Here is a 121,896-nt window from a genome sequence, read left to right as displayed (position 1 = left end):
CACCCCCTGGGTCCCAGGCTTTCGCTGGGGCCTTCTAAAATACACAAAACTCAAGTGAAGGCATGACACCATTAGCACTACATAATTCAAGCAAACAATAAATGTGTTTACTCTGCCTGGCTACTGACCACCTGCCTTTCCATCCCACAAGGCAGGTATCTATATATAGGATCTCCTTGTTTGCATTCCTGCAGAGAATGAGCCTTTCTTTCCTTTAGGCCTCACCATCTGTGGATCTGAAAGAAGCTTGGGCCCCCCTGACAGCATGTGTCTGGTCTTACTTCTGCTGCTGGTGCTCCTGCCTCTAGGGAAGGCTGCACAGCAGAGGGATGGCCGACAAACTCAGAGCTCTGTTTCCCCTGTGATCCTAGAAAGGAATCGCAGGGAGCTCCCCATTGGCAACCACGAGGAAGCTGAGGAGAAGCCAGATCTTTTTGTTGCGGTGCCACACCTCGTAGGTGCAGGAGAAGGCCAGAGGCAGAGAGAGAAGATGTTGTCCAGGTTTGGCAGGCTCTGGAAGAAGCCTGAGCGAAACTTGCACCCATCCCAGGACTTGGTCAGTGAGCACTTCCCACCTGGGACCCATGCCCTCACTCAGCCAAAAGATGGGATGCAAATGGAGAAATCTCCTCTTCGGGAAGAGGCCAAGAAATTCTGGCACCACTTCATGTTCAGAATGAGTCCAGCTTCTCAGGGGATCATCCTGCCCATCAAAAGCCATGAAGTGCATCAGGAGACCTGTAGGACAGTGCCCTTCGGCCAGGTATCTGTTCTGGAGGGAGAGGGGATCAGGAAAGGGGTGGACAACTGCGACAGGTGGAGGGTAAGGGAGGGGCTGCCAGGACCCCGAGTCTCACCTAACTCCCAAATTTGGTCCTTGGGCACTCATTATAACATTTGCCAAGGATGATCATACTCCCCAAATTTCCATCTAACTTGCCCTTGTTTCTTGGTGTTCTGGAAATGCTGTAAGAATGATATGATGGTACTGCCCAGATTAATAACCCAGATTAGTGATGGCACAGAACTTTGTTTTATGGGGTTTTACTTATTTTTATGTTGGAGGGGTTCTATCCGGAGGGATAGGTGAGACTGTGCCTTCAGTAAGGAAGAGTGGGAACCTAGAGCAATAACCAGAACTTCTCTCTAGCTATTCCTCTACCCTCTATTGGGATGTCGATGAGCAGGTTGGCTCTACCTGTAGATAAGGTGAGATACATGGGACTCCTCCCCAAACAGCCGCATACATATGTATCTTGGCCTTAATCCCTGTATTTCCTACCCAACTACTTCATAGGCCGTCTGACAGAAGTTGCTACATCATTTCTAACATTACCGCAGCAAAAAATGATTTAATTTAATTTATTTTCTCATAAGCTTTCAAAAAATGATATCAGTGTGAAATCACATTTTTTCCTCTTGGAAACACCTCCTACTTCATGTCCCGTTGGCTGATTTGTGGTTATTATGATGGATTCAGCACCATTTTAAGACAAAGGGGCATTCTACTATCCACTTCCTCCCATCAGTCCTGGCAAGCCCTGCGCTCCAAATGTTAAATTAAACCGAGAAACTGCATCAGGTCCTTAAACACGAAGATACTGAACCGAAAGCAACGCAGGGGAGAGTAAAATTTTACAGTCCAATAATGCTACCCAATTAAGCAGGCAGTATTATAAGGTAATTGACTGTGTAAGGCAGTTAAGTATGCTGCCTGAAAAGGCAAGGATATGTAGCAATAAGTCCATTATCAAATAATAATGACTGCGCTGTTGGCCATGTGCAATTAGAAAATTGCTCCCAAGAATCGTGCAATTGAATTTCCTTTGAAACTCTTATGTTGAATTCTATTGCTAGTTAAATTAAAATTAAAGTGTTTGACTCATATATCTTGAAGGGCACATAAAGCTAGGTGAGGGGGTATGGGAGGGGCAAAGGTGAGGTGATGCATGATGATTTGCAGGCATATGTGCTATATAACTTTGCCCCAAGCAGCTTCATAGATCTCAAAATAGAATAGAATTCATCTTGATGTTCTAATCTATTCTATGAACAGTTGAACAAACGTGTATGGAAAGTCTATTATGCATAATGCACTGTGAGACGTCGAATGATAAGGCGCATTACTTAAATAGGAAGTTAGGCATTAGAATTTTTTCAACCGGTAACACGTAATTAGATCAAATTTCTTAAAGTTTGGTATTTAAGATATAAAATATTTTCTTATTAACTTAAGGATTTCTTAAAGGCTAATTTATTTATCTACTGAACAAAAGAAATTTAATTGAGGTGCCCTTATGCCCTTATAGATTAACCATCCCTTGGATATTGTAAAATATCCAAAATTGGAAAGGTTTTGAAATTTTAGTCTGAATTATCTTCAGACTTACAGTCTATAGCTTCTGCATCATGTGTGTCAGTGAAATGACTCAAGATAACTTAATGGAGATGTGTTTGCCTCTTAGACGATCACCCATGAAGACTGTGAAAAAGTAGTTGTACAGAACAATCTTTGCTTTGGGAAATGTGGGTCTGTTCGTTTTCCTGGAGCTGCACAGCACCCCCACACCTTCTGCTCCCACTGCTCACCTGCCAAGTTCACCACGATGCACTTGCAGCTGAACTGCACCGGCTTTGTCCCTGTGGTCAAGGTGGTGATGCTAGTGAAGGAATGCCAGTGCAAGATGAAGACTGAGCATGAGCATGGACACCTCCTACAGGCAGGCTCCCACGCAGAACTTCATGCCCAGGATCCCTTCATCCCAGGATTTTCCACTTAAAAGGAGATCCCACTATTACCTTTGAAAAACACAACTACAATAGCAAAGGTGCTGGATTACTCAGTTTGGAAGTGTTAGTGGGTGCATACTATTTTAAGGGAAAGGTGGTTCAAAATAGCGAGATAGGACAATTTAGAGGCAATGGTATTCATCTAGTTATTGGTACGTATTTGGATTTTAGTCTTGGCCCTGCCGTCCTGGCAGGAGGATGTTAAGGATGTGGAAGCTTTCTCCATCTCAAGGGCTTCATCTCTACATGAGGGACTTGAATCAGATGATTGCTAAAGTCCTTTCCACTACAAATGTTCCATGATCTAGTGTCTCTGAGTTCTGGTAAAAGCCCTACATCTGAACTTGGAAAAGAAATAAAGTAGACCCTAAAAATTGGCTTCTTTGATAACTTGTCAAAGCACCACCCAAAACATGTCTCTAGTATTTTTAGGAAGGATTCTTTCATCTCAGACAGTGTTTTATTTGCCTTCCAGATATGCTTATTTTATTGCCATAGATGTAAGGAGTAGCTTGCTTGGTTGCCTCTTTATTTTTCTGATATTCCCCATATAAAGTTCTTAATGTCAAGTCTCTGTCTTTGAAAAAGGAACAGCAATATTACTTTTAGTGGTTTTCATAGGGACGAGGAACAATCACTGGTAGCCACACAAGTATGTATATTATGGGGAACTAAAAATATATGCTCCAGTACCAGGCTTAAAGGTCAATCCAGAGATGCTAATGAGGTAACCAAGGAATTCCAGTAGATGTCAAATTAAATAAACTGCAAATGATTAAAAATGGAAACAACTTATAGGTGAAATTCTTTATCCATGTGCATTTTGGATTAGGTAGTAAGTTAGACTTCTGTGTTTGGATGACTGTTTTTTTTTTTTTTTTTTTTTTTTTGCTGCTGTCTAAAAACTTCATATTATGTATTTTATTCTGTAAATGCCATACTTGCAAGTTCTGAAAATATTCTGAATGCTTTAATGTATTAAATTTTAGTATATGAAGCATTGGGAAATGTCATGGAATTCAATTGTCTTAAATTTTGTTTTATTTTATTTATTTATGTATTTATTTTTAATTTATGATAGTCATACAGAGAGAGAGAGAGAGAGAGGCAGAGACACAGGCAGAGGGAGAAGCAGGCTCCATGCACAGGGAGCCCGACGTGGGATTCGATCCCAGGTCTCCAGGATCGCGCCCTGGGCCAAAGGCAGGCGCCAAACCGCTGCGCCACCCAGGGATCCCAAATTTTGTTTTAATAGTTTTTATCTGTCCCATAACTTAAAGGTCCTATCTGGAGACTACTTACCTGGGAGCATTTCTCAATGGTTTCAGAGGCTAATGACAATGCTCCAAGTGTTTCTTCTGACCCTTCCAGCAGTTTTCTGTTAACAGAAAAAAAAATCACTGTCTTTAGTGATTCCATTTCTCCTTCTATATTTATTTGTATGCATACATTGTATAGACCTGACTTTAGTTATATTTCTAGTTATATTTCTTTTTCTATAATTACTTTTTAAAAATCCACCTTAAAATTATTTTAATTATTTGAATCCTATTACTTTCAGCATTCACAAAAAGGCATTTCTCAGAATATTGATTTTTTTTAAAGGAATTGAAGTATGCTTTAATTCTATTTCTCTTTAATCACATCATCTAACCTGGTGTTCTGAAGAAGCAGATGTATTTATATTTAGTGTATATTCTACATCAAAGTAATATAATATGTGATATACAGATACACATGTGGCATTTGCATCAGAATATATTATACCCTTTGGTGGTCAAAGACAAGCTAATTGGCCAAGATATGGTCATAAGGATGATACTGTTAAGCATTAATGATATCCCAGCTGGTCAATATATTTTGATGCCAAAAGCTATTGAGCAGCTGTCTTGTATGCAATTGCCTAACCCTGATTATGTAAACCTATCTCTGCCAATTGGACTGTCCTTCCCCTCCTTACATGCTTGCAAATCCCTTTTATTTATCCTTGCAAATAGACTCTCAAGCCCAAGCCCCAAACAATCATCAGTCTTATTCAAACTCTGCTCTGCTCTTCCCTCATGTGAATTCAAGATGAGACAGTGGATAGTGGTATCAGAGCTTACATTCATAGTGCAGACCTCATGAAATTGCTCACGTTCATCTTTTTACTGGAAAAAAAAGGCAGTTCTCAATGGTTCAACATAATACATAGGAGTGTGGGCACCTGAAAGGAAACACACAAATATCGAAAATCTATTAAGTGCCAGATGCTATGCTGGGTCTCCTGATAAGTTATAAGTCATACAACTTATACAATACATAAATACATATATTACACAATCTTCGCAAAAATCTTCTCTTAAAGTTTTATTTTATTTAAATTCAATTAATTAACATAAAGTGTATTATTAGTTTCAGAGGTAGAGTTCAGTGATTCATTCGCTGCATACAACACCCAGTGCTCATTACATCAAGTACCCTGTTTAATGTCCATCACCCAGTTACCCATCCCCCAACTCTCCTCCAGCGACCCTCTAGTTTATTTCCTAGAGTTAAGAGAGAGTCTCTTATGGTTTATCTCTGTCTCTGATTTTTTAAAAAGATTTTATTTACTTATTCATGAGAGACACAGAAAGAGAGGCAGAGACACAGGCAGAGGGAGAAGCAGGCTCCATGTGGGGAGCCCAATGTGGGACTCAATCCCGGGACTCCAGAATCATGCCCTGAGCCAAAGGCAGATGCTCAACCGCTGAGCCACCCAGGCGTCTCTCTTTCTCTCTCTGATTTTGTCTTATTTTATTTTCCTCACCCTTCCTCTATGATCCCCTATTTTGTTTCTTAAATTCCACTTATGAGTACAATCCTTACAAAAATCTTATAAGGTGGGTAAATACCCTATTTTACAGGTAAGAAAAATAAGCCTTAAAAATTTTAAGCTACCAGACTAAAGTCATTTGGAGCATATTTTCTATTTGTATTAAAATATTTGTTCATTTATTGCTCTCCAGTTTACACTGATTTCTTTGAAGTCTCCTTCTTATAGGCCTCAAGGTTGATTTCTTTTACCTCTTCCTCAGCAATCATATTTGAGGACATTGATTTTACCTCTTGAAAGAGAAATCATCCCCTGGTCAGATTCTCAGCCAAACATTGCCCTAAATTAAAGAGGTGGTCATGGCAACTCCCTCATCAATCTTGATCTCATTTTCCACCCAGATAGGATTAGGGTGATAAAGAATTACTTCAAAATTGTTGTGGGGGCACCTGGGTGGCTCAGTCGGTTAAGTGTCCGATTTCTGACTTTGGCTCAGGTCATGATCTTGGTGTCATGAGATTGAGCACGTCAGGCTCCATACTCAGTGAGGAGTCTCCTTGAGATTCTTTCCCTCTCCCTCTACTTTTGCTCATGCTCTTCTCTCTCTCTCTCTCTCTCAAAAATAAATAAATGAATCTTTAAAAAATTATTGTGAGGATAAGTGTAAGTAGCAGCACATGAGAGAGCTTTAGATTCTGTAAAATTACAGGGCTTATTTCACTCTTCTCCATTCAGGCATACTTTCTTTAAAAAAATTATTCTGAAAAATAGACACACAGAAAAATGCAAAGGATATTATAGCAAACACTCAAATTCTTACCACCAGTATATTTGACATTTTGTCATCATGTACTTCTTGTCTATTTTTACAAAAGAAATAAACTATTTCATATATATATAAAGTTACCTCCAACCACCATGCTACGCTCCATGCCCCAAACCCCTGACCCCTCAAGAACATCCCCAAGATTCCTATTTATATTTCCAATATCCTTTTAGTGCTCGCTTCGGCAGCACATATACCAATATCCTTTTATATTTTCGCAAAGGTATGTATATATCCATAAATAATAAATAGCAGTATTTTTCTATATATTTTTTTATGCAGCATGTATTTATGTATCTACCAGCTATATGCAAGATATAGCTCTAGGTGCTGTGAATATGGAAAGAAAACAAGTTGGACAAGCTCCCTGCTCCTATAGAGCTTACATTCTAGTTGGGGAAGACATGCAATTTGAGAATCAGTCGACTCATTAATCACCAAAAAGGAAAAATATCAGGTGGCTGTAAGTTGTATGCAAAGAATTGAGAAGGGGAATTTTGCTAGAGGGTAGTTACTTAGTTTGAGTCGTCCCTGAAAGGGTGACATTAAAGCTGTGAGTTTTTAATTACACTATGATGAGCCGTATGAATTGTTCTACAGTGATTTATTTTTCTCCACACAGAGTTCTGCCTACTTTTTATAACAGTTTTTAAAGTTTTTTTTTTTTTTTTAATGTCTACTTTATCTCAATTCTAGAAACTTGGCATTAAGTATTCGCTACAGAGTGGTTAACTTAGCTTTGAAAATTTATTTTTTTCAATGTACATGGTTTCTTTAAACTGTCAATTTAATTTCTAATTAAGAATGTCATGTATCTTCTTAATTTTTATAAAGAATCTATTCTATGCAAGACACTGTGCTGAGAACCCAGAGATAAGTAAAGATGAATAAGAAATATTTCCTGCTGCCCTGGAGCTTACAGCATTGTAGCAGAGAGAATATGTGCAAATTATAAAGCAATAATGATAGTAGTAATAATAGCAGCTACCAATTATTGAGCTCTTACTATGTGTTCTAAGTGCTTTCTTTTCCTATCTCCTAGAAATAGACATTTTATACTCATTTTTTCCCTCTTTTTGAGAGTCAGGAAGCTTCATTCATTCAGTCCACGTATATTTATGGTTGTGATGAGCCTGATCATTGCGCTGAGTATAAAGAATATAAATAAAGGAATGCATGATTATTTGAATATAATTCCTGACCTTACAAAGTTTATAGTCTGGGAACAAGTAAATAAATGTATTTGTTTCTGTAAAGCTAGAATAATGCTCTTCCTACTATGCCTCCAACCCCAAATTGAAATTCCACTGTCTTAGTGAAAACTTCCATAAGCGCTAGACAAGGTTAGTTTAGACTCTTGCATGATTTCATGGTGCTGTATTTCTTCACCTCTCAGCACTTGTTTCAGTTTATGATTATACCATTATTTGTGTCATCATTACTCAAATCATTAGCTTCATGAGAGGAGGGATCATATTGGATTTCTTTGATCATTGTAATCAGTGCCTAGGAAAGTGTCCAGCAAGTAGCTGGTACTCAATAAATATTTTTTCCTGCATAAAAGAAACAATATCAATAGATGTCATATGTTGAAGATATATCATTTATCAGGCACTGTACCAACCACTTCACATACATAATTTAATTTATCCTCAGGAAACTCTATAAGGGAGAGAGTACTGCATTATTTTGTAGATGAAGATGATCATATAAGTTAAATAACTCTCCCAGAGCAGCACTGTGGAAGAGAAGCTGAGTGACTCCAAAGTCCCAGATCTTTCCTACTATTTTACATTACCTCAAGATAATAAAGATGAAAAAATCTATAAATAAATATGTGTTTATATATGTACATATACATATATACGTACACATATACATATATACATAAACATAATATATACACACACATATAGAGTTAAACTCCTGATTCATCCACTACTTTATTCCTTCTCTGATTCCCAGAGCTCATCATCCATGCCTTTCTTTTTTTTTTTTTTTTTAATTTTTTTTTCATCCATGCCTTTCTTAAGACACTTAATCAATGAGGATGCTTTCAACTCGAGAACCGGAAAGCACAACTCAGAATATATTAAATTATAAAGGGATTTAGCATTTCACTAACAAGCAGTATGGAAGGCAGCTAGTTTCCTGGTTGGTCAAGTCAGAAGCATTCCCATTCTACCAAGGACTCAAATTCCTTCCATCTTTCTGCTCTGTCATTCTCAGTGTGTCCTTCACAAGCTAAAACTCCCCTCAGTCACAATATGGCTGCTGCAGTTCCAGACATCATGTGTCACCATTTGCACACCAATGTCTATAATAGAAAAGAGGATTCTCTCCCATTTTGCATCCTTTTTAAAGAGCTGAATAAAATCAGTTACACTGAGGATAAACAATGGAACAAAACCTTTGCTCTGACAGCAAGGAATAAAGAGGAAATGACAGTTGAGTACCGTTGAGTAGGCAAACAACAGTGTCGGCCACAGCCCTTTGTCATTTTTTAACTTATATTATCACTATTTATTTACTTTATTTCTAAATTGTAAGTAAACTCTGAACAAAAAGTTCTGTATATTGTATATACTTGTTACCACTCTGTTTCTGATATAATGTTGTTTTATACAGCATATTATTTTAATATATTTTAAATACATTTGAGATACTGTTTTAGATATCATATTATATACTTATATTTTAATATTGGTATATTTGCATATGTAAACATACATTTACATAAAATGTATAATGTTCTATGTGAGATAAATGCTCAGTACACATTAGCTTAATGAATTTAAGGATGAATTTTCGGAGCTGCTCTTGGAAGAATAGGTAGTATAGACGGTGTGGGGAGTTTTGAATGACAGCCAACAGGTTTTAAGGATGTATTTGGTAGGCAATGGGGAGTTTTTGAAGGTCTGTGAGCAGATTAGGATGGTATGGGTTTGTAACTGTCACTCCAGAGGGGCTCATGAACCCCCTGAAATGTGCACATATGTTGCAGGTATGGGAATCCTTCAGGGCAGAAGGTCCAGAATTCTAATGAGCTTCCCAAAGATTTCCATGAGCCAAAAATCTCAACAGTGGGTATGATAAATTGGAATGGAAAGAAAGCATGGAGGCCAGAAGAGCTGGAAGAAACGGTGGAAATCATGTGCACCAACCCCATCTGACTGGAACTCAGGAAAAGTCAGGTTTCCACTTTCGGAACAGAGGATGAATCTGAAATATTGATGGGTCCTCTTCACCTTGTTTCATCTCGTGTTCACCTCCAGGAGCTTTCAGTGGTGAAATGTGTGAGTAATAATTCCCTGAGCAATGGAATGAACTTTCCTGTAGTACTAGTTCTCCAGAGCCGGGCCCCAATTATCCACCCACATTTCTGGGAGACAGCTCAGATTTTCCTTTAGTGTCTGCCTCCCTCTGACTCTGTTTTGCTCCTCTTCCTTTCCTCCAAAAGAAACAATCACCAGTGACCCACCTGTGGGTGGGGACTCGGGTTAATATTTTTCAAGGAAATTATCATAAGTTCCTTTTGTCTGCCAGCTAAGGGAAACACACCTCTTTGTGTCCAATATTTAAAGAACAAGAATTTCCAGTAGGTTCTTTTTCATAAGTCACAATTCTATTACCAAAGGAAACCTGCATCCTGCCCAAACCTCAGGCAAGAAATAGGTGAAAACTCAAGTGGATAGACAGATTTCACATCTTGCACCAGCTCAAGTAAGACACTCAGATGATGCCCTCTTCGGGGGGCCTGGGATCCATGGGATTTAGCAGTACCTTACGCTTAAGCAAATAATATCTTGGAGCTTTACAGGACCATGGGAACACCTTGTGAACCTAGAAATGAAGAGGTTCCCAAATGTGCAAATATCACAAAAAGAGACTTTCTGTCTCCATTCTCCTCCTTGTCTGCCAAAGAGATCATGAACCCTGGCACAGTTCTAAGGACAATTGCCAAACAGGTGGGATTTTCTTTGGAGTCTACTTTTCCTCCTTTCTGCCTTAAATCTCATTCTTGTGGTTTCCTCTCTCTCTCTCTCTCTCTCTATCTCTCTCTCTCTCGCCTTCACTTTAGGATATTCAAATGACCTACAATTGCTCAGAGCTTCTAAGTCATATCCATTTATCTTGAGCCTATCAATGTATTCATCCAACTAACATCTTTTAGAACCTATTAAGTGGTGGGCACTGTGCTGACCCACAGGGTATCAAGATGGCTATGATAGGCTCCTACCCTTGCGACAGAATTTATCTGGCTGGAGAATTTGTGTTTCAGCTTCTTAAATTTGGTTGTGCATTAGAATTACCAATGTGCTTGTAAAATATAGAAGCTGTGTTCCAATGGGTGGTGGTAGGGGTTGGAGAGAGGAGGCAATCATTGATGTATTTTTAAAGCTCCACAGGTGATAATGAAGAGGTGGAGGTCACTGAGGAATTCTGTACTCTTGCTCAGATCTCTTCTAGACCAAGAGCATTATGCTGCCCTCCCAGTCCTTCTGGATCTTCCTGTTGTTGTCCACAGAATCTGTCTTTCAAGTTCTTCAAACTTCATTTTTGGGCAGTTCATGTGTAACGTGACTCCTGTTCCAGTTAACAAAACTGGATTTTTTGCTCAGAGGAAATAGAGGTGTTTAATTGAGTTGATTTTCTCTCCCCCAGATAAATTGCTCTTTTTATCACATACCTACCATGGGACACCTTGGTGGCTCAACGGTTGAGCGCCTGCCTTCAGCCCAAGGTGTGATCCTGGAGTCCCAGGATCGAGTCCCACATCGGGCCACCTGCATGGAGCCTGCTTCTCTCTTCCTATGTCTCCGTGTCTCTCATGAATAAATAAATAAAAATTTTAAAAAAAATCACATACCTACCACACATATTCCTTCATCAGCATTGAACACTATAATTCAATAACTCCCAAATATCAGCCTAAAACTTACTTTGGGTGCTCACAAGCAATGCTTCTTGGTTCCACACCTAGAGAGTATAATTGACTGAATTGGAGGTATTCCTGGGAACCTGTATTTTTCTATCTTTTCATTATAAAATTTTTCAAAATTACAAAAATTTGAAAACACTAGTACCAAAAATACTTCTATAACCTCCAGTTTGACTCAACAATTATTGACATTTTGCCATACTTGCTTATCTTTCAGTTTGTACAGGTATGTGTGTATGTGTGTGTGTGTGTGTGTGTATTTACTCCATGGTTTTAGACTCTTGAACAATTTGAAAGTAATTGCGAAAAAAAAAAAAAAAAAAAAAGAAAGTAATTGCGGATATCATGACACTTCACCTTTACTCCTAAGAATGAGGATATTCTTGCTCAATAAAAATACTGTCATTATTGCTGCTAAGAAACTTAAAAATATTGTCAAAATCTCATCTAGTCATTTTTATTTTAACAGACACCTTCTGAATCTTGTTCTTTCTGCCAAAATTATAGAGGTGGAAGTTTCAAACATTATGGTGGGCTGATAAAGCAGGTCTTTGGGGAGCAAGCAGGACTTATGCGACAACCCAAATAAGCCTTGAGTTAGCTCTGAGATTTCATAAATCAGGGCAGACAAGTGTCCCATCTTGCCAGAATGTTTACTCTACTTGACCCAGAGTCTAAGAAAGAAGCCTGACAAGTCATGTGGCTGCTGGAAAGCACTCCTATACATTAGTTTTAACTCTAAGAAAGCTGAAATATTCTTCTTTGCCCTGGGAAGCTTCAAAAACAATTTTCCTGCCTTCATTCTTAGAATAGAAAGTTAAGTGGCAAGTGCGCAAAAAGGCATCTAAAGCATTAAGGACACAGCTCGTCTAAAGGATGAGATTTGCCTCAGTGGAAATGATCAGTTGGATGATTCCCTGCTGTGACTAAAGAGTTAAAATTGCGGCGCAGAGTCCTGCTTCAGGGGAGCTGTAGGACATAGGAATCATGGGAGTTGTAGTGTAATAATTTTCCATGCTCTTTAATACTGTTTCCATAAAACAGCATCAGCTGCTGCTGAACATGGTGTAATTTTAACATGATCTTTTAATATTTACAGGGCGCTTGTAAAAGACTTCATAATGACAGTTGGTGATTCCCGTGGCAGTTAATGAATGACAGCACAACTGTGATCAGATTGCTTTAGGAAAGAGTCTCTCAGAAAGCTGGCTTTCACAGGTTCAGGCCAGGGGATGATTCTTGGGTCCAAGATTTCCTAAACCTAAGGTTGATCCCATTTGATGATTGCCTACATGTTCTACAGGGTCATATCTCCAGGTTCTTCCCAAACAGCCAAAGTGGAATAGGAAAAGGTAGAGTGAACAAGGAGGTTGCTTGCTAGAACAGGTATGAGCCTGGGGATGACATTTTTCTTTGTTTGTAATGCAGTACAGTGAACATTACTTCTTGACTAAGAGAGCAAAGAACAAGGATATCAGTAAGAAATTATGTGTGTGTGTGTGTGTGTGTGTGTGTGTGTGTGTGGTGCGTGCATGTCTTTGAGTTTGGCAGTTATCCTTATCCAAAGAAGCACAGGTATTTACTTAACCTCAGATGTGCTTAGTGGCATTCTAAGTCATTGGTCAATTTTTCATCATTGCTTCCACTGAATTCCTCAATTATGTGTTTGCCTCCCCCATACTATTCATCATGACACTCTGAGTCTGAATTGCCTATGGAATTTTCTCAGCCATCTTTATACACTGTTGCCAGTCTCATTTTTACCAGCAAAGCCTGAGGCTTCCTGCTGTGGCACTGCAGGATGTCAAAGGATGAAATGTCAGGTGGCCTCATTTTTTTCATCTACTGAATGTAGATACCATGAACCCAAAGCAGATCTATTGAGTTAGCATATTCAGAAACCAACAGAAGTTATTTCTCCAAAGTGTTATAGAGCCATAACATATGGCAGAAAGTGCTATTTTTAAAAAAGATTTTATTTATCCATGAGAGACACACAGAGAGAGGCAGAGACATAGGCAGAGGGAGAAGCAGCCTCCCTACAGGGCACCTGATGTGGGACTTGATCCCAGGACCCCGGGATCATGACCCAAGCCAAAGGCAGAAGCTCAACCACTGAGCCAACCAGGTGTCCAGAAAGTGCTATTTTTATTACCTTGGGCACTAAAGTTTTTCTAGAAGGACTCAGATTATTTTATTTCACTGGCCAACATTGTCTCCACATGAGCCACATTGGCTATCTCTTTCAGAGTCTTCATCTCTTTTCCTGGTGCTGAACATGTGCCTCTTTCCTTTACCTTTCTGAGAGCTCAGCATCTCTTATTCTGGTGTCTACGTGAAGTTGGAGGTCATTGAAGTTTCCCTCTCAGCCTCCCTTCTCTCCCCTTCAAAATATCCCACTTGCTCACCCTCTGGCTCTTCTTTTGTTTCTGACTTTCAGTATTAAGTAACTGTCTGTTCTCCTACCAAAGATAACTCTCCTATTTGGACTGTTGATTCTACTGGTACCCCTGCCCCATACTTTGTTTAAGCTCTGAATCCTTTTTTTTTCTTTACGTTTATTTATTTAAGTAATCTCTACACCCAACGTGGGGCTCGAGTTCATGACCCTGGATCAAGAGTCACATGCTCTACCAACTGATCCAGCCAGGCACCCCTAAGCTCTGGTTTCTAACTTGTCTTCCTCTTTTGTTTTTTGTTTGTTTTTTAAAAGATTTCTTTATTTACTTGAAAGAGAGAGAGGGAATGTAAGTGGGAGAGGGGCAGGGGAGGAGACCAAGAATCCTGAGCAGACTTCCTGCTGAACATGGAGCCCCACATCGGGTTCGATCTCACCATGCCAAGTTCATTACCCGAGCTTGAGAGTCAGACACTTAACCAACTGGGCCATCCAGATGCACCTTCCTCTTCTCTATTTTTATGTCTTGGAGACAAACCCAGCCCCCACCTCCATCTCTTTGGCTGTTGTTTTTAAATAAAATCTCTCAATGAAAATCTTAATCCCTTTCCTTCATGCAATGAGGTCATCATAATCAAAATTACTCTATTTTTAGTACATTCTTTACATTGAACCAGGGTAGAACTTGTCATCTTTCTAGACCCATTTTACTTCTGTCTAGGGTCTCTACTAACCCCATTCACTTAAGCTATTTTCTAAAAACACTACTCACAAAAATTGTTTTTAAAAGCACATTTTCAAAACTAAATAAATCAAATACAAAAGCACATTTGTCTTCTGCTTTCTGCCTCAATCCATATTTCTCCAAAAGATGAAGGGTCAGGGTGACCTACCCAGGGCATCACTTTCTCCTATACTAGAAGAATCTACATGTGAAACTGTTGAGTCTCATTGCTGAGAATGGCAGCAACTTTATTGTGCCATTGACACAGAAAAGGAGACCTCTTTCCTGAAGAACCCTGACTTTTGAGTCCCGACAACAGGTGGCTTTCAATTATCAAATGGGTTGCTAAAACTCAGCTAAAGACTACCAAGAGACAAGCCTGTAGCCTGACAAAAATCAGATTTCTTGCCTTTCACGGAGGAAGGGCACTTCAGAGAAGTGCCACTAGACAAGTAGGAGGGGCAATGTCAATTGGGCTTTCACTGAAGGATTTTGAAGATGGTCTAACTGAAGCAGGCATCAGTTTTGTATTGGTTGTTGTTTTGAGGTGGGATTAGAAAAAGAGGGAATTAATAGGAATTGGGGGCTGTCATGAGGTGGAGTTGGCTGAGCATTTGGATATCCTTAGTAATAAATGAAAATAGCAAGTGGTCTGAGGCACCACTGGTCAGTAATTACCCAGAGGGGGTCATTATAGTAATTTATATCCGCCACGTGACCTTGGCAGAAGCAATGTTTGCTATTAACTTGGCAGCTGGCTTTACCTGTGTCTCTCCTCCCAGCCTGATTAGTGGCAGGGCTTCTTTTCTCTTTTCAGTCCAAGTTGATTTTCATTCTTTCAATTCCAAATACATTTTAAATCTTTCAAGTGGCATGGATTCTAAATTCACCTGAACATTCACTAGACCATGTTTTCTCACTGGCACGTAACTAACTGTAAGAATTTAGAGTTCATCTTGATTTAGCCTAATAGAAACCTCTAAAGAAAACATCAAGCAACCCTAAAAGTTGAGAGGAAGCCAATTTAGAATATATAGAACTTTTTAAAATGTTCTACTACTCTGCATTTTGATGATGCCATGGCACTCACTTTTGAAGTTATCTTACTCTGAAAGCTTAGTGGCTCCTTGCTGGAAATAGCATTGAATTTGAAGCTCACCATAATTCAACTCTGTTCTAAGTTTTCATTCTCTATTTTTCCATGTATTTTATGTTTGAGCCCCACCAGATGGGCCACTGGGTACTTTCATGTCTCCATGCCTTTGCATACATTTCCCTTGTTCTGAAGGGATCCTCTGTCCCAGCCAAAGTCCAATTCTTTTTTTTTTTTTTTAGATTTTATTTATTCATGAGAGACACACAGAGAGAGGCAGAGACATAGGCGGAGGGAGAAGCAGCCTCCCTGCAGGGAGCCCAATGTGGGACTCAATCCCAGGACCCTGGGATCATGACCTGAGCTCAACCACGGAGTCACCCAGGAGCCCCTCAAAGTCCAGTTCTTATTTGCCTGATGCAAGAACCTTTCTCTGTGAAGCCACTCTTGAACCACCCTGTTGACACTACTGGCTACTTCTACACTACTGGCTGCTTCTTTAGTTACATACTCCCATATGTAACTCTGCTTAGCATTACTTTTGTTCTATCTCCTAAGCACACAGTGGTTTTTAGAGTTATTTTTGGTATTTGGAGAAAAAAAAAGTTTATTTTACCTGCTCTCCATATCCTAAAGCAAATTCTTCACCTGACGTTCATGATTCCATTATGGTCCTCTGGAGGTATGGGAAGGTGGCAAAGCTTCTGAAATTTTATTTATAAATATGTATGTACATGTTTATATAATTGTGTGTATACACACACACTTTGTTGGGAAGAGGGTCTGTAACTTTCATTAGATGCTCAAAGAGATGTGTGTAACCCAAAAAAGGTTAAGAACAACTATTAGAATATTAGACTGTTCTGGAATGGGCACTCTGCCACTCAAACAGATGGGGGAGATGACTATAAGCAACCAAGAAATCATGAATGTGCATCAAATGTGGGTGCTTACGGCATGGTACCCAGCTGGGCAGGTGGAGAACGCCATCCACCCAAAGCTGCCAAGGGCTATTAGCCAGTGTTGATTAAACTCTGGACTGCACTTGCTCTGACTTTTGGAAAGTGTAGTCAAATCCAGTTCTCCCCAGTCACGGCACGAGAGCACAGTAGTTGGCTGAGTTTATCCACATAAATGCCCTGACTGTGCCTTTGTTGAGAAGCTAAGTTGGCAGTGGCAGCAATGCTGCTTGTTCTTGTCTACTTTTTCAATTCCCAGATAAATATTAGTTTGATTAATAATCATGTTCCAGTTAGTCACAGGAAGGATGAAGTAGACCAGAATTCTGGAGGGAGAATATAATGTAGGACTTATATCTCCTCTCCATCCTTCCAGTAAACAGAAAAACTTCTCAAAAGATTACATGATGCCCTATCTCCCTGACCCTCTCATTATGACACAGGAGTCAAGTATATACGTTGCAGTATGATACAGTCATGTTTATGACTTGACCTCCAGTGTAAGGGATAGACAGGCCTTTGATTAGACTTAAGTACTCATGCTAAAAAGATCATGATTCTGAGAATATTTTTCCTGCCACTTTCTCCTTTCATGTCTTATTTAGAAAATTCTTTGTGAAGAGACAGGTTAACTCATGACAAAACACATGAAAAATACATATATTTTCAATTGTCACATGCGTTCACATGCCACTGAACTAATAATCATTTTGGTACTTGTTGAAATCACTTGCCATAAATTATTCCTTCTCACTATAGTATACTGAAAAAAAAGAGCAAAGTAATATGCAATTCAGGTACTTGAATTTTTTTTTTTTTTTTAGGTACTTGAATTTTGAAAGTAAAACTCCATGTTTCCCCTTCCCCCAAAGTGACTAGTTGTGTTTACTTCCTTCCTTCCTTTCCCTCTCTTTCTTTTAAAGGTTTATTTATTTGAGAGAGAGAATGTCCATAAGTGGGGATAGGGAGAGGAGATCTCAAGCAGACTCCGTGCTGAGCTGGATGTGGGGCTCCATCCCACAACCCCGAGATCATGACCAGAGCAGAAATCAAGAGTCCAACACTTAACTGAGCCACCCAGGCACCCCTGTATTCCTTCTTTCTTTCCTTCTTTCTCTCTTTAAAGATTTATTTATTTATTTATTTATTTATTTATTTATTTATTCATGAGACAGATTGAATGAGGGGAGAGAGAATCTGAATCTCCACACTGAGCACAGAGCTCCAGGTGGGACTCAATCTCACACCCACCAGCTCATGACCTAGGCTGAAACCAAGAGTCGGACGCTCAACGGGCTGAGCCACCCAGGCGCCCCTTTATTTTTTTCAAACAAACCAAGTTACAAAAAATCCTACTACATAAAATGCATTATGAAAACCAAAGGCAATTCTTTCAAAAGCAATTGTCACAGCCTCTCAACCTAGCTATGCATAAATGGAGGAGGTGATTTCTTAATTTTAAAGGGAATAAAACTTGTATATAATCAAATCAATCCCTATCAGTGAGTTCCTTGGGGCGGGGGAGGGGGGATAAAAGAAATTTTCCAGATCAGTAGTTGTAAAAGTTGAGTGTGCATCAGGATCACCTGGAAGGCTTGTTGAAACACCAATTACTGGGCTTCACCCCTAACGTTTCTAATACAGTAGATCTGGAATGGAGCTGGAGGACGTGCATCTCTCACTAGTTCCCAGGTGGTGTTGATGCTGCTGGTGTGAGGACCACACTTGGATAACCACTGGCCTAGGCCTTTAAGGTTCAAAGGTATTTGTAATTGATTCATAAACCAGAACACAACATGTTTAAAAAACCTAGCAGTACAAGGTACCATAAGGGTTCAAAAGAAGCTTCGGCGTGTGTGTGGTGGAAGAGTACGCTGGGCTGGCAGGATTTGAGCTGACTTCCAGGTCTGGGTGAAGATCATCAGAGAGGAAGACAAAGGGCATCCTAAGAAGGGTAAAGGAACCAGGTTCATTTGAGCTAGGACTGGAGAGGTACATGGAGACGCGTTGGTGAAGGGCTTGCAACGCTATCCTGTGAGAAGTTCAGATTTCATGCACCAAGTAGTAATCTTCCACCCATACACTCTCCTCTTGTGGCATGCAGGCAAGAGATTTAGCTCTATGTTACCACCACCATTGTAGTACCGCATCGTATCAGCTTAGGTGAGGGAAGGCAGGTGTTTGCTAAGGTCCCAACTTAGACCTGGAGGTGGGTTATTTGCAATGCCAACTCAACTTACTTTTCCCTAGGTGGCGGGATGGGAAAGCTGGCAACTTTGGGCTGCCTCCTTAAACGCCTAGTAAAGCTTGTCCGAGTGCGGGCTGAGGTTGCCCACAGGAATAGACAACTCCCTAGGTGGCTGCGCCAACTCTGGCTCTTGCTCCTCCGAGGGTCTGAAATGGGCACGACCACGCACTGGAATCCAGCGCCCTGCAACACGGGCGGTGCGCGCGTCGGAATCACCCGGAGGGCTGGTTAGAACGCAGGCCCCGATGCAGCCGGCCTGGGGGCGCACCTGTACCCAGCGCGCGGAGGACGCCGCTGCTGCGGGCCGCTCTGAGGCAAGGCGCCGGGGCATCCAGGACGCCCTGGGGGAGCAGGGGCCTGCGAGCCTGACGGGGAGGCGCCTCCGCCCTCCCCAGGTGGGGGTGGGGGTGGGGGTGGGGGCGGGGGCGGGGAGGAGGGCAGCGGGGCACGACCGGGGCACGACCGGGAAGGTGCGGCGCGGAGGGCGGAGGCGCCGAGGGGCGTCAGGTGCGAGCGCTCCGGGGACGGCGGGGCCGCGCCGCACGCGGCTGGGCCCGGGCGCCTCTCCTCCTGCCCGCGGCGCGATTTCGGCTCTTTCGGCCCTCGGCGGCTCCCATCGCGGCCCCCGGGAGCGGAGAGGCGGCGGCGGCGGCGGCGGCGGCGGCGGCGGCGTGCGGGAGGGCGGGCGGGCGCACCCCCACCCCGCCGGCCCCGGCGCTCCGGCTCCCGGAAGCGGAAGGGGAGCGCGCCCGGCCCGGGCGACGGCGACGGCCGCGGCGCGGGAGGAGGAGGAGGGGGAGGAGGGGGAGGAGGAGGAGGGGGAGGAGGGGGAAGAGCGGCTGGCGGCCGCGAGAGCAGCGGCGGCGAGAGGCGAGCCCGCCGGCGCCGGTGAGTGTGTGCAGGCGCGGGGCCGACGCGGCCCCCCCCGCCCCGCCCCTCCCCCTCCCCTCCCCTCCCCTCCCCGCCCCGCCGGGCCCCGCCGGGCCCCGCCGTCCTCACCTGGCCGCGCTCGCGCCGCGCGCCCTGCCCCTCCCCGCACCTGCCCCCCGCCCGGGACCCGCTCGCCCGGCTCGCCCCGGCGCTCTCGGAGCAGCTGCCCCGGAGCCGCGCCCGCCAGCGCCCCCTCCTAGAACTGGGGGTGGGGATGGGTTCCTGCTCTAGTCCCAGCGATTGGGGGGCGGGTTTGGCTTATTTATTTATTTAGCCTTTTAATGTATTCAGCCTGTGCCCCGAGCTCCTCGCCTGGGAACCTCCGTGCCCGCCCGCAGAGCCGCGCAGGCCCTCTCAGCCTTTCATTCATTTGCGGACCCCTGGCGCGCGGCCGCGGAGGACCAGCAGCGGCACCAGTAGTTGGCTCCTTTAGTGACCTTCTGGTACCCCCACCCCCACCCCCACCCCCACCCCCACCCCCACCCCCACCCCAGAGGGATTTTGAGAAAACAGCTTCTGGAAGGCAGCAGTTTGCACTTGTTACCATTCACTATAATAAATAGGTCGCTGGATTTTAAGTGGAGAGTCCATTTAAAGTTGTGGTTTCTCGAGATCTATTTGGGTCACATTTTAAAATCCCTTGTGAGTCAGAGGAGGATGTCTGTATCTCTAGGGCTGAGGGAGCCTGACCGGTTATTACTCGAAGATATTGCAGTGTAGCAGTCCATAAAAGTACAAGAGGGGGAAAAGAAATCAAGGTCATTATGGGTGGGTCATAAATCATCGTGTAAAGTTACAGCCTAGACGACGGCTAAGGATAATTAAGCGCACGTTAAAAAAGATGATGTGTCAAATGGGTGCTCAGCCTAGGATGCTAGTGTGTATGCAAACTGAAAAAAAAAAAATTCACTACCTGCCTCGTGGTAAAAATAACAACAACGATAGTTATCATTTGATGACTGCTTGACTTGTGCCTCCTGTGGCTTTTTGTGTAATGTCTTGTTAAATCCTTTCATTGCTTTAGGTTTTACTTATTTTACAGGTAAAACCCAGAGCCGTGTTTTATTTTGCTTTAGTTGCACAACCTCTTAATGGCAAAAAGACTTTTGAAGAAGAGGTGAGGTGAGAAATCAATTGGAAGGAAAGAACCAAGTGAGATTTAGTGTAGTGGAAAGAAAAGCTAGATTCTAGCCCCATTGCTGTCACAGTCTAGCTGTAGGGTCATGATAGGTCAGTGACCCATCCTGTATTCTTATCTATACAGCTAAGGAGTTAGGCTAAATTATTATTATTTTTTTTAAATTTATTTGTGATAGTCACACACACAGAGAGAGAGAGAGAGAGAGAGGCAGAGACACAGGCAGAGGGAGGAGCAGGCTCCATGCACCGGGAGCCCGACGTGGGATTCGATCCCGGGTCTCCAGGATCGCGCCCTGGGCCAAAGGCAGGCGCCAAACCGCTGCGCCACCCAGGGATCCCAGGCTAAATTATTTAAGGCTTGTTTTAGCTTTTCCATACTTAGCATATACAACATTTGTAATTAATTAAAAACCCTTTAACATGTTAAAGGCACATTTTAAACATATACCTGAAGAAGTATTAGGAAAATTATATCAAAATATAAAAAATGTATATTTCCATATTTTTGGAAAATTGGTGTAGTGCTATTATAGACTTCCTCATTTTGGATGTAAAACAGTGGGATCATATTAGGTCCCTTCAAACACTGGTGATTTCCGTTACGTGTAATATATTTTAGCAGTTGTAGTTGGAATGAATGGTATAGAGCATATTTTAAATAATATGGTAACCGTGTCACACTGCCTATCTCTGGGGTGTTTTACTTAATAAGAGAAAGGTAGGTATTTTTAAATGCACACATGTAACCATCAGTTTAACAGGTAGATCCTAAAGAAGAAGTGACCAATGAATCATAACGTTTTACTTATTTGCCCATTGCTGGATTTTTTTTTTTTTTTTTTTTTAATTCACAGGGACTAATTCAGAGCCTGTGGAAAAATGCATAGATAAAATAATGCCATGTATTAGTGAAGAAACTAATTGAGAAGTCTAGTATTGTCACCATGGAGTCTTTTTCTGGGTTTGTAATTGAGTGTGAGTGAATACAATCTTTTTTTAGCATAGAAGGCTACATACAGGTAATATCAGTATTAACAGGGATAACAGGGAAGGCAGAGGAAAAGCTATTTTTATTACCAGAGAGTTTTTCCCTAAGCTCAGTTTTACTTTTATATTAAGGCATGAAGGAATTTTATATTGCTTTAGTAAAACATTAGGGCTCAGATTCAGTTTTTCAAGTGCACTAAATATAAATAGCATTTTAACTTTAGTAGAATGATGAGTGCACTTATACCTCCTACGGAGTTGAAAATGTTTGAACTATTTTGTATCAGTGAAAAATACAGGTGAAAGATAAGAATAAGAATAAATGGGGAAAAATCCCTTTTTGTTGTTGTCAGCATAGTGATTTTTTTGGTTAAGACTCATTGGTGAATTGAATAAATCTAGTTATTCACGATGTGGAATAACACTGCTCTCATGGGTAGCTACCTCACCAAAAATATCTTAGGGTGATAGTAGTTTTTTACTTATTTCCCTCTTTTAATGTACCCTAGGGAAAAGATGTGACATGCTCAGAGTTTGTCTTCTGCCTTTCAGACCCCCTCTTGCCCATGCTTTATTTACCTGCAGCTAGATTTAACTTCATCTCGTGTAAGCGGCAGGCTGGGTATCTGCTCTTTTCACCTACCTGTTGCCATTTCCCCAAAGGGCAGGTTAGGTAAAAATTAGTATTTTGCCACTCTCTGATTAATTTTATTTTAGTTCGCACTTTAATGTGTGCAGGTATGACCTCAACCGGGCTTCTGCTTTTAAGCCTTTTATCCGTCATTATGGAATGCATAACTTGACCTACTGCAGAATTTTCAACTTCAAGCAAGTAAGGAGTGATTATTTGTTTTAGTATTATTGTTCTTAAACTGTGCCTGCTTTGGTAAGGCCTGCTTTGAAGGATATCTGATTTAGTTTTGGTTTTGTTTTGTTTTGTTTTCAGTCTGTCTTGGTGCTGTGGGTACTAGAGGTAGGCAGCTAGTTTCCCTTCTCCTTGGAAGAACATGTGAGGTTCATGTCTAGGAAACACCAGGGCCTCTTTATTTCTACTTTTACTTTATCTGAAGGTTTTTCCTTGTCCTGTGTTTGCAGCAAAGGTTATCTGTTGCCTTCTGTCCCTACCCTACACTTGAGTTCTTCGCTTGCCTTTCCTGACCCTTTCCCACATCTCTACCTTCCTTTTTTTTTTTTAAGTCTTTTTTTTTTTAATTTTTTTTTTCATTTATTTATGATAGTCACAGAGAGAGAGAGGCAGAGACATAGGCAGAGGGAGAAGCAGGCTCCATGCACCGGGAGCCTGACGTGGGATTCGATCCCGGGTCTCCAGGATCGCGCCCTGGGCCAAAGGCAGGCGCTAAACCGCTGCGCCACCCAGGGATCCCCATCTCTACCTTCCTAAGTGAAGAGTCCCATGTAGACTTTTTTTTTTTTTTTTTTTTTTTAAGATTTTATTTATTTGAGAGAGAGCAAGCACAACCAGGGGGGAGGGGAGAAGGACAGAGGCAGAGGGAGAACCAGGCTCCCGGCTGAGCAGGGAGCCCAGTGCAGGGCTGGATCCCAGGACCCCAGGATCATGACCTGAGCTGAAGGCAGACGCTTTACTGATGGAGCCATCTAGGCGCCCCTGTTTTTACTTTCTGTTAGGGAATTCTGATGAAGTATGTCATTGTAGTGCAATATTTTTAACAGAGGTATTAATTTACATTTATTTTTCACTCATGAAGGTACATAGAGGAACCAATGGCGTATGTTCAATTCTGCCTAGAAGGTAGTAATTTAAGGACTGTTCTAGAAGTGGGTTCTTGAAGCCATTGATACTGCAAGTATGTTTTGCTTTGACACTTTGCCCACCCACATTTTCACAGAGTCTTCTTGGAGAACTCAGCATTGAGTCAAAATTCTTCATTAGTTTCTGAAATCAGGTCCTGATTTGCTCTCATGGTTTTTTAGTCCTTAACTTACCAGCCCTTCTGCTTTTCCTTGAAAGATTTTGGTTTACAGGTTTTAGTTCAGCCACTCTATTTTAGATCAAATCTCTATTTTAAGTTTTCTGCTTGAAGAGACCCCATGCCAACACGTAGAAATAAAACTTTCCTGTATGCTCATAGTACCATACCAGCTGAAAGGCTGGGCTGTGGGAGGTTTCTCATCCCTGACAAGTGTCCTCAGGCTACTGTTGGAGGAGGTAGAGTTGGGGTATGGCTAAATTGTATCAGGACTTTAAAGATAGGGCCCTGGAAACATTGTTTGATTCTGGAGTTTGTAGGACTAGAAGTAAAACTTACTTACCTTCCTCTCTCTTCCTCTCCTATTCCCCAAGCCCCTTTAAAGTTACTATTTTGAGAGTTGCTTTTCATTTGTCAGGCAGTTTCTCATTTAAGCATAACAACAATTCCATGAGTTATTTTTATCACCATTTTACAGATGGCTAAACGGAAGCTTGAAAAGAAACGGCAGCTTGGAGGCTGTGCCATAATTTGAATGTGGCTCTCTTTTTCATATACCACAAGATTAATTTCCTACTCTTGAAATAAACTGGATACCTATGTGATATTTTAAAAATTAAATTACCTCCTTGATTAGAGACAGCTACAGCCTGATTTTTAAAAAATTAAAAATAATTATATATATTTAAAGATTTTATTTTAGGGAGAGGGAGAGAGTCCACAAGCGCACGAGCAAGGGGAGAGATGGAGGGGAGAGAGAGAATCCTGGGGCAGACTCCCCACCTAGCAGAGTCTGACTCTGGTCCTGTCTCAGGACCCTGAGATCATGGTCTGAGCCAAAACCAAGAGTCAGCTGCCTAACCAACTGAGTGAGGCACCAGGCACCCCAGTAGCCTGATATTTTAGGTGGAATTATTTAACCTGGCCAGTTTTCAGGGTAGATAACATCAGAAGTTAAATATCTATATAAATATGTTTAAAATTTTATAGTTGTAATTTCATTTTAAGCTACAACTATAAATTTAAATTTTATGTATTTCTATATTAACCATTTTGGAAACTGGTATTTTATTTTGGTTTGCCCCATGAATTGTTGATTGTATTTCTTCAGAGATAACAATGTTAAAAATACTTAATGACTTTTTATAGTTAGGAAACTTTGGGATGTTCTTTGTTATCCTAAAATTACAAGGAATTTTAAGCCTAACATTGTTTATATACTACATAGATTTGATTTGATTTGATTTGATTCCTTGGTGTTGGTGATGCTGTTGAATTAGATGAAATGGTCATCCCATTGTAAATGCTATGGTGCAGTGAAGCTCTAATAACTGTCAATGTAAAGTAGGCGTTTTCCTTGATTCTAAGCCATTAAGTGACCTGGGTTTGACTCATAGATGTTTGACTTGTGCTATTACCTAATAATACTGACAGGAAGAACTGTTTTGCTGAAACATTAGGAAGCCACCCTACGGTCATAGCCATAGCAGTATTATTGACTTTGGCCATGTTTCAGAACATTTTGTTGTACCACATTTAATTCTGCTTGTGATTTTTTTCTAGACGAAGATGAATTTGTTCATTTGCTCTTAGAGTAGCAGCCCCTCTACTTTGTCATTCCATATTTTGTCTCTAAAAAATCAAAAGTGCAGGCAAAGAAACCACTCTAAATTAGCTTAGAAAGTAAGAGTAGAAACAAATTATATTTGACAATCTAAAAATCATGGCTATAGAAAAATTGACACTGGGAGAAAATAGAGTTAAAAAAGTCTATAAAGGGGGGATCCCTGGGTGGCGCAGCGGTTTGGCGCCTTCCTTTGGCCCAGGGCGCGATCCTGGAGACCCGGGATCGAATCCCACATCGGGCTCCCGGTGCGTGGAGCCTGCTTCTCCCTCTGCCTGTGTCTCTGCCTCTCTCTCTCTCTGTGACTATCATAAAAAAAAAAAAAAAAAAAAAAAAAAAAAGTCTATAAAGGGAATGGAAATGCAGTGCTAATGATTTTGATGAATTTCTCACATCCTCAGTTAGTAATAGTTTCCTTTTGTTCTGCTAAGCAGTATGCTTAGGAAACTCCTCTAACTTGTCCTTCATTTCCTGTCTTGGAGAATGGTACCGCCCTTCATGGAGTCCCTAAGCCAAAAACCTGGGAGCCGTCCTACCATCTGCCCTTTGCTTCCAGTTGATCACCAAGTATGACCAGTTTTACTCATAGAATTCTTAATTTGCCCTTTTCCAGCATATCTCCTGCCCTGTGTTCTTTCTTCACCTCTGTCCCACTGCACTCCCCTTATAAGTCTTTGTTTTTGGTTTTCCCAGGTACCCTCATTTCTCACCAGGTTTAACCTGTAAGCCTAGCTTATTTTGTGTAGTCCGTTTGGGAGCTTTATCCATCCACCCAAGTCCATTCTTCACAGTGTTGCTGTTCTTTCCAAAATGCGAACTTCCTCATGGCATTCTTCTGCCTAAAATCCTTTGATGGTTTCCCACTGTTTTCAGTGCAAAGTCCAAACTCATTTGCATGGTTTAACAGTGTTTTTTGCTCTTAGATCACTCTTGTGAGTCATGAAATCTCTTTAGTGGTCTGTGACCCAACATTATATATTTTTATTAAAGTGAACTAGGATAAAATAGGATAGCAGTGTCTGAGTACATCACATGTAGTAAGGGCAAATATTTCATTACATTTTTTCCATTATATATTTCATATAATGAATATAAAACATGTCATAAATTTCTGTGTATACTGGTGAGGTCGTAAAATATATTTCTTGGAGATGAGTGTGCTCAAAAGGTTAAACATGTTTTACTCCGTTCTACCATATGCAATGACTCTAGTCATTTCAGTCTGTTTAGGTTTTCTCTGCCTGCTTCTATACTTTTGCTTATTTCTCTTCCTTGTTCAGAAGAGCCTCCATTCTTTGACTAGCTAACTTGCACTTTCCACTCTCTCCAGACATCTTTTACTCGCTGTAAGAAATACCTTTTGTACTACAACCTAGTATATACATAAATATTCCCATAACTGAAAAAAGTTCCCTGAACCAACATCCTTCCTAGATGAGGTGCATTCTTGCCCTCTTGCCCTCTATCTTACCTTGTCTTACATGGTATGGATCTTGTCTATTTATTAGTCTGTCTCCACTGAGGATGGGGCCCATCTCTTTTGTCTGTATCCTGTGCAAAGGCATAGTATATAGTCAATAGATGTTAATTCCATTAATAAGTACTGAATTGGTGTATGTATGTTATCTAGAATGCTACAGTATGGTTGTTTAAGCTTGAACTGTAGAAACTAACTTTTATGGTTGATTCTCTTAATGTTTCATTATAGGAGGATAACTTTTTTCCTTAAAGCATTTTAAACTAAAACTTGCTTCTATTTTAAACTCTTTATGTTTATCAATTGTGATTGGATAGTTCCAGCCTCACATCTTGAGGGACGTTACATTGCATTTTGTCTCATCAGTGATCTCAGAATCTGTTGTCATTTTGTGATTTGTGGTCAGGAAGTTTGATGAAGCCCAAATGTTGGACACACAATACTAATTTGATTTTATGGGAACTGGGTGTTTTCAAAAGAGAAAACTTTCCTGTATAATGGTAATCAAATGCAGATTTTGGGGGGATGGGTAGGATATGAAAACACAAAATCAGGTGGAGTTGAGCCATCTTATTTCTGAATTTAAAACTTTTGTAATTGACATTTTCATGAAATATTGAGTGACTTACAATTTTTATCTTTGTAAGAGATTATTTGTTTAAACAATTAATAGATTCTCATCGAGAACTCTCATTGAGGAGAGATCCAGTTGTTGGGATGAATGAATTCTTAAAAAAAGAATGAATCAAGATAAAACCTCTAAATGCAAGTACCAGAAAAATTACAGCACATCTTGGTGAATTTGCAAGTGGTAAGTCTACATTTAATTTTACATGGGGATATGTTTCTGTATTATGTGGCATAGTATCATCAAAGTCTTATTTTTAGATGCATGAAACAATTGTTCATTTGTAGAAAAAGATAATTGTAGTTGCATTATGTTTATTTAAAATTTTTCATATTAAATTTTAGCTAGACATTTTTTTAAATAAGAAATTTCTTTTTCCATAGAGAAAAGTAATCTGTAAGTAATATGAATTTCAGAAACATCCTCCTGAAATACAAATCTGATATGGATTTACAGCTGATGCTTCTATACTGCATTTTAAAAGATATTAATTTTATTTTTATTCTTATTTTTAAAAAATATTTTAAAAGCATTTAATCTTAGGGTGATAAATATAGTGGCAAAGAGAGCCTTAAATTAAACATCTTGTGTAAAAGGTTGTAGTGTCTAATCAGAACCTCCTCAGCTACCTTTATTTTTCAGTTGGTTGAAAAGAATTTAGAAGTGCATATGTTTATTAATAAACTTAAAAGAACACATAATCTATACATAAAATGTGAAAGCTTTTCTTCTCACTCTCTTTCCTTCCTCAGCTCAGTAATAACCACTAGTGTTAACAGTTTGGTGGATGTGTTTTCTTTTATATTTTTTTTCTGTAAATATTGAGAAATTATTTATATGTATTTTTTTTAACAAAGAAAGAATCATGTTATATAAACTTTTCTGTAATTTGTTTTCCCCTCCAATTGAATTATGAACAATTTTAAGCAGAAGAGTTGAAAAAAATTTGTGGTGTAATATCTGAATACTTATCACCTCGATTCTGCAACTCATATTTTATTAAACTTCATCACATGCTCATCCATCTCTCTGTCTACCCGTCAACCCACTTTATTTTTTTTTTTTTTGGATCCATTTCATACTTAATTGCAGACATCAGTACATTTCTGCCTTCCGCCCCCTCCCTGATGTTTCAGCCTACATATCATTAACTAGAGTTCAATGTTGGTATATAGGGGTTTTTAAAGGGTAAATTTACATACCATGAAACGCACCATTCTTAAGTGTATGTTTGCGGACTTCTGACAAATTCACAACCTGTGTGCCTCAAATTCGTACCGAGATGGAGATCTTCATGAGGGAACTGGAGTGTTCCCTTATGCCTTTTCCTAGTCTCTCCATTATTCCCCTCTCTTCTAGGAAACCGCTGTTAAGCTTTTTTCTCATAACTTCTTTCTTTCATTCAACACTATGTGTGGGTAGCCATATGCAGGTCTAGATATACCTCCTTTTTTTCCTTTCTTGTTTTCTTTTAAAATTATAGTAGCTTGACACTTTGGATGTCTTATAATTTATTTGACCATTCCTTCCCTCTTCATGAACTTTGACGTTGTGCCCAATTTTTGTGATTACAAAAAGCACCATGTGGAACACCTTGAATGGGTACATACCTCTACACTCTAATGAGTACTTTGGTAGCTGTTACTAGAGATAAAACTGCTGGGTGAAAGAGTTTGATTTTTTAATAGATCCTACTAACTTGCCCTATAAAGATGATTGTATCAGTTTACATGCATACCAGTAATGGATGAGCATGTCCTTTCCTCCATGCTGTCTCATCATTGGATAATCATGTCTTTCAAAAATTTTGTGAATACAAAGGATAAAAAACACGCCTAGTTATTTCATATTTTCCTAATCAATAATGATTAGCCATTATTTTTTTTCCTTTGTGAATTGCTTCTCTGTGTATTTACTTTGTATGCCTCTTACCTGTCATGTATTGTAATGTTTTTTGAAAGGGATACTTTGTCTTTTAATTTTGCTTGCAGTAAGTTTTAGGTTTCAGAAATTTTAATATTTATGTGGTCTTGTTGGAGACGACTTCCTCATTTCAAGATTGTAAAACTACTTGCTATTTTCTTCTACTAGTTTTACTTTGTATTTGAAATTTAGAAGAGAAAAATCACTGTGAACTGAGGTGGCAGGAAAAATTTCATCTGGAGAGTGAGATTTAAATTGACCTTGAAGGGAACCCTGGGTGGCGCAGCGGTTTAGCGCCTGCCTTTGGCCCAGGACGCGATCCTGGAGACCCGGGATCGAATCCCACATCGGGCTCCCGGTGCATGGAGCCTGCTTCTCCCTCTGCCTATGTCTCTCTGCCTCTCTCTCTCTCTCTGTGTGACTATCATAAATAAATAAAAAATAAAAAAAAATAAAAAAAAAAATAAATTGACCTTAAAGTATGAATTGAATTTAAATAGAGTAAGCTAAATTGTAGGGACATTTCAGATAGGAGGGATGAGAGAAGGAATACTTTTTCAATATTTATGAAACATTCATAAGGCTGATGTGGAGAATCACATAAAACTGAGTTTAAAGAGAACATTTGGCTAGATTTCTTGTAAATCATTTTGGCTAATTTCTATCCTTTCCTAAATTTTGCCTTTTGATGTTATCGTTTTCTGTCCTTTAATAGTTTTCCATCCCCTTCTTTTCATAGTGATTCTAGTATTCTTCCTGAGGAAAATACGTAGTAAGATTTAGTGGCCTAAAAAGGCAAGAAAGGAAAGCTAGTTTTCTCCTAGAATAGTTTGGACACTGTAAATATTTATGTAGTCCAGTTTATTAGAGTTGAATTATAATATCTTAAAAAAAACAGTTTGTGCTGTAGTAATTTACATCATTAATGAACTTAGTCACAGCACTCAAGTAGAGTCACCAGATAGCAATCTTAAAAAATGTGGAAGTACCAGTATGTCCACTAGTTACATCAAAGTTTGAGTTATGAACTCACCTTTTAATGTATAAATTAGCATGTTAGAATCTCCAGCTAATGAAAGTATTTTACAAATGCCATCCTTAAGACCCAGCAGCAGCACTGTGTTCAGTTTGATTGTTGCTCAGGATGTGTAATAGTTTCTGTTCGGCCATAAGCCACGCCTAGTAGATATTAACTGAGTGGAGTGATTCTGCAACTCTACCAGTTATGTGTTTCTGGTTGTAATCTGATTTGGAGCTCTTGGAAGACTACTGTTTGCTTCTCCGCAATCTAGCTGTAAAGCTTATGTGGCATTAATTTTCACTAATCAGGTATTTAAAAAAGAATTTAACATCTTATTTATTCTTTGTTCTATTTTTCTGTTCTTTACTTACTTCTCCTTGGGGATGCTTGTTCTTTTAGGGCTTGCTGTCTACATATGCTTACATGCAGGAAAATCAGACACATTTGACTCTACCTTTCAGTATCTAGTATTTTCAGTTGTGAGGAATCTCATAAGAAAAATTTGTTATTCTCTGGTGGAGGAGAATACAAATAGAGTTCAAAAAAATTAATGAGTATTTGCTAATTCTGCTACTTATTTTGCTGGCTTGTAGGCTTCTCTGTTTCTAATACTAATAAATTTAGAAATAAATAGTGAAATTATTCTCTGTAATTATTGGAATTCATAGTCTGTTTTTTTCAGTCCTAACTGGAACTGAAACATTACAAGAAAGAAGGTACATGAAGTTAATAATATTGAACATGTTGAGAGACAGAGCCTTCTGTCATTTCTTTTGGCACTTGATGGTTGGCAAGGCTGTAAAAATAAACATTCTTTTTAATGTTTCTCATTTTAGCTATGTAGACAGCTTATCATTTGTATTTGAGCTCCTTTAGTTTTTAAAACAATGATACCCAGTAAATTAAATAGCACACTTTATCCTCTGTGACTTTCCTCACTTTAATGATACTGATAGGTCTTTTAATTTTCTAATTAAAAGGTGATGAAGTTCAACTTTTACTTTTTTAAAGGCTTAGGCACTATTTCTATTTTAAAATTCATACATAAGTACTAATTTAGACCATATCTGATTTAAACAGTTGGGTGGTGGTGCATTTGGTTTCTTGTCTTTTTTTTCCTGCTGCTCCAGTATTTGCATGTTCTAAGGATGATAGGATCAGGGTATTACTTTAAAATTAGCTAATCCTAAATCATTTTTCTTTGTTCTGGTATCTTTGTAGCTTTAAAGAACATTGGCAAGGCCCCTAAGGGGTGAGATCCTGAGGCTCTCCAACTGATGATAGTGAGGGATAGAAGATGAAAATCTGGGAGTCCTTCTTGCCTCATTCCTCTGTAACCCCTAATATCCAGTCAGTTAGTAAAACATACTGGTTTTATTGTAACTATTTCCTCAGTTGATCACTTCTCCAAACCTAATTTTGGCTTTTGTCTTTCCTTAGTCTAACTGATCTTTAATTTTATCCTTGACACCAGAGTTTCAATAATTTATTAAAGTATAAATACCCTTCATGCTCCACTGTACACTTTATGACTTATGATGGCAATTGTAATACCTCCTACAATTTTTGCCCTTGTATGCTTCCTGATGTTTCTTCTGTTTACAGTGTTGTTGCCACTTTTCTTTGCTTGGGTAACTTTTACTCTTTTAAAGCTGAACTCAGATTTCACCATCTATAGGGAGTCCTGCCCAAATTTAGCTAGTCCATATCCTCCATGCCTCTGGGGCCATCTTGTCCACATATCTGGACCTTAACATGTTCTATTAAACCCAGTTTGTGACTCTTCCACACTAGACTGTTAGTTACTTTAAAAAAAGACCACATCTCATTCCTCATTGTATCTATAATAACTGGTATGTTGTGGTGGCTCCATGAATAAATTTGTTGAACTGAGGTCAACTCATTGCCCTAACATTGAAGTCTTAGGGAAGCTTTTGGATCGGTGGTCTTTAGATATCAGTCAGCTCTATCAGAGACACGTGGGGAACATTTTAAAACATTTTATTGGTTTTTGAGCTTTACTCCATAAAGAATTATAATTCAGTAGATCTGGAATAGGACCCAAGAATAAGGTATTTTTAAAAAGCTCCTCAGTTGATTCTGATTTGCCTACAGATTTGAGAAACATTGTCCTACTTTATTATTGTATTATTCCATTGTATTTAATGGGAAAAGTGCCCCCTTGACTTTACAGAGTAATTTCTATCTACTAAGGTAGGCATATATTTTAAATCACTCTTTTGGTACCATGAAAATAGAATTACTCGGGAGATTGATTTTGTTAACACTCATATGAAAAAGTCCCATTTAAACAGGGGTCTTCTTGAATTGATAGTAATAAGATTAGTAGGGCTTAGTTCTGTGAATTTAAATATTTTTTGGCAGTTTTGTGGTTACTTTCTGGTTATCATAACTTTTCAAAATGACTTTTTAAGGCATTGTATTGTGGTTTAAAATTGCACAAATCTTAAGTGTATAGAACAGTGAACTTTTACATATGTGTATACCCAGGTCAAGATACAGAACAATTCTAGCCTCTCAACGTTTTCCTTATGTCGTTTTGTAGTTAGTAACACCCCTCCCACCACAAGAGGGACTTGTATGACCAAGTATTTTGACTTGTATGACCATCAGTTAGTCTAATGATTAAAACTGCTAAACAATTTCGCACATATCTTTTAATATGTGTCTCCTTTCTCTTGGGTTTACACGTGGAATTGCTGGGTTAAGGACAGACTTGTGTTTAGCTTCAGAAGGTATTGCCAATTTATCCTCTATGATAGCAATTCATAGTGAAGATTGGAATTAAATTAGTTGAAGCTCATGATGAAATTTGACTATCCTGAAACTTCTTTTTGTATTCCAATGTGTTTCCTTTTGTCAAAAACATACAAAGAAAATTCGGTGTCATTTTATAGTTGCCAGTAACATAGTTTTGTCTTAGTCAAGTACTTTTTTCTACATAACTAATTTTTTCCTTTGTTACCTCTCCTTAGGATCGTCATTCCTTGTGGGTTGGCAGGCAGTTGTGGGACTGCAAAAATGGGTCTCCGGATTCACTTTGTTGTTGATCCACATGGTTGGTGCTGCATGGGTTTGATTGTCTTTGTCTGGTTATACAATATTGTTTTAATTCCCAAAATTGTCCTCTTTCCTCACTATGAAGAAGGACATATTCCAGGCATATTAATAATAAGTAAGTTTCTGATCTTTATTTCTTTATATAATTAGTTTTCTCATTGTGAATATTTTTGGCATATAGTATCACTGTGATAACCTTTCTTTTAATATTATTAGTGCTGTTAATATTAAGTTACTTACTAAATTGTGGAAGCTTTGAAAAAAACTGGCTTTTATATACTTTGCAGGGTTGGATATGTGTGGGATCTCCATATCTAACTCTGCAAAAGATTTAAAGGTTGTTTCGTTTAAAATGAAACTGACACAGTAGTGCTATTTTGTGTGTGTCTGTGTGTATTTTAAGTGTTTCTATTATGTACTTATTTCAAATGTGGAAGGAGTTTTAAGGATGAAGATGGTCCACATTACTGAGAAATGAGAATTTCATGATACAAAAATTATGGATTATGATGTGGATTATGGTGACACTGAACTCTTGGATAATTATTTTCTGCTATGGTTCATTTGGTGATGGCTTGCTTATGATTAAAAGAATAAGATTGAAATGAAATATTTTACATGTACATGGCATTTACAGTTTCCTTGTACATTATGTCATTTTGGCCTCACAAGTGCTATAGGAAATATAATCTCTGTTATACAAGTGGTAAAACTGACCAGTACCATGCAGTCCATTCTGGTGTTAGCATTCAAACTAAGTTTCCTATTACGGGTGCACTGCCTTCCTCCCTCTTCCCTTACTGTTATTTTTCTAACTATTCTTTTAAAAACTCAAAATTTCTAGATTCTTTATTTTCACATTACATCAATATCTTAAGATCCATTGAAAGGAGCAATTGGATGTAACTAACTCAAAATAATTTTGAAGATAGCCTGTTAGAGGTGATGAAAACGTATAATTGTAGGATGGGTTTTAAAATGCTGCTTTGATTCTGTCAAATATAGTACTTTTAGTAATTAAAAGGGTGCTTATTCATTTATGCCATTATTGGCAAGGAATCTGTTAATAAAAAATCTGATTTATAGCAAATTTATCAGTTATGCAAAATAATATTTAACATTAATATGTATGAGACAGTCTATTGGCTGTATTATTTGATGAATGAAATGCATTAGTACTTAATTATTTTATTTAGTCATTTAATTTTTCCATTTTATTTTTTGAAAATTATTAATCCTGATGGCATTATTTAAAACATTCTTTTAAACTTTCAATATACTTTTTGATAAAATATTTTGAAGAACAAATGACTAATTTTATTTACTTAACTTTCTTATTTATTTCAAAGTATTCTATGGCATTGCCATATTTTGTCTGGTTGCATTAGTGAGGGCCTCATTTACTGATCCAGGAAGACTCCCTGAGAACCCTAAGATTCCACATGGAGGTATGGCACTCTTCAGATTGATCACTTTTGTTCTGCTGGCATTATTACCTTTGTGAATGTATTTTATAGTCTTTAGCATGTATTCATTATAAAGTACTCTAACACCATTCTCAAGTCTTTTCTCAAAAAATGTTTCCTTTCTAGACTTCTTTATTTAAAATTGCAAATCCCAGCTGACCCTGGTATCCCCCAATCCCTGCCTCCTTGTAGTTTACCTGTTTATTTGGTTTTCTCTTCTCCCACCCTAGACCTACATAATAGCCTCTGTGAGGGTGTAGAGTTTTTGTTTTGTTTTCTTCATTTGTTTTGTGCTCTATCCTTAGTGCCTATCTCTGTCACAAGTAAATGCTTGTTAAATGATATATAATTACCTGATATGTTTTTATTTAAAAGGATTCTTTTTGATGGTATCCCTCTCTTTGTGATATTATAAATTGAATATTGCTTAGAGTAAATATTTGTAGTATAATGACACAATTGCCTACATTTTTCCAAGTTTTAACAACTCAGTGAAAAAATTAGAAGGCTTTTTATTCTAGTGTCTGTTGAAGGTAATTTGGGGCTCCCTTATTGCATAATAACCATTTGAACCACAGAAATGTGGTTCAATACACTGAAAATGCATTGCTTGTTTATTATTATATGCCAGGTATAGTAAACCTCAGGTACTCTCTTTCCTCAGTTGCACTTTTTGATCATTTGCTATATAAGCTTTGAGAACTCCTTGTGCTTTCTTCTAATGAGGAATTTCTGTGACTTTGTTGGATATTAGAGAACCAGAATATTCCCTATAGTACTTCAGTGCTTTCCAGCCTTGCCGACACCAAGGGAGCTTTTAAAAATGTCAGTGTCCTGATCACAATCCTGTATTAATTAAATCCTAACGTATGGAGGTTGGAGCCAGATATCAGCACTCTTCAAAGATCTCAGGTGATTCCAGTGTGTAAAAAATTGGGGAACCCATTAATTCCCTCTGAAATTAGATTAGTGGCAAGTCACTTAAAGAGCCTCCCTTAAGTTGCTGAGAGCCATTGTTTAGGGACATACTTGGCCTTGCAAGTTTAATGATTAAATGGGAATGATATGACACTGATGGTTATATGACTAGCAATTTCTGAGAACTGTGTCAAATATTTTGCTTCTATTTACTTAGAGAAGCAGTATCACTGTCAGTTTTCGTGTGTGCGCACATGCACACGTTTTGGGGTAGGGAGGGTGGCAATCTGCAATTTGTACCAAATCTCTTTCTTCAAGTAGCCTAAATCAAGGGCTCTCTAACATGTTAATAAACATATTGCCTCCTTCGACTCTGAAACCCAGTGTTTCCAGGAAATTAGAGAAGCAAGCCTTTCCTAACTCAGGACCCATTTCTGACAAAATCTTTAGTTTGCAGCAGTCAGAAACTCAAATGCCTGCATGTATCAGATGCTACAAATCAGTAAGAGAGGCCAACGAAGAACGATGTCATACTGAAAGTCTCCCATCTAAAGACAGCAGCTACAGTGAAATTGTCATGTAGGCCCAGTGTTCTTAGATCTCACAATTTTTAAAGAAAAAACAGAGAACTGCAGTTTTTAAGAGGAATTTTATGATTTAAAAAAAAATTAGCTAGTTAAACATTTAAAAAACATTGGTTTTAATGAATGCCAAATGAGTTATGTCCTCAGGACTAATTGAATTGACATGAAAGCGCTGTGTTACCTTTAGCTAATGATGGGAGGACTCCATGGCATGTTGCTGCTGTTTGGATGTCTGCATTCTTTCTGAACTCAGTTGACATTTGGCCTGTTATTCTTCACTGAGTCCCGAAGACTTACCTTTTGTCCAAATGAAAAAAAAAATTCATTTATTGTTTTTTTTTATTTTTTTATTTTTTTATTTTTATTTTTATTTTTTTTTCATTTATTGTTTTTTAATGTTTCCAAAGTATTTTACTATCTCCTGTCATTTGATCCTCATGGTAATTGCATGAGGTAGGTAGACTGAATAACCCAGTGTAGATTGTTCTGTATAGGTCACACAGCAGGTTGTCATAGAGTGCTGTGACACCCAAATACTTGTCTCCATCCCCCCCCCCTTTTTTTTTTTACCACGATCTATATAGAGATGAATAATTTTAGCCCTTTATTCACCTTTGCTTTGATTCTGGGGAAAACTGAAGTTATCATGTGTTTCATGGTGTAGGTTTCCTGATTATTTTGCAAATATGGTTTTAACATAGTAAAAAATACAAAATTTTGACTGTGAAAAAATCGCATGACTTGAGTTGGGGCTATAAAAACTGATATTTATTCATCATTGTTTTAAAGTTGAGCAGTTTTCATATAATTGAATTCTTTAGAAAAGTAAACTTAAGCCCTAATACTTTTGATTTTAACCATTTAAAAAGAAAGATTTTATTTATTTGAGATTGTGCTAGTGAAAAAGAGAGAGAAAGAAAGATGGAGAGAGAGCATGAGTGCAGGGAGAGGCTGAGAAGAGGGAGAAGTGGGCTCTCCATTAAGGAAGAAGCCCAACACGGGGCTTGATCCTAGCACCCTGGGATCACAACCTGAGCGGAAGGCAGACACTTAACTGAGTGACCCACCCAGGTGCCCCAGTTTTAACCATGTTTTAATTGAATTAACTCTGAAATATTTTACATGACTTTCTGTTTCTTTTTTTTTTTTTTTTTAAATAGAATGACTCACCAAATATATGAGGTCATTTGAATATAAGAGAATGTTTCATTGTCCCACACAAAGATCCCCAGAATTTGATTTTTATAAACTTTTGGGCATGTAGGTAAAATAGTCAAATGAAATCATTAAACATGTATTTATATGATTCAAATTCATCCCATGCATGCTTGAAATATAGAAATATTACTTTGTCATTTCCAAGTGTTATAAAATGATTTCATTCAGTCTCTTAGCTTTAAAGAAAAAACAGCTTTATTGAGTATAATTCACATGCCATATGATTCACCCATTTTAGTGGCTTTTTTAGTATGTCCACAGAGTTGTGCAACCATTACCACAATCAATTTTATTTATTTATATTTTAAAGGAAGCTCTATATCCAATGTGGAGCTTGAATTCATAACCCAGAGATCAAGAGTCGTGTGCTCTATTGACTGGGCCAGCCAGGCAGGTGCACCACCACAGTCAATTTTAGAACATTTTCATCATCAAGTTCTTAACTTACATGTTTGACTTAACTGTTTTTGTCATCATTAGAGGCATTTTGAGTAGAGCAAAATTCAAAAATCTTGAATTTCAAGACTTTTACGTATCTGTTACTGAACAAAATTTTCCAAATTTTAAAAAATGTAGCACCTTTAAAATTTGTGTGATAATGTCCCTTGAAATTTTACCCCAAAATAGCACACATGTAGGGACACATATGCTATTAATGCTCAAAGTCATGTTTTCACTTGTAGTTTTGCTTCCCTCCCCATTTCTTTTATTTTTAATTTTTATTTATTTATTTGACTGATTGTGTGAGTGCACAAGCAGCGGGAGTGGCAAAGGGAGAGGGAGGAGCAGACTCCCACCTGAGCAGGGAGCCCAATGTGGGACTCGATCCCAGGACTCCAGGATCATGATGTGAGCTGAAGTCAGATGCTTAACTGACTGAGCCACCCAGTCCCCTCCTCTCCATTACTTATATTGCTTTTTAAAGGAGATCTGTTAAAGACTTACTGCCATTTATTTTCTACATTGTCAAGTGATTCTGTCAGGAAACCTCTGTAAAGAGCCAAATGTTGTATTGATTTTCATAGTTTCAAGTTATATTTTCCTCCCTAAAACATTATTTCGTGTTTTTTAAATACAGTAATTGAGAAGGCCTAATATGCAAGTTTTTTAAAAGTCTGAAATAGAATGTGATTACTTTCTTTCTGAGGGATAAGTAAAACAAAACCAAATCTTGCTTTGTATTTATTTATGCATTTACAGCTTTAAGAGGATCCATGCTACACAATGTGATACTGTGATACTATTTACTTAGGTCACTTAGGTTTACCGAGTCATTTGTGGAGTTTGTCTTCTTTAATTTGCTTTATGTTTTGATTTTTCTTTTCTTTAAAAAAGTCACTTTTCAATTGTTCTTTTCTTTAAAATTTTTCTTTCCTTTAAAAAAAGCCGGTTGTCAATTTTTCTATAGCTATCATAAATTAGCAATTGATTTCTCTCTCCCATAGGCCTTTTTTTAAATTTAAAATCTTTATTTTAAAAATAAATAAATAAATAAATAAATAAATAAAATCTTTATTTTCATCAGTTACAGATGGCATTCTGCCTTCTGATTTTTTCCCTATAGGCATTTATTTTATATTAGATGGCTAGTACAGAAGTCTTCAGACATCAGAATATGTCAGTTACCAGGGCACATTTGAAATGAATAAACCCCAAAGAAGAAAAAGGAGAAGAGCAAGAAATGGTTTATAGATACGTAGGGTAGATTAAGATGGATGGATCTTTTTTCTTGCTATACAAGGCAAAAACATAGATGCTACTTTAAATTTCTAGATATTTAAAATGGTGATTTTTTTTTCTCCTCTAAACACATAGGTGTGTGTGTGTGTGTGTGTACGTGTGTGAGAAAATGTGAGTTTTCAAAGCCATTATAGATACTTTATAGTATCCTAAATTTAGCCAGTAGAATGGCTCAAGCTCTTTTTTTAAACAAATTTATGATCTAGACCATAGATTGGCAAACTCTTCTTTACTGTATGAGTCCAGATAGTAAATATTTTCAGCTTTATAGACCATACAATCTCTGTCACAGCCCCTCAGCTCTGCCATTGTAGCCCCAAAGCAGCCAGAAATAAAATGTAAATGAATGAGTATTCATTTGAACTGTGTTCAAATAAAACTTTATGTATGGCTGGAATTTGAATTTCAAGACTTTTACATATCACACATTCTTCTTATTGTCAATCATTGAAAATTGTAAAAACTATTCTTAGCTCATGAAAACAGGTGGTGGCCTGGATTTATTTGCCTGTGGATTGTAGTTTCCCACCCGGTGGAATAGACTACACAGTTCTAGGCTTTCTTGCACTATAGCCAAATGCTGGCTTGTTTTCTGAGGAGATAACATTTTTAAGTATGAAATAAAGATTTTTACTCTTTAGACTCTCGTATGCTGAAATGACTAATAATGAATACACTATATTTATATTTTAAGGCACTGGTTTAAAACCTAATGATTTTATATTGTCTTTTAATGAAAATTGGCTTATCAGGGGGAGTCTACTTCCTGACTATATTTCTTGCAATATATAATTCAAAGTTTTAACATTGGGATGGTTGAGAGCATCTCTAGCTAAGTGGGGAAAGAGTAATTTGCTTGTGACATTGTATTGTGCTACATATGAAATGAGTTTTCATTTTACTTACAGTTAAACAATATTAGTTTAGATGTCTAAATTAAATAATGTTGCTCTTTCATGTAAGTTTTTTATTAAAATAAGAACTGTGAATAAGAAATAAAGCAGGATCTTAACTCTAGAAAACAAACTGAGGTTGCTGGAGGGAAGGAGGGTGGGGAGGATATGTTGAAATGGGTGATGGGTATAAAGAAGGGCACTTGATGTAATGAGCACTGGGTGTTATATGCAACTCATTAATCACTAAATCCTACCTCTGAAACTAATAATATAGTATATGTTAACTAAATTGAATATCAATAATTTAAAATGAAATTTTAAATGCAAATGATAATTTCTCAACTTATTCAGTATTATTGGATCAATGAATTTGATATTATTATTATTATTATTGACATCTTCTATAGTAGAGTTTTTTCCTAATACTTCACTATATAAAATTCCAGTATATTGATTTTACTCTTGGCCATTAAACTAAAATAATGGAATTAAAATAGGGTATCTTTTTAGAAAATGGAATACTATCTACCATTATCTTCTTTTACTTATATTTAAAATCTGTCATTTTTTAAATTCAAACTTCTCATACTTTAGCAAGCATTTAGTGACCACCTATTGTGTGCTAGGTTCATAGTTTGCATATACTAGTATTTACTCAATATGGTAGCTAGGCTTTATTACTATTACTATTACTATGCCCATGCTTTTAACAAGATTAGAGTGTAGTTTAAATATAAGTGATGGAGGGTTTAAGAATTTTGTAAAAGTAAAATTCCATTTCAACAAATATTAAAGAGATACATTCTGAATAATAAAGCAGTTGTCTTGGTAGATGACTTTCATATAGTTCTTAAAGATCTGATTAGAAAAAATTATAATGAAAATAAATGGCTTTCTGTAAACTTAATGTTTTTGGCACAAAACTTAAATGTGTGATCTTTAATTACAAGGTAGAGAAAATTGCTACTCGGTGGTAAGAGTTTTGTAAAGAACTCCCTTATTTTCATTAAATAATAATTCTCTCATAATCTTCTTCTGAAATCATTCTAATACCTCCGAAACCCTTTTCTAACCCTTTCCCATAAACACTCCCAAATAAATTCACTGTTATTAAAAATATAAAACGGTTATGGGGTGGGAATGCTCTCTCTTTTCTAATGAGTTTATAGGATTGATTTTGACTTCTTAATGAAACTAGGATTCAGCATTATTTCTTCTTTAGAGTCTTTAGTTAATAAAATTTCTAGAAATGAATTTGTTTACATAAAATTGTTTTAATATAATTTGGTTATACTTTAGGGTTTTGTCATTAAATTTTACTTATAGCAATATACCCCAAACCCAAATACATTATTTTCTGTTCCTTAGTTTGACTATTAATAGTGTTTTACTATTACAGTGTTTAAAATTAGAAATGTATAGAGTAAGACATGCATTGAAAAGCAATATTTGGGTGGGGGATGGGGTAACTGGGTGACAGGCATTAAGGAGGGCACATGATAAGATGTGTACGGGGTGTTATATGTTGGCAAATTGAATTTAAATAAAAAAATAAAAGCAATATTTATGGCAAACTCTTTTACGGTGAAGATGTAGAAGAAGAAAAGTCTCTTGGACATATATATCAATGACTTCTATAAAATCTAAACTGCTGTTGCTAAGTTTCAACATTAGTCATTTGCCTTTATTAAATGGATTTTAATTTCCTTCTCTAGAAAGGGAGTTCTGGGAATTATGTAACAAATGTAATTTGATGAGACCAAAGCGTTCCCATCACTGTAGCCGCTGTGGCCACTGTGTTAGGAGAATGGATCATCACTGTCCATGGTAAGAAATTTATGATTTAATTTTAGTAAAAAAATAGTAAAAAATAAATCACAGTACTTATCAGATTAAAATTAAAGTTATATTAAAGTCATGCAGTTTTTAAAATTCCTTCAGTAAGGATACCTTTATTCTGTCAGGTTCTATCAGCTGCCAAAGTCATTTTTGCACATAGATCCTGTCTTTTCTAATAAGGAGATATTCAAGCAGAAAACTGACACTTAGATGCATCCACATGTACAAAAGAACTAAGATGGTTGTATAAATGAAGCAGTGTATGTAAAGCATCTAGTGTAGCATCTTACACATAGAAAGTATTTAAATAGTAGCTGTTATTATTTCTAACTGTAATAAACCGTATACATTGCATTGTTTGTATTTCCCTTTACAATTGTTTAATTAAAGAATAACACATTTCAGAAATGCTGATAACCTCATTTCTCCCCCTGTAAACTTTTTTCAATATTATGTATTGGACACAAGTATTAAGATTACATGCAAGCTGAGTGTGTATAAGTGGTAGTTAGCTGATTCTGCTGAACTGCCAACATTTTTGGCCAATAGGGGGCTCTCTTGTAATATTTTTAAAAACAGTTCAGTTGAGAAATAGAATTTTAAAAACAAATGCTGTGAGAATTCTGCATTGTATCTCATTTCAAAGCTGTCACAAAAATCTGTGAACAAGATATTGTATTTAATTCTGTTTTCCTAGCATGGGATCTCTGTATAAATATTTAAACTAGTATAGTGTAGCACTTTGTAAATATATCTAAATACATATATATTTATGTTTGTACACACATACATGCATATATACAAAGTTAACTGCATAATGGGCTTCTTAAATTTATAACTGCATTTATCTATAGTTGACTCAAGGTTGGAGTTTAGTTTTGCCTGATGATGCTGATCAATTTAGAGTTTCCCATATTTTTGTTAACTTACTCTGATAGCACAAGTTAATATTTGCGAGCTTTTAGTGAAAATTTGATTTTTACCATAAGGTGATTATTTAAATAGAAGGTAATTTCCCAAGATTAGGAAAAATAAAAGTATTTTAGATAAAAGCACTTTGTTACTGTATAAAAAAGTTTAAAATTGTCTAAGTCCATCAATAGGATAGTATAGTGTATAATATATAGTTGATGTTTAAAAAAAATGTGCCTTGAAGTTAAACAGATTAATTCTCAAGTAATTATCTAAACCTGAGTGATCTGTTTATAATAGATTTTTTTTAAAAAAAGGCTAGGTGAAACATATATTATTAGGCAAGTGGTAACCACACTGAAAAACTCAATTGTGTAACCTTTTTTAGAATAATGTTTAGGATTTTGACATTAATTACTGTTCTTAGTTACTATTCACTATTTTCAAGGTGGAAGTGTAGCTCTAAGGATTTATAAGTACTTGCGGATGTGTATTTATTTTGAGCAACTAAGAATGGAATTTATTTTTTTACGATTTTATTTACTTAGGAAGAGAGAGAGAGACACAGAGAGATAGGCAGAGGGAGAAGCAGGCTCCCTGTGGGGAGCCCCATATAGGACTTGATCCCAGGATTCTGGATCATGACCTGAGCCAAAGGCAGATGCTCAACCACTGAGCCACCCAGGTGCCCCTCAGGATAGACTTTAAAAGTAGTAAAAATCGGGAGTGCTTAACAGTAATGTCAGTGTGACAGGTTTCTGTCCTCCTACCTCAAATCATTCTGATTGCTCTCCACAGCTGGGATGCTGTCATAGAAGAGCAATATATAGAAGGTTCTTGTTCTCTTGGCCACTATCACTTCCTCTGGCGAGTGTCTTCACTGCTTTGTTCCTGTTTCCATACCAATGAAACAAGGAGACTGCCATCTGCTCTTCCTGCCACCCCGGGTGGCTGTGAGTAGAAGGCAGATCATATCCATGGACTTCTTTGCAAAGTAGAAAGTGCTTTCCAAATGTGAGGTGGCATATTTATAGTACGTCTGTTCCTAAGCACTGTTTGCTCATAGGTTTAAGAGTGTTCGCCTATCTCCATGAAGTTCAGCATACGTGAAGTTGTTCGCGTTTGTTTTCAGTTTTACCACTCCTGAGGATATGTCTTACTAAAGTTTAAAATACTGTTTCTGTTTTCCTTTTTTCTTCAGGATTAACAATTGTGTCGGTGAAGATAATCATTGGCTTTTTCTGCAGTTGTGTTTCTACACGGAACTTCTTACTTCTTATGCACTGATGTTTTCTTTCTGCCACTATTATTACTTTCTTCCAGTAAAAAAGCGTAACTTGGTAAGAAATATTTATATCCACTAATTTAGAGTGGCTGTAGTATACAGTTATTAACATGCAGTTCCTTTAAGTGCAGAAGATTGAAAACAAAAAAAACAACAAAAATAAACTCCAAACTTGGTGAATTTTAAAATGTATCGGGATTAAGAAAGTGCCCTAATCTGACATTCCCTTTTAACCAAATCCATTTTTGATTATTTATTAGGGCTCAATGACTTTCTTTAAAAAGCAACATATTAGATCTTTCAGTGTATATGTTTTGGTTTAAAAATACCTACAATGATGAGAGAGTAACTGAAAAATGTTAACTTCTTGTTTCCTTTCAGGAAGAAAAATAAGCTTTAATTTTTTTTAAAGGTTCTCGAAGGAACATTTTTAAGAAAAAGGATTCCGCCCCCCCCCCCCATCCCGGACTTTTAACAATGAAAAGAATTTGCAAGCTCCTTTAAAAAGTTGTTGTTATATATACCATTGGAAACTGTGCTTTTGTCATTTTGTACAGGGTAACAATAGACCTTAGTAAGGCTTGCCCCAGATTGATGATGGTAGGAGTGATTGTGGTGGTAATAGCAGCAACATGTGTTAAGTACTTGACTATGTAAATGTTAATACCATGCTTGTGGGCATGTTTCAGTTCTCACTTTAATGCATACAACAACCACATGAGGTGGGTACACTTTCCTCCCATTTTTATAAATGAGCAAACATACTATAGAGGTTAAATAGGTAGATCATGAAGGCACAAAGCTAGATAGTAATTATTCATATGATTTTAGTTGTAGAGCTGGGATTTGAATCTGATCTTGTGTTGTTGAATCTTACTTTATGTGTTTTGGCAGTTGATATTCCAGCCTAGTTTTGTGCATAACTTGGATTGTGTTTTTGAGATACCCTGTGCGTGTATGTGTGTGTAAGACAGAGAAGGAGGCAGACAGGCAGAACAGAAAGAAAGCATGCACAAGGATGCACTTGCGCATGTGAGGAAGGAAGGTAGGATGGGATAAAGGGACAAAAGACCAGAATCCTCCATGGAGAAGGGGAATTTTTCTTTCCTAGTTATATCATTTAAATCTTAAAAATAACAATTTCAGTGGTGGTACACATAGCTAAATTTTGGAATAAGTGAGAGAAGGGTCTTTCTAAAGAATAAGGTCTTTAAGTTCTGTGTCTTTAGGTCATTTCTATATATATGATCTTTTTAAAAAAGATTTATTGATTTATTTTAGAGAGAGGGAGAATGAGTGAGGGGGAGGGACAGGGAGGAGAGAGAGTGAGAGTCCCAAGCAGACTCCTTGCTGAGCATAGAGCCGAATTCAGGGCTTGATCTCAGAACCCTGAAATCATTTTAACAATCTGAATTGACTGACCTGAAGCCAAGACTCAGATGCTTAACTAACTGCACCACCATGTGCCCTTCTATATGACCATTTTGTATAATTAAAAGAGAGTATTTGCTATTGTTGTTTGGCTGTGTATATTAGGTGGGGCCTTGTGGTGATTATGCTTATTAAATATAGATTGAGCAATTAATATTAGATACTAATAAGTGAAAAGAGTTCAAAAGGAGAACTTTAAATATGGATGTTTGACATTTTCACACTGAGAATTTAGTGCATGCTAGTATTGTAGTTTTAGAAATGTTTCATCTCATTTATAGATTAATTTCTGATATAATTGGCATTATAGTTAGAATATGTAAAAGGTTGAACATATCCTAAGAGTAACCTGTTTCAAGTAATTGAGCCTAATAAGAAAAGCATTAAAATAATAGTTACCCAGTAAGATTAAGGTCATAATTTTTTAAGGTGAGAGGGAGAGAGATAAAATTCGGTCATGTTAATGAAAACTTAATAGAGGTTCCCTAGGAGGAAATGCATTATAGTATAGTGGAGGGATTGGCAATTTGACCTTCTACCTGTTTTTATTAATAAAGTTTTGCTGAAACGCAGCTACTCTGATTTGTTCCCATATTGTCTGCAGTTGTTTTTAGGCTACAACAACAGAGTTGAGTAATTGTGACAGGTACATATGGCCCAAAAAACCTGAAATATTAACTCTCTATATTGAGTTTGCCAACCGTGGTAGTAGAATGATCTTGGCTTTGTAAACCGACACACCTAGGATCAAAGCCTGGCTTTTGTTATTATACGTATAATCTTTGACACCATGTTTAAGCATTCTGGATTGCAGTGTTCTCTTTTGGAAAATGTGAATAATAAGAGATTAAATGAGATAACACATGTAAAAGTATCGGATATAGAATAGACATTCATTTGAGTTTTTTTAAACATTTATTTGAGAGAGAGAGAACGCGCACACACGTGTGCAAGTGGTGAGGAGGGGTAGTGGGGGAGGGAGAGAAGCAGACTTCCCACTGAATGAATGTGGAGCCTGACATTATGACCTGAGCCAAAACCAAGAGTGGGATGCCCAACTGAATGAGCCACCCAGGAGTCCCTGGCCTATTAATTTTTATGAAAATTTTAGACTATTGGATGGTATTGCTGGGAGACTGGTGACAGACTGAAGAAATTTCAGTACTCAAGACAAACTGATTTCCATCTCCAAATGAAAGACAGAAACTTTGGGAAAATTCTACCAATTACAGGAAGGATCACTCTATTTTGTTTTTTGGGTTTAAAAAAATATTTTATTTATTCATGAGAGACACACAGAGAGAGGCAGAGACATAGGCAGAAGGAGAAGCAGGCTCTCCATGAGGAGCCCGATGTGGGACTCGACCCTGGACCCCGGGATCATGCACTGAGCCAAAGGCAGATGCTCAACCCCTGAGCTACTCAGGTGTCCCTGTTTTTGTTTTTGTTTTTTTAACAGGAAAACTGATTATAGGTGATGGTATTTGAATCCTCAGAAATATATGTATTTATAAATATATATTTTATTAAGTATATATTTACATGCATACTGAATGTTGACAAAATGCCCTCAGAATAGTAAACAAACGTTTACTATTAAGAGATTAAAGATGTGGGATACCTGGGTGACTCAGCAGTTGAGCATCTGCCTTTGGCTCAGGGCATGATCCTGGAGTTCCAGGATTGAGTCCTGCATTGGGTTTCCTTCATGGAGCCTGCTTCTCCCTCTGCCTATGTCTTTGCCTTTCTCTCTCTGTGTCTCTCATGAATAAATAAATAAAATCTACAAAAAAAAAAGATTAAAAATGTAGGAGAAAAAGTGGATATAAAGTGCTTTTGCATGGTATTAGATAAAGGTATGTTTTCATTCTCTGCATATGGCTGTCCCATTTTACCAACACTATTTACTGAGGAGACTATCCTTTTTCCATTTTTCTTGATTCCTTGTCAAAATTAATTGATCATATATGCATAGGTTTATTTCTGGGCTCTCTATTTTGTTCCATTGATGTATGTGTCTGTTTTTATATCACTATCATACTGTTTTGATTATTAAAGGTTTTTAATATAGTTTGAAAGCAAAAACTCTGATGCCTCCAGCTTTATTTGTCTTTCTCAAGGTTGATTATTCAGGGTTTTTTTTTTTTTGTTACTCTATAAAAATTTTAGGATTGTGCCGTTTCTGTGAGGAAAATGCCATTGGAATTTTGATAGGGATTGCATTGAAATCTGCAGCTTGCTTGGGTAGTATGGACATTTTAAGCATGTTTCATTCTTACAAACCATGAGCATCGAATAGCTTTCTATTTAATAGTGTTTTCTTCAATTTCTTTCATCAGTGGCATAGTTGTCACTGTATAGATCTTTCCCTTCAATAGTTAAATTTATTCTAAGGTATTTTTTGATGCAATTATAAATGGGATTGTTTTCTTAATTCCCTTTCTGATAGTTTCTTATTAGTGTTATAGGTACACTACTGATATCTGTATATTGATTTTGTATCCTGTAATTTTGCTAAATTCACTCATTAGTTCTAACAGGTTTTGGTGGAGTCTTTAGGTTTTCTGTATATATCATGTTATCTGCAAAGGAAGATAGTTTTACTTTTTTTCTATTTTGGATGCCTTTTATTTTTTTTCTTGCCTTATTGCTCTGACAAGCAGTACTAAGTTGAATAAAAGTGGTGAAAGTGGGCATCTTTGTCTTACTCCTGATCTTACAGGAAAAGCTTTCTGCTTTTTTATCACGGAGTATGATTCCTCTGGGCTTGTCATATATGGAATTTATTTTGTTGAGATATGTTCCTTCTATGCCTAATTTTAAGACTTTTTTTTTATTGTGAATGGATGTTGAATTTTATAGATTGCTTTTTCTGCATTTATTGATATGATCATGATTCCTTTTTTTCCTCTCCCCCCATTCTAATGTGGTGTATCACGTTGATTGTTTTGCAGATGTCAAATCATTTTATATCCCTGGAATAAATCCTACTTCATCATGGTGTATGATTTTTTAAATGTATTGTTGAATTCAGTTTGCAAATATTTTGTGGAGGATTTTTGCATTTATGTTCATCAGGGATTTTATCCTGTGATTTTCCTTTCTTCTAATGTCTGATTTTGGTATCAGATTAATGGAGATCTTGTAAAATGATTTTGAAATAAGGGTTGGAATTAATTCTTCGAGTAAAGCTCTCTTGTTCTGGACTTTCTTTGTTGGGTGGTTTTTTATTACTGATTCAATTTCCTTCCTAGTAATTGGTCTGTTCAGACTTTCTATTTCTTTATGATTCAGTTCTGATAGGTTGTATGTCTTTAGGAATTTATTCATTTTCTTCTAGGTTGTCCCATTCGTTGCTATACAATTTTTTTATAGTAGTGTCATATGATCCTTTTGTTTGTGTGGTGTCAGTTGTAATGTCTCCTCTCTCGTTTCTGATTTTCCTTGTCCTCTATTTTTTTAGTGAGTCTAGCTAAAGTTTTGTCTGTTTTGTTTATCTTCTCAAAGAATCCCCTTTAAGTTTCCTTGATATTTTCTATTGTCTTTTTAGTCTCTATTTCATTTATTTTTTTCTCTTATCTTTGTTATTTCTTTCCTTCTACTAACTTTTGGCTTGGTTGTTTTTTTTTTTTTTCTAGTTCCTTACCGTATAAAGATAAGTGGTTTGAGACATTTCTTTTTTCCTAAAGTAGGCATTTGTTGCTATGAACTTCTCTCAGAACCACTTTTGCTGCATCTCCTAAGTTGTAGTGTGTCCAGTTTCCATTTGCCTCAAGATATTTTTTTATTTGTTTTGACTTCTTCTCTGAACAAGAAGTTGGTTGTTCAGTAGAGATTGTTTCAGCTCCACGTATTTGTGAATTTTCCTTTTTTTTTTTTCTTATAACTGATTTCTAGTCTCATACCATTGTGGTTGGAAAAGATGCTTGATATGATTTCAGTCATCTTAAATTTATTAAGACTTGTTTTGTGGCCTAAACATATGATCTGTCCTAGAGAGTGTTCTGTGTATGCTTGAGAAGAGTGTACATTCTGCTACTGTTGGATGGGATGATCTAATGTGTACAGTTTAAGTCCAATGTTTCCCTGTTAATTTTCTTCTGGATGATCTACCCATTGTTGAAACTCAAGTATTGAAGCCCCTGCCATTATTGTATTGTTCTTTGTTTCTCTCTTCAGGTCTGTTAATATTTGTGTTATGTTGTGTTTAAGTGGCTCTATATTGTGTGCATAAATATTTACAAATATTATGTCCTTTTGTTGGATTAATCCCTTTATCATTATGTCGGTCTTCCTTGTCTCTTATTTACAGTCTTTGACTTAAATCTATTTTGTCCATAAGGCACCTGGGTTGCTCAGTGGTTGAGCATCTGCCTTTGGCTCAGGTTGTGATCCCAGGTCCCTGAGATTGAGTCCCGCATCAGGCTTCCCACAGGGAGCCTGCTTATCCCTCTGCCTATGTTTCTGTCTCTCATGAATAAATACGTAAAAATCTTATTTAAAAAAGTCTATGTTGTCTGACATAAAAGTATATCTGCTTGCTTTTGGTTACCATTTACATGAAATATCATTTTCCATCTCTTTATTTGCAGTTTATGTCTCCTTAAAGCCAAAGTGAATCACTTGTAGGCACTGTATTGAGGATTTTTTTCTTTAATCCATTCAGCCATTCTTGTCTTTTGATTGGAGAATTTAGTCCAGTTTACATTTAAGGTAATTATTAATAGGCTTGCTCTCTTTCTTTGTGATTTGATGATTTTCTACAGTTGTGATGTATATTGTTGAGTAGGAATTGCTCATCTAGTTTCTAGATTTCTTTCAAAGAGAATCTCTCCATGTGTAGCAGTAGATTCAGTGTGTCTGTGAAAAGACTTGAATTCAGGAGCTTTGTATATCACCACTTTGGACTGGACACCTTTATGGGGTGATGAGGGGGCAGTCTTTGTACTTAGCAGTTGTTCTGTGATGTGCTTCATTGTTTCTTTGCATTTTTCCTGTTTGAGAGAGTTTATATAATTTCTTGAATCTCTGGCTTGATGACATTCTTAAGTTACAAACATTTATTTCTTTGCCTATACTATACCATTAATTCAAATACTGCTTTTGCCCAACTTTTCTTTTGCATTTCTGATACTCTGATTTTATGTACATGAGAGCTCACTGCACTGCACACCTTTCACAGTCTTTTCTGTGTTTTTTTTTTTTTTTTTTTCCCTCTCTGCTTCAGAGCACGTGTTCTACTGACCTTTATTCTGGTTTATTTTGATCAGCTCTTCTGATCTGTCTAATCTACTGTCAAACCCTTCTACTGAGTTATTAATTCAGTTATATTTTTCACTTTCAAAATTTTCATTGAAACCTTTTTCATAGATCATTTCTTTAGTGAAATTCTAGTTTGTCATCTATAGTTTTGAACATTTTAAAGTTATTTTAATGTCTATGTCTGACATTTCAGTTTTGAGATCTACTTATGGGTCTGTTTCTGTTGAATTTTTTTTCTGTCTCCCTTAGTTTCCAGATATTTGGTCCTTTCTTCTGACAGATCTGATAAGTTTTGTGGGATACCAGGCATTTGACAAACTGTAGAAGAGCTGGTTGATTTTTTTTCTTCTATGTGATTTTTTTCTTCTATATGATTTACTCCTTTTTTTGGATTGGCAATAAAGAGAAGGCTCATCTTGATCCAACCAAAGGTTTGTATGATGAATATTTCTAAGGCTGAGTAACAGAACATTGGTCTTAATATAGCAGTTCTTTTGAAGATGACATTTATTACATTTATTGAAGTTTTGTAAAGATTTATGATTACTCGGTTTTGTCTTTGTGAAGGACTACTTTCAGTTTTCCTTCTCTCTTATGAAGTAACCCTTCATTTTCTCAGCTGAAAAATTTTGGTGTTTACTATGGATCATGCCTTTTCCTTGTTCTTTCCCCAACTCTGTAAGATTACAGACAGCTCTGAGCCTCTGCTTCTGATTGACCTTTCATACTGCTTATGAATTGGCAAGTACCTTAAGGTAAGAAGCAGTAGGACTCACCTTAGTGCATTTCTAGACTCTCAGATCTTGGGCCTTTAAGCCTTGACTACTTTGGCTACTTCCCAGTGTCTTCAGTCAGCTGTTTATTAATTAATTGGATTTTATGTGGCTTTTAGTAGTGTTCTTATTGAGATTAGTCTCATAAAATGGTTTCCCTCACAGGTGTTGTTGGCAGTAGCATTTCATTTTAAAATTTCTTCCCACGTGACTCGTTTTCCTTTTTAAAGATTTATTTATTTATTTATATATATATTTATTTATTTATTTATTAGAGAAAGAGAGAGAGAGTGCATTTGTGTGTGCATGCACAAAAGCTGGGAAGGAGCAGAGGGAGAGACTGTCCAAGCAGACTCCTGCTGAACGCAGGGCTGCATGTGGCACTAAGTCTTAGGAGCTGTGAAATCAGGACCTGAGCCAAAACCAAGAGTCAGATGCCTAACCGACTGAGCCACCCAGGTGCCCCACTTCCCAAGTGATTCTAATCTGTGTTGCCTAACTGTGCATCTCCGAGAGACAACACTCATGTCCTAGTCTAAGTAAGAGGTGTCCTGTGGAGTTGTGCAGAACAGTGCTGCTCTGGCTATAGGGTTTAAGAACTGTTATAGGAAATGAGGCTTGGGATGGACTTTTAATATAGGTAAGAGATTAACAAGATGAGATGAAGGAAGTCATTGTTGGCAAAAGAACAACAAAAGGTTAGAGGCAATAATTGAAATAATTGATTTTAAGGTCAAATACTTTCTAAAATACTAATATACCGTATAGCAAATATTTCTTTTTTTTATAGCAAATATTTCTAAGGTGAAATAATAGAGCCTTATTTTTACCATAATAATTCTTTTAATGACACTTTATTTTTTTTCTTGTAACAAGGTAGAAAAAAACAACCAGGAATTTCAGTACAAAAGGCCCCATTATTACCATTGACATTTTAAAAAGGTAACATTTTGTAGTGGAATATTCTCCAAACAGCTCTGCTCATCAATTTTTTTTCTAGGTTTTTGCCTGTTTCTTTTTTATTTTTCTCTAAAACAACCAAACAAAACTATATCCATCTCTTCACTTTGTGTGGGAAGCTGGCCAGATAGTGTCAGCATGTTAATTCACATTGTTACCTTTTCAAATATTTGAGATATGGAATAAAGATCCCCAGATATCCCTAATTATCTTTGGAGATTAATGTATTAATGATTACTATGCATCTTTCTTGTGGAGATATTAGCACAATTATGGGATGCCATGGATTTGACCCTGTATTCTCCTGTAAGTCAAAGGAAGTAAAAGCTTAGTCTGTGTTCTTTTTTTATACCCTTTCAAGTTGGTAGATGGCAGCATAGTATTTTTTGTAGCCAAGTTTTAAAGCCAAGTACTAGTTTTCTGGTTGGGAAAAGAAAGTGTTAACAGCTCTTCACTAGGTTTTTGTTTCTTTTGTTTATTTGTTTGTTTTTAAGGTAAGAGTGTTTATTCATTAAACAATAGAAGAAATGGATTACCATTTAAACTTTGTTGTAATGGCACTCAACCTGTATTCAGTAGAAAACTGGTACATTTTGGTTAAGCTCAAGGAAGAGAGAGTTGAGAGAGAAAGCAAGCTGTTTTGCAAATTCTGGGAAGTGAAGGGCTTAAGACCCTGATTCTTCCATTCCTCTTCTCTTAGCTTCCTCTTGTCAGGAAATTCTTTCTGTGCTGGGTTGTTTTAACTGCTTTGCAGTTGCCCAGGTGTTTTTTTTTAGAGTAACTTAATACTTTTTAAATTTCTTCTCTTCCTTTACTTTTAAAATATCCACCTATCATGAACTTTCAAGGATTTATATGTTTTTACTATGTAAAGCTTTGAGGAAATATTTCAAATATCCTTTAATGAGGGAAGGAGGTATAGGAGATAAGGAATTTATTCATCAGGAATCAATGCCTCAAATAAGGATATATTTTAACGCTGTAATTATTGATATATATTCTAAGTTTTATACTAATGAAAGCCTACAACTCTAAAATAAGTATTACTGTCTTCTTTGTAGACAGTCACTAAAATAATCTCAAAATTCTCAGTATTTTTTTTTTTAAATTTTTATTTATCTATGATAGTCACAGAGAGAGAGAGAGAGAGGTGGAGACACAGGCAGAGGGAGAAGCAGGCTCCATGCACCGAGAGCCCGACGTGGGATTCGATCCCGGGTCTCCAGGATCGCGCCCTGGGCCAAAGGCAGGCGCCAAACCGCTGCGCCACCCAGGGATCCCAAAATTCTCAGTATTAAAACAAAAATACGTAAATGGAAAAACTGCAGAAACTTAAATGATAGGTATCTTTCTAAATAGATAAGGATGACTTAAGCATTTTTTGTTAGAATCACAGAATCCAAGATCAATAAAAATCATAAGCTTTGAGATATTTGGATAAGTTTTTCAAATGTTAGATGTTAAATTAGTTTGAGCATCATTTATATTTATCATGCCAATATAATGCTAAATTTTATTTTTTAAAACCCCTCTTGAGACTAATGTCTTACTTTAAGTAGTTAATTGGGATGAAGTCATTTTAAAGATTTCAAGACATGTAGATTGGCAATGATTTGGCATTTTAAATGAATAAAATAAATGAATATTAAAGAAACTGAATTTTCTTTGACCAAGGTCCATATTTGACTACTTCCCACATAGTTATTTTAAATATTTAAAAGCAAGTGCCTAGTCATTTGGTATATTATTAAATTATAATAATGTATTTCATTTTGTTGTATGCTAGCTTACCAAAAGCAATATTAGAAAATTATAGCTTTATAATTAAATATGGAGGAAGGTATCATTTTACTTAGAATGCTTTTAGAAATTTATTATTCATGGATAATGAATATATCATTAGTCATATTTTTCATAAATTTTACGTTTGGTTATTTTGGATCTGTAAGCATTTGATTAGTAGAAAATGTCAAGTCATTTAAAGTATCTCTGAGAGGATAAGTATTATGGTTCTATTGTACAGAGAAGGTGACTAAGAATCGGAGAGTTCCAAAAATACTCTAGTCCAAGAGTTATCACTTGGCAGAGGTATGATTTTGGGCCATTTCTATCCATCTCTAAATCAGTGTTCTTTCCATATTACCAAGATACTATTGCACTTTTTGTATTTTTCCCTAATGGTTTTTTTTTTTTTTAACAATATTATGATAGCATTGTTAATTTTTAAAAAATACAGATTTAAAAAACGCTGAAGCATCACAAAAATCTCTTCTTCAAAGAAAGCTCATCAAGTATCCTGATTGGTGAATTCATACTTTGCTGTTTTCACTTTTTACTGAGGCAATGCATTTGTAGTAGCTTATCTAATATAAAGACTGTCAAAATAGACCTTGTAAAGGCATTATAATGGCTTAAATATTTTTTAAAAATATGTACCTGCTGTCAATCTCATAGGCAACACTGTCTCTCTAGGTGAGAAAATCTGAGGTGGTTTTCTTTTTGAAATAAATAATTTATAGCTGTTAGTATAGAGATTTTGTAGCTAATCATTTGTGTCATAGCACATTAGTTCTAAAGTATCATCTTTTAAACTGTTTTTAGATGAAGTAGATTCAGATAATTTGTAATTGATTCTTTTGTACCTATTTTTTTGTGAAGGCCCAAAACTAATATATTCACTGCATTTAAGGCTATGGGAAGAGTGACAGGAGGGGGATGGCAGGGAGAGAATCACAAAAGGTACATGCCACCAACATTCAGAAGAGGAAGATAAATCATGTGTAGCAATTTGACCAATCCTTGGCTAGGAAGATACATTATTATTATTCCAGTGAGCCCATATCTAATACTGTTGCTAAGGATTTGATGTCAGATACAACAGTGCCACAGATTAGATGTGTAGCTTTTTGGCTAACCAGAAGATGGGATTGCAGTTAGCTTTGAATGTTGGTAAATCTCCTTATAATTTATTTTATTCTGTCTATATAATCAGTTTTAATGTATCCTGAGTACTTCTATTATTTGTTGCTATTTAAGAAGTATTTTAGACTTAGTCAATAACTTTGTTTTTTGGTGTCTGTAAAGTCATTCATTGATTTATCTTGATCACTTTAGAACAGATAAAATCATTGAAATATGCATTTAACTTTTTTGGATTTTGGGGGAAATAGTTGAGACTAGACAAGAATAGTGTGGAATTAAGAAAAAATGAAATGAAAATTCTTTTTAATGCTAATATGGTCATTTGGCATTTTTGTGCGTGCATCCTGAAGTGGTAGTAGAAATATCATCCCTTGGTAAATATTTTTTTTTTTTGCTTGAAAGTAATAGTGTCAGATACATAACTAGTTTATATTAATAGGGAAAAAACAGTTTAAGAATAACCTATTATTGGGGTGCCTGAGTGGCTCAATTGGTTAAGTGTCCAGACTCTTGATTTCAGCTCAGGTCTCCATCTCAGGGTTGAGAGTTAAAAAAAAAAAAAAAAAAAAACAAACCCAATAAGAATACCATTATTCTAACAGTTGTCAGTTGTGTGTGTCAATATATCCCTTTGCTTTTAGTGATACATAGAACATGAAAACCTTATAATAAATCTTGACCTTGCCCTGCATACCAGGTCTATTGAATATATATTCGGCAAATTTGTTTATATAGCTATTTATGAATATTATAGCATTTAATATAAATGATTTAGCAGTTTTTATTTCTCTCTGAGAATGGTTCAGTCGCTTTGAGTTTAAATGGTTATAGCCTGGCAGCAATTTCATTGTCTCATCTTTTTTTTTTTTTTTTTTTTGAGGATTTATGTATTTGAGAGAGAGAATGTGTGGGGTTGGGGAGAAGGAGGGGGGAGAGACAGAGAGAATATCAATCAGGCTTCATGCATGGGGCTCAATCCCATGAACCCCAGATCAGGATCTGAGCTGAAATCAAGAGTCGGACACTTAACCAACTGAGCCAACCAGGCACTCATCTTGCTCATCTTTGACCAAACATCATAAGTTAAATTGTAAATGTAGCAAGAACACATGGTGTTTTTTTTTAATTGAATTGCTCCAGTTTTTCTAGATTTTTTTTACTATTAAGATATGAGAAGGCAGACAAAATGGGTTTTCTAAATATTTTACCCTCAGCCATGAAACTGGCAGTGAGGTACCAGTATAGTTTGCTCTCTAAGAAAGCTGCAATTATATCTGTATCAAAATTTAATGTGTAATCCTGAACACTTGATGGCCATTAAATGTGAATAATTTTATTTAGATTTGAGTTTCCGTTAGGATTTAACAAAACTGAAAGAGTGCATTTTATTTGGGGGCTGGATGTCAGAGAGGGTGCAGAATGCTCCTATAACTTCTTTGGAATATTATGCTAAAACTTAAGCTATGGCTTATTCTAAGAAGTGCTGATAACATTAGAGATAAAACAGGATTATATCTTATGCAGTTATATCTAATTGCCACATGAATCTAACTTCAGCATGTAAAGTTGGTTATAAAGCCATTTTGAAAATTCAAATTTGTATGCTTTACATATCTCAGTTATGACATAAGCTATTTTCATTTTTGAAAAATAGGGAAAACCAAATCCCTTCCAGCAGTGCAGTGGTGGGGGAGAGGGCTGGGGAAGAGGGAGGTTTTGTCCCCAAGAGTACATTGGTAATGTCAGGAGACATTTTTGGTTGTCACAGATCTTGGGAGTGCTTCAGGCATCTGGTGGGTAGGGGCCAGAGTTGCTGCTAAATATCCTACAAGTCATAGGATAGTCCCCCCAACAGAGAGTAATTCAGCCCAAAGCATCAACCATGCTAAAGTTGAGAAACTTTTTAGTAAGGAGAAAGATCACATATACCTAAAACCTTGTTAATTTTTGGGTTAGTCTCCTAGAAACACAGAAAACTACTTAAAATAATAGCTTATAAATAGAAATTGCTTTCTACTGATGCTATAAAAACTTACCATTTTATAGTAATATAAAATTTTATTTGTAAAACAAGTTTATTTTTAAAACTTATGAAAATACTCATTTAGTCATTTAACAAATATTTGTTGAGTGTCTACTGTGTGCATTGGTCGCTGATCTAGGCTCTGAGGGTGCAGCAGTGAATAAAACCAAGTTCTTGCATTAAGGAGCTTATATTCTAATTGGAGGAGACAGGCAATAAACACATATATGACAGGCAAAGGAGTATTGTTAAGTATGATTACAGTTGGGTAAGGGATAGAAGTTAATGATTGATAATGTAGTTGGAGAAGGCCTTACTAAAAGTGTCAACAGTGATACTTGAGCAGAGACCTGGAACTCAAGCAAGTCACTGATACTGGGAGAAAGAGCATTCCAGGGAGAGGAAAGAACCAAAGTCCAGTCCTCCTGAGGCGGGAGCACACTTGATATTTTCAAGGAATGGTAAGAAGGCCAGCCTACCTTGAGTAGAGCAAGTTGGGGAGAAAGTAGGAGGAGCTGAATTGAGAGTAGTGGTAGATGGAATTGGAGGTTGGAGATGTTTTTTTTTTAGGATGTTTGGTGGTCGGGACTTTGGAAACTATTGGAGGGGTCTTGAGCAGAGTTACACAAACTCATTTACATTTTAGGAAGAAAACTGATGGGAAGGATATGAAGAATTAATTGGAGGAGGATAAGGATGGCAGCAGTAAGACTAGTTGCGAGACTACTAAAATGTCCAAACATGAAACGATTATGGGAGTGGTGGAAGTGTTGAGAAGTGGTCCATTATAGTTTAAAGAGCTAAAAGACTTGGTGATGATTTCGATGTGGGTTATGAGATCAAATATGACAAGTCGAAAAAAAATATGACAAGTCGAAGATGATTTCATGGCCTGAACAACTGGAGGAAAAAATATATCACTAAAGTGGAGAAGCCTGGAGGAAGAGTTGATTTTAGGAAGAAGTTAAAGACTTTGGTTTGATGTGTTTACTATGAGATAACCTGGATATTGAATATATCTAAGAAGAGATGTTAACTAGACAGATACAGGAATGTGGATTTCAGTGGAGTGGTGTGTACTACAAATTTATGAGCTTTCAGCATAAAGATGGTATTTAGAGTCAGGGAATCTGATAGGAGATTTTCTAGGAAGTGTATAGTCTTTTTGTCTTCGAGAGAAGAAAAGAGGTTTAAAGACCAAGCCCAGGGCACTCTTAACTTTTAGAAGGCAGAAAGAGGAGGAGGAATCAGAAAGGTGACTAAGAAGGAGCAGCTAGTGAACCAGAAGGTGAAAGTGAGGGTCAAGAAAGTTGATGGTGTCCTCAGGAGAGGTTATAGTAGTGTACGGTGGAGTGTAAACAAGCAGGGAGTCAAGTGAAAGTATTGGGGGAAGGTAGTAATAGGTAGTGAAATGGTATTTGGGTCGACAGATTGGAGATGCCACGGTTGTTGAGAATTTGTTAGCCTAAGATTTGTTCTTTTTGTTACATTGATAGAGTTTGTTTTCATTGCAATGAATATTGCTATAAATATTCATGGTGCGTTTGACCCTTAAATAGTGCAGGGGTTAGGGGAGCTCACCCCTGTGCAGTTGAAAATTCATGTATAACTTTGACTCTCCCAAAACTTCGCTAATAGTCTACTATTGGCTGGCAGCCTTACCAATAACTTAAACAGTTGGTTAACACATATTTAAATACCTGTTATATACTGTATTCTTACGATGAAGTAAGCTAGAGAAAAAAAATGTTATTAATAAAAGCATTAGGAAAAGAAAGTACATGTTTAATACAGTAAAAAAAAATCTGGATATAAGTAGACTGGTGGTGGTCAAGCTGGTGGTATTCAGAGGTCAACTGTGTTTCATTTAATATAAGACAATTTATTCAGTCTACTGATGGACATTTGAATTGTTTCCAGTTTGGGGCTGTTATAGTTAATGTTGCCAGAAAGCATCATTGTTCATATCTCTTGCTGTATACGTGCATGAGTTTCACTGGGACTTAAAGCTAGAAGTTATAGTGTTCAAAGTATATATCTATGTTCCTTTACATACTGTTCACAGTTTTCCAAAGTGGTCCTACAAATTTAAATCCTCCACTAGTAGAGGATATAGGTTCAGAGTACTTTACAAAGTTAGCCATTTTGCTGGAGATGAGCAGTACTTGACTTTTGTTCTCATTTGCATTTCTCCAATGACTAATGGTATTGAACCCCTTTTCATATGTTTACTGACCAAATGAATAGCCTATTTCATATAGTGTGCCTATGTTAAGTATTTTGCCTATTTGGTGGTTAGAGAGGTGTTGACTTTTTTTTTTTTTTTTGTAATTGTAGAGTGTTTTAGATTTGAGCTCTTTTTTGAGTACATGTGTTGTAAATATCTTTTCTCTAGCTTACCTTTTCAGTGTTGATGATATTTTTTGATGAACAGAAGTTTTTGATTTTCATGTACTCCAACTTATCAATCTTTTCTTTTTCAGTTAGTGCTTTTTAGGTTCAACGTAAGAAGTCTTTTTCTATCCCCAGATCATCAATATAATTCTCCTGTATTGTCTTCCAAGTATTATATTTTTTACATTTCCACCTGGAATTGATTTTTATGTTTCTCATGAGGTATGAGTCAGGGTTTCATTTTTTTCATAGGTGGATAGCCAATTGATTTAGCACCATTTATTAAAAAGATAATTCTTTCTACTTTGCCCTGCAGTGCCATCTTCGTCATAAAACAAGTAGTGTATGTGTGTATCTGTTTCTGGTTCTTTGCTAGTCCATTGGTCTGTTTGTCTATCCTTGTGGTTGTACCATGCTGTCATAACCATAGTTAGATAACAAATTTTGTTATCCGGTGGAGACTCTTTTTTTTTTTTTTTTTTCATTATTTTTTGCTCCTTCGGGAGCCTTTTTAGACATTTTCTCCGCTTCCTTCAATGAAATTAAATACCAAGTAATAGAATTTTGTCAGGTAGGATTAATTTGTGTTTGGGCACAAAACTGTTGAAACGGGTGATTCAACACCCGTGATTCTTCCCCCGCCACCTCCGCCCGAAGAAAAAATTTTCTCCCTCTTAGGAGCCATATAACCTGTATTGAGAATGCATGTAGTAAACCAACCCTCTCACTTTTTTCTTTTTATATAGGAGTGATATGATATTCGCTGTGGTTTTTCTGTTTGTTTCAATGAAATTTAGAAACAGCTTACTTAGTAATTTGTACAAATTGAAACAAAGTAAAAGTAAAAAAAAACGAAAACCAAAAAACCCTCTGCCACCAGTACACTATGCGCTCTCCTGGTGGGGGATTTTTATTGGGATTGTATTAATTTTATAATCAGTTTGGATAGTTGATATCTTTAACAGTACTGAGTTTCCTGATCATAAGCATAGTATAGCTCCAAGAAGAAAACTGCTTCAGGAAGAAATTGGAAACAGGAGTTCTATCACCCTAAGTGAGTAGTTAAAACTTTTGCAAAGAATATTCACAGATTTACCAGTAAGGTCTAGTCTAATCAAATATGAAAGGAAACAAGAACTCTAGTCTTATAAAACTCTTTTAAAAGAAAAAGAGGGAACTCTCCCCATATATGTACATATATGTGTACTATATGTTGAATACATCTTATCAAAGATAAGAAAGCAAATTATAGCCTAGACTGATTATGAACATAAACAACTTCTACACAAAATAGTAGCAAACTGAATATATATATTATATATACATAACCAGCTTGATCAGATCTTAGAAATGAAAGGTAGTTTTTATATTAGAAAATCAGTATTTTTATCACATTAACAGATTAGAATTAAAATCATATGTATTCAGACAACCCTTTAGACAATTAAATTAATAGCAAAACTTTTTAAATAGAATCAAGAAACAGGAAGTTCCTGAATTAAATATGGTCAAAAAAGTACAAGATGTCTGGGGGAAAGATATGAAGCTGAATGGAGAGAGAGAGAGAGAGAGAGAGAGAGTCTTGATTATGTATTATAATTTGAAAAACTAATTTTAAAATTCTGATGGAAATACAGATTATCTAGAATGACTGAGGCATTCTTGAAAAAGAACAAGAGGGGTGACATGGCCCATTAGGTATGGAGATTTAGTAGAAAGACATAGTAGCTAAAGTGTAAGTCACTGGTATAGGGATAAACCAATTCAGACCCCTATGTTTCAGTGCACAAAAAGAATAAACATCAATTTCAGGTGGATTAGTGACCTAAATATGAAAGGCAAAACTATAAAGCTTTTAAAGGCTTTGAATGATAATAGACGAATAAATCATTATTACCTCAGGCTTCTTTTTTTTTAGAGATTTTATTTATTTATTCATGAGAGAGAGAGAGAGAGAGAGAGAAAGGCAGAGACACAGGCAGAGGGAGAAGCAGGCTCCACGCAGGGAGCTTGACATGGGACTCATCCTGGATCTCCAGGATCACGCCCTGGGCTGAAGGTGGCACTAAACCTCTGAGCCACCCAGGCTGCCCCTACCTCAGGCTTCTTAAACAGGAAATAAAAAGCATTAAAGGAAAAGATTGATAAATTGGTTTACATTAAATTGAAGCACTTGGAGTTATCAAAATATGCCATAAAAAAAGTGAAAAGGTAGATTCAGAGTAGAAGAAGGTATTTGCAATATACAAGTAAAACATGGTAGTATCCAAATGGTATGAAGAATGAAGTAGTAATCTTTGCCTTCAGGGTAGAGGTGAGGGAGAGAATATGATAGCAAAGGAATGTACAGATGAAAGCTCTGTGTGGTTTCAGATGTTCTCATTCTTGAGCGAGTGGTGTTATTTTTCCCTAAAATGAACTTACATCCTATGCGTTTTCTGGATATAAAGACATTTCTTAACAACAACAACAAAAAGAAATGGGAAAATGAAAACGATAAAGATATATCTTTATTATAGCAGTTTGCTAGGGCTTCCATAACAAATTATTAGAGACTGGAAGGCTTAAACAACAAATTCATTTTCTCAACAGTTTTGGAGGCTGGAAGTCGAAGAGCAAGAAGTCAGCAGGTTGGGTTTCTCTGGATGCCTCTGTCCTTGGCTTGCAGATGGACCACCTTGTCGCTGTGTCCTCACATGAGGACATCTGTGCTTGAGCATCCCTGGTGTCTGTGTTTTTTAATTTACTCTTATAGGGCTACCAGTCAGATTGAGTTAGTGCCCACCCTAAAGGACTTGTTTTAAGCCCTTCACCTCTTTAAAGGCTCTGTCTCCAAATGTGATCACATTCTAGGGTCCTAGGAATTAAGTTTTTAACATCTGGATTTTGGGGGAGACACATTCAGCTACAACACTGATAATGTAGTAAAGTTCTTGAATAGTAAACGGGTTCTTGTGATTTGGATAAAGTTTCCCAGACCAATTTTTAGATCCCAGAATTGCTTCATGAAAAAAAATTAAAATAAAGCAAGGATGTTGTGCTCTGAAGAACTGTGCTAAATGACCAAGATAGTGTGCTAAAATGGAATTTCTCAAGGTATTTTACTGTCTTACACAAATACTCTTAAATATAAGTATGAAACCAAGTGAATAAATATAATATTAGAATTAGATCTTTTAGTCTCATCATCCCCAAGATTTATAAATCCTAGTTGACAAAATTTTTAAAAAAGCTTTTCATTGGGAGAAGAGAAGATGCATTTTATTTGGTCAAATATGGTATTTTTATTACACTCCACTCTACTATAACACCATATGTGCATTTCTGAAATTCACCCTTCTATGCAAAATTATGCAGTGAAAACCACAGGGCTTATGGGAAGATGGAGGCACAACACTCAGAAACTTTGTCAGTGACTCTCAAAAGGATCAGAAGACTCTCAAAAGGATCAGAACCTAATAAAATCAACAGCTTGGTTTCACAGTTAAATAGTTAAGAAATGCATACATAATACTATACTGGACTTGACACTTTACCTTAAAAGAGACCTGCCATGTAGTTGTGGAAGTGGGCATCAGACAGGTTGCAGTAAGTGACTTACTCAGAAGCAATGGAAGGAGAGCCATCTGAAATCTGAGGGAAAATTGTAATAGCAGTTGTGGCAGAGTGTGACTCATAATACAGACAATGAATTATGGTAGCCAGTAGGTGTTCAGATGTGTGCATGTGTTATGTGTATTCCCATGTACCTTCGTTTAGCAGGGTGTGGTTTTCCAAAATCATGTAGGGTTTCTTGCAGTTAAAAATCACACATAAGTAAATGGAATTCTTGCTACGCTCAAGCTGTTGTTTCACATACTGACCATGTTGGAACACTTTCGTGTTTTCAAGCAGCATTATAGCAGAATTTACTGCACTTAATTTCTTATACATGGCTCCATTTTTTTATTTTAGCATGTTTTGTAAGGACTCTGCGTTAGGCTCTTTTCACTGAGCTTTTGAACTGACTGCCAGAATTTGACTGCTAAACAGCATCATGAGTGTCTTGGTGAATTTTAAGTTTTTCTAGACTAACGAATTGAGTGGTTTGGGTGTAGACTCAGATTTCTGCTTGAGTCTGGTGGATGGTCACTGTGATACACAGAAAGGCACCAGTTCTTTTGTTTCAAGCAAACTCACTATGTTCAGTGACCTTCCTATTTTTGATGTTGCCAGGAAGATATCTTTAAGCCTTAGCCTGAATTAGTGTTTAAAAAGCATATGGGTGGTTATATTTTGGGGGTCCTTCCCATTCATTTGTTGCTTCTGTTCACTGTGGAAGTATTATTTCAGAGCTTAGCAGCAGTAGGTTTCCAGAACTCTCTCTCACTCTTCTGGTCTCTCTGCTTGGTAACAGAGGAAATGAAATGCTTCTTGTTTTCATTTTTACACCACTTTCTTGGGTTCACTTTCAAGAGACTCGTTTTTATGCCTTGAGCCAGGAAATCAGCTTTCCCTCAGAGCATTTACATTTCTCCTCCTTGCTTGGTGTTTCTACAGTCCTCTGCATGCATCCCTGTTAGAGAGCATATATCATGTTGTTTTGAGTTTCAAAAAATTGGGTTCTCTCTCGAAATAAACTGCAGCTTTTTCAGGGCATAGATCATATCTTTCTCATTCTTACTTTTCTGTTACATAGCACAGTGTTTGGTGGTGATGGTTGAGTGGATGGATAGTTGAATGGGTGAAGAAGGCTTAAAGAGAGCTGGTCCACACGATCCTATCATTTGTTTCCCCCTCATTTTGACTAAGTGACGTATCTCTAGGTGTCTTGATCACTTGATCTTTAATACTATGAGTCAGGCTTGTACATTCAAACTCTCTAGAAATATAATAATAAAATTTCCTTTTGTGTAACTGTGTAATTGTGCACTATATGTTTTCTTTTTGTTTATTTTTTTTTTTTCTGGAAACAGTAAATAAGCTTGGCTAATTTGGAACTTTAGGATTGAGGCTTTTTGATACAAGAGTAGTAAAATTCCTATTTTTTGGCTTGCTACTATGAATTAAAACACTTATTTTTGAAATTTTCTAATATTTATGTATTGATTAAGTGGAATAAACTTAAAAGGGGGAGAGTATTTTTTTAAGATAAGGGAGCAATGTTAATGGGTTAATTCTTGACTGTTTTGAAATTTTACATAACTTGTCAATTTGTTTTAAGTCTTTTTTCTCTCTTCTTATAGGACCTCTTTGTTGTTAGGCATGAATTGGCCATAATGAGACTAGCTGCCTTTATGGGCATCACTATGTTAGTTGGAATAACTGGACTTTTTTATACTCAGCTTATTGGCATCATCACAGTAAGTATGTTTTTTCAATGTAATGTATTTATGAACATATTCCCTAATTATGAACTTAATTCTAAGAAGTGACAAAAAGTTTATAAATTAAAGGAGAAAATTACCCATAGCTATTTATATATTTTCATTTTCATATGCCTATGTAATTTTAAAGTAGTTACAATAGGTGTATAGAGTATATATACAATTATACAATTTTGTATCCTGCTTTTAAAAATTAGCATATTTTTGTATGACTACAGACTCCATGTTTATAGTTTTTAATAGTTGGATATACTCTGTTTAGTGACTTGACTATATTTTAGTTAACACTTTTCCTGTTGATCAGCATCTAATGTGTAATATTTTTTTCTATATTACAAATTACACTACTTTGAACATCTCATTTTCCTCTTTAAACTATTTAAGATAAATTCCAAAAAGTGGAGTTGCTGGTAGAAACATTTTATTAGTAATTAGGTCTTATTTATTTTTTGCATATATTTATTAGTCAAATGGGATTTATCAAACAGAGAAGTTCAAAAAGTGAGAAAATTATATTGAGTAATGATATAAAAGTTTGGTAATACACTGCATTGTAGAAGATATAGGTTAAGGTTTTCTTATACATTGTTGATAGAGGGTAAATTAGCATAACCTTTTGGAAAGGTGAATTGTCAGTGTGTATCAAACATTAAAATGCACAGTCCTTTTGATCAATCTCTACACATTTATTTTGCAGAAACTATTGACATATGTATAAATAAATATGTATGTAAGAAATGATCTCCATTGTTATGTTATGTATAGCAAATGTATATGTAAACTTAAGTGTTTACCAGAATATGTTCAGTGAAAACAATGTATAGTAAGAAAAAAAACATATCAAAACTTTCTATAAAGTAACAGTAATCAAAAAAGTGTGGTACTGGCACAAGGGTATATATATATATATATATATGACATAGAATTGAAACTCTAGAGGTATTTGTATATAAATATGGTCAACTAATTTTCAACAGGAGTGCCCAAACTATTCAATGGGGTAAAGAAAAATCTTTAATAAATGCTGCTGGGATAACTAAATGTACACATGCAAAAGAATAAAGTTGACCCTTACCTCAAACCATAATACATAAATTAACTCAAAATGGATTGTAGACCTAAATGTAGGATCTAAGATTATAGAACTCCTAGAAGAAAACATAAGAGTAAATTTTGGAATAGGAAATAGTGTTTCAGATATGACTCCCAAAGTGCAAACAACCAAGAAAAAAATATAGTTAAATAAAAGTGTAGACTTTTGTGCTTCAAAGGACACTATCCAGAATGTGAAAAGGTGGCTCATGGAATGGGAGAAAATATTTGTAAATCATGTATGTGATAAGGGGCTTTTTATATCTAGGATAGAGAACTCCTGTAACTCAATAATAAAAGGACAGCTTAATTAAAACATGGTCAAAGAATCTGAATGGACATTTGTTCAAAGAGGTTATATCAATGGACAAAAAATACATGAAAAGATGCTCTATAACACTGGTCATCAGAGAAATGAAAATCAAAACCATGATGAGGTACCACTTCACACACGCTATGATGGCTGTATGAAAAAAAGATAGTAGCAAAAGTTGGTAAGGATGTAGAGGAGTCAGAATCCTCACACACTGTTAGGGGGCATGTTAAACAGTGCAGACAACAGTTTGGCAGTTCTTTAAAAAGTTAAACACAGAATCATCACTTCATTCAGCAGTTCCACTCCTAGTTGTCTACTCCAGAGAAATGAAACGTGTGTTCACATGGAAAAATTTGTACATGAACATTTATAGCAATGTTGTTCATACATAATAGCCCCAAACTGAGAGTACTCCAGATATCTGTTAGCTGATGAGTGGATATACAAAATGTGGACTATCCATACAATGGACATTATTCTGCCCTAAAAAGAAGTGGAAGTCCTGATGCATGCTACCACATGGATGAACCTTGAAAACATTATGCTAAGTGAAAGAGACCAGTCATAAGAGGTCTTGCCTTTGTGTAATTCCATTTATATGAAATGTGGAGAATAGGCAAGTCTGTAGAGACAGAAAGGAGATTAATGGTTAACTAGGAGTGGAGAGCTAGGGGGACTGGAGGTGATGGCTAAAGGATATTGGGTTTCTTGTATGAGGTGCTGAACATATTTGGTAATGGTTGAATGACTGTGAACATACTAAAAAAAACATCAAAATGTGCACTTTAAATGTGTGAATTGTATAGTATATCAATTATATGACAATATAGCTCTTAACAAAATGACTATTTCTCTCATAAGTTAGGTGTTAATTTTACTCATTTTATTTTCATTCATTTTGCATATAATTTGTCAGTGTCCTATTTTCTTAATGTGTTCTTTCCTCTTATTGATCAGTAAGAAATGTTAATAACAATGTTAACTTTCAGAAAAAAAGAAATATGCAGGAAATAGCTGTGTGTCTCTCTCTGTCCTTCTATCTGTTTTCAGACTACCCCTGGAAAGGCACATTAGATATAGGTAGTGGTAACCAGCCTCTGAATAGAACAGAAAGAATAGTCAGAAATGGAGGGAAAACATATTTCCTGTATAACCTGTGTTTGTATACTTTATAAGGTACTCATAACCTTTGCTCCCTAGGTTTTATAGGAAAAATACTAAACACACAGGAAATTTTGAAGAATTTTGCATGTGGGTGGGTGAATATCCAGCCACAATGGACATAGTAGAATAATTATCTCATGTCAAACTATCAGTCTATATTATCTTTTGATATACATATCAAAATAAATTGCATCAAATTGTTCACCATGCAAATCATTAACTAGAGCTCGATGCTTGTTTACATTTTTTTCCTTTGAGGCAAAATTTCCTACAGTGAAGAGCATACATTTAAGTGTTCCTATTGGGTGTTCCTATTGGATGAGCAGTGCACCCCAAAACTTTTCATAACATAGAATATTACCATCACCTCAGAAAGTTTCCTCATGCCTCATGGCAATAAATCTGCCTCCTCCGCAGAGGCACTACTGATCTGATTTTTCCCCACCATAGATTAGTACTGGTTGTAGAATTTCATGTGTGTCATTCATATAAGTTTTTCACTCAATATAATCTTTTTTGATCTGTGTTGTTGCATGTATTGATGATTACTTATCGTTGCTGAGTAGTATTGCACTGTATGACTGTGCCACAATTATTTACTTTGTTGATAGAAGGCTGGCTCGATTCCAGCTTGGACAATTGTGAATAAACCTACTAAGAACATTTTTGTTCCGGTCTTTTTGTATTAACATGCTTTCATTTTCTTGGGGCAATATCTAGGACAAGAATTGCTTTGTCACTTAAGAAAAGTTTATCTTTTGTTTCATAAGCAACTGCCAGATCTTTTTCCCAAGAGACCGTACCATTTGTACTCTCACCAACGATGTATGAGAATTCTAGTTGCTCCACATTCTTGTCAACATTTGTTGTTGTCAGCCTTTAATTGCAACTCCTGAGGTCGGTTTTTTTAGCATCTTGTTTTAATTTCTGTTTCCCTGATGACTCGTGATACCGAACACTTCTTCATGTGCTTATTCGCTGTTCATCGATTGTATAATGTCTGTTTAAATTACTTTTATTGTTAATCAGCTTGAAATATTTTTTAATATCATGATTTCTTGAATGATGATGAATAACATGGTTTTAATAACAGTAGTGAAGATGAAAGTAGGTCTTTGCCTCTTTTCTCTACTCTTATACTACTAATTCATAATTGTTTTATAGTCTATCTTTAAATTATGTCAGAATTGCTAGATTATACTCACACTTTGAATTTTCACTTTTGCAGTTGCCAAGATCATTGGTAGAGGTTTATATCCCCTGAAATGATAATTCTCAGATTTTTTTTTCAGTTTCTAATGATGAATGGCTGGAAATGGACATTTGGGATGTTGCTGCTAAGAGTGCAAGTTACTTATAAGGGTCATTGGGTTTATAGCTGGGGGCAACAGGTTCCTTCTTACCCAGCAGCCCCAGAAGCTTCAGAGAAGGAAGTTTGGCAGCAAAGTCTTCAAAAATCTTTCAAGAATCTCCACTCTAAAATTTTAGTGTTCACTTTTGAATTGGCCATAAAGTTATTTTTTGAATTTGTTGCTTTTTAAAGGATGAAGAATATCAGATTACTTACTGAATTTGTTGGTTTTTAAAGGACATATGATACCAGATTTTATTCTGACTCTTTTCTGTATTACCAACATGTTAATATTTTCCAAATTGCATGATTTTTTCTTTTGCTATAATACTGAACAGCACTTCATTGTCTTAAGATGGGGAGTTTGGGTTCTGATGTTGTGCTATTTCTAAAACTAAGTAGAAACCACATTTGTTATATAATGCTTTCTCCAAAAGTTTCATTTCTTTCTGTGTACATATAGTGCCCTCTCAGAATACTCTACTAAACAGTTCTGATATCTGTAGAAATTATACATTTGTGAAACATTCAAAAAAAGAATGCAGTGTTAAGATATATATTTGTTAGTCCAGTGTTTACCCACTCTACCTCCTATTGAATCTAAGTACTTTGGACATTTACAGTAAATTTCAATTCCATTTTCTGGGCTTTCATAGTGAGCTTCTAGCATCACTCTTTTGGGATTAAAAACAAAATTTCTTTTATGGTTTCCAGAATGTACTCCTCCTCACATTGATTTAAGGCTCTTTAAGGTTTAATTATTTAAAGTTGTTAAACCTCAGTATTAATTTTAAATCTAATGAATTATTAGTATTTAAATAAAAGAATTTAATATTTTTAATTAAAATTAAAAATACAGAGATTTTGCTTATTTATTTATTTATTTATTTTAAATTTTTATTTATTTATGATAGTCACAGAGAGAGAGAGAGGCAGAGACACAGGCAGAGGGAGAAGCAGGCTCCATGCACCGGGAGCCCGACGTGGGATTCGATCCCGGGTCTCCAGGATCGCGCCCTGGGCCAAAGACAGGCGCTAAACTGCTGCGCCACCCAGGGATCCCGATTTTGCTTTTTTAAAATACAGTATGCTTGCTGTTTCATTTTATGAAAAAATTAGTACTACCCACAGGAAATTTCACACCTGGGAGTGTTTTTGTAGTAATTTGAATCCAAGCATCTCTCACAATGTGAAAGAAGTGATGAATTTGTTAGGTAGCTTACGAAAGAAAAGGAGAAGGAATCACAGTAAATTTAATCCTTCCACTGACGTCTTCCTCCTTCCCCTATTCCTGCATTCCAAAGACCAGGAGGCATTTTGGGAAAACACTGGTAGGAGTATTATTTCATTATATAAACTGTATCATTACATAACTTGAATATAGGCTTATTAGACAACAAATAGGCAAAACAAATGCTGTCCTTTTTAGATTTAGATTGAGGTTTTGAGGAAGCAGCACATCCGTTTTCAGTAATTTTTTCCTTATTCTTACTTGGAATAAATAAATAATTTCTGTCCATGTGAGAGAGAAGATCCTGTCTTCTTATTTATAGTAGAAGGTAACAGGATAATTACAGTAATGATTATCTGATGTCATTTTAGATTTAACAAGAGCAGATTATCTGTGACCCAGATAAAATAACTAGAAATTAAATTTAAAAACAGTGGATTTCTAATCTCATTTCCAAGGTTAAAAGATCTCAACACAAACAGATGTTTCTGTGCAATAGACTATCTTAAACCCAATTTTAGAGGATTTACCTTTGATTATTTTTAGATTTAATTTTAGACATATGTTTAAAGATATGTTTGTGCATATTTACTAAAATTAATATTGAAGTTAAAATGTTTTCAGAGCAATCTGCTTTGAAGCATTCTTTATTTAGGGAGCAGATTATTCTAATTATTCCTTACTTAGTCTGCTTAGCCTTTTTGTTTCTGTTTCCGAAATGGATAGTGATGTTGTTATTAATGTAATTGATGTTGTCAGAATTTCTTATTGAGCAGTAGTTCACACACAGCCAAGAATAATGTCCATTCTGATGAGCACCAGTACTCATAGTGCTGGATGATTGTATTAGTCATGTTTTCAGTCACTGGGCTTGGGGAGAGTTCATCAAGAAGCGCTCTAACAGCTGGTACAGCGCCTTCTGGTGAGGTTCTGACAGTGAGCTATTGTGTACCATGACACTGCTCTGACAGTTTATCTAAATTTTGTATACCAGCATTTTTGTTTCCTGGGCACCGTGGAGTTTATATAATAGCTTAAGCTTTTGATGGCGCCTCTGGAGCAGAGTGCTTTTCTCAGTTGTGGTGAGGTTGAGGGCAGGATGGGGAAGATGTATTTAGCTGTGGTTTTGAGCTTTAAATTCTCAAAGAAAAAATTTGAGCTTTTGCTCAGTTAGTCTCCCAGGTACTGTTGTTGGACTCTACTTGAATTACTAAAAAGATAGCTTACAGTAAAGCTTTTCAAATTAAAAGGGGGAAAATGCTCCCCCCTCCCCACATCCTGATTCATGATTACTCAAATGCAGAAAGAATCACAAATGCAGGGGTGACTTAACTTTAACTTGATTATTTTATACAATGAAAAGTATCTTATGTTCAAAATGTTCAGTTAGTTTAAATGAGATTATCCACTGAATGGCATTCTCATTAATCAGACAATTAGTGGACTTACCTGCCTTTTAATATATACCCAGAAATGTAGCCCCGAGATTATTAATCCTTATAATTAAATTTTACCAAGTATGCCACTGAATCAGTGTGGTGAATAGCAACATTCAGTATAGTCTCTGTACAAATTATGTTTGGTTTACTCAACTACAGATCAGCATTGCAAATATGGAAATCATGGCTAATTATGCTGAACTCAGCTTACTTAACATTTTTATAAAGGGCATTCCGTATAACATTTTGTTTTCTATTCTGAATTATATTTTTTGTTTAATAAAAACAAAATATTTCTAATAGAATCTTCTAGTTGTAATATTATCTGAAATATCTTCTTAGTGGGTTTTAAAAACCTAGAAAAATCATGAGAATTTAAAATGCCATTTCTTATATGCTTTTAATATTATACACAAGTATTGGCTAATTAATATTTCTTTGAACTTTGAATATATAGAGAACTTTATAGAACCTAGGTTCTCCCTTGCCAAAGAATTGGTTTAAATACATACTAAGTTACATTGCATAATAGTAATACAAAAGCATTCTTTTAAAAAATGCCTCTAGCATCAAAGTTATTATGTGTGGAATTGTATTGCTCTTTAGCATAAACACGTTCCTCTGTGAAAAGTATATTTGTGTTGTGTCATCTCTCTGGCTCAGTGTCAGTCTTCTTGTATTTCTGATAAAATTGCAAGTAATTAACTATCTAAAACTATTTCTAGAAGTTCTTCCATAGGAATAGTGCATTTTAATTTTCTCAAAGCATTATTAATTACTTGAGTGATTAAATTGATGCGCTTTTTGGTAAAGAAGCTAAACAGTTACGAGTTTTCATTTTACTTGAATTTTTACCCATTCATTTTCTCATGTTCTGAATCTACATGAATTTTTTATCTGACTTTAAAATATTACTGTAGGATTGGAGGAAGCACTGAATCCTGTATTTATAGTTAACTTGTAGATCTTTCCCACAATGATTCCTGTGCTTCTCTCTGTCATATTTTGTTAATATTTTTGTTACTCCCTAAATCTCAGGCAGAGAAGCACATTAACCAATCTTACTTACCAGTATACTGGTAACCAGAAATCTTATTGAAAGTATAATGTTGTATTAAAAATGTAAGAGTTGTTAACCTGGAGTGTTGATTGTGAACATGGTTTCCAGCTGTTCCAAATATTTAGCCTAAGGCTTACTTAAACAATATGTTATTTTATGTAACCATTCTCTCTGTCATTCTCTGTGTATTACAAATTATCTTGTCTACTTGACTGCTTTCACTGACTATAAGCTCCTTGATTCTAAGGACTGTGGTATAATATGTCTTAGTATATTTTTGATAGATGGATAAATGAGTAAATGAATCATGGTTTATGTACATAGTATTTATTTTTTCAACTGGATTGTAAGCCCCTTGTGGACATTGGATTATCTGTGTAGTCTCCCATAGTCCCCGTTATTTTATCTTTCATTATACAATCCACTTTTTAAAAATTATATTCTAATGTAATTGAGATATTATATCTCTCAGCCCTCTCAAAAAGAGTATAGTATATCAATAAATATCAATAAAAAGTATAGTAGGCAATATCTAGTAAAAAGTAGGGCTACCATTTATTGAGGGTTTATTAAGGGCTCTAATATATATTAACTCATTTAATGCCTACAAAAGCTAAGAGTAAGGAATTATTTGAAAATTGAGATACAGAGTTTTAGTAACTTTCCTAAGGTTACACAGCCAGAAAGTGGCTTGATGAAGAGAAGTACAGGAATTATTTTGGAAAGAGATTTTCAGTGACTATACATGTAAGATCTGCTGCCTTCTCACTTTGATTCCATGACTGATTAAATGTTTATATGAACTTCAGATCTGTAATAAAAGATACAGCTTTAATAAAAGATATAGGTCCTCTGTTGGAGATAGATGCTTAAAGAACTGATTATTTCAAATGAGGAATATAGTGAGTTCTGGCTTCAAAGGAGGAGAGAGAGCTATGATTAACAGGAAATATTCTCTCTTTGGATTGCAATGAAAGAAATTAAGGAATCATGCTATTTCTGTCCATGTTCAGTGAGTTTAGTGCTGCAGGCATATATTGAGTATCCACTCGGAAGAGTTTTGCTGCTAGGTGCCATGGAAGATATAAAGCTGCTGTCCATACATGGATAAGAGGTGCTAGGAAGTCAAGCAAAAGTCTATCTTAGAATTAATAGACATTAGTGATAGATAAAACAGATATATAATCTCTCATGAATAAAGTTCCTGAGCAGTTTTTTAAACTCCAGATTAAATCAACAGAATCATTGAATTAGGTATGTGCAATAAAGTAAGAATAAAGAGTGTAGGCAATCATTGAGGTTAGAGTGAGCTGTCTTAATGTCTTTGTGATAGAATGCTCTTAAATTGCATCAAGTTTTCAGTTTGGCAGGTGTAGAAACTCCACTTTGAACACGTTTCCAGAGTTAGGCCCAGAGGCAATAATGTTTATTACTTCAAAAGTGATAGTCATGTAAACCAGATTGACTGTTTATTCCCTTATATGTAGTTGTCAGGTGTGCCAAAGTACTCTCCAGCACATTCTTTCTCCTGTACAACAACATATATGGCAGTGTTGCTTGGTGAAAATGAACTCAAAACAGGATGAGTCAGTTGGATGGATTGTATCATCAAGCTGTCTATTCCAGGAGGGCCAGATTCTTAGGACTGTTAACCAGGAAATGTTTGGTGATAAATTCTTGCTCTTTGGCCCCCAATACTCCTAATTTTTCTAACAAACAATAAATACTTCCCTCTGACTTTCTGTTAGGAACTACTTCTCTCTCCTCCATTTCCAAATATAATCTTATCAGTTAGGATATTTTAACTTACTTTCTTAGACTGAATCTGAAAGATATTTTTTTTGTAAGATTTATTTATTTATTCATGAGAGACACACAGAGAGAGACAGAGACATAGGCAGAGGGAGAAGCAGGCTCCTTGCAGGGAGCCCGATGTAGGACTTGATACCTAAACCCAGGACCATGCCCCAAGTCGAAGGCAGGCACTCAACCACTGAGCCACCCAGGTGCCCTGAAAGATCATTTCTTAGGGTAAGACCAACATGCAGGAGAAGATAGAGTAACTGTTGATAAAATAGGCAAAGCCCATATAGATCTTGCTGTTTCCAGTTTACTTTTTTAGAAAATAAACTTTCAGTTCTTAAAATAAGAAAACAGGCACCTGGGTGAGTCAGTTGGTTAAGCATCAAGCTCTTGAGTTTGGCTCAGGTCATGATCTCAGGGCTGTGAGATCAAGCCCCATATTGGGCTCTGTAGTGGGCGTGGAGTCTGCTTCAGATTTTCTCTCTCCCTTTTCTTCTGTCCCACCCCCTTCCCTTGCACATGCTCATTTTCTCTCCTCCCCTTCCCTCTCTCTAAAAATAAAATAGGAAGGGATTTTCATATATCTCTTAGTTATGCAGATAGATGGAAGTCTTAGATATTTTAGTCACTAGACCCATCGTCATGACGTATTTTTCTGGAGGTAAGCTATTCCAATTGTAGACAACATACTATAAAAACTTGTTTCTAAAAACAAACAAACAACAACAACAAAAAAACCTTGTTTCTTATCATTCTTTGAAGAACAAAGTTTTCTGAGTATCTTTCCTGACGGTACTAAAGGTATTGAATCTTTCATGCTGAATGAAATAATCTGCACCAACATCTATTTTATTTATTTTTATTTTTTTTCTAAAATATCCCACATTTCCCTGCTTTGCAGCACAAAACAAACAGTATATGAAGGCTCAGTTGGCACTTTTGGCACTAAGTTGTGGTTTTCAGTGTTCTCTGCCAGTAGAACCCTCTCTCCTATGGTTTGCAATTCCTATCGTGTTTACGAATGTGGTAGCGTGATAACTTGTGTTGCTCTGAGCAACACAAGGACATATTTGTGCCATGTTTGGCTATTCAAATACAAATTGTATTTTTTTTCTTACAATAGTATTCTTGATAGCTGAGTTTCAGAGAAATAATCATTTGCTATTCATAGAGGGGAAAAACACCTTTTTTTGGCTAGCCTCACAAATCCTGTTCAAAACATCATGGTAAACATCACATTCTTTGATAGAATAACCATCTGTTTATGGTGACTTAACAGGTACTATTCTACTTATTTCTTGAACCAGATCCTGGAAAGATATCAAAAGCACTTGGAAATAAAAGCTTTTCGTAATGTCTGAATCCAAAGACTTTGAAGTTGATTCTTTTACTGCCACAAATAAGTTCCTCAAAGTTTCAATCAAATTGTAAATTTATGCATAGTAAAAATTTCCAATAATACTAGGTATAGTAGTGACTTTGTAGTCAGTCACCTTTCCTATCTCAAAATAGTTTGTAAGTATTCTCTGCAAGTGTGATTTAAGGCCATTTACTTACCTGTCCTAGGAACACTTACAGACCTCTGTCCTGTTTTTCTTTTGCCTGATTGCACAACCTGCCTTCATTGTTTTGGGGCAACCTGTCACCCATCATTGCTAAGAACCCGTTAAAATTACTTCATTCACTTTCCATACAGATGTGGAAGCAGAGGCCCCACTTTCCGCTAAGCCCATAATCAACGTTCTCATGTATTTGCAGACTGTGTTGTCACAAAGTAAAATGTTATTTTGAGGAAATTATGCAACAGAGCTGAGAAAAGTTAATTATAAATAGACTTGTCATTGGATACCATGAATTTCAAAGCACGATAGGAAAACTAATGAATATGGAATATGTGGCTAATCTACAATCTTGTCACAAATTCCCAGGAAATATGGAAATGAAACACTGCTATTGGTGACTTTGTCATCTAAAAAAATAATTTTCTCATTTGTGGGCTAACTATAGTTATTCAGCTGTTCATACATTAAGAACTTAATATTGTGAGCCATTGATGTAACTTCTATAAAGAGATTTTTAAAGTCAGAGTGTTTTTTATTAGTATCATTGGAAGAGAGTTTTACAACCAAAGAAGTTCTTGGCATTGGAGTTGTCACCCCAGATATTTGCATGAATAGTACTGCTTAATAACAGCATAGTCCACCTGCCATATGTGAGCAAGCTATTAGAGGATGAGAGGAGGAAAACTTGCCTTTTTTCATATATTTAAAAGAACGTATTTTCTTTGTAGTGCTTTGAAGTATGCTTAAGATATAAATATATGTCTACAATAAGATTGTGTGATTTGTGTTTTGATTATTTGGATATTACGTACTGTCACGGTTTCTCAGTGGATTGAGGATGGATTTTTCTCTTAATGTACATGAAACCAGCATGTCTAGAAAACGGTCTTTTCTTCGTTAAATTGTTTTGCTCACATATTTGTGTTAGAGCTCTATAGAAAATACATAAAATTGTATTATTATGAAGATACTGATTTTTTGTGTTAAAAAAAGTTTACTTTTCAGAATAATAGATGCTGTAATATGTGGCAAATGCATAGATTGTCTTGTTGGATTTGTATTTGTTTATAGAAATCCAGAACCAGTAGCACTCTTTGGCCCTTGGCAGTTCTCTGTTCATGAGTGCCTTTAATTCATCATTTTGGTATTTAATTTTTAGTGCCTATTCACTAACAGTTGAATTAAAAATAAATCCTAGACTTTTAAAAGAATTATCAAAGAAAGCAAATATAATAAAGGGTTATGTTTTAATAAAGTGAGACTCCTACAATTTTTGTGAGGTTTTGTAATTGAATAATTTTTTTTAATTTGGCACAGTGTAATGTTCATTCTGTTTTTGTCAAGGGGATTTCAGCAATGTATGCAGTTAATTTAAAATTCTTAGTACCCATATGTAAACTGTTTAAATCTTTAGAATATTCTCTGAATATGATGAAAAGGTTCATAAAGTAGATATGGAAGAAAGCCTTGATAACTTTGTTACATCTGAGTATAATTTTTCTTTAATTTTTAATAGGATACAACATCTATTGAAAAGATGTCAAACTGTTGTGAAGAAATGTAAGTATAAAAGCGAAGTCTGTGGTGCTCTTATTTAAAAATGGAAACAGCTGGCCACATTTGAAAAATGTGTGCATGTAGTGGAAAGATAACATAATGATGACTTTTTCTTGGTGCCTTGTCTAAAGCCTGAGCTAGACAAGCATAATCCAGTCTTACAGTAGGGGTCTTCAAGCCATGATAGTTTTCAAACAAAATAAGTACTGATCATTCTTGTTACTTGTCTAACTAAAGTAAGTTAAATTATTTGTCCTGAAAGTACATCAAAAGAGATTTGCTACTGTGTTGTTGACACACATCCTGTTAATCCTGAGACTCTCCTCTGCTTCAAAAGTTGCCCTAGGTTGATTGACGACACAGATACAATATATGCTAGCCAGAGTTAAAACTCAGCTGCATGCCATAATGAAAGAAAAGCTGTATTTGTGATGCTGGGACACAATTCATCAGAGTCCAGTAATGGATCCCCAGCCAACCTGTATTGTTTTAGCTGACTGAAGTGCACCATGGGAGTGCTGTCTTTCACTAATAATGCTGTCTTCTGTAGATCGAGGCCCCGAAAGCCATGGCAGCAGACCTTCTCAGAAGTTTTTGGCACTCGTTGGAAGATCCTGTGGTTTATTCCTTTCAGGCAGAGGCAACCACTGCGAGTTCCCTACCACTTTGCCAATCACGTCTAAACAGATGGATGGTGGGCACAGATGGGTCCTCCATGCTGGAAATGCGTTACAGGTTTTCTGATAATAGAACTATGACAGTCTTCAAGTCAATTAAAATCCACCCACCAATCTTAGGCATCATAATGTGCCCCAGGCTTTATTTTAATAGTGATCTTGATCCTGTTGTGGGACTAATACGAGATCTATATTTAAGTTTTAAAGCATGTTTACTTTCAAATTAGCTTTCCACAGGGATTTCTTTAAATGCTTTTATTATTAAACCCAAAAGGCGGTGATTGAGATAAAATAATTGTACATATTTTTTTTTTTAGTACTGACAGTGTTATAGGTTTTAATTTATGGGAAATTTCAGATGTTTATTTAAATTTTTCACTCTTAAGCAGTACTAACCAAATCTGAATTTAATGCTTCGGGTTTACAAAAGTTGATACACCTTATATTCTATGTAAATTTTCTTTTTCACATTCATAATAGCTTAAGTAGTAATAAATACTGCCTTTTACATGTGCTGCAGGATTCTTTTAATACAGCATAGAATTGAACAACAAAAAACCAAAAACAACCGAAAAAGGGCAGTATTTTCTTAGAAGTAGCTCTCTAATGTTTTCTGTTTTTCTCTTCACCAAAAACAAAATAAAAACACCACTAAAATAAAGCACCCAACTACCTACCTTATTTTAAAGGAAAGATTTTTTCCCATATTAGCCTTTCCCGTTTCTTTTCCCGGTACTGATGTGATTATTGGTTGTTGTTAAAATGCTCCAAGATGGAACTTTTGACCACACAGGCATGTATTCTGTTTTACCCTAAGATTTTGGTGAGCAAAAAGGGTAGAGGATTTGCAATAATTCCACAGATACCTTTTCTAGTACAGTTGTATTAGAATGCATATGTTTTTAAAATACTAGTGTAACTAGATAATATATAATGTACAGTATAAAGAGGAATATTGTGCTTTTGAAAAACATATGTACTTTTTTCTTTACCTACTAGTACATCTAAAATTACATATTGGACGTTTATATGTATAGGTATTGGCCAACTCATAATGAAACTGTATAGGAAGTTGCAAGTAAAAATAAGTAACTCTTGCGTACCTATAATCACCCACATTGAAATGAAATTTTAATCAGCCAACTACAAATTTGGATTGACATACCTTTTGTTAGTAGCTAACGTTAAGAAATGACCTTAAAAATAAGAAAACATAATGATCTATATTTATCATTAGCTTATACAAATTTAAATTTCTAATGGTGATGGTCTCTTGGAAAGCATAGATGATTTGTGTGAAAAGACATTTAGCATGCTTTGAAAAGAAATTCAGCTTTTATATTCTTTCCATGAGAATACTGCAAAATCCATATATCTTTTTAGAAAGTGTATGCCCTCACAGTCTTTGCCTTGAAGAGAAGATTGAAGAGGTCTGCTGTTCTTGGAGCATATCAATATTTTCCTTTTAGTTCTGAGAGTAGGGAGTCATACCTGAGAAATCATGAAACAGATTTCCATTGTCAGCCAGTTAACTCTACTGTAGTTAGTTCTTTCAGGAATTGTAAATACCTTCTAAAATAATTGAATAAGCTGTTCTCAGAGATATAAATACCATGTCTTTCATGTTCTGACTGCAGTACTTTATTATTTAAAAATTTAGACGTGGCAGATGAAAATATTTATTGGTGCTGATAAGATGCATAGTAAATTTAATATGAGAAGTTATATTTATAGAGCTTAATGAATCACAAAATTAGTATGTTCGTGTCAGGCAACTGAGTTGGGTTTTGTGCAAGCTAACATATTGACCAAATTTGGTCTGGTGACAGAACTGTTAATAGGGAGGTAATGTGTAGATATATAGATAGATATCAGTCAAATGCCTTATGCTGTATACATTCCTGTCAAATGAGAACCTTGAGCAAAAGCAAAGCCAACTGTAGACCCCCTAAAGAGCTTTACGGACATATTTATACTTCATGTAGTAGCAGTAACTACCTTAAAGTTATGTACCTGGGAGGTCCGCAGTGCCAACCTCTGCCTTAGCAATGAGAGCCAGAGGTGGTCCCTTTCCCGAAGATTGTTTTTAGTTTTCTCAGACATACCACTTCTAGGCACATTTTCTTCCCTCCTTTCTCTTTACCTCCCTGGTCTTGATCCTGCCACCTTACTCTTCTAAGTTACTGGGATACAAACTGATACACTAAGCAAGGCATATATTTATTTTGTTTGAATGGCAGAAATGCTCTATATCGATCTATTTATATAAGAATCTATATTAAAGCATATCTGTATATCCGTATGCTGTAACTTTCAGTATTCCGAAGTTAGCACACCTAACTGGGTTTGTAATTCTTGTGCCACTACTTGAAAGAAACCAACCAGCCGGTTCCCAGGGAGTGCAGGAAGTCTAGTTGTGTTCCGTCTGCGCCCTCTTTTGGCTAATTGGTATAATTATCCTGGCTCTAGAGATGTACTACCCCGCAATTCGTTGTATAGCCTAATTCTGAACATGTCAGAGCTTAGGGGGATTGTATGTACAAAAATGTAAGAGTCTATGAAAATCAGTCTGTTCCAGTTTATGATGGCAATGTCTAGCTCATATAAATGTGATAACTACCTTGCTTCATTATGTATATTCTTATATTTTTTTATTCTCAATTAGAAATTTCTGTCAGATCAGGATAAACAAATGTAAACCGTTTCATGAATTTTATTTTAAATCTTACTTGGGCAGATTAAGTCCTTAGGATTGGGAAAGCCATTACCTAAAATGACCAATTTATTACAAAACACAGAACCTTACTGTAGTTACATTGGCAAGCAAGTACCTAATGTGTTTTAATCAATATCGAAAAAAGATACGTTTTTTTTTTTTTTTAATTTCAGTTTTGGAATGACTTTTTTTATTGATTCTACTGCATTAAAAACGAGAGATTAATAATTCTTTCTATACCTTTCTGCATTCTTTTTTAATTATCTTATTCAGAGTTACAGCTCTAGCTTTGGTAATCATTGTGTTATGTACTTTGGATGTAAATAAGTAATGATGTTGAGCATCAGAAAATAGTTATGAGCAGTGGGATTACTGATATGGTCGCTTTGTTTCCTTATAAACATTCCCTTTCATTTTTAAGCAAAATATATGTTAAAGGATGCTTTAGATCAGTGAAGTTTGGAGTTGGGCTTCTGGAAATGAAATATTTTTAGCTAGAGACTCTAAGTTACACCTCTTGAATGATTATATTTGTTCTTCTGTTCTGTGAACAAACATGCTTATGGGCCCAAGATTGCAGGCAAAAATTGACTTGAGTTCAGGATTCCCTAAATAGTAGGCATTCAGTTAAAGAGCTTTTAGTACTTTATAACCAAGACATGGAGTTTTAAAATATGTGAAGGTGTTCCGTTATAAGAAAAATACTATTTTGCCTAAGCGTTGTATTAAAAATATCTGTGGTTAGTGTAAGAGATACCTATATTTAACATTTTAGTTGATGGTACTCTTAACAGAAGAAAGCATAGTTTACTTTTAATAATAATGGAAGTAGAGCACATTACAATACATAATGTTTAGTTTAACAACTAAGTTAAAACTTCTGATAGATTGAACATTGGTGAGTTTTTGCTGATGCTTAGAGGTATTTTTCTCTAAGGATGCTGGCTAATTATAACTATTCGTCATCAGGCCTTTTCAAGTCACTTCTATAAAAGTAATTACTTGAAGGTGTGTTTCACCCAAAAGGATATATTATTTCTGAAAGCTAATCACGAAGACTTTGGTTAGGATAACACTTCCAACCAGGAAATGTGAAGTAATTTAGATTTTGGCCACATAGTTTTCTATGTATTAGATCAGAGGGCAGTTCGATTGTTCTCACATGTGTTGCTATAAAATTGCAGTGTGTCCAGCCATGGTTTACAGCGGCATTAATGTTAACAGAGCTACTAGTCTGTCCCTGAACTTTTTTTCTAGTCTCTAACTACTTCCCTTGTGCTTTATGTATGAATAGATTATCTAGCTCAAGTTTACTAAACTGTTGCTGCTTCATTAAATAAATTGTTGACATCATCTCTAACAAATGTAGATATACCTAGAATTTATTTGGGAAAGTTTATACTTACAAACATTAAATAATTAACTAATAAATACAAGTATTAGATTTTTTACCCAACCTACTCTTGCTTTTGAAATATAAGTATTGGCAAATGTAGTTAGTCTGGTACATTTAGTATATTCTACTTACTCTACTTACTATTCTACTTACTAGTGTTGTTAACCATATAATTAACAATTAAATGGGTGTATTATTTAATGTCCACATTTGTTACCTTCTACTCTAAGAATTATCCTCAATTTATCTAGAAATCAATTTCATTATGCTCTGAATTTAGCCCTTCTCACTTGAATTCTAGAATATTCTATACTAGAATGTGAGAAAGTGATAAAAGCAACTTAAAGTATTTTGAACTCATGTTATTTTATATATCAACTAGTATTTAGCATTTCTGCTGCCTTTGGGATGATGATGGTTTAATTTCAGGAAAGTGTTTTCTCTGATGTTTCCTTTCATTTTCATTGTGCGATTTTTAGCAACAAAATTCATTACATTTTGGTCTGTTCTTCAGATGTCGTAATGCTTCCTGCTAGTGCTGATTTGAAACAGAAATAACAGTGTAACTTACAGTTCTTAAGTTGTTGATATTGCCCGTATTTTCCATTATCATTATATATATGTTTTTACCATCGTACGTCCTTTTCCTTTGTCTACCATGGATGGCAGGTAGAAGTGAATAGAGGGCAGCCAGAACTGGATGGAGAGAGTAGGGGAATTTACAAAGATGGAGGGAGGGCCAGTGGGACATGGATGAGCAGCATCTGGGCAGCAGGGTTGACTGGGTGCAGTCTCTGGGACATCAGGAAACCCCTCCCCCCAGCTACAATCATTTGAGCCTCATCCTCATCTCTTGTTGATATCATTTTACTGTGAGAGTTGCTAATGCATGTAAGCATTTCGAGTTACTTTATTTATATTGCTGATTTCATCAGTTGGCCAGATGCCTTTGATAAATTATTTTAAATTTTAAATATCACAATTATGTAGCATATACTCACCTGAAGTGTTATGAGTAATGTGAAAGGTAGAGCTGTTGAACACAGGGGAGAAATGAATAGGTTGCCCAACATTTGAAAAGACAGGTCCTTTTTTTACAAGCCTCCCATTGCAGTGAAAGGATACTAAGTGTGAGAGAGAGTAAATTTTGCCACTGAGGGAAAATCAGCGATATCTATGTAAAGGATGATTTTTCACTTTGAAGTTTGGGCTGTTTGGGAGCTCTTGATCCCTGGAAGGCCACCCAACCTATTGGTATTATGAATAGCTGTAACATGCAATATAGTGCTTACCACAGTCGTTCAACACTTGAGTCTTTTTTGGTATTGATAGCTTTACGTGTAAACAGATGTGGACGAAACAGCAACAACAAAGGGTGTCTCTTTTTGTGGTTTCGCTTGCCTGTTTGACTAAGCACAGGGTTTAATTGCATAGGCTGTTAACTAAAAGAAAAGATTGTCTGCGTATTGCAAGCTCTGTATTCTTGCCAGTATGCATCGGGTGATATTTTAACCTACTGGTGCCTGAAGTTAGTGTTAGTGTTTTACAACCTCAACAACTAAAACATCCTGGTGCTACTCACTTTAGCACTGAGTGACATTTGTAATTCCTGTACCAAAGAGTGAATTTTTTTTTCTTAATTTTTGGTTGATGGAGACTTGTGAACAGTGTTCCTAACAACAATTTTGATGATCACATCTTAGATTTTGCACACTGCCTCAGTTTAATTGGTTTTAAATGTCTCTCATTTGGAATTTTTTTTGTAGTTAGGCATATGACTATGGTTTTTCATTTCTGTATTTTAATATAGATTGGCTACTTTAAAAGATAGTTTAATGGGCTGAGGTTAGAAAAGATAATTGAACACTTTTCACAAGACTTTTTTATGTTGTTTTTATTTCTACAGGAGTAAGTGAAAAAATAATAAGAACTCTCCTTTTATTTCTATACATGAGCTATATAGTTTATTGAGCCCTTTAAATGAATGCTGAAACAATATGCTAAAATGAAAAGTGAAGGGCCCATTCTGATTATGAGAATCCTGCATCTGTGTCTGTGTGGGGGTGGAGGTGTACCTAACCTTTAGTGGCACTAAAGAATGATGTTGCCATTTATGTATTTTGCAAATAAAGATACAATTAAAGAACACCTTAAGAAATTTATGTGTACACACATTTGCGCATGCACGCGCATACACACACACTTTCCTAAGAGGAAATGCAGATTGATGTACCTTGATTTAAGCAAAACAATTAATAGAAAATTGAACTTCACCAAAACACACACAAAAAAAAGAGGTCTGGATGTTATTTATTTTACATAAAAAGTTAGAGTAAGATTATTTTGAAAACCAGTTCTGTTTAATGGTTCATTTTACAAAAAATGTGAGAAAATACCCTTTAGAAATATTTGTAATTGTCCAAATGTTGTACTGCTATGTACACTAATCTGGTTCCTTATTTTTTTCCCACAAATTTTCAGGACACTTGTTTAGTGTCTTTAAAACTGCAACTGAAATGGTAAGATTTCTGGCAAGAAGACAATTGTTGGTGTATTGGAAAAGTAGACAATCACATTTGAGAATATTTTGCATTATTTTCAATCAACTGAAACTCTCTCCTTGAATGTAGATACAATATATGGTTTTGCAGTGATTTCTGAATGGAAAAAAAGGATCAAGTCTGAAACTGAAATGAAATATAACTTAGGATCATTCTAATATACGTAGAAATACATATGTACATGTCATTAGAGGTTAAAGGAAAATTTGTAAGCAAAATGGGAAGAACCAATAGTCTCTCTCTAATTGTCAATAATATATTTCCTAGATTCTGTTGCTACAATATTGGTTCTGAGCTTTTTTTGACTTGTTTATGTATTATTTCAATTAATGTGGTTGAATGCAGTTACTTGTTCAAGTTTTTGTTAGTGGATAGTTCGCCACAATTTGTTGTCCAGAGATGAATATTAAAAAGAAGTTTTACTTTACCATAGGTAGAATGGAGCAGCTAAGATGTTATGATAGGAAGAATCTCCTGTACTATCAGAGATACTCAGATAAATGGGTTGCAAGGCTAACATGATGGGGGCAGGGTGGGGTGGGCGGGCGGCAGGATAAGCTTTGGGAGGCTTGAGCACTGATGACCATGTTTGTATGAGCTGTGTGTCCCCAGAGTAGGCTTTTAAAAAATCTGACTGGCAAGTTTAATGAATGGGCAAAATCTGTGATATTTGGGGACTTGTGTCAACCTCTAATTGTCTGTAGTGTTCTATCCCTAAGATAAAACACCTTTTAATGGTGGTGTGTTCCAAGTGCCATAGAAAGATCCTGCTTTTAAAAATGTCAGGTGTTTTTTTCATTCAGTGAATATGTTTAAATCTGAGGACTGTTCTGCTGCTGCATTGTCTGTTTTACCTTGTCTGATCCCTCAAGAGCATTTAAAGAAAATCTTCACTAACATTTCTAGTGCTAATGGTAAAAAAGAAAATAGCAGTTGAAAGATTCAAGACTAGGTTGAAAATAGGGAAGATTATGACAAGCAGGAGCTGTGTATCTGAGATGTACTTGTTTAAATGAAAAGTCTCCACTGGTTCTTAAAATGAAAAACCATGTATCTACCTTAAGAACAATGTCTTTTTTTAAAAATAATTTTAGCAATTTAGTTTTTATTCATGTAATATTTCTGTTTTTCTTTACAGATTGTTTTTAATTTAAATTGTGGAATTTTTACTTCTCTTGAAATGTATTATGTACTGTATTTTTAGAAATCTTATTTTTAAATAAATATTTTTTAAAAATATAGAACTGTTTTCCTCACCCACCTCTTTATTAAAATCAACCCAAATTCTAGATTCCAGCACCAAGTGTGTATGATAGGCCTTTTTTTTTTTTTTTTAGTTTTATGCAATTTGGACGATTATTGATAATTAGTTGCCTTTTTAGGATATTGTTCTACCATAATCTCAAAATTCATTACACATCAAGAAGAGCTAGGTATGCATCCTAGGTTGAAATTGACAAACACAATATTCACAGTCATTTTTTGTGTTAGAGATGACCCAGATGGCTAGATTCAGTCACCCAATTTATTTACCACTTGTTGTGCCAGACACTATTTTATAGAAATATTTTTTCTTTGAGGAATAATTGACATATAATGCAGAAAGCTTAAGTGTACATCTAGGCATTTTAGAGCCAGGGTTATTAAATTACTTAACACCTTTGTTCCCATGGGGTTGTAGTCTCATGGTTTCTAGATAGTTTTTTATTGAGAAATTTCCAAAGTCTCAACTAACTACTTCCACGTAAAAGTCACAAAGGAGAAGTGAAGTGTATATTAATGAATATAGATTGGTCAAAAATACCATGTGAGAAGACCAATCAGTTTGTCTTAGAAACAGTGAAGGAATATACGCTGCCCTGAGATGGAAAGATACAGGCTTAACTTTATTTAAAATTCTTAAGTTTTTATTATCAGAAAGGTTATGTTGATAAATATTCTGGATTTACACTTAAATGACACGGTGGAATTGCAAATAAAACTACAAACTTTGAAGGCAAATATTGTTGCATTCCGACAAACCAAAGATTCTAAACTGTAATCTTGTTTCTTTTTCAGTTTCTTTTGTTCTGATTCTAAGCAACATTTACAATACTTGTGCTTCCTTGATGATGCTAAATTACAATGATTTTATATCTTTTTGGTCAGAGGACTCCTTTAAACTCATAAGACTTACTGCAGACCTCAAAGAGTTTTTGTTTTTGCAGGTCGTCTTAATCACTATTGACTATTATTAAAAATTAAAACTAAGAAGTATTTTAAATGCTTATTTATTCATTGGAATAGCAATAATAAACTCATTGCATGTTAACATAAGTGATTATTATTTAGAGACTTGAATTTATATATTTTTTTCAAAGCTCTAGTATCTGCCTTTCTAAAAAATTTCACATCTCCTCTGTTTCTGCATTTAATCTGTTGTATTGTTATTTTGTTTGAAGTATCTAGAGAAATCTGGTCTCATGCAAATAGTGTGGTTGTGAAAAGGTGAACATTTTAATAGTCTCTTCAAATGGCTATGCATATTCTTTGATGCTACACAACAACTCATTAAGTGATGGTTTCTTGAAACTTTACTTGCAATGTGGAACCGGAAATAAAATGAAGAAACTTAAGTTTTTAATTCCATTTAGTAAACATACAGTGTTTTATTAGCTTCAGGTGTACAATACAGTGATTCAGCAGTTCTGTACATCACCCAGTGTTCATCACAAGTGCACTCCTTAATTCCCATCACCTATTTCACCCACCTACCTCTCCTCTGGTAACCATTTGTTTGTTCTCTATAGTTGAGTCTAAGTCTGTTTCTTGGTTTCTCTCTTTTTTCATTTGCTCATTGGTTACTTAAATTCCACACATGAATGAAATCATATGATACTTGTCTTTTCTGACTTATTTCACATAGCATTCATTATACTGTCTAGCTCTATCCGTGTCATCACAAATGGCAAGATTTCATTCTTTTTATAGCTGAATAATCCGTTGTATATATGCCACCTCTTCTTTATCCATTCATCAGTTGGTGAATACTTAGGCTTCCATATCTTGGCTTTTGCAGATAATGCTGCTATAAACATAGGGGTGCATTTATCCCTTTGAGTTGGTGTTTTCATATTCTTTGAGTAAATACCCAGTAGTTTGATTATTGGATCACAATGTAGTTCTATTTTTAACTGTTCCACAGTGCCTGCACCAGTTTACATTCCCATCAACAGTGCAAGATAATTCCTTTTTCTCCATATCCTCCCCACACCTGTTGTTTCTTGTGTTGTTGATTTTAGCCATTCTGACAGATATGAAGTGATATCTTATTGTAGTTTTGATTTGCATTTCCCTGATAATTGATGGTGAACATCTTTTCTCATCTGTTGGCCATCTGTATGTCGTTTTTGGAGAAATTTCTGTTCATGTCTTCTTCTCATTTCTTAAGTGGATTATTTGTTTCTTGAGTTTTGTAAGTTCTTTATATATTTTGGATACTAACCCTTTATCAGATATGTCATTAGCAAAAATCTTCTCCCATTCCATAGGCTGCCTTTTAGTTTTGTTGATTGTTTTCATCATTGTGCAGAAGCTTTATTTTGATGAAGTCTAAATAGTTCATTTTTGCCTGTGATTTCCTTGCTCAAGAGACATATCTAGAAAAATGTTGCATGGCCAGTGTTAGAGAAGTTACTGTCTATGTTCTTTTCTAGAGTTTTTGTATTATCAGGGCTCACATTTAGGTCTTTAGTCCATTTTGAATTTATTTTTGTGTATAGTGTAAGCAAGTGGTCCAGTTTCATTCTTATGCATTTTGCTGTCCACTTTTCCCAACATCATTTGTTAAAGAGACTGCTTTTTCCCCATAGGATATTCTTTTCTGCTTTGTCAAAGATTAATTGACCATATAATTGTAGGCTTATTTCTGAGTTTTCTAATCTGGTCTATTGATCTATATGTCTATTTCTGTACCATTACCATACTGTTTTGATTACCACAGCTTTGAAATGTAACTTGAAGTCTGGAATGGCGATGCCTATAGCTTTGCCTTTCTTTTTCAAGACTGCTTTGGCTATTTGGGATCTTTTTTGGTTCCATGCAAATTGTAGGGTTGTTTGGTATAGTTCTGTAAAAAAAAAAAAATGATATTATTTTAGTAGGGATTGCATTGTGAATGTGTAGATAGTATAGGCATTTTAACAATTGTTCTATCAATCCGTGAGCATGAAACGTCTTTCCATTTCTTTGTGTCATCTTCAGTTTCTTTCATCTGTGTTTTATAGTCTTCAGAGTACTAGTCTTCCATCTCTTGCCTAGATTTGTTCCAAGGCATCTTACTATTTTTGGTGCAGTTGTAGGTGGGATTGTTTTCTTAATTTCTCTTTCTGCTGCTTTATTATTGGTGCATAGAAATGCAACAGATTTCTAGACATTGATTTTATATCCTGCAACTTTACTGAATTCATTCATCAATTCTAGCAGTTTTTTGGTGGAGTCTTTTGGCTTTTCTATATATAGTATCATGTCATCCACAAATAGTGAAAATTTTACTTCTTCCTTACTGATTTGGTTGCCTTTTATTTCTTTTTGTTGTCTGATTGCTGTGATTAGGACTTCCCATACTATGTTGAATAAAAGTGGTGGCCGTGGACATCCTTGTCTTATTCCTGACCTTAGGTGAAAAGCTCTTAGTTTTTTCCCATTAAGGATGATGTTGGCAGTGGGCTTTTCATATGTAGCCTTTATCACTTTGAGGTGTGTTCCCTGTAAACCTACTTTGTTGAGGGTTTTTATCATGAATGGGTGTTGTACTTGGTCAGATGCTTTTTCTGCACCTGTGGAAATGATCATATGGTTCTTAGCCTTTCTTTTATTGAGGTGATATTTCACATTGATTGATTTGCATATATTGAACCACCTTTGCAACCCAGGAATAAATCCCACTTAATTACAGTGAATGATTTTAAAAAATGTATTGTTAAGTTCAGTTTGCTAGTATTTTGTGGAGGATTTTTGCATCTATGTTCATCAGAGATATTTGCCTGTAGTTCTTTTTTTCTTTTTCTTTTTCTTTTTTTAGTGAGATCTTTGGTTTTGCAATTAGGTAATGCTGGCTTCATAGAATGAATTTGGAAGTTTCCCTTCCTTTTCTACTTTTTGGAATAATTAGAGAAAAATAGATATTAGCTCTTCTTAAATGTTTGGTAGAATTTGCCTTTGAAGCCATCTGGTATTGGACTTTTGTTTGTTGGGAGTTTTTTGATTATTGAATCAATGTATTTGCCGATTATCAGTGTGTTTAAATGTTCTAATTCTTCCTGTTTTAGTTTTGGTAGTTTTTGTGTTTCTAGGTATTTATCCATTTCTTCTAGGTTGTCCAATTTTTGGCATATAGTTTTTCATAATATTCTTTTATAATAGTTTGTATTTCTATAGTGTTGGTTGCTACTCCTTCACTTATTTGTGATTTAATTTATTTTGGTCTTTTCTCTTTTCAGTAAGTCTGCTGGCTCCCTTTTCCCCGTTATTGGCAGTGTTTGCTCCCTGGCCTGAATGTGGCATGTTTTAAATAGATGTGCTCTGGTCTGCTTAAGAAATGAAAACTGTTGCCATTTTGATGGAACCAAGGCTCCACAGAGCTCCCAAGCTGGGGAGATGTGGTATAGATGGAGGTTTGGGCTGGTCTTCTGAGGGAAGAGGCTAATCACACTGGGACTGAGCCAAGCTTAACTGGGAAGGGTGATTCTCCCAGAACCTGTATGTGTCCGGGGTGGGGCTTGGTGTAAGTAAGGTAGCTAGTGTCTGCACTGCACTGATTCCCACAGGTGTCTCTGTGCTTATGCTGAGAAGCGGGGGAAGGGAGTGGCCCCTGCCAGTTCTTTTCTTCCTAGGAAGTCTCTCAGTGAAGGCTACCTCTTTGAAACATGCTCCAAGATGAGCAAATAACCTCCTCACAGTGTGCGCAAGGCACTCTTCAGATGGCTGTTTCCATGATGTATGTCTGTGGGTTCTTTGCCCTGCTTCTTGGCTCTGTTGGAGCCAAGCTGGCTGATCTTCAAAACTCCAGGTTTGGGATGCCTGGGTGGCTCAGTGGTTGAGCATCTGCCTTTGGCTCAGGTCATGATCCCAGGGTCCTGGGATCGAGTCCCACATCAGCTCCCCACAGGAAGCCTGCTTCTCCCTCTGCTTCTGTCTTTGCCTCTCTCTCTCATGAATAAATAAATACAATCTTTAAAAAAATTAAAAAATAAAAAAAAAAACCTTCCAGGCTTTAAGCCCCATTGGTTATAAGAACTCAGCAAAATTCAGCCCCTCTCACTTCCTAAGTGAATTGCTGTTTGGACTCATTTTCTCTGTGCACTCCCCTGTACGTCAGTCTGTCCCTTGCCCTCCTCTGCAACTGCAGCTCTCCTCCCCCAAACCACAATGGCCAGGAGCTGTTTTCCAAACCGGGTCTGTGCATTTCCTACCTTCTTCCGTGTGGCCTCTTCTTTACTTTTGGTTGTGGAGTTTGTTCAGCTAGGCTTCAGGTTGGTTATCTGGGATATTTAGGATGGTTCAATAGTTATCTAGTTGTATTCATGGGATGAAGCGAGCCTAGGGTCCTCCTACACCACCGTCTTCCAGACTCTCCCCAAAAAACTTTTCATATTTTGTTATATTAAAATCCACTGGTCTCTTTTTTCCCTTTGGAAAGCTCTCTTGACCCCTCCATGATTTTGTGACACCGTTCATTGGTCACTTGGAAAATACTAGAATAATGCAGATCTTCCATGTGTTGCACTGTTCATTCTATAATATTAATTAGATTAAATTTAAAAAAATATTACCACTGACCTTATCAGAGAAGTAAATACTAGAAATCTGTTAAACTCCTAGTAATACATTATATTTTTCAAGATCCTATTTTTTACTTAAAAAGTTGAATTTTATCACTGGTAACCACATACTGTCTATAGTTTTCCTTGAAGTGACAGGAGTATTTTGCTTATTTTTGAAAAAAAAAGTTCTCATTTTTTTACATTTTTACATCTGAAAAAGCATAGTTTGTCAGTTACTCTTTCAAATAAAAAATAGTGTCCCATAAAAAACATGGCTAGTTCAGCTTGCAACTCAAACAGTTGCACCAGTGCTTTTCCTCAAGAATAACAATTGTACTTTGGAATACAGGTGAAATCCTCTATGTGTACTTCCCATGTTGTCAAACAGAATATTAGCAATGTGCTCCAAGATCAAGATTTAATAAAATTAATCATTTTTACTGACTCATCAAGGGCAGTACTAAGTGAAGCTGGCTTATTATCCTTTTTAAGCTAAAGTTTGTTTGGATCTACTTAATTTGGCTATGTCTAGGGAAGAAGGAAAGGAAGATAGGGCAAAACATTATGCATTTGAGACTCAAGTTCATTTACTCTATATTTGATAAGTGGAAAGGAACAGTAGCTGCTTAAATAGAACTTACATTTGTATTCCTACTTTTGAAACAGCTAAATATAGCATCCTTAAAGATTTACATCTATTTAGTCTTGTTATAAAAAGACAAAAACTAAAAATGCATGATAGTATAATATTGCGAAACCATTTGAGAAGCTGCCAGATACTGTAGATGAACAAATCCATACAAATGCTGCTCTAGGCTGACCAATTACCCATACGAGCAGCAATTATATTAGCGTGCAAGGGCAATTGGAGGGAAAATTGGACCCTGTGGACATCCAGCTGAGCAAACAGGACTGAGGAAGGATACAGGATGTGTTTGGAAGAAAAAAAATACATCTAAGCTAACTTAAAAAAATTGTATCAGTTGCAGCATATTCTTTACATGTCCTTTTCTTGTTTAGTTTTTCTTTTTTTCAAATTAGCTATCTTCTTCAAAAAAATGCCTCTGCTTAGATCAAACGCTCAAATAGCAATGTGTTTTGCATGTAAAAAATGCCAGAATAATTCAGGAAATAGAGAACTTGGAATATACAAATCCAAACACTCAGATGCTACCATACATATGCACTTAAGTATGTTGTTAGTTGTTTAATTGGGCATGGTCTGGATTATATTTATCCTTTTTAATACTGAAATTTACTATTTTTAAAAGATTTTATTTATTTTAGAGAGAGAGGGCATGAACAAGTAGAGCAGCAGAGGGGAAGGGAGAGGGAGAGGGAAAGAATCTCAAGCAGAACCTGTGCTCAGCACAGAGCCCGACACAGGTGTCAGTTTCATTACCCTGAGATCTTGACCTGAGCCGAAACCAAGAGTCGGAGCTTTACTGACTGAGCCACCTGGGCACCCCTGAAATTTACTTTTTTTTAAATAACTAAAAATGTTCCCTACTTCTTATGATTCATGGCAAAAACTGATTAGGGGTCTAATATGATGTGGAGCTTTTATAGTTCCACACTGAAACTATGGATGACGAATCCTTGATGAGTAAGTAATGACCATCAAGTTAATGAAATGTGTTCTATAAATTATGTAACTATAGGCCAAATAGCCTCATTCCTTTGAGTAGGTTCATATTTTAATGGCAACTAGAAGTACCTGATACCAAGTTTTTTGGAGTGGTCTGTACTTCTTATAACTTATTTCTGATTTAGAGAATTCTTAAATGTTTGAAAGCATTTCATATATTCTCAGTATGGAAAAGTGCCCACAATATGGAAAATACCAATCTATCCAAAGTACTCTAATTTTTGCCATTCATTTGCCATGTGCATTTTTTTATTTTTGAAAAATAATATCAATTATTTGGGTGATCACTGGTAGATAAGCTCTAAGAGGGCATTTAGTCAGCCCCATGTTCTGGTACCCAAGTCCTTGTAGAATCTTCTTTCTCCTTACTGAAGGTAAACACTATTATAAATTTGAAACCTATTATCCCATTCATGTTTTTATACTTTGTGTAAACATGAAAAATATTTTATTGTTTGATCAGTTTCTTAAATTTACATAAACTTCCCCACAACAGTTCTTCTCATCTCTTCTGTTTCTTTCTCCATAGCAATTCCCACCATCAGGAACAAAATGTGAAAAATCCCCACTCTCACTCTCCCACCAACGTAGCTACTGACCATAATTTGGTGTCTGTCCTTTCTCAACCCTTCCTTCACATATATCATATATATATATACATAGATCTGTCACATGAGTGGTTGGTTTGTTTTTCAAGGGAGATTCTACTAACTCTTGTGTGATTTGAATTTTTAACTTAATAATATGTCTTGTGATCATCCATATCAAGATATAATAATCTATTGGATTCTTTTAACTTTTCTATAGATTTCCCTATAGCAGTTTCCTATAATTTATTTAATTTATTTATGTCTTCTATAATGGACGTCAAATGGATTCCTTTTAAAAAATTGTTTTTGCTATTAGTAACAATGCTACAGTAAATATTTCTGTACAATATCTTTCTGCTCTTTTGCTATTATTTCTTTAGGTAGATTTCTAGAAGTAAAATTGACAAGTCAGAGGATGTGCATATTTTTAATTTTGATAGGAAATACCAAATTATCTTCCAAAATTCTTGGAATTTTATATATTTCAAAAATATATAAAATATATAGATTACAAATATGTATGGATATGGATATATATACACATACAATAGCATAAAGGAAGTGAGGAGTTTCTATAAACTTTCATTTTTGTAATAAATGTGTAGTGGGAGACTAAGTTTAAATTTTTTAGGTGTACAAAGTGTCACCAACACAACTTTTTTGGGGATAGCTTATTTTTTCATATCTGATTTATAAGGTTACTTGTGTTTTTGGAGGTATTTTGCATGCATTTAATTCTTCTAATTATTGTTAAAAATTTCAGAAGCATTCACCAATATTTTTGAATTGTAGACTTCATGTAAGAAATGGTATTTTTAAATACCCCCACCCATTTGAAACAAGAGCTGCTCATGTTTTTTTTTTTTTTTCAGAACTTCACATAAATGGAATTATACAGTATGTCCCATTTCTTTTTTAACAGGCTTCTGCTCAGCATAATGTTTTTGAGATTCATTCATGTTGTATCAGTTTGTTTTTTGTTGTTGCTGCTGAGTGTTATTCTTTTGTATGAATAATCCTCAGTGTATTATCTGTTCCACTTCCTGAAGCAGTTATGAAGGATTGGTTGTATTTCTTTAAATATTTGATGAGGTGTACCTGGATGGGTCAGTGGGTTAAGTGTCTGCCTTTGGCTCAGGTCATGGTCCCGGTGTCCTGGGATCAAGTCCTGTGTCAGGCTCCCTGCTCAGCGGAGAGTCTACTTCTCTCTCTCTTTCTGTCCCTCTGCCCCAGGCTCACCACCACCACCACCCTGCCACCAGCTCATGCTCTCTCTCTCTCTCTCTTTCTCTCTCTCTTTCTTTCTCTTTCTTTCTCTTTCTCTCAAAAAGATAAAATCTTAAAAACATAAGATAAATTGATAAATTTTAGTGAAGATAAATGGACGTGGGCTTTTCTTTGCTAGAAGATTTTTTTTTTTTTTTTGCTAGAAGATTTTTAATTAACTTATTCAGTTTGTTAACTTGTTATCAACGGTCTATTCAAGTTTTTCCATGTTTTGGGGATTTATGTCTTTCTAGGAATTTGTCTTTTTCATCCAAGTTGTCTAATTTGTTGCATAAACTTGTTCATAATAGAAGCCTTTTAATTTCTGTAGTGTCAGTAGTGATGCCCCCTTTTTCATTTCTAATTTTACTAATGTCTTCCTCTTCTTGTTTTGTTATTCTACTTTAAGGTTTGGCAGTATTGTGATCATTTTAATGATATACTTTTGTTTTCATTAGTTTTCTCTATTTTTGTTTTCTATGCAAACATTTAGAAATTTCTCAAGTTTATTTCTACCATAGATTTCTCCTTTAATTCTGCTGTGGTTGGAAAATGGTTTCTCAATTATTTTAATTTATTGAGGTTTTTTTGTTTGTTTGTTTGTTTTTGTCCTAGCATATGATGTCTCTTGAAGAATGTTACAAATATGTTTGAAAAGAATGTATATTCTGGTTTGGGGTAGTGTTCTCTTGTTAGTTATGGCAAGTTAGTTAATATGTTTTTTCAAGTGTTTTGTATCTGTAGTGGTTTTCTGTCAAGGTCTTATCTTAATTATTGAGATTAGAGCATTACTCTCTAAATATTGTTGAATTGTATATTTCTTCTTTTAATTCTTCAAGTTTTTGCTTCATGTATTTTAGGACTCTGTTGTTAGATGAGTATAGATTTATAATTGCTAGAGCTTTCTGGTTATATACCATACTGTTTGGTTTATAACATAGATTTTATATATATAAAATATATAGATTACATATATGTATGGATATGGATATATACACACATACACAATAGCACAAAGGAAGAGAGGAGATGGACTTCTATTAGAACAAAGTTTCTTTATTTTGCTGGAATTAAGTTAGTGTTAATTCATAGTAGATGGTAGTGAGTTACAGTGAAGATTCTAATCACTGAAATAGCCACTAAGAAAATAATCCAATAAAATATAATTTAAAATTAGTAGAGAAATTAAGATGGTACCCTAAAAATATATATTTAAGACAAAAGAAGGCAGTGGGAGAGGAATAGAAGGGGAAAAAAAAGGATGTAAGATATACAAAACAAGTAGTAAATTTGTATATATAAATCCAATTATGTCAATAATCACTTAAGTGTAAATAGAATAAAAACTCCAATCGAAATGTACAGATGGTCAGACTGGATAAAAAAAGCAAGATCCAACTATACACTATCTACAAGAGATAAAAGACATAAGTAGGCTGAAAATAAAAGGATTACAAAAGATAGATCATGCAAGCAGTAATCATAAGAGAGCTAGAATAGCTGTAATGATATTGGATAAAAAGAGATTTTTATACCAAGAGATGTTATTAGAGACAAAGAGGGATTTTTTTAATATAAAGATGTGTACTGAAGGATCATGATTTAATAATATCAGTAATTTTTACTGCTTCATGAAGGTTTTCTTAAGTGGGACTTTTTTTCCTGCAGATTTAATGAGGATAAACAATACCATGATTACTAATACAGTGTGATGTTTTGTCTTGATTTCTGCCAAGGGGCCATAACCCATGGATTTAGAACTCCTGATTTAGACCATTTACACTTAACATAATTACCATTATGGTCGTTTTGAAGTCTAACATCTCATACTTTTTAAAAAATTATTTGTCCTATCCGTTTTCTGTTTCCTGCCTTTTTTGGGATTAACTTAGTATTTCTTTAATACTTCATTTCCCCCCCACTATTGGTTTATTAACTGTACCCCTTTGAATTTTTTAATGGTTTCTCTCAGAACTACAATATACCTCTTTCACTTGCCAGTCTATTTTCAGATATTATTCTGCTTCATGTATAATGCAAAAATCATACAACATTTTGTTTCCATTTCCTTCTTCTTTCCTTTTGAATGTTGATGTCATATATTTACTGGTACATGTGTTACAAAGCTCACAATAACATTGTTATTACTTTTCTCTTACCAGTCAATTATCTTTGAAAGAAATTTAAAAGTAGGAAAAATATTTTTAAAATTTCCCCATCTGCTTACCATTTCTGGTGCTTTTCAATCCTTTTTTTAGATCTTGGTTTTATGTATATCTTTTTCCTTCTGTCTGAGAATTTCCTTTTACATTTCTTGTGATTCAGGCCTGCTGGTAATGAATTCATTCAACTTTTGTTTGTCTGGAAAAGTTTTATTTCACCTTCATTTTTGAAGGACATTTTGTTGAATATAGAATTCTAGGTTAGAGGGGTTTCTTACCCCACTTTTAGCCCTTCCATTCCATTGTTTTCTGGCATGCATATTTTCTGGTGAGAAGTTTGTTAAGTCCTTTATTTTTCCCCCCTCTGCCCAAAGTACCATTTTTTCTTTTGTCCTGTCTCATTTAATAATCTCTCTATATGTGGTTTCAGCAGTTTAATTATGATATGTCTTGGTCTGGTTTTCCTTGTGGTTATCCTGTGTGGGCTTATTGAACATCTTAAATCTATGAGTTTATTCTTTTCATAACATTTTTTAAACTTGGCTGTTATATCTTCAAATATTTTGTCTACCCCATCACTTTTAAATATATGTTATAACACTTGGTTTTGTTCCATAGGCTATTGAGGCTCTGTTTTATTTGCTTGTTTTAATATTCTCTCTCTCTGTCCTGTTCAAAAAGTTTCAATTTTGATGTTGCAAGTTCATGGTCTTCTGTAGTCTCTAAACTACTGTTAATTCCATATAGTGAATTTTTCATTTTAGATTTATTTTTTATTTCTAAAATTTACATTTAGTTCCTTGTATCATCCATTTATCTTTTTATGAGGTACATGTTTTCCTTTAAACACTTAAACATGATTATGACAGCTGTGTTTTAAACAGTCTGTGTTTAGACTTGTCTGTTAATTCCATCATTTCTGACATTTTTGCATCTGTTTTTATTGACTGACTTTTCTCCTCATTATGATTACATGTTCTTGCTTTATCATGCATCTAGTAATGTTCAGTTAGATGTTGAATTTTCTGAATTTGACACTTTTGTACAGTAGGTATTATTGCGTTCCTTTACGACTGTTAGACTTTGTTGTCGTGGGCAGTTTAATTACCCGCTGACCAGTTTGATCCTTTCAAAGCCCAGCTCACCATCTTTTCCTACTCATTTCCTAGAGCCCAAGGAACACATTAGATACTCAGCTGGCCCAATGCCTTGCCAGCTTTCAGTGGAAAGATTACTAATCTGTTGGTTAATTAAAAATGGGGGGGGGGTTGGAAACCCCCAAAGTTAGTTAGAATTTCTTTTAGGGTCTCCCTTCCTTAGTTTCAAGGAGAACAAATGTCAGTTACCCTCCCCTATGGGGAAGGGAGGGTGAATATACCCCCTTTCTCTTAAAAGATTCACCGAGAGGCCACATTTCCCTGCCAGTTCTTCCTTTATATTAATTGAAGGACTGGAGATGGAGGTGGGGAAGACCGAAATGGGCACCTCTCAGTAAACCTAGGGCATTTTCTGCCATTACTTTCTTCATTTGTTATGATTCTAGGACAATGGGGAAAATTCTGTTTTACAGTGACAACAATAACAGCCATGAAATTCTGCTACTAGAAGCTAATGATTGTGGGATACTTACTTTGTGCCACACGTGGTGCTGAGAGCTTTACAGAGGTTATCTTCTCTAATCCTTAGAACAAGCATATGAAATTGTCCCCATGATCTCATCTTTCTAGGCAGGAATATAAAGGCCACTCAGCTGGCCAGGGCTAAAATTCAGGTAGGGCCAAAATTCAGATCTAGAGTCTGCATTTCCTAACCACTAGTGCTGTCTTTCCCCCAGATTGTGCATTTGGCTGTTTGTCTCAGGGATGCAATTGCAAGTTTCCATCTTTGGTCGTATATTCATAGGTATCATCTAGACAAATTTCAGGGAAGCCCTGGTGCTGTTAGCAGCCATTTTCAACCAAAAAGTCTCATTCTCCTTTTGGAGTCTTTTTAACTTTAGGATCCTGTGATTTAGACATAAATAATAAATATGGTTTATAGAGGGTAATAAAACACTCATTGACTTACTGCCAACTTTACTCTGGGTCCTCGTTTCTTTGATTCTCTAAGGGAATAACTACCTCTTTGGGAATTAATTTCCCCATGTGGATTTGAATTAATTCCCTCAGGCCACAGAATTGTAATCTGGAAGAGTTCATTTAGCAAATGGCACCCAGCTTTTCTCACCCTGGTTTGCCAAAGACAGTGTGAGGCTTTGTTTGAACACAGGCAACAGTTCTGGACAGCAGATGTTTGCAAATACCATTTGTTTAATTGCTTAGGCACTTGATAATATATTTTTCTCCTAAGCTGTGGGAAACACATCCTTTATCAGCTTTAAAACAGAGTGCAACTTTGGAGGGCCATTCTGTCTGTCTTTTTTCCTTGTGCATTGGTCCAGACAGATTGAGTGAACAAAAAGAAGAGAAAGGGGAAGCTGTTGGCAGTTACCCTCAACTTTGCCTCCTATTGCCAGCAGCAGCGATATAGAAATGAGTACCCTTTCCCATCCCACTCCCCACCCCCTGAGATAAACCCAGAGACCAGAAAGGCACTGACAGCTAACAAGCTGAAAAGACAATCAAGGAGGAGAAGGCTCACATGGCAGCAGCCCTCCTGAGGAGCACATCTTGCCACATCTACAGTTAGTGGGTGTCTGGGGTCTGAGAATGTTCCAGGGACCTGGCTGGCATCACCCTATGGCTGGCTTAAGTTCTAATGGACATGTACGTGGGCACAATAAGAATGCCAGGTATGGCCTTCCGTACTGTGCACAGTGGCTTCAGAACCTTACCCAGGCTGTGGAATCTTTGATACTTCCGCCTCAGAGGACATGGCCTGTGGTCAATTGGGGTGGGCTTCAGATGTATTGCTGGTCCTAGATGAGGCCCACAATAGGAAATGAGGCTCTCCAGAGCCTTCTTCCATGATGTCTTGAAACAACAGACCCTTCCCGCCCTAGAATCAGGATGTCAACCCTTAGCACTCTTCTGTTCCACCCTTAAAGAATTCCCAGTGGTGCCTCCAAAACCACATACAGCCAGATGTCACTTGGAGAGTTTGATTCAGTCTGTCTTGATCTGGACTTGGGAATCTGAATCCGTGTATCAATCCATAGGTGATTTCAGTTATATAGCTAGGCTTGAGAATCTCTACCTTAGTGCTTTCTAAAATGGAGCACTAAATGTATCATTTGTGTGTAATAGTTACAAGGAAGATCTCTAGAGCCAAGATTCTTAATCCTAGCTCTGGCTCTTATTAGCTGTGTGATCTTGAACAGTTAACCTTCCTGTGCCTTATTTTCATAATCTCTGACATGAGAATGATAATTGTACTTTACCACATGTGGTGGTTTGAGGATCAGATAAATTAGTACATGTAAAACCCTTAGAATGCAGAAGCCCCTTAATAGGTTATCGTAAGTGTAAACTTATTTTGAAGAAAAAAATTGGCCATATATTTGCTTTGAGGCTTGTTTTGTTTGAATCCTGTAGGAAAACAGGGAAGATCTTTGTTCTACATGTGCCTGACCATTACAGTATCTGGGCATAGAGAGAGCTGTGGAGCTACCTTGTGCCAGATTTTCCCTATAATTCTTGCTGTAATTTTTGTCTTTATTAAAACTTTTTCATAGAATTCAGTTTTAATAAAGAATTAATTATATGTTTTTAAACCTCTGAAGAGATTACTTCTGGCTTCTCCAGGAGTCAGCTGTTATAAGACTCTAATGCCCTGTGAAAAGTACATATATTCTAAGTACATCCTCAGTATTTTTTTTAATTTTTAAATATTTTTATTTGTTTATTTGAGAGACAGAGCATGAGTCCAGGGGAGGGGCAGAGGGACAAGCAGACTCCCCACTGAGTGCAGAGGCCTATGTGGGGCTTGATCCCAGGATCCTGAGATCATGACCTGAGCCAAAGACAGGTTTAACTAACTGAGCCACCCAGGTGCCCCAAATGCTCAGTATTTTTAAGTTCAGTTAATTTCAAATATTTAATAAGTTTATACTAGATGTGAGGCACTTTTGGGAAAAGGAGGAAATAAGAGAAAGGAATCTAACATTTATTGAGCAGCTATTTTTTTTTAATTTTTTATTTTATTTTATTTATTTATGATAGCCACACAGTGCGAGAGAGAGAGAGGCAGAGACACAGGCAGAGGGAGAAGCAGGCTCCATGCACCGGGAGCCCGACGTGGGACTCGATCCCGGGTCTCCAGGATCACGCCCTGGGCCAAAGGCAGGCACTAAACCGCTGCGCCACCCAGGGATCCCTTGAGCAGCTATTTTATGGCAAATACTGTACTAAGAATTTTATAATTTACCTTATTTAATGTCTGTGGCTGATACAGTTAGCTGTATTTTACAGATAAGGAAACAGAGACTCATAGAATTCTTTGTCCAGGTATTTGAGAAAGTCCAGGGCTCTACCATTAATACTTTGTCATACCACCTCAGAAGGTTCAAAGATGAAGACAGAACAGGATCATACCTTATTTATATAGCTTGTTATTGTTTATAATTATATGCACACCAAATTACGCACAGGGACTTAGATCCCAGAGCTGCTAGCTGTTCTGTATTATTCCACGTTACTTTTACAGAGCTGATAATAACTTGCCTTTGAGGGGGGCTTTTGTTTTACCCCACAGAATTGATGCAACAACCCAAGAAGGAATTAATTACAATCATAATAATAGACAGTATTTAGCAGGAACTTATCATCCAGGTCAGCCTGCTTCTGAAGCCCAAGGTCTTAATCATCATTACATTATATCATCATCTGCATTTTATGAACGAGGATACCAAGGCTCAAAGGAGCTATGTAACAGTTAGACTGCTAACCAAGTCCCTCTCTTCTGATGACATGTTTCTGACCAGTCTAATAAAGAGGGCTAAACAAGTATACAAACAACTATACTACAAAGCAGAATAGGAAAGGAAAAAGGAAAATGACAGGTGTGTGGTCTGGTAGGATAAGGAGAGGCTTATGAAGAATATGAACTGAGTCTACTAGATGAATAAGATTTCTAGAAACAGAAATAATCAGGAAGGATATTTGAGATGGATGCAAGAGAGTGAGTAAAAGTATAAAACATGGAATGTCCAGAAGACAACAGATACACAGGTGTAAATTCACCACAGTATGAGGTACACATAGGGGTGTGGGGAGACTAGGTTAGAAAGCTGTGTGTGCTTGAATGCAAGAAGAGTTTGCTCTTACATTGTTGGAGAATAGAGAGCCATTGAATGTTCTTGAGCATGGAATGTGTCATGATCAAAGCCACGCTTTGGGGAAGATCATTGTGGTGGAGAACACAGAGACCAGGAAGAGGCCATTCTAATAGTTCTTTGTATAGAAGAAGGATATGAACCAGAAGTGAAGGAAAGGAGAATTCAGGAAACCATTGCTGCCATGGAGAGTTGGCAACACCTCCTGACTGTCTGGATACTGAGGACCACAAAGAGGGAGGTAGCAAATACAGTTCTATGTTGCAGCCTAGGTCCCTCAAAGAACTGTGTTGCCATATATGAAAATAGGGAATTAAGAAAGAGCTAATTTAGGGGGAGGAGGATAATTATCTCAGTTGGAAATAAGGCAACTTTGAAGTGCGGGCAGGTTATTAAAGTTGAAGTTCATCAACTTGGGTGGAAAGTGATGCAACCAAATACTCAGCTTAAGGAGGCATTCAAATGAGGGTGATGGTGGGTGAGGTCATGGAGCAGACACAAAAAGAGAGACAAGACATAAACTCTGGAGGCTCCTACATATAGAAAGCAGACAGGTGCTGAGGAGCTCTTAAAGGAGGTAAGGAAGTAAGCAGAAAGGCAGACGGAGGACCAAGAATGTCCAAGGCCATGGACACCAAAGACGGAAGTGTCCAGAAAAAAGAGATGACCAACGGTAAGGAATTGGTATGGTCAAGGAAGCTGAAATCAGAGAAGAGAATCCTAAGAACAAGTTTGATTCCAAAGTGGTGGTTGGTGGCAGGGGAGCATAGACAATAGGGTTAAGGAGTGAGTGTGCTGAGGGTGCCCGGGTGGCTCAGGCAGTTAAACGTTGGGCTTCCACTCAGGTCATGACCGAGTCCTGGGATGGAGCCCTGTGCGGGGCTTCCTGCCCAGCAGGGAGCATACTTCTCCTTCTCCCCTGTTGTGCTCTCTCTGTCTCTGTCAAGTGAATAAATTAAATCTTAAAAAAAAAAAAAAGAAGAAGTGAGTGTGTAGGGTCAGGTAGAATGAATGGGCCTCTAAGTCTCCCAAGACATTCGTCAACAGAAGTCAGGAGACAAGATCCATTCACTATTTTGGAATGACACATGGCATAAGGCATGCCGGTCAATGAGGGGTGGTGGGTAGTAGCACTTTTTATATATGAATCTGCATTTTTAGGGGATTTGGAGAGAATCTTTTTTTTTTTTTTTTGGAGAGAATCTTTTAAAAAGTGTTGGGAACCAACGTGAGAGAGACTTCTAAGGCAGTTATTCTAAACAGGATGAATAAAAAAATAGTATCACAGGATGGAAATTAACTTGCAACCTAAGAAGAGATCACCACTTTGGCTTTTATACGACATTCCACTAATAATTAGGGAGAAAACTTACAGCCTCCAGGAGAAAAAAAAAAAAAAAGTATTCAAATCATTTCCAACCCAGACACCAAGTTTCTGAAAACAGCTAGTAATGCACCTGGCTACACATGGTCCTTATCTTGTAGATAAACAAGACAGCTTCCTCAGAGACACACACTATTCCATGTTCTCTGCATAAATGCTTCGTTTCAAAGCATTCATCTCATATCTTCCCACAGATTACAACAAAAGACAACATTCTCTTGTTTCCTCTTACTATTTTTTGCAAGTTATTTTTTGTATGTTACAGTGATGGTCAGATTAAAATGGGCCATTTTAAAAAACAGTCAATATTGGAGTACTTGAAGAGGATGCACAAACTTCCAGTTCATGGGTGTATGGATGTAATAACTCTATCAGACACTCTGGAATAAAACCATGTTATGCAAAGAAGAGACTATGATCCTAGATGGTTCGTACTTGCTTCTAGCCTCAAAAGACAGACACACCCATGAATGGTCCACTTGGTGAATCATTCCCAGTTTTCTAATTGAGGTACCAAGACCTACTCTTCTTGGGGGAAGTTGGAAGTCTCGTTTTCAGGACAATTTTGGCACATGGCTGCCTTTGCATGGGTTTGTTTCTCTCCCCATACGTAACTAAGAAGCAGGAAACCAATAAAATACTCATTGCTTATTTGCTCTCTATTTCAGGGCCCTTACCACCTGGAGACCCCATTTTCCCTTTCTTAAATGTTCCTTCTATTTAGAAAATTTTAGAATTGAAAACACTCACTTGATTAATCTTAATGTTATTTTTAATAAAACTGCATGATAGAAGACCCCCCCCCAAATAAAAACATCAAGTCTAATTGTATTCTAAAACCACAATCTTTATTTTGATGGATGTCCATCAGTCTTTTTTGCTGTGCATATTTATTACATATTTTTATCACAATTCCATTTTGTATTTTCTTCGTATAATTTTGTCTAAAGACCCATTCAGTGTCCTTGCATCATTCCAGAGACTAACATAGACATTCCCTACCTTGTTAAGTAAAGCTACCAGGAGACTAGGATTTACCGATTCCTTTCTCTTGGGGGAAATATACTAGTTGGTTACATCTTAATCTGGCTGTATGCTCTTTACACTTCTAGTTCTTACAAACGAAGAGATAACATCACTGTCCAGAAGACCTACTTGCCTGTCTTTCAACAATGCGATAGTTCTTTCACCTTTGGGAGATCTGGAAAAAGTATGTTCTCACTTTCCTATACCATTGATTGCCTGCTTACCCAGACTCATTATCCTGTACTTGCTAAAAACTGCTTTTGAACTGGAATTATCACTCACTTCAACATTAGCCTAGAATCATGCCAGGGATGCATGGTTTCTACTGAGGATGACAAATAAGGTGTACATTTCCATTTCACATCAGTTGGTAGTGGCTGGACAAGAACGTGATTATGTAGCAATGTATGCCTCAGATGGTGGGGAGGAGGCTATAGCACCACACCTAAGTTTGCCATCCCTTCAGATAAAGATTTATTTCAAGCCTACTATATGCCATGTACTCTGCATCCACCATATGATATATTCCTCATAGCAACACTAGGAAATATATCATTCTTCCATGTGGGCAATAGAACAAAAGCAAGGTGTTCACCTGAAATCGAAAATCAGGGAAATAAAATTACCTCAGATGGTTAGGCTGTGAAATCAACACAAAGACAAATGCAGAGAAGGAGCTTAAAACTTTCTGCCTACGAAACTTGTCGGATTGGCTCCCAGGATAGCAATATGGTGTTTGCCAATAACCGTATCTAATGATGAAGCATATTTTAAAGAAAGGTTGCCAGTTAGGAGAGGATTTGATTAATAATGGATGTTTTAGCTCAGTGGATGTCACTGAGTCAAATATAGGCTGTACATTCCCAGGCAGGACCATTCAGTTAATTACATTAAGCAAACATTTATTGAATGTTTTCTGTGGGCCATGCATTATATTGGATGCTGGACATATAAAGATAAGTAACAGTACTTGCCCTCAAGAAGCTCAGTTTATTGCATGTAAAGGAATAAACAGGTGATTAAAACAAGTGTCCAAGGTTAGAGATTTGCTTGCATATTTAAAAGCATGGAGGAAAAGTATGCACTCCATCTGGGAGGAAATGGTTGAGGTTTCCTGGAGGAAGGGATATTCAAAGATGAGTCTTCAGGCAGCTTCTCAAACTATCCATAATAAAGGACTAATTTTTTTTCTCTTTTTAATTTCCAGTTTCCTAGGTAATATACAATAAAAAAAATCGGTGACTAGACCAGTAAAATTAAAAAGTACAAGCCCAATTTTGTGATTAGAGTATACCAATACATAATGACTCTAGCATATTACTATAAAAATTCCTAAATGGTTACTTTTAACTTCCAGCCTTACCTCATTTCACTGGTTAAAACAAACAAACAACAAAACACAACAAAACAACAAAACAGAGCCTGGCACAGATTCCTAGAGCACATTTTGAATGGCTTGGTGTCAAAGGATAAGTAGGTATCATCTACCAGTGGGGAGGGGTTTGGGTGGTGGGGAGGACAGCCTGAGCAAGACCAGGGCCAAGAGACTTCCAGAGTGGGGGGCGGAGGGCGGGGTGCTGTGGAAGCACTGGGCAAATTCTCTGAGCCACCTGAGTGGCTCTTCCTTACTCCTGGCCCATGCAGGCTCTGCTTGCAAACTCCCTCCAGTCCCGTGTCTTCTGTCTCTTTCTTTCTCTCAGATAAATTTTCGCCTTCAGGCTCTTCATTCTCCTCATCTCCTTCCAAGCTTGGAATGTTGACTTTTCTGGGAGTGGGAGCTGAAAGGAAAGAGGGGGAAGGCATGATCCGGGAAACTGCTCCATTTTCCTGCTTCTTAGTTCTGCTTGGAGAACACTTCGAATTCTTACTGTTAACATTCCCAAGGGTGCAAAGCTCATAGGATTTTATGTTGAAATGGAATCCATGAATTTGAATCTGTTAAACTCAAATTCAAAGGTTAAACGAGTCAAGGGTCAGTCTCACATTTTAATATCCTGAACCTAAAATGTGCAAAGGGAATGGAATTTTTTAAAAGGTGAAGGAACTTAAAAAGGCAATTTTGTAACATGTAATTTTTTATTGCCCCAGCATCACTCATGCCCATTATGAAATTTTGTCATAGCTTCAATTAGAGTAATTTCTAGCTCAGAACTTTAGAATTGGCTTCTGGGTGTTGTTTGGATGAACTGGCTTCCCTAGTTTCAGAAGGCTGTTTATTTGAATGATAAACTGAATATGGTTGGCATTAAGCTCAGTTATAAACAAAGCAAATGATGCTTGTGTTGAATTCTTCAGGGACTCGAAGCAACAAATGGATGGGCAGAAGAAATCATGAGGGAAAATCTACAGATTCAACTCCATTTTTTTCAAATCTATTTTTAAAATGAAAATTTTCAGGACACCTGGGTGGTTCAGTGGTTGAGTGTCTGCCTTTGGCTGAGGTCGTGATCCTAGGGTCCTGGGATCGAGTCCCACATCAGGCTCCCCACAGGGAGCCTGCTTCTCCCTCTGCCTATGTCTCTGCCTCTCTCTGTTTCTCATGAATAAAAATTAAAAATGAAATAAATGAAATGAAAACTTTCTATTATATTAAAAACATCAAAGCCAAAATGAAATGGAAAACCAATGGGAAAAATATTTATTACTACATTGACAAAAGACTAATATCTATGTTATATAAATCACATATACGTTAAGGAGAAAGACACCAAGAATACAACAGATAAATGAGTAGAGGGTATGAGAACCTAGAACTGACATAAGATAAAAATGGAAGTTGTAAGATAAAAATGTTTTTAAATGTTAATAAATTAGAAATTCTCATCTCTAATAGTGATTCTGAACAGCACACCGTTGCACTGCTCTTAGCAGTGTAAGAATTTGAGGGAGTTTAAAGCCATTCATTCACCGGTTCCAGACCCTATAATACAGGCCTGTACAACTATCTATGGTGAATAGATATCTTATCTACAGGAAATCTTTTTTTCAAAAGGAAAAATATATCCAATATGTACAAGACACCATTGTAGCACCAATTAAAACAGCAAAATATTCAATAACAAGAGAATGAGTTATTAAATTATGGCACATTGACAGGATGAGATGTTGGTATAACTCCCTAAAAATAATTATGAAGATCATAATTCACCAGCTTACTACTCTCATCAGAGAAAATGATTTGTGGCTTAAAATATCACAGAAAAAATCAATATAAATGTTTATTGTGCTATGATTAAATCATATTAAATGGGCATGCCTAAGAATAACAACTGGTAGAGAGAACAGAAGGCTGGAATAAGTAGCTGTTTCACTGCAGTGCAACGCTGTTTGAATCCTCTTCCTTTCTTCCGTTCGCCCCCCACCCCCACCTGCTTTCTTTCACAGTTTAAATAATATGTTTGTGTGACTTCTCAAAAGCAGGCTTCCATTTGTCCTGATTTCTACACTTATTTCTTTTATAACTGGATATGTTTTTACAGGTCAAGTTAAATTGTTTTGAGGACCAAGGCTAATTATAAACTGACAAATGAAAAAATGAAAAGGATAGTGAATAAAACAAGAAGAGTTTGGACCTATAATGTCCACCCCCCACCTCCTGCCCACACGTAGGATCATCCTCTGAGGGCACCGCACTGCTGTACTGACCTCAGAAAACAGAAAGCCTAATAGAAAGGAGGATAGACAGCTAAACAGATACATTTCAGATGAAATGTAGTTAAAGGCATGAATGTGTTCTCATTTTATATTTATTCACCAATGTTTCAATAAACCAATCCTGTGTGGAAACATGTAAAGTAGAGCCATGAACTTGCTTGTGAGATGGAGAAGTTTGGAAGAAGAGAAGACATTTAAGTAGGTTTTGTATACTTAATAAATTTTTATTCTCACAACATCTAGTAGTTTTGGGGTGCCGGGGCGGGCACAGTAAGTTGAGCTCCTGACTCTTGCTTTTGGATCAGATTGTGATCTCAGGGTCATGAGATCGAGCTCCCTTTTGGGTTCCACGCTCAGCACAGCTTCTGCTTAAGACTCTTTCCCTCTGCCCCTCCTCACCATGTGCTCTCTTAAATAAATAAATAAATAAATAAATAAATAAATAAATAAATAAATAAATAAATAAATAAATAATAAATCTTAAAAAAGATATCTAGTAGTTTTACAAAGTTTCTTGTGAAATCAGGCAAGCTCTGCTCTCTTCTCCCTAGAGTCCCATTCCTAAGAGAGAATAATTTCTAGCACTCTTTCATTTTAGTTTGGCTACCAATATATTTCTAAATGTTTGTGATGATATTTCTTAATTTTTTCCAAGTGGGTGTCATATGCTGACTTTCATCTATGAAAATGTGGATGTGGCTTTCTTATCATGCAACCTCGATGCCCACCTCCCGTCTCATTAATTGGTTGCTGGTTTTGTTGCTGTCTGTCATGGTAGAGACTTCATTCAGAGGTCTCTGGGCCTCGGCGGATGGTTCCCATATAAAGTTGCCAGGAGCAATCTGTATGGAAGATTTAGGCCCTGGCTGGAGGCTTCCTTATGGAGAAATCACAGATATCTTGTCATTTTCTGAGCAGCTCACAAAGGTCATTATTTTTATGATGTCTCTTTTGGGTTGATCAATTTCCCTAGAGAAGATTCCTACAATCTCTTGTTTGGTATGCATAAATCTGGTTGCCAGTTTTCTCAAAGCCAAGTTGGACAAGCAGCTGGGAGCCTCACCTTCTAGCTTGAGAGTCTCATCTTCTAGTGTGTAGACTAGACTTAACCCTGTTTTCAGAATGGCACCCCAAACTCTGGAATCCAGGTTGGCCTTGTGGTGGATTTGGTTAATAGAATGTGGCAGCAGTGATGATGCTGTAGTTCACACGAGGCCACAAGGGGCTTGGCATCTTCCACTCACCATCTTGGAACCTGCCCAGGTGCCAAGAGAACAGACTCAGCCTGTGAGAGGATGACAATCATGTGACCCACCTCACTTCACCCCAGCTAACAGCCAGCCAGTCCTCAGCCACCTACCTGACTTGTAGCTGACCACATGGACAAGGGAGCCCATCTGAGACCAGAAAAAGCACCCAAATGGGACATGTCTAAGTGTCCAACAACTTAGTTGTTTAGCATTCTGAGCTAAATTGTGGTGGTTTTCAGTGATGTTTTGGGGGGTTATGACTCAGAGCTAACTGATATGCCCAAATAGAAATTTGAAGAGGCATTGTGAGGCCAAGGAGATACTACCAGTTAGAATTACAGGATCAGATTCTAGTTCGTCTGTTGCTACTAACTGGTTCTGTGTCCTTGGGCCAGTCACTTAACCTTAGCCCTGCCCTCTAATTAAAGACACTGGAAGGTAGACCAGATAAGTGGTTGTCAAGCTTTGCAAAGTAAGCCCCCCAAGAGCTTGTTAAAAATAGCCATTCTGTCCTCAGTCTTGTAAGATTGAAAAAAAAAATGATGATTTTATTTAGTTCCCTGGTGACTCAGATGAAGCCAGGCCAGCAGGCGTCTCACACACCAGTGGTCGAGAACCACCGTATTGTGAGATGGTCAGGGTGTCTTCCAGGCTGATAATGTGGCGAGCATCCCTCACTTCAGTGGGTTTTGCTGCAGCTTTAGATGCTTGTGCACCAGGATGCCTGCATTTCTTCCTCCCACGGGGCAGCGTTTCTCGTTACCCGCCCTCCCTCCAGCCCACTCCACTCCCACGGTCTCCGGCGGCTGTTACCAGCAACCTGTCTCACCACCTCTGGGCTGTACAGTTCAGAGCCCTCTAAAAACTCTTCATTCTTCAAGAAAACAGTCATTCCACCACCTGGGCTGTCTTTATCCTTCAGTCTTTTTTCTTTTTCTTTTTTTTTTTATTCATGAGAGACACAGAGAAAGAGAGAGAGAGAGAGAGGCAGAGACACAGGCAGAGGGAGAAGCAGGCTCCATGCAGGGAGCCCCATGTGGGACTTGAGCCCAGGTCTCCAGGATCAGGCCTTGGGCTGAAGGCAGCGCTAAACCGCTGAGCCACCCAGGCTGGCCCTATCCTTCAGTCTTAAAGGGGAAACCCATTCAGCTCTTTCGGGTTCTTCAAACTACCAGCTCTTTCGGGATCTTCAAACTACCAGAATCCTTTGGATTCTCTGATAGAAATGCAGGTGTCCCGTGTTCTTTGACTGATTTCCAGTGTTCGGTGACTGGTGGCCCAGGTCGTGTCACACCTTGTTCCATCAGCTGTTGTCTGAGGCTCTGTGAACCAGTGTTTTAAAAAGACCTCGGTCTCCTGCCCCTTGACATCACTCGTTTCCCATCTGGAACGCTCTTCCTGCAGGCCCACGTCTCCCAAACTAGGGTGTCTCCTGGGTAACAGTTTTACCATGGATACCAGTGGTTCTAGCTCTCAAATCGAATAACAAGCCTTAGTCTAAGCCTTCCTGTCATTTATTCTCAAATCACATTTTGCATGTGTGGCCAGGGGAGGGGGAAGGAGAAGGAAGACTTTCCATAAACTGCATCCATATTGTATACTCCCCCTCCTATCCCAGAAAAAAATAAAATAAAATAAATGATCTCAGGACAGGAGACAAAAGCTGTAAGGCAGATGGCAAAACCAAAGTTGTTCCCAGCCTTAGGACAGCGAGTGGGGTTTGCAAGAGGCGGGCATCCTGGGATCTCGGGGAGAAGAGACACCCTTGGTCATCCTGGGTGACCCTACACAGTCTGACCACATCTGGTACTAAATGTTCCCTTCTTTCTGGTTCCCCTCTGCACTGGGAGTCAGCTCCTCTCGGGGACAGTGATTAGCAGAGCTGAACAATTTGGAGATAGATCCTACATACTGTTTAGGCTTTAAAAACTAGTAGGGGTCAGGGGCACCTGGATGGCTCAGTGGTTGAGTGTCTGTCTTCGGCTCAGGTCGTGATCTTGGGGTCCCGGGATCAAGTCCCACACTGGGCTCCCCACAGAGAGCCTGCTTATGTCTCTGTGTGTCTCTCATTAATAAATAAATAATCTTTTGTAAAAAAAATAAAAGCTAGTAGGGGTCAGTACTTTAACTCTTTTTTATTGTGAAGCTAGGGCAATTTATTAGATAACGCCCATGTGGCATGATGCAGTACTTACTGTGTATTCAGCTGGCAGGGATAAAATAAGTAACCTGTTAACTTCATGCCTTTTTTTTTTAAAGATTTTATTTATTTATTCATGAGAGACACAGAGAGAGGCAGAGACACAGGCAGAGGGAGAAGCAGGCTCCTTGCAGGGAGCCTGATATGGGACTCGATCCCAGACGGGGATCACACCCCGAGCCAAAGGCAGATGCTCAACCACTGAGCCACCCAGGCGTCCCAACTTCATGTCTTTGAAATGCAATGTTCTATGGATAAAATTGGCTTTTGTTGATACTTTAAAATAAAAAACTCAGTTTCTTCATTGTTTGGCCATGAGTTAAGGTTCCATCTCACCCATGGCTGGTCCCCAGAGCTCTTACAGCGCTGACGTCGTGAACACATTTGTGATGACTATTTCAGTCCTCCAGTGGCTCAAGGAGAGTAGACTCCGAGTGATGGTCCAGAGTTCCTGCTGGCCTGATGGAGTTGGGTCAGTGTCGGGTTCCCTCACCCTCCCATCCACCCTGGGTACCGTTTCTTAACTTCGGAGGGAAACATTGAGACCTTTTGTTTTTGATTCAAAAGAATCTCAGCACTACATAGCATTCATCGTCCATACTCCAAATGCCAGCATGAGCTTTGGGGTTCATTCTTTCTCATCTGATCTTTGCCCTATGAGGAAATCAGAGCAATGGTTAGTTAGCATTTTTGTTTGACAGAAAAGGTAAATCAGGTCTTGCCGCTCTAAGTCACTCGCCTAGAGTCATGTGCCTGGTGATGGTGAAATGGTTTCGAATTCAGGCTGTACACTTTTCACCAGGGCCCTCTACACCATAAGGAAAATCCTTACAAAATGGAGGGATCCCAGCCATACGCCTTTCTCAGACAGACATAGGGGCCTCTCTGTGCCAGGCTGGGTGCTGGGAACACAGTGTGACCCAGGTATGGGGGGCCTGGGGGCAAGGACGGGAGCGGGATGGATCTGTGCCATGTGAATCAGCTGCCTCCAGGTAGGGGTTCCGGCCTAAGGACCGTGAGTGAGTTCTCTGGGTTTTCTCCTCCATCTTAGTCTGTCCTTGATCCAATACTGAAAGAAAATTAGCTGACAATGGCACTGCACCTCTGAGTGTGTCCTCCAGGCAGCAGGGCCCAAAGAGAACAAACTGCGAGCCGTGTGTATGATTTAGAATTTTCCAGCAGACACATATTTAAAAAGTAGAAAGGGGCAGGTGGAATCAATGATGGGTTTTATTTGAGCCAACATATCCCAAATGTTCTCCTTTCTGCATACAGTCAATACAAGACTTACTGAGACATTTTACATTCGTTTCTGTGGCAGAGAGGGTACCTCCACAGCACACCTCAGTAGGGACCCATTCCTTTTCCAGGCCTCAGCCAGCACCGTGTTGGACAGTGTGCTGCACAGGGTCTGCCCCAGAGAACTGACTCGTAAGGCAGGAGGCTCTCGTCCCCCCCTCCCTCTGCTGGGCACCCCTCTCCAAGGAGTCCTGGCCAGGGGCCTCTCGGACTCCTGCTCTGATGATGCTTTGGGGGAGAAGCTGCCCGTCCCTCCCATTGCTGGTCGATGGGCCACAGGGAGCCCTCGGCCTCCCTCAGCTCCCAGCTCCCCTCAGGCCTCCTCTCCTTACGTGAAACCTGACCGCGGCCGAGCCTGGCCTGCGGGCGCCCCTCAGAGCAAGCCCCCATTTGCAGTCCTCATGAATTGCTCTTTCTTTTCCACGGCACACAGAAGCCATTTCCCTGACTCCCTTTACCCCTGTGGCCGCACCACAGCGCCCGGCCGAGGGAGCTACACAAGGCCCCCTTTGTCTCTCGGCTTGAGCTCCACAATGTACCTGCTTTCAATAAAAGCCTTACCCTGAAAAGCCACATTTTTGTCTCTTTTCATCCTTTCCCATTTTTACAGAACCCGCAATCAAACCTTCACTTTCAACATTTAACCTTGTAAAACAGGAGCAGGTTTCGACTTTGGAAGTGGGTTTGAGAGCTCCCCTGCTCCCTGCCCAGGGTTGGCTTTCTGGGAAGACAGCTAGGAGGTGGGCGGCGGTTCTGAAGGCCCCAGAAATCCCCCTGTGATGCCTTGTGGTAGTATGGTGACCCTCTGTTATCCTCCATTTCTTACTAAAATCTTTTCCTAATCACAGGGAGGGGGATGGTGTCCTTTGAAGAAATGGATTTTGATAAAACTGTGCAGTTAGGTAGTTCAAAGAAAATCAGGAAGCCCAGGCGTGAGTAGGGAGCCATACACGGCACCCCTGAGGATGAGAGCTGCCCACGTCTATGCGCTAGAGACTGGAGCCACCCCCCTCACCTCACCTCACCTGCTCCACCTCAGTTCACCGCTCCCAAGACGATGCATATACCTCGTGGGCTCTCTAGTCATCGGTGACTTGTTTTCTTATCTTAAATCTAGAAACCTTGCATTTGGTGCACAACAGGACAGCTGGAAACCGCATCAAAAGGTTGTCTGAAACAAGCAAACAAACAAATTGTCTGACACTGTTCTAGGTACAGGTTAAACAACACTGAAGACAAAGCGGCCCTGTGGAGGCTATGGCCACGCTGGCTGTTCAGAGGCTTATTACAGGGCCTCTGCACACAGGATGCGTTTAATATAGGCGACTGGAACTTTGACTTTTGGGTAAGAGCATTGGTGTTACTGAAACCAGTTTTCCTCTGGAGGAAATAATGTTTTTACTCCTTTCCTTCTCCCCCTCCCCATGTGATTGACTCCAGACACTACCCCCTCTGGGACTTGGCCACAGAGAAACTGCAGTTCCGTTCAGTGACTATGTATGAAACGTCTATGCCTTGCCCCCATAAGACTAAATAGAAGAGGGGCAGAGAGGCCCAGGAGAGGCTTGACCTTTACAGCACTCACCCCCTGTGAAGGGGAAATTTTTATTTCCACTCTGTAATAATCATTCCCTCAGACTCTCTAGATCAGGGGCCGGCAAATGATGGCCTGATGGATGAATTTGGCCATTTATCTGTTTGCTTTTTTTAAAAGATGTTATTTGTTTATATGACAGAGATAGAGCCAGAGAGCACAACTGGGGGGAGGGGCAGAGGGAGAGGGAGAACAGACTCCCCACTGAGCAGGGAGCCCAATGTGGGGCTTGATCTCAGGACCTTGGGATCATGACCTAAGCCAAAGGCAGATACCTAACTGACTGAGCCACCCAGAAACTCCTCTTTGTTTGCTTTTTATAAAATTGTGGTAAAATATACTCAACACAAAATCTACCATCTTTCCTTCCTTCTTTCTTTCTTTTTCTTTCTTTCTTTCTTTCTTTCTTTCTTTCTTTCTTTCTTTCTTTCTTCTTTCTTTCTTTCTTTTCTTCTTTCTTTTCTTCTTTCTTTCTTTCTTTCTTTCTTTCTTTCTTTCTTTCTTTCTTTTCTTTCTTCTTTCTTTCTTTCTTTCCTCTTTCTTTCTTTCTTCTTTCTCTTTCATTCTCCAGAGAGAGGGAGATGTGGGGCTCAATCTCACAACCCTGAGATCATGACCTAAGCCAGAATCAAGAGGTGGACCCTTAACTGACTGAGCCACCCAAGCACCCCCATCTTACCCATTTCTAAGTGTACAGTTCAGCAGTGTTAAGTATATTCTCGGTGTTGCACAACCGGTCTCCAGAAACCCTTTTATCTTGTAGAACTGACACTCTATAACCCACTGAAAACCCCCCCATCTCCCCTTCCCCAGTTCCTGGCAACCACCATGCTACTTTCTGTTTCTACAAACTTGACTACTCTGGGTACCTGATATAAGTGGAATCATACAGTATTTGTCTTTTTGTGACTAGCCGATTTCACTTAGCATAATGTCCTCAAAGTTTCATCCATGTTGTACCATGCTCTGAATATGGATGTACAAATATTTCTTGAAGACACTGTGTTCTATTATTTTGGCTATATACCCAGAAGTGGGATTGCTGGATCATATGTTAATTCTATGTGTAATTTTTTGAGGACCTGCTCTACAGGTTTACAACCTCACTAACAGTGCACAAGGGGTACAATTTCTTTTTTTTTTTTTAAGATTTTATTTACTTTTTAGAGAGACAGAGAGCAAGCAAAATCATGAGTTGGGGGTGGGGAGCGGGAAGCAGAGGGAGAAGTAGATTCCCTGCTGAGTAGGGAGCCTCACGTGGGGCTGGATCCTAGGACCCCAAGATCATGACCTGAGCTGAAGGCAGATGCTTAACCAACTGAGCCACCCAGGTTCCCCTTGGGTTACAATTTCTCCACATCCTTGCCAACAACTTGTTTTCTGGATTTTTGATGGTAGCCATCCTAATGAGTGTGAGATGGTATCTCATTGTGGTTTTGATTTTCATTTCATTTCCCTAATGATTAGTGATACTAAGCTTTCATGTGCTTATTGGCCATTTGTATGCCTTTTTTTTTTTTTTTTTTTTTTTTTTTTTTTTTTTAGCCTTGTCTATTTAAGTCCCTTGCCCATTTTTTAATCAGGTTGTGCCAGTAGCCTGGTTTTGGATATGAAGTTTTATTGGAACTCACCCATTCATTTGCATTTTGTCTGTGGCTGTTTTCTGAGCTACAACCACAAAGACCATATGGCCCATAAAGTCTAAAATATTTACTCTCTGGTTCTTTACAGAAAAAGTTTGCCAACCCCAGCTTTAGATAATTAATTGACTGTGTAAGTGTCCTTCATCTTGTTGAAAATGAAGAGACGGGATATACATAGCAACTCACACATAATTTCACAAATGATAACTTTCACAAACACCAATACATGGTGTCACATAAATGTTAAAGAAGAGGAAAACAAGACTTAGATTTTTGTTCCTAAACAACTCTTATTCTCATGGCCCTTGGCATTGGCTTGAAGCTATTTTTACTTTCCTCAGAAACCCTTACCCTAAAACCTTCACTCCTTTTCAGAAATGACCTTGTCTCCCAGGACAGGAGGAAGAATAATGTAGCAGAGGGATGAGGTTCTTTAATGCTTCTGTCCTTGGTTTCTGTCTCAGAGGGATGGCTGCCTCCACCCGGGCTCACAATCCCACCTCCTCCTACTTTCTCAGAAAAGTCCATCAGGCATGCTCTCTCAGTATATGTTTAGCCTTTCTATTTTCTAGCTCATTCCCTTGTGCTTTCAAACAATGCTTACTTCCCTGAATCAATCAATCAATCAATCAATCAATATCTATCTATCCACCTCTATCATCTATCAATCATCTCTCCAATCTTTCTTTCCTTCAAGTTACCACTCTCTAGTGGAACTTTTGTTTTTGGTAGTAAATGATAGGCAAAGCAATCTGAGTTTGAGCAAACTGAAGGGTTAATTGAAGGACCCTGGGATGGCTCAGAAAACTGAAGGGAAAGCCACAAGAGCTAAGCAACCAGGCTTCAGGAAGACAGACCAGGGCGGCTCAGGTGCCTTGAGGTCTAGAACTTAGGAAACTCCCAAGGCTGTTCCATAGGACTCCCTATCTTACTATTGCTTATCTCAGCTTTTGTTTGTGGGGCTTCAACCACTCAGACTGTTTTTCTCTACCAAGCTGGAAACATGGCTTTGGGCATTTCTCAGGGGTATCTCTTTTCAGCATTGCCACCAGAGAGAATCAACCAACCTTTCTTAGTTCCAGTTTAATAATTCCAAGAGAAGATTACTCATCGCAAAATCCTTAACTTAATCACATATTCAAAAACCCTTTTTTCATAGAAGAGAACATCCACAGATTCCAGAGTTTAGGACCTGGATATACCTGTAGGCCATTAACTGAGGTTATCACAGGGGCTCTGCAGAAAAACAATCAGGATGGGAAGAAAGGATGTTGCCTCTAAATGAGGTGGCCTGGGAGGGTGAATGCCATGAGGGAACTTTAAGTCAATAATTAAAGAATGAGAACAAGTCTTGGCCCTTGATTCTTCATCAGTGCCCATCTCAAAATATAAATGTCCATTAAAAGTTAATAAAAATTCTATGTAGATAATTTGAAAAAAATAATAATTCCCAGAGAAGGTCTCCTCTCAGCCTTTCTTGAGCCACGTGCCACCCTACAGTGGATACCATGACTGCAACATTCTCTGCCCCATGTGGATATAGCAGATATCCAAATAAAGGTTTGGATAAGCAGGTTTGCTTAACTAGAAGAAAGGAAGGGCACTGGACAGTGAAAATAGATTTTCATGATCCACTCTATTTTCCTATTTCTTTTTTCTACCAAATTTCTTGAAAGCATTGCCATGATTTCTGTATCTACTTAATCAACTGTCATTTATTCGATCCTGTCCATACTGTTCCATCACTACATATGCCTTGTTAAAGTCACTGATATCTTCATTGTGGTCCTTGACTTGTCTCTGGAAATTTTGACTTGGTGAAACCCTCCTTGCTCTTCACAACCCTCATCTGTTGTGATTTCAGTGCTGCCACCCTCACTTAGCTCTTCTACTTTCCTTTTTACATTTTACTGTCTTTGTTGGCCTTTGCCCAGCTGATTATTTCTTCGAAATTTTTATTTTCCAGGGCAGTTCTTTGCCCTGATTTATACCATACACTTTCTTTGGGGATTGGACTGGCCTCCTGAGACTCTGCTTACCACACATAAACCAGGAACTCCCAAATCCCTATCTTCTGTTTCTTTCTCCATCCTGACCTCCTGATGGGCATTTACAAGTTCTTCCTCTAGATGTCCCTTTGACATTTCAGATGTGTACAGAAACAGATGCACTATTTTTTTTTTTTCCTCCCTGGACTTCCCTCTAGAGACTTGTCTCCCCTTCTGAAGGTCCATTTTGGTTAATGGTACCACCATCTCCCAATCTGCTAAGCCAGGAACCTGGGTTCTTCACTTTGTCCTCTTCGTTTCCCATAGAAGTGAGAGAAGTCCACCTCGTACATATCACTTGGATCCATGTTCTCTCAATGCCCACATTCCCTGGTTTGGTTCTGAAAGTCATCATTGCTTACTAGGAGTATTGCAAAAGTTTGCAAATTGGCTTCCCTGTTCTTAAACTTTTCCTAATCCCTGTGGGTTTATTGTTTATTGTGTGTAAATAAAAATATGTAATTCAATTATATAGTTAATATATATTTAATTATAATGTTTAATATATATAAAATATAATAGATTTAATTATAGTATATAATTTTATATTTTATATACATATATTTATGACTAGTTTTTCCAGAATACAACTTGATCAAGTTACTCCTTTGCTTAAAAACTTGCACCTTTTTCTTGCTTTCTGAAGCCCTGAACAATGGACTCACCCAAAACTCATCCCTCCTTGCAGCCCTTGATTCAAACACTTCAAACTGAACCCCATTTTCATCATGCCTTTAAATATATTTTATATTTATTTAATACATGTTCATAGTTTTTATAGTGAAAAAATCCTGCTTTACAAGATTTATTGTGAAAAACAGTAACCTCTGCTTGTGCTCCTTCCCAGGGCAGCCATTTTCAGCTCTTTCAGCTGTTTCTTTTGGATTGCCTCCATATTACTAAGTAATATGATGATCTGTTTTGACTTTTGAGATTTAATGTTATCTTTATTTTTGCCCTGTCCTGCCTCCACAACTCACACACACACACACACACACTTTTCCTTCTATATCCTCTCACTATGGTTATATCATACACTTGATAGATACATATTCAGACTCTACCTTAACATAACTACATGAATATTTCTCACAGCTGAGCCATATTTGCCATACTTGAATTTTTTAAATGAAAGTATGAAGACTATATTACATTACAGCATCATTTTATGTAATGACAATATAAGTTACTATACTTGTCTATTCCAGTGTATAAATCATGTTGTCATTTGTCTCATCCCCTGCAATGACTTGCTTGGAGGTAAGTAGGCATTTTACTCAGCATCTAGTCTTATTCACATTTTTTGTGGACAGTATGAAAGACCTAACACCCATCCATCATCCTATATATTGGTTTGTGTGGAAGCATCTGTGTGAGAAGTACGCTTTCTTTATCATGATACAAAGATTTAAGGTAGAAGGTGGAATGTCATATGATGTAAATGTTATCATGTAGATAATGATGTAAATTAATAGGACCACATTTACTTTTTTGAACAACTTTCTATTTTCCCTGGAGTTAACAATTGCCATGATTTTTGAATTTTTTACTTTTCTATATACCAATCAGTGGTTCAGTCCTAAGCTCATTGTCAAAAGGTAAAATATATTCTCAGTATATTCATAGGTGCCAGTCATCCTGTTGTTTTATTTATATTTTTGGACTTGATCTTCTTGAACCCCTCTGTCTCCTCATCTGATTTTTCAATTTGGGGTGAGTAGAAATGAGGTTAGAGGCACTGAGGCACTGAGGCACTGAGAATGGCACTGAGAAAGGCCCTGAGAAACAAAATATATACATTGCTGTGGCATTTTGAGGGAAGAGAAAACACTTCCCCAAATGTAATCCCATTTACTTTATTTTTTAAAAAATCATCTGTTTATTTCCTATGCTACAGTATTCCATGTCCCTTTGGGCTATATAGGCTAGGGTTTGCTCTCTGACTGGTTCATGTTCACTTACATGCATTCTCCACCAATATATGATGGGATGATAACAATGCTAGTGATAGTGACAATGGTTCTACAGAGGATGGTGACCAAACATCTCCAAATGATATCCGTTTCATCTTGCAAAGGAAGGAGAGCAGTCACAGAACAGAAGCAATCAGCAATGGTGGCTTCTTCCCTAGGGAGCTGCAGATGATGCTCTGAGAAGCCACACAGTTCTTCACTGGAACACAGATGCCCATATAACAGGTCTGTAGGAACAGCCTACATATCTACAGTGTTCACAGCTTGCCAGGTGCTGTGCCTGCATTTTCTCACTTGATCCACGTGGCATCCCTATGAATTTGGACAGTTAGGACTCCCTTTTGATGGAGTAGGAGATGCTGCCCATTGTCAAGCAAATAGTGTTTGTGGGACTTGGGAGTCGAGTCTGACTCTAGAAGGAAATCTGACACTAGAGCCCCACTCCTTCTTCTATGGCTTACTGCTCTTGATCTTAGAAGTGATGTATTCAGGGGATAGTACCAACAAATGGAGTAACAAATGATTGAAGTGAATACTAAAGGTGTGTGGAAGAACAGTATACTAACTACACTGTGAGCATTGGACCATTGGGATCTTTTTATTTTCATCTCAATGTCCTCAGGATTTCCCTGG

At 37.0% G+C, this 121,896-nt stretch overlaps 2 protein-coding genes and 1 long non-coding RNA gene across 6 annotated transcripts; 2 read left to right on the top strand and 1 right to left on the bottom strand.

The window, feature by feature from the left end:
- The first annotated feature begins 265 nt into the window (after positions 1-265).
- On the top strand, positions 266-3,513 carry CER1 (cerberus 1, DAN family BMP antagonist). Its single transcript, XM_077910947.1, has 2 exons — positions 266-763; positions 2,466-3,513. The coding sequence occupies exons 1-2, from the start codon at positions 266-268 to the stop codon at positions 2,778-2,780; spliced, it is 813 nt and encodes a 270-aa protein (XP_077767073.1). The 3' UTR covers positions 2,781-3,513.
- Positions 3,514-17,826: 14,313 nt separating this feature from the next.
- Positions 17,827-19,177, bottom strand: LOC144321651 (uncharacterized). Its single transcript, XR_013387245.1, has 2 exons — positions 18,770-19,177; positions 17,827-18,474 (listed from the first exon to the last, which is right to left on the bottom strand). It is a non-coding gene; the product is annotated as an uncharacterized LOC144321651 (long non-coding RNA).
- A 344-nt stretch (positions 19,178-19,521) lies between these two features.
- ZDHHC21 (zDHHC palmitoyltransferase 21) lies at positions 19,522-86,695 on the top strand. Of its 4 annotated transcripts, XM_077912001.1 has the most exons (9): positions 19,522-19,665; positions 27,558-27,695; positions 33,453-33,652; positions 34,887-34,985; positions 42,075-42,186; positions 44,312-44,450; positions 65,386-65,502; positions 78,061-78,104; positions 78,652-86,695. In XM_077912001.1, the coding sequence occupies exons 3-9, from the start codon at positions 33,499-33,501 to the stop codon at positions 78,782-78,784; spliced, it is 798 nt and encodes a 265-aa protein (XP_077768127.1). In that variant the 5' UTR covers positions 19,522-19,665; positions 27,558-27,695; positions 33,453-33,498; the 3' UTR covers positions 78,785-86,695. The 4 variants fall into 4 exon arrangements, with proteins under 4 accessions (XP_077768127.1, XP_077768128.1, XP_077768124.1 ...); XM_077912002.1 differs by lacking the exons at positions 78,061-78,104; positions 78,652-86,695 and adding an exon at positions 69,391-74,019 and having other exon boundaries at positions 33,453-33,535; XM_077911998.1 differs by lacking the exons at positions 78,061-78,104; positions 78,652-86,695 and adding an exon at positions 69,391-74,019.
- The last annotated feature ends 35,201 nt before the right edge of the window (positions 86,696-121,896 follow it).

The sequence above is a fragment of the Canis aureus genome, chromosome 10, assembly GCF_053574225.1.
Source record: "Canis aureus isolate CA01 chromosome 10, VMU_Caureus_v.1.0, whole genome shotgun sequence".
Lineage (NCBI taxonomy): Eukaryota > Metazoa > Chordata > Mammalia > Carnivora > Canidae > Canis > Canis aureus.
The sequence above is the reverse complement of the archived record's forward strand: the minus strand, read 5'-3'. Positions and strand labels throughout refer to the sequence as shown.

Bases quoted from the DNA above. Each gene is read 5' to 3' on its own strand.
- CER1 (XM_077910947.1), top strand. From the start codon at position 266: ATGTGTCTGGTCTTACTTCTGCTGCTGGTGCTCCTGCCTCTAGGGAAG. The intron at 764-2,465 runs GTATCTGTTCTG...TTTGCCTCTTAG, and splicing joins GGACAGTGCCCTTCGGCCAG to ACGATCACCCATGAAGACTG.
- ZDHHC21 (XM_077911998.1), top strand. From the start codon at position 33,499: ATGGGTCTCCGGATTCACTTTGTTGTTGATCCACATGGTTGGTGCTGC. The intron at 42,187-44,311 runs GTAAGAAATTTA...TTTTTTCTTCAG, and splicing joins ATGGATCATCACTGTCCATG to GATTAACAATTGTGTCGGTG. The intron at 65,503-69,390 runs GTAAGTATGTTT...TTTTTTTTTCAG, and splicing joins AGCTTATTGGCATCATCACA to TTTCTAATGATGAATGGCTG.